The sequence below is a fragment of the Phaethon aethereus genome, assembly GCF_964289735.1.
Source record: "Phaethon aethereus genome assembly, chromosome: 11".
NCBI lineage: Eukaryota > Metazoa > Chordata > Aves > Phaethontiformes > Phaethontidae > Phaethon > Phaethon aethereus.
In genome coordinates this window covers 12355528-12499706 of record NC_138587.1, presented here as the reverse complement: position 1 = coordinate 12499706, position 144179 = coordinate 12355528, and the positions used below count along the sequence as shown (strand labels likewise).

At 46.7% G+C, this 144179-nt stretch overlaps 2 protein-coding genes across 2 annotated transcripts; one reads left to right on the top strand and one right to left on the bottom strand.

Moving 5' to 3' along the window:
- Positions 1-38477: 38477 nt before the first annotated feature.
- Positions 38478-71277, top strand: CHST13 (carbohydrate sulfotransferase 13; the record flags this gene model as incomplete). Its single annotated transcript, XM_082004827.1, has 3 exons — positions 38478-38571; positions 66822-66904; positions 70429-71277. 3 exons carry the CDS (start codon positions 38478-38480, stop codon positions 71272-71274), a joined length of 1023 nt encoding a protein of 340 aa, XP_081860953.1. The 3' UTR covers positions 71275-71277.
- A 9515-nt stretch (positions 71278-80792) lies between these two features.
- SLC41A3 (solute carrier family 41 member 3) lies at positions 80793-105021 on the bottom strand (the record flags this gene model as incomplete). The annotated part of the gene is made up of 10 exons (XM_082004844.1): positions 104652-105021; positions 94018-94125; positions 93084-93155; positions 92124-92268; positions 89827-89973; positions 87087-87231; positions 86328-86407; positions 84392-84526; positions 83414-83562; positions 80793-80978 (listed from the first exon to the last, which is right to left on the bottom strand). Exons 1-10 carry the CDS (start codon positions 104940-104942, stop codon positions 80793-80795), a joined length of 1458 nt encoding a protein of 485 aa, XP_081860970.1. The 5' UTR covers positions 104943-105021.
- Positions 105022-144179: the final 39158 nt, after the last annotated feature.

The window sequence follows — 144179 nt, the reverse complement described above, 5'->3', positions numbered from 1 at the left end:
TCTCTGGTCACACTCAGCAGATTCGTCTGCCCATGTTGCTGAAATGAACTGCAGTCTCCTGGTCCTCACAGGACGCGGGCTGCGCTCATCCACAAAGAGAAGTTTCAGAAGTGATTAATTTCCGCGTTTCTAGCATTGTGCTTTGAACATATAAATGAAGAGCAAATACTTGGCAATAGACAGAAAGCCAGAGAGGAGCAGACCAAAAGAAACAGCAGAGCTCTGAAAAATCCCTGGAGGCAAATGGGGAGACTGGGGCGTTTATGAGACAAGCTCAGTGAGTGAGCTGGTGGAATAGTCCATTCACATACTTCTGGCTTTGGACCTGATTTCATGTGAATGCAGCAGGTCTGGGAGATGTTCTTATGCAGGACTCAAAGCTTGATCATGTCCACGCCTTACGGTGGAAATGGTAAGAGTTCGGCTTAAGTTTAGTACTTCCAGAGTCAGAGATCAGCCTGTGCTATCTGAGTTTTAGGCAGGCTGTCGGCTTTGTGCTGGCTCCAGATGCCACATACCAAAACCAGCATGTGGCATCACAGGCTCAGCTCTCTGTGTCTGTACAGCCGGGGTGTTTAAGTCCCCATGGTAAAATGCTGCCTCATCTTCAACTGAGACTGGCTTTGCTTTTCTAAGGTTAATTTAGCTCTTGCTTGCTCAAGTTGTTCACTGCCTCACAAATGGAATAAAATTACCAGGTGATGGATTCTTCCTGTGGCAATGTGGCAAAAAATTATTCCCCAGAGAGGAATCCACAAGCAGTGTCTGCATCACTTAAAGCTCCATTCATGACCTATTTTGGGTAGCTGACGGGTCTTAGGTCTCCTGAGCCTCATCTAGTCTGGGATTAGTTGCATTCACAGGCAATTACTAAATCAGCATTAAGATTGTTTCATAGATCGTCTTGATTCCTTGATCTTCCAGTGCAAGCTGTTCAATAAAGCTCTGGGCTATTCAGGAGAATTTGCTGGCTGAGAGCCTTCTTGATAACACTCCTGCGCTTGTTTCCTGGCTGCCTTTGAAGGTGTCTTAGAAGCTTTTAAAAATGATCTTTATATCTTGCTGTGCAGTTAGAGCTCTGAGTTTCTCACTAGCATGTACAGATGTTTCTTGGATATTGGCAACAGTTAGAAAACAGGAATGTGTAAAAATCCTTCCCATTACAAGCTAGTGGATTTTCCTTTTTCTTCAGCTGTTTTTGTCTCTTTCCATAGTCTGCACTGCAAAATGTATCCATTGTAGACAATTAGGATAATCTGAATTTCAACAAGATTCAGATCTAGCTTTTTGAATCACTTAATGCTGACCTTTTCACAATGTGATGGAGCACCTGTGAATTGGAATAAATGCCCAAATAAATAAATACGCAGAGTTTATTCTATGTAAAAGGCAAAGAAGCAAGGCTTGTAATTTAGATCCAAATCTGAGTTGGAAAAAAATCCTTTGAATTCTATTTAAATGTTGTCTTGGGTTTGTCTTTTACTTCAAAGATATCTTTGTTTTTACTTTCCATCATTCTCTGGACTGGTTACTGTCCGTACGCAAACAGCACTGCATTATTTACTGTGGAGAATCCAGGACAAATCACACTCTTTTTACTTCTGCACTGAATGAGCTGCTGAAAAAAGAAAATACCAGCATCATCTGGAGGAAAAATAAAGCAGGAAAGGGTAAAGCAGGAATGGGACGGGGTTCTTAGTCTGGAATCTTGATTTGGAGCTCTGCAAGCATATACATAATGAGGGAGGCTGTAACCTTAATAGTGTCCCCTTTTACTATGTTCATAAAATATTACTCTTCTTCTATCTTTACCACATTCATCCATCTTTGAAAACCCATCTTCAAATACCAAAAGGGAGAAAAATGTTGCTGGGGTTGCTGACACTGACTCCTACCTGCAAGGTTTCTCAGGAAGAGAACGTAACATATGAACAACCAAGTAAGGCAGACTAGAGGCCCATATAGCCTCTTATAGAGAGGAAATTAAAAGGACAGGGAAAGCATACTGTGACAGTCTTCCAATACATCTCCATAGCATCCAGTGCGCTGCAGTATTGCTGCTACTTGAGCTTTAACTAGGACCTCGGATGGATTTTTCTGTCTTGAGTTTGCCTAATTGCTTTTTGAACCTGTAAAAAGTTTAGTTGAACTTGTACTGCTGTGAAATACAAGGAACTGAATTCTGAACGAGCTGCTGCATTCAGCCACATAAGAATCAGCTCAGAGTAAAGGAGAATTGATCCCCGCAGCTAAGCCTGCCACCGTGTGCTAAATATACTTAAGAACAATCCTTTGCTGCAGATGTCTGGAGTTGCGTAGCAGGCGGTGGAGAGAAAGAAAGAAAGAAACCTTGCGTGAAATCCAGAGCCAGGGCGCAAGTTCTGCAAGAACAGCTATTCTTCTGGCCAAAGACTGGAACATTTCACATCCTGCTTTAGTAGAGAGAGCTGCTTCCAAAGCAGAGATTGCTGCCCATTGAAGAAAAGTGAACTTTTCATATTACACACACACACAAAAATGCATCTATCGATCAGACCGTGCTTATCTGGCTTTTGAATAGGAATTTTCTTTATGTGATACAGGTTGGGTTTCTGAAGAGAATTTCCTTACAAATAGTAGACATGGTAGCACTGACTTATTTCTTCCCCATTCTCCTTCCAGTTAGCTCACTGGTACTCCGCTCTACGGACATTCCCACTCACTAAGCACACAAAGATAAACTGGAAAAGTAAATGATGCTTTCATTGTGAAAGTTCTCTGCTTGTTTAGGTATTTGCCATAGGTCTTGTTTTTAAAAAAAAAAAAATCCAGATTTGAAGTTTTTAATTGAAACTTAAATTTTTGTGAAGACAATAAAGAGAAAATATCGTGGAAGAAAATGCCTTTTGATCGATTACAGGTATGAGTTTTCACATACTCTGCACAGATCCTTTATTGAGCCGCTAATCCTTTTTCTAAGGATTATGAGAGAAAATTCTTACACATATTTTTATAGTACCTGATACTAATAACTAAGATCTAGCAAAATAAAAGATTCAGAATACTTTTTCAGAAGGAAGCTGTGGATGAAAGTAGTACACAAGATGAAATATGCATGTCTCCTGGAAAGTAGATGGCTTGTAAGCCTTGAGTTTTACCTTTGCATTTTTAGTATGAAATTCTTTTATTTGCCTATTCTGATATAAGAAGGCGTAACACAATATATTCCCTAGACTGTTTAGTGCAGCTGCTGGTATCTCTTGTGTACCATTTATGTCTCACCTAAACATCATATTTGAATTTCACTCACTGGTGGAAAAAATACTTTTTTCCACTGAGACTTTCACTGCCGTGAACCATTTTTTAGTATGTGCACTGCACAGGTGAGGATGTGTGAGCTGGAATCTCATGTATATATGAGTGCAGGTAGGGATGGGTTGCAAAGGCGTTTGGGGTTTTTTTATAAGCATCCTTCTTACAGGAATGTTGAGTTTTAAACATCCCGAAAACCCACATTGCCACGACATGGCCTGATTAGCGCTCCATCAGAAACCCAAATCATGGTGTTCCTAGACTCGGCTCACAGCAGCGGAGAGTAAAATCAACTCAGGGATTACCTTTTCTTTACCCGAGGGAATGATTGTGACAGACAATTTGAATAATCACCGGAGCCAAAGCTTGCAGGTGACAGGGATTTGGAAACTCCTGAGTTTGGAATCTCCCTGCGTTGCTCCTTCATCAACGTATGTTTGGAGACGCGGCCTGAGGAACAGGTTTGTATGAAACCATTTTGCATCGCTGTACAAAACGCAGCAATGTGTCATGCGTGTCTTCCTCCAGCCCTGCACCCACTGGGTCAGAAAGCAGAAATGCTGATGAATCATCTTTGCTTTGGCAACCTCCGACTCGGGTTCCTTCTCAAACCTCTTGTCTCAGCAGGGTGCCTTTTGACACGCAGGTGGGACAGCTGGGATCTACCAGAACTTCACCATGCTTTTCGCTGCTCCTGCTGACATCTACTGGTAGAACAACCTCAGCTTGTGCATTTGCAGAAGGTAGCTTAGATATGCATCAAGTTTAATAGATGTACCTAAATGCAATGTAGAATTTACTAGTGCAAACGTTTCTGTATTTGTTTGGGTTATTCTGTGAGCAAAGGGAGGTAGATTTGTAGCAGGAAGGCAGAGTTCTTGACAATATTGAAATGAGAGCAGAATAAATTGCTGCAGTGGGTTTTAAAGGCAGCACTTCAACTGAGCTATGAATAAGTGGGATTATGCTATCGTTGCCTCGGAGGCTTTTTTGTGGTTTTGTTTAGTTTGCTTGTTCTGCTTTCCTTACACAAAGGATCTTTTGGTAGGAAGCGTCACACTACCAGAGGTTACTGAAAGCCAGGCTCACCGTGGGAATCTGAGATGGTACTTTTTGTTTATAATCAATGCTTTCTGGCTTTGGCATGTCACAGGCTGTGGGTTTAGCAAACAAGGGTAAGGCATGCTTTTCTTTCTGCTAATGGCCTGTCTTATGTGTGGTTTGTTTTGGGGTTTTTTTAGGTTCCCGAGACTGAAAATGAATCCCCTGATAGAGAGACCATCAGAATATCCCAAGCAAAGAACAAGAAGTTGCAAGTAGAGAAAGAGCCAAAACAGAGTTTTTCTAGCCCTTTTGGCAGCCAAAGAATTCTGTTTGGATAATACACAGAGTTCATCAAAAAACAAAAAAATGAGTGTTTAAGGATGCTATCTCTGTCATTATTAGTGATATAGCGATATCACTATATCACTATCACTAATTATCACCATAGTGATAATACGTTTAATTTGCTCTATGAATTCAGAAGCAAAATGCACTGTAACTATAATGGTTTAGCTTTGGGGGCTTGAATTCTCTTCATGTGCCTGCAGCTGATGTGGCTTTATCCAAGGTTAGGTCACCCTCTGCTTGCCCATCTCTCAACTTTCACGTGTAAACGTGCACAAGGTACTGTATATCCCAGTTTTAGTGTTCGTGAGATTTTTGAGAAAGGGAAAACATTTTCCTGCTGATATTGAAGTACTTGATTGAAGACCCAGCATGAACACTACCTAAATTCTCTACACCTTTCTCCTGTAAGATCTGAACTCACTGGGGATTGACCCATTGACAGAGGAGGGAAATCAGTGCTGTATTCAGAATGCTCTCTAAATGCGATACTCCCTCTGCTCAAGAGCTGAACTCGAGCTTGCTCAGCTCTTCCGAACACATGCATCAATATGCACACAATTAAGCACAAGAGACTGGTCGTGTGATAAGTTCTTATTGATCCTTTTCTGAAGCTCTGGAAAAAGAACAGAAAAGGCTGCTAAGATAGAAAGCTCTTCAGTGGAGAAAAAAAATATCGTCTATCATTGTAAGGACTTGAGTTGGCAGGACATCCCCAGTGGTTTGTGCTTTTAATAAGTTCTGACAGGAGTCCTAAAGATGGTAGCTGAGATGAGATAGATAGAGTACTGCTAAGCACAGCAGAGGGGAGATAAGAAAGTTGCGTGCTCTGTATTCAGAGGTAAATTTGAAATACTCAAGCACATTGATGGCCTGTTGAGAACTGGAGCTAAGACAGACCTCCCAGTGTTGTAAGGCACATTTAGTGCCATGAGCGAGAAATGATCCTGTGGGGGAAAAATAGGATCATACAAGAATCACAGAGTCCTGGAAGACAAATTAAAACTGCAAGAAAAAGTTTGGCTTTGGAGTATTTTCCTAGATCTGTACGTTTTGGCTTTGCAACAAGTAGACACAAAAACATGTGAGATGTAAAGACCTCTTAGGTTCTGTTTGGTCTCATTTATAATAATAATAAGTAATTTAGATACGATTCTATTAAAATATGTTTTATAGCTATATTCCTGGCTATTAAGTATAATGTTGCTATGCTCACAATGTCAGTTCATTATAAAATATAGGCTTAAACTTATCTTTAATTATGGCTTAGAAGATTATATCCAGGAGGTTTACTAAACCAGGAAGTACTGGTCCCAGAAAGACACAAATGCCACAAGTAAGAGTTTCCTCAGTGATGCAAGTACTTACTGTTGTAAATGTAGGTGTTTTGCCATGGAAATCTTCTCAGTTTGCAGCCGTTGCCCTTGTGTAAGAGGTGCAAAAGGTGGAAAAGACTTTGAAAATTTTGATGTTATACCTCTTAAAAAGAATAGTGTTTGTATATGATTTTTTTTTTTTGATATCTCAAAAGTGAGTCCTACAGATTTCCTGAAATTGTCCCTACTGACAGAGTACAGAAAAGAGGGGACTCTGGAGAAATGCTTGTGATAAGCAGAAGGTTCCTGTCATCCAGATGGACTGTTCCTATATGGGAACCTATATATCCTTGGATAGGTATGTTCCACAATTGTTATCTACTTGGTATAACTTACAGAGAATGACACATCTGTGGCTGTGCTGAGGCTCTAATGACTCGTAGCAGGATAAATTACGCTGTACTCTCACACAATTGTTTCCTTGAAATATGTTTATTTTTCTGTGCATGCAGGCTAAGATCGCAGGATGGTTAAAGATAACAGGACTTTCTTGTGAGCACATTTGGCTCCTTCCTGCAGGAAAGGTCAGCTATTTCTGTCAAATTTACACATAAAATAGTAGGCTTAAGGATTCACTTCCTCAGCACAATTTGTAAGAAAATTAATGAATCATCTCTTGATCGATATTTTAAAGGTGAATGAGAAAACTTTTGTAATTAACTGCACTACAATGCCTGTCTACACTGACTGTCCTCAAATCTAGGAAGGTTGTAGACCTGTGAACACGGCCACTGACCGGTGTTGTGTGGTGGCAAAGTCTGAATGTTTGCCTGCGCATGGGTTCCTTGTCCTCTTTCCCTGCCACAAATCTTTACCTTTCTCTTCCTTCCTTTCATTTCTATGTGTAATTCCTTGCCATCTCCTTCCACTGTCTGATAGTTTCCCCATTGTGCTCTTGCCCGTAATGAATAATCCAACAACAGTATTGCAGTGATAGAGCTCTTCCCCAACGTAGCTTGATCCTGAGAGGATCAGGTGCCCAGAGCAGGAGTATTTGAGCTTCCTCTCCACTAACACTCGAGACACTGACTGACCAGAGCATCATGTTACGGTAACTTGGAAACCAGTTTATATTAAAAAAAAAAAAAGTAAAATTAAATAAGGCCACAGCTTTGTTAAATTTAGTAACAACAGACATCATCCCGCAATACATATCTCCACGGTGGGTGCGGAGGATGCTGCTGTTAGCATGGCTTTAGCCACTTTTTACTTCGCCAGCTAAGAAAGATCAGTGTTTTGAACACGGAGCAGTATTTCCCGGAAAGAGGAAGCCTCTGGCAGGTGCTTTTCCTGCAGTGCTGCGCAGCAGCCGGGAGGTGGGGCGCAGGCTTCGCGCGGCTCCGCGGCCGTGCTGGCGGCTGCCGGGGCCCGCTGCCGCCCACCGCCCGTCGGGTTTCTCGGGGGCCGCGGAGCTCAGGCAGCAGCAGCAGCTTGCAGACTACAGTTTTGAAAGTCCAACACCAGAGAATTACAGAGGGCTTTAAGAGCGGACTTAAAACTGACGCTAGCAGGCCAGGAGGTCGCTTGGCACTGCTGGCAAAGGCTCGCACACCCCGGTGGCAGAGGCAAGAAACAGGGGAAAAGAGAAGAGCAGGGATGTGAATGGAAGCAAACGTCATGTAGCTGTATCTGCCACTGTTTCCAAAACTGTTTGGGGCAACGATTAACTGGGGATGCTAGGCTGTACAGATTCCAGCTTAAAAGGTATATATATTTTCTATGTTAACAGCAAGGAGCAGGCAAAATCCAATAGAAAAGCTGGGTTTAGAGATAAGGCGCAACTCACTCATTTACACTCACGTCAATTAAGATCAAAACCATGAAAGTTCTCTGACAGAGTTACTAGGAGTTTATTCTGTGGTAATTGTGAGCAGAGTCATCTCCAGTCTCTGAGCAAGCTGTGAAACTCAGTCTGATCTCCGTTGCATACAGGCATCACAGTGGTGCTCGGCAGCTTGCAGGAGGTTTTGGTTCTGGGTCGTAACACATAATTGTGACATAAGAAAACCTAGAACAACACTGCTCTGTTCCTCCCCTAAGCTTCTGCCTGGCTTTGGTGCAGTCAGCGCACATCTCTGTTTAGAAGCACATAGTAAAAGGGGCATTCAGATGTTTGGAAAATTCCATAACTGCTCAGAAATCTCTGCTCTGAGACAGTGTGGCTATTAACTTATATGTATGTGGCATACATGAGTATGCCACTAGGTTAGCATATTTATCCACTGCAAATGAATTGAAATTGCTTATTTTGTAGTTTATAACATTGCGTCCTCTGGAGGTACTCCCCAAAATACCCTGCAGGCAAAGGTCGGTGTTAACACACATGGTTAGCATCATGTCCTAAATAAGAATGGGCTTGGGATCTTCCTCAGAGAAAGTACCTGTAGAGTCAAATGCCTTTCACTAGTTACGCGATGGCACCAGCTCCCAAATACTTGTGTCCAGCATATGTTACGGGCTGCACCCGAGCTGTTCAGCTACCTCATGGGATGAAGGTTAATTACAAGATTACTACAATAGCCATGGGCTTTATCGATCAGAGGCATCATGAAAAGCTTTTCCCTCTGCCCTCATCCCCCACACCCAAGAATATACAGCTATATTGCACAACTCATCTTAAAACCTGCTGGGTTTTTTTACACAACGCTTTTGCCTGTCAGAATTAGACACTATTAAAAATTACTCATGCCTAGAAACTGTCATCTTCAACACCCCCCCCCCCCACACACACACCCTTTTCAGGTGAAGAGGAGAATTAACATCCCATTTTCAGTTACCAGTGCCATGATGCTAATCCTGACATTGCTGCTGGTGCTATAAAAGCAGGTCAGTCTCCCTCAGGTTTGAGAGCCTAGTCTTTGGGAAGAGTAAGTAAAAGCACTCCTCTAAGTCAGGTAAGGTCCTCCCTTCTCAGCTCACTTCTAATTATAATTGCTACCATCTTCTTTCTTTGTGAGGGCTGCAAATCCAGTTGGGGATCTGGCAAGCTGATCTCTGACAATATCAAATGTTCTCAGAACTCTTAATCGAAGGCAGCCCATGAAAGCACCCCGGGGAGTGCTTTATTCTCTGTGTTTAAAAGGACATGAAAGTACAATAGTTCTCTTTATATGGCTACAAAGCAGCCAATTGATCTTGTCAGTTTAATAAATAATACAATTGCTTCCATCAGACACTGTTAATAGACTCCTGTCTGGACTAATGTTGTACAGAATTGTACAAGTACAGAAATGCTATCTACCCCCATCTGCCCTGGATTAACCACCTTCCCCTTTATCACCTAGAGGCAAAGCTTCCAGCAGTAGTCCCTGGAGGGCATCAGGTCCCCTTATCTTCAACTCTTTCTTCATTTTAATGTGTGTTCCTGGAAGAGATGAACTAATTTCCTGATGCATCTGTTGTCTGGCTGGTTCCTAGCATTTGTACAGATTCAAAGAAGCTTCAGAATGTAAAATAGGCAGCAGGTTTGGGGTTTTTTTTTTGTTTGCTTATTTTTTTAATCACTCACTGTCTACGTGGTCTCAAGATGCAAAATTTGGATGTGCTTTTCAAACATCACAAAAGCACTGGGAAGCTCGTATGCAGCTTCTTACTTGGGGCATTATGAACACAAGGACCAGACATCAGCAAAATTGGTACAAGGCTTTGGTTCAAGAAGCTCACGGCTCAGGGGTTTGGGATGTTTCTGGTTGGGAGCCAACATAACCAGATCATGACCTTCTGCAAGTTCCCCACTCAGCATTTTAAGCGGGCCCTGAGTTTTTGCATTGTCAGCACTGCATTTTAGGTGAGCATTAGATGGGATACAGACACACCAGTGTTCATTGAGAAAGTGCTGGTAACATTAGCAGAGGAAGGTTTCAAAATTTTCATTGTCTTGGCTTTGACTTGTTTTCCTTTTTCTTTTTTTCTCTGCCATGGCATGAAGGGATTCTTGGTTTTGCAGCTGAGGTATGTGATAAGCAGGCAGGAAGAGAATGTTTTTGTTATTGGCAATAGGATTCCAGGGTTTTCAGGACCAGAATGTTATGCTTTGAAAATAGTTAATTCCACAGCAGTTATGGATTTTGCATTTTTATGTCTTTCTACATATATATCTACATAAATATAGGTTTATATATGTATGGGGTTTTTTAGATATATAAAACCATAAAATATGAGTATGTTTTTTAATTACACACATACGTATAAATCTAGTCTGTGCTGACAGAGTCCCCACAGGTTGTTTCCCCAGATTACAAGAGATCAGACATACCTCTCCGAGAGTTGCTGAGCTTTCTGACTCTGCCTGTCAAAGGAGATATTGTGGTGACTAAAAAGCTGACTGATCCTCTTCCTTGTGCGTGCAAGAAAATTACCTCTGATCTTAATGCTGGAATTGGTTATTCAATTGTTAATAACATTTTGTTTATCTATAATAACCTGAATAATGCAATGACCAAGAGTAAAAAGAGCTGTTGTTGACAAGTTATTTAGATTCCCTATACCTTGCCTTTCCCTATTGTAAAGGTAAACAGTAACAGTGCCAGAACTCAAAGGGGCATTCGGAGGATAAATGCATAATTTACATTGAGTTGCTCAGGTATTTCAGGTACTGGGATTATATATGAAGCAAAGAGATTTTTATCTAAGCAGAGAGACATTCTGGTTGAATGATGAGGTCCTACAGTATCAGAGAAGTCAACAGACCTGGGATTCTTTTGGATCAGTGGGGAAAGCAATTTCTGGGAATTTAATGCTTCACCCCAAAAGCCTTTTTCCCTGGATCCCTGTGTGATCAAGTCTCTGCTTACACAGATATTGCTTTAGAATTGTTGCTGCATTGCTTGCAGAGAAAATGCTCACACTGCTGCCCTTCCTCTTATCAGCTCACACTGCTGCTTTTTATTTTAAATTCAAAACCTAATTGAAATCCAGACTCCTTAACTAGTTTTAGATATAACTTCAGAAGGAAAAATCAGTCCTTTAAATAATAAAAAGCTGGTGTTGAAAATCAGTTTTCTTCACTCCCTCATCCATTTTGAATTGAGGCTACTGTGTTTGAAGGGTAAGACCCAACAATGCTTCTAAAGTCACAATCAGTGTTTGAAAGGCAGCTCTATGCTCTTCTTTGAGTACTATTGATGCTTTCAGCTGTGGCATGAAAGACCTAGAACTCTGATCTCTGGTTTTGGCAAGTCAAGTCATTCAATTCAATTTCAAAACTATGCAGCTGTGAAGCTTTACAGTATTTGATGTTTCAAAAGGTAGGGATTATTTCTGTTCCCTGTGATTTGTGAGCAACTGCTGCTTCTGTTAGCAAACCCAGGAAGAAACCTGTCTGTCTGATGTACACAGACTGTTACCGATACCTGCGCAAACACCTGAGCAGGTATTACACATCTGGCTGGCACCTCCAAGATCAAAGCACTCTCTGATGCCCTGCTGCCCTTTGAACAGCATTTAATTGGCCATGAGACCATGATTTAGGACCTGGGGCTTAGCTTTGCCTCCTCGAGTCACTGGGTGAATCCTGTTTAGGTCCGCAGAAAACCCGTCGGTGTTCTCAGCCTCCTTTCTAGTGCAAAGAGGGCTGCATCGTTATTCCCATGGCTCCGGTTCTCTTGCCTGCGGGGAGCCGTGGTGAAGACGTGAGTTTGCAGTGCCTTCTCTTTCTCACTGGGGCTTTCTGCAGGTTGGTTGAAGCACATTCGGATGGGCTGTTCGGTGAGGATAACTCCAGGTGCCCTCTGCAGAGAAGATTTCAGGCAGGTCTGGCCAGCCTTGCTCTTACAAGGCTTGTGCCAAACTCTTCAAACACCCGATACCCTGGGGAGCAGAGAACAGCTCACAAGTGATGGGTGCCGGCCTAGGCACGAAGCTGGAATTCGGGGTGAATGGACAAAGCCAGCCTTGGCAGCCGCTCCTCACCCACCTCCTCCCGCGGTGGGAGGGGGAAATTATCCAGCAGAGTTTTGCGAACCAACCTGGTGCTGGTCCTGCCAGGGAAGCCCCAGTCGCACTGATAAAGAGGCGTGGGCTGGTCACTGACACAAGCCTCTGCTGGCACTGGTGCCAGCTGAGACAGGGCTGGCTCCAGTCCTGAGCCTAATAGCCTCCTTAGCTTAGCGCTGAGCCCGGGCTAAGAGATGAGCCCTGAGCTTGGCATTCAGCGCCTCGCTAGTGCAGCGGACTCGCTCCCAGCCAGCTTGGGCAATGGGCACGGCTGGTGCGTGGCTCTCAGTCCACCCCAACAGCTAACGGCAACACCCTTCATTTCCAGCACTGTAGAACTAGCCTAGTAGATGAGCTCACGTTTGGGGGCTTCTCCCCAGGGAACTGCGGTATGCGTTCCTATATTTTCATTGGAAATGCAGACCATTTGGTTTAACTGTCTGCCAAAACATGTGGAGAGTCGGAAAGCCGGGATGTGAAGGCAGGCTGTGTTCTGCAGTCAAAGCAGGCTCTTCCAGACACTGTTCCCCATCTACTAAATAATACAGCATTACAAGCATGTCTGTGCTGGGTTGCTGTGCAGCACACATCTTGCTGCAAAGGCAGCAAAGCCAAACTGCTGTTCGCTGTACCAAGGGAGAAGTACAGTGCAGACTTTGCTTGTGGGATAGGGCAGAACATTGGCCCTGGTTGTTTCCACTCTCTAGTAGAGGAAGAGGCTCCGGTGTTGTAGAGAGGGGCACACCAGGTATTCTGTGCAGGAAAAGCAGTGTAACTGCACTCTAACCACGCGTGATGGGCTGCCTGCTGCTAACTGAAGCACTGCGTTGTGTGCTGTTACTGCGTAGCTCTCTGTGACTCATGACAAGGATGCTGGGCTGAGGGTATTTATTGGCTATATGATGCAAAACGCTGCGTAGGTACATCTCAGATAGATCTGAGATCCAAGTCTCTTCCATGATGATTTCACATCCTGGACAGATGCTGGATGGAGGTGGGGATGGTCAAAGCAACCCGAACTGACAGTGGATGTCAGGACACTGACAGCACTCTGCACACGATGGGTGTGAGGAAGAAGAGGAGGAGGGAGGTGGGACATGGGCAGATGGGCACTATGGAAGGGAGAAAGCGAAGTTATCCTGCAGGATGTCACTTCTGAGCGGGGGACCCTGCTAAAGCTTGATTCGGCAGGATGCCACACACCCGCTGTTTGCAGCCAAGTCTAAAGGCACCGAGGATGTCAGTGCCTTGAGAGATTAAACTCTTTGATTCCAATCTCTTCAGCTAGAAAGCATGTTGTTTTATCTAATGCTTGTCTCTGTTTTAGGCTGTGGTGCCCGCTGAGAAAAGGTATGCATAATGAAATGATTAAATCATGCGTTTTCAAATAATCAAAGTCATGCTGTTTCAGCTATGCAAAAATCCTGTTCCTCTTATGAGCCATCTAGCCAGACTCAGAATTCCTTTCACATTTTATATTTCTTAGAAGGACTCTGGATAAAAAAGAGAATCTGGTTAAGGCCAGTTCTGCTCTCCTGTATGCCCAGGGCCAGATATGATCACATTCATATTCTTCTTGTGTTGCTGCAGACAGAAAATAACTTTGCAGTCTGATTTTATGCTCTAAAGAAAATCATTCACACTGTGACAGCACTTCAAAATATTTCAATCCTTATTCTGTATATGCTGCTGGCTATGACTGCAGTGCAGAAAAAAAAATGCTTCAGTGGTTATGGGAGGGGCTAAAGTTTCCAAATCACTCCTTTCCGTCTTGATTTTGTAACTAATCCCTTGTCCCTGCTGTACCTCCAGTTTGAGATGTCTCCACTGTAACTCTGCACTATTTCAAGGTTTGGCATCCCTGACACACTTAACTGCTCAACACTGCTTAAATATTGTGCATGGTAAGGTCAGACGGTGCTACGTGGCCTGCTACATATAGAATCACCTCCTGACTGTGGGAAATCTCCGTGGGGAAATATACTCTGGAGTAGGTAGTGAAGGAAGTGAATCAGGAAGACCTTTATGGTCAGAGTCCAGAGACTCCTACCCATTCACCCAGGTAAGGTCTTTTAAAAGGATGCCGTCAAGGCTGATTGATAGACCTAAAATGAAACCTTATGTGCTTTACTGAGTGATGGGCATGTATATGTCCCCATGTTCTGGTGTCTGGGGTCACTCTTAGGATCATGTGAGAAACCAGCTGACAACAAACAGGAATTAAGTTATCAAAGAGGACTCTGACCTCCCAAGGTCATGGAAGCGACAGTTGGAGGTTAATAGGCTTATTTTAAGGGAGGGACTGTAATTATACGAGAGGTAGCACAGCAAATACAAGGGAGCTGCACCATGAGACACTCTTCTGGGTTGATTTTTGCAGATCCTAAATACAGCCTCAGGGAGAGGAGCAGTGAACAAGTGCCTCCCTCCCTCATAGTGCCACATTCAGGAAACTAAGTAACAGATGCAGTCTACCTAAGAAGGCAGAGAAATTTAATTGAATAGCAAAATATCAAATCTGCAGTTCAAACAGAGGGATTATCTTTCTGGGTCAAGCAGAAGAGTTTAATTTTGACAAAAGGAGTTACAAGAACTCATCTGCTTCACCACAATGGAAACTGTCATCACCAGTCTCATTTTTATTATAGAAGTGTTGCTCCAAGAGACTTCAGATCTGCATGTGCAGTTCTCCACCTCGAAACCAAAACATCTCAGACCAAATGACACTTACAGTTTCAGAAAGCCACAATTCTGTGCTGCAGTGAAAGGGCGCGAGACCATACAGCTGCGCTACTGGGATGCCACCCTTGCTCTGCAGATCAGATGTGGAAGACAGTGTGGCGATGAGACAGAAGGCATTACTCCAGCAGGAAGCATTAATCAGAGACATTGAAAATGGTAAACCTGAGTAGCTATAAGCAGACAGCAGGTGGAGGTGGAAGAAAAAATTTCTGCTTTAAGACAGAGACAGGTTAGATGACTGCTTTCATTTGCATTCATCTTATAAAACAAATTTGCTAGTTTTACTCTAGATACAGATTTCCTCAGATAACAAAGTTATTTGAAAAAAAAGGGCAACAAAAAACCAAACACCCCCCGCCAGCCTACCAGCAGTGCAGAGCAAACCCAGCATTCAAAAAGCAAAGAGCAATTTCCTCTCTCCAGATGAGCAAAGATGGATGGTTATGCTGGGTACCTTCAGCTTTAAAACACTGCTGCAAAGAGCTTGACACTATGCTCTTTTGCCCGGCCCAGTGTGGCTCTTTGGGACAGGACATGATTCTGCCATGGAAAAACCCACCTTGACAGAAGAGCTTGACAGCTATTCACAGACCTCTCATGTGGAGCATAAGCCTCTTCCCAGCTAGGAGTTAATGTCACCAATGCCAATGCTCAACATTGTCCTTGCAGAGTTCTGCCTCATTCGCTTGGCTGCTTTATCTCCTACTTGAACCTAAAACTTTAACCAGCAGCCAAGAGGGAGAGAAGAACTGTGTGGGGTTTAGAGTCTTCAGTGCAATCTATTTGAAAAATGTCTACTACTAAAAGGTGTAAAGCCTTTAGCAGTCAAGAGTAGAATGACTTTGTGTGAATAACAAATTATACCAGTTCGTATTGATTTTTCTTGTCTGAGAAATCCCCAAATCAAATGTGCTCTTTCTACAAGTCAAAAGGTGATATTTCTAACTCCAGTCACTCCAAACTCTGAAGAGCTAAAACCCAAGTTTTTCTTTCTCTGTTCCATCATTGCTGTAAATAAAAGCATTTCATTGAAGACAGACCTTACCGTTTTGTTGCTGATCCATAAAGCTTACTTTTTAAATAAGGAAAAAGCTTCCCAGCTCCATAAATGAGGCATGGCTATGAAGAGCAATTGCACATTAAAGACATAGTTGTGTGCAGCATTTATCCTCCCAAGCATGCCAAGTGCTCTGATGTATCGTGCCCCCTGCTCCCACTCTTGACCTACAGACTCAACTTCCAGGGGCAGGAGTGCATAAAGTTTGTATTTTTCTCACCCAGTTTGCTCTGTTTAAATCAGACAGTAGCAGACTTGTGCCTACAACACTGACAAGAAATGCAGAGCACAGCAGAGCAAGAGTTGAAAACACCCAAGACTTTGGGATCAGGTGAGCCCACTGTCAAATTGGTATCTCTGTTCTTTATGCACTGTTGGGCATTTAGATTTAATTCCTCTTCCTTGAGGCCTGCCAAGGAGATCCCGCCTCTGCCAAGGGATCAGTGACGTTGCTTGTTCGAGATCCGTTGGCAAAGCGGACAGCAGTGATGCCTTCACTTCTGCGCAGAGGTGCAGGTTGAGAGGAGACTTGGAGTGGGCTCCACAACAAACTTACAGCAGTGTTGCCTCAAGTAACGTTGTGCAGCCACAGAGATGGATTTTAGGAAATGAATGAATTTAACATTTATTCATGAGTGCATTCCGGGAGGATTCTTAACATCTTTTTCACTAACAACAACAACAAAATTGGCATTTCAGAATACAGAAAAGATATCAAATACCAAAGGGACATCCTATTGAAGGAGAGGAAATCAAGTTGATTTGAGTTCAGAAATCAAAATTGAATACTTTGAATATTTGTTTCTGTACAGCTGATATAATATTTTTAATAATTTTTACAAATAAAAACTACACTTTTTATTTTTTTATTTTTTAATGATTAAATATCTTAGTAATGAAGGTGAAGTGAATGGTGCTGACTTTCCTTCTTGGACTTTCCTGAGGAAACAAACTTATCAACAAAGAAGTGACGGCGACCAGACCTGGACTAACAAAGCTCTAATAAGGTACAACATATTGCCTTAAGCTATGTCAGAGGCCAGCCCACTTTTTTATCTGACCTTGACCTCAAGTCCCCGTACCAAAGCGGTGGCACAGAGCACTGTGTTTCTCAGGCTGCCATCAACAGCAGGGCTATTGACCAGCTTCAAATGTCCAGGTCCCAGAGCAGAGTCATCCTGAAATTCTTCAGTGGGAAGGAAACCCATTTTGAGCAATTCCTCTGTAAGAAGTACAGCTTAAGAGAACTGTGTGCTTTTATTGTGTGTAGCACAAGCCCTTCCGTGCCCGCAGGGTTCCTTCCAGTCGTCTCCTGTTGTAGATCTCTCAGCCTTTCTGCACCTGCATCTCTCCTTTGAGTTCCTTCCTTCCCAGCAGGAACCGGGAGGCTTGCATCCATTTTTTCCTGATTCTCGTCAGTATGAGAGATGTCCTAGTTACCAGGTTGGATCTGAATACCAGACATCCTGCGTCTGCAGGAAAGAGGGTGCTGCGTGGTTATTCCCCCTGTCTCCGTTAAGTGCGTTGTGCCCTTCGTATTCAAACAGAGCACTTGATCTTTCTTAGACAATTTATTTCTCTCATTCTTTTCTCTTATAGTTTCCCACAGCAAGGTCCCAAAAGTTATCTAATAAACATGGATGTTATGACATCCTCCCACAATAACTCTAAATATCATACAGGAAACATCACCTAATAAACAATATAATTACCGCAAAGATGAAAACCAGCACTCCTGAAAACACACAGTGAGTTGCTCTTTATCTTGTCATACAAATTATTTCCATTTTTTTCTTGGGCGCTTTGTTTTGTCTTGCTTTGCTTTCCAAGCTCTTCTTTTGCCTCATTGCTTGTGATCATGTGCAAGAAATGTATATCTTCAGGCACAGAAATATAAAGCGCAGTCGTTCTGAGCTGCCACGGGAATGCAGGTCCACCCAGTTAATTTTTTCCCATTGTACTGGGTGGAGTGGCTCCACAGACACACTCGTATACACACCCTTTCTTTTTTGGTACCGTTAATTATTTTAAGCTACTCTTCAGGTTGGTAGCATAGCTTATTACTGTGGAAAATTGGCAGTTTCTCTCCTTCTGTGGCGAGTAGTAAGTTATGAAAAGCTTTTTAGCTTGATTTATTCCGACTTCTGACATGTCTTGCTGATTTATATATTATGCTCTAAAATAAGGCCAATTAGACCCAGCAGTTAAACCAGACTGAAGGGCACACATTTCCCTACCCAAAAGGTATTTTTGAAACAAAAAGACACATTTTATGCCAGTAAAAGGTATCTTGCTTTGAACTAAGGACAGCACCGTACAATTATCGTTGACTTTGTTGTCACGGGTACATTGCATTATCGCTCTGCTTTGCTTTGTTACTACATTCAGTCAAAGCAGAGAAATACAAAGGAGAAGGCTGCTCTGTCAAGTGCTCCAAGGATGGGATTTCTGAGCGCTGTATTTTAATAAGCCGCCTTGTTCACATGAGCCAAGCCAGCCGCAGCCCAAGCGGAGAGCAGTCGTTGGCCAACCACAACACAGCTGTTGTAGCTCATTTCGAAGTCTACCAGCCTTTCTGCTGTCCCTTTTCAGAGATTAAGCTTAATCTTCTGTAGGCGAGGCTTATGTCACCTTATACAAGAACAGTTTCAGTGACAGCCTTGGAGTTTTTTCCTCTTTGCCTCATCCTTTGTGGTTTTGGCAGGGAAGCAGCTTTAATAGAAATGTACCCGGGCAAAAAGCAAAGCTGTGTGAAACCTGTGTGGTTCCGCCACACAACCAGCAGCCAGGCCACAGCTGTGCAAGCGGAATGGGAATTCGCAAGCTTTTGGAGAAAAATGCATACTTTGGTATGCTGTCAAAGCCAGGTAAAACCTGACCATTTGTGGGAGTTGAACCAATAGGCAAATGCACAAAACAGAAGCTGTGTTTTAATCTGAGTTTTATTTCTATTTTTTTAGCTTCCTCTGAAACCCAAGCAAAGTTAAAGTGTGGAGAGGAGGCAGTTGTCTAATCCGTATGGATCAAAATTTCATAAAACACTGAATTGCAGCAAAACGACGCAGCTGAGTTTCACCAGCCTGCTTGCCTGCCTCTTTCCATGGCCTCATCTGCGTTGTGCAAAAGCCAAATCGGAGATAAAAGTAACTCCACTCCACTGCCAAGAAACTCATCTTGTTGGTTTATCCAGAAGGGCTTCTGTACCAAAGATAGCCTCTGGCGTATGGGTTACATTTCAGGCCTGCTTTTAGAAGAGACCTGTTCCAAGAGAAGCTGAATGTCTGTCTTCAGGTCTGTGATTATTGTAAAAGCCTGGATTTGAGCTTTTTTTTACTGCTTGCATGTCACAGCACTTTTCTAATGACCATTGGTTGCCGCCTCAGTTGAATAACTTTCCCAGGCTAACCAGAAAAAAGAGAAACTGTCCGCCCTTGGTTCTTTTTCATTTTATAATTATCTGCTGTTTCTCTGGAGTTGTTCTTTTACCCTTATGTTTTGCTCTTGCCTGGATGTGCCCGGTGCCTTGCAATTAAAACGAAGCTGCTCTATATAGTTCACAATCTAAGATCACATGCTGCAAAGCCTTGCTCATTAGAGCAATCCCACTGGAGCAAATAAGGCTGTTTCAGATCTGGTTTTCTTGCTTGGTGAAGTTTGGTAGGTTCTGACCTTAAGTAAGTTACATGTTTTAAAACATCAGCAAAATGTTCTCTGACTCACTGTTAATAGCATAATTGCTAATGGGATGAATCTCTAAAACATAGATCCAAATATGTCCATATAACAGTCAGAAAACTTTCATTCCCAAAGAGAAGGAACAGTTGTACTTTCAACATCACTTGTATTTTGGCCTGGAGGTGTCCTATGTGCTGTGCCAAAAAAAGTAATAATTAAAGGGACATAGTTGACATAAAACTAAATTTACTGAAATTCCTTACCTGTGCTACTTGCCAATGCAGTAGGGTGTTCGGAGCAAAGAGTTTTTTACAACAAGTTTGTTTTGTACCACTTAGGCTCTTTGTTCTTTCTACAGTGCTCAGTTTTAGGTATAAAATCCTTTTTTCTGGTTTCACTTCTCGTTCGTGTTCGATCACTCAGTGTTTTTGTGCTGTATGTGTTCTGAATTTAAAAGACATCCGCTTCACTTCAGCTACATCCCCCACCATCAGCCTTTGCTTCCTCCTGTTATGTGCATGCTAAAATATTGCTGGCATGAATATGCAAGGAAAGTAAATGCAAAGCCAGCACCACAAGCATTGTTGATCCTTTTAAAGCGTCCAAACCTCTCATGAGGTCTTTGATGCAGAGGCTGTTAAGCAAGAGAGACTAAGATTTGACTGCTCTCTTTGCAAGCCACGAGAGCAAGCATCTGCAACTACTTTATGAAAACGACCGCTGGTGAGAATTACAAATCGATACGTGCAATGTGCTTGGTATATTTTATTTTAATGAAACCCTGCTTCACACAGCATTTGGAGTTTCTCAGCTGCCTTGTTAGATCCCTGGCATCAAGGCACGGTGACAAAGGAGTGAGCCACCTCCTCTGCTGCTGGTGTCACGTGGCAGATGCTGCAAGTCACCCTGCAAATTTTGCTGACATTTTTTTGGTGTTTCCCCTGAACGGATGGTGTTGCAAGTAACGCACACAACTCATTTTTTAGCCAAGTGTTTGCAAGCAAAATTGCAAGAGGTCTGCATTTAAATTAGAAGGAGAAAAAAAAAGTGTAAAAATGCATAACGCTGAGTCCACAGGCAGGCGTGACCCTCTTGCCGGTGTCAGATCAGGCCAGGCAGAGGCCGACCCGCGTTAGCGTGCAGGTCGGGCTGAGCAGACATGCCCTGTCCAGATGTCGGCACCCGTCCGCGCCGAGAACGCCGCGGATGGAGCGGGGGGAGTCGACTCCCACCCCTGCTCTTGTGTGCGAGGGCTCCGGCCCGCAGCGCTGGGCTCAGCGCCGCGCTGACGCAGCCCGATGGCTTCCGGCCCGGAGCCGGCCTGCATCTGGCCAGTGGAGAGCTCAGCGGGAGGAATTTACATCCATCTGCACCCACGGCCCGTTACTGGTCAGGGGGCATTTTGAGGTTAAAGCTAAAACAATCCTTTTTCTAGGAACAATGCCCTGGGCAAGGCCTGTCTGATCTGGAAGATTTGATGTTCTCAAGAAAAATAAAACCACCACCTCCTTTACTTCAAAGCTGTGTGTTCCCCCCGCTCATAGGGGTTATCTCCCATGGTCAACCACAGCCCGAAGGCTGCGCGATAGGCCGCTCTGCCACTGAGCTCCTTGTAACGAGCCCAGAGAGGGAGGAAAACGGCTGAAAAGCAAAATGCCGGCAGAAAGAGTAGGGCCAGCTTGAATAACAGATATACTTGAGAAAACCACGGTCTGCTCATAAGGATCACGCGAGCTGAAATGGAGGCTCCGCACAGAGAACCGGGCCCTGCCAGGGAGCCCTCCCTTTCTCTGCAACGGCAGCAGGGAGGAGACGACCCGAGGAGCAGCAGTGCGTACTGCCTGAGGTTCAAAAGAGCGTCGTGAAATAAATGCTAGAAACGTTTCGGTCGTGTAAATGTTCAGTCAGGTCAAAAGCCAACGGAAAGCGCTCTGCAAGAGCCACGCCTGTCCATCTGACGCGGCTGGCGGTCAGCAGGCTTTGTAATCAGCAGGCTAATGACCTCCGGAGAAACGTCCCGCTGATGACAATTCACTTCTGAGTGATTTCAGCCATACGTCTTCTGATGCAGCGCCTCTCGGCTCGGTGTGATTGGCCGGCCGGCACGCGTTCCACGGGATGTTTAGGGAACTCGTTACAGCCCCGGTGCAGACGAGCGGGCGGCTGGGAGAGGCTCCCGGCAGAGCGGCACTGCTGGGGAGCAGCGTGCCTTCTCCCAAGGGGTGGGTGCTTTGCTGTAGCTGTCTTATGCCTCCTTGGATGTTCTTCTTTTTTTTTTTAATCTCTTTCAGCCTTGGTTTGTAATTCTTCAGGGTAACTAGTTTGCTGTTTTTTTCTTCGAGGACTCAGTAATGGCTTGGCTTCTTTCCAGTTGATGCTCCCATACACAAAGAGGGAAGTGTGCTCATCTGTAGTAGGGCTTTTACATATATTCCTTCCCTTAAATGAAGTGAAGAGGGGGTTTGTCGGCACTGCATTTCGAAGGGGTGGCGGGGGGGAGCCTACAATGCCCACGAGGTTCAAGGGTGAATTTAGACAAAATTGCAGGCACACGCAGGCAATGTTTTCGGCAGGACGGGGCGCCCTGGTGGATCTGAGCTGCCTTGGCAGCTTAGCGTGGCATCGGTGCAGCTGCCGGGTCTCGGTCCCTCCGGACACACACAGGCGCTCTGCGGCAGAGGCTCCGGCTGTTGGGGGGGATCGAGCACACTCTGCTCTTGGCTGCTCTTTAAAGAGCTGCATAACCTCGCCGCATACAGAGGTTGTCTTTGTAGTAGGAATGGAGCTTGGTGCATCTCTGCAAAACGCCCCTGCTCTGGTGGCGAAGGTGCACTCCCCAGGAAGAAAACTTCATTTTCCTGAAATTCAGCTAGTTTCTCTGCAACATTTCATTTCTAATGTCCAAATGCATATCCAAGCAGGCTGGCCTGTGTGCTACAACAGAGAACAAAACCACCGTGACAGCATGTTTGGATTGAATTGTACGTGAACACAAGACAGAACCTGCTAAAATGATAAATACCCAGGCTATGTACCCATGATCATGTTTTGCTGCACTGATAATATATTTCCTGGGGCAAGTTGTAGCAAAGCGACAGTTTTACCCTTTACTCTGGAAGTGAACTTAAAGTGAACTTACACTCTGAGATGTGTAAGTAAAAGTACTTGAATGGAACAAAAAAATTGGATTAATAGTTAAAGGTATCTTGCAGGATCTAAGTCGGCAGGAGTCTAGCTGATTTAACATTAACCCCCAGAAAGCATAAGAAGCTGTAAGTTAACCATGAGAGATCATTAACTTCCATCTCCTTTCACCTATGGAAAATTATTTTCTTCTGCTTCTTCTGTTTTCTGGGACCTTTGAATGTAATAAAATGTAACTCAGCTTTTCAGTTCAGTGAAACCTTTTAATCCTGCCTGTGTATGAAACACTTCATACCATAGTGTGGCACTTCATACCATAGTGTGGCACTTCATAGTAAATTAAATTGATTCTTCTGAATACTCCTGAACTGTGAGAGACCCTCAATAAAGAAAATAAATCTGCAAATAAAGAGAATTTAGTAGAAGGCTGAATGTTCTCCATTCACCTCAGAAACATGCAGATCAGTGTTACCGTCACATGCCTGTCTAGGTACTTGTGTAGGTTCAGCCAGATGCATGACTTCTCTGCAACTCTCTCTCTCCTTTTCCTTCAGAGAAAAACCTGCTGTCTTCTGAAAACATCCTAGAGACAGCAGCTGCAGCTTGCCTGGCTGCTCCAGGCAGCCCCACATCCCTTCCACCCGCACACCCTGCTGCTGGAGGACTCCTCACCCTTTCCAGGCAATTTTGCAGGTCAGTAAAACAGCCAAAAGAACCCCCAGGTCCACGAGGCTCACAAGGGATGTGTGTTCAGTACAACCCAAGAGCAGGCTGCTTTTGATGGCAGCATGCAAGATTGCAGCACGGGGGTTTCCTCGCGGGTTTCATTTTGGAGGGATCCTCCCTCACAACATGGGTGCTTTTTGGAGCGTGTGTTTGAAACCATTCGTCTTCCTGCAATGTGTGACCGCTGCTGCCCTAACAGGGTGCAGGACAGGCAGGGATCACCTGCCAACACCAACACCCTCAAAAAAGTGGTGTCTGCTCATCCTCAGAGACTGACCTTCAGCACTGAGCACGTGGCTCTGCTGTACCACTAGGCTTCCAGGGAGGTGGGAGAGGGAGACTGGTTTGATAATAAACCTGGTTTTCATGTTAGGAGGAGGATAGTGTGGATTAGAAGTCCTTGTTACAAGAGCCAAATGTGCAACAGAGGGTTTAAAATGTTGGTGAACGTGCAATTGGTTAAAGAGTGAGTTAAATGGAAAGGAACCTGTGGCTACTGGTAGGGCACAGACCTCCATGTTCTCGCCTCATCAGCACACAGAAGCATTTATGGGGCTCCTGCAAAGCTTTCAAGATTCATTGTAGGTTTGGCTGCATATTTTTTGCCACAAAGAGTCATAAACAAGTCGTGTTCTCCATGGCATTAAGTTGTCTGGCAACACAGCCTCTTCTGAATCAAGTATTTTTATAGTGACATCATTAAAACTCTTCTGGAGCTTGCCATGAAGCACTGAGTACCTCCTTTCCAAAGCAGAAGTGGGGAGGGAAACTGCTGAACGTGTGAGCAGAGCTCTGCATTCACAGCTGCTTCCCTTTTGGTTTTACACAGGGCCAGTGCAATATGGTAAACTGGGAACAGAGCTTGTCAGTGAGTGTGGCTTTGTGGGACTGCCATTACTTTGACGAGATGCTTGAGGAGACTCTTTGGCACATCTTTTTGATGTGCTTGAATATAAGTCTGATCCCAAAGGGTATCGCCCTGCAAACATCCATCCCAGTGAGTCTTCAGGGTTCTTCGTGTTTAAAGTTACTTTGACAATTCACCTGTCTTGCTTAGGTAATAGCTATAAAATTCCCCTAGAATCTGGTTGAAGAATTTAAATTCAAAACCCAGGGTCCTGTCATTATACTAATCTCTTTTTACGCAACTGTCAATCCAGCTTGTAGGCTGGTGCACCCACTGCGTGCTCCTTCTGTGCACCACTGCTTTCCATCATCTCCTGCTCTAACCTCAGTCCCCGACGCAGCTCTGCCTACAGCTTTATACAAACCACACCCACGCCTTCATCCTCAAGTTTCTAATGCAGAGAAGCCACAGTACCTGTCTACCGACCCAGCGGTGTCCCCTGATGTTTCCACTCCTGGCCTCTGTGTTGGAATGGGTAATAAAAATGCTGTTCATTTCATCTTTATTAGGCTTTTCGAAAAGGCTTGGAAAATGAGATGCTGTCTATCTGAGGGGGTCTCGAAATTCATAGGCTCAGCTAACTGCATGGATTAGAAACCACCTGGAGGGCTTTTTTTTGATCTGTGAAAATTTAAATTCAGCAACCACTGTTTCCTCTGCAAGAGAGGGTGAAATTACCACCTCTTGACTCCAAGGAAAAAGCTGCTTTCCCTGACTTCCTTACAATGCTTTAGGTGTTAGTGATTAACAGGATCAGCCTTCATTTCTGTCTTTGTCGTCGCAATACTAGTAAGCGATGCAGGTACACCACCTATTGTTAAAGCACTTCCAGCAACAATAATCCATTTCAGCTGCTTATAGTTTTCCCAAACTGCAACTATTTGGGTTAAAACTTCCCAACCAGAGAGTGTCTGCTTCATGCTGATTAATTTGCTTTAAATTTCCTCAAAAATGTTTCAGGTGTTCTATGACTAAGATTAAGGAGATGTGTTATTGAATGTTGTTCTTATTACTTACTGGGTTATATTAGAGTTTCTTCTCCTTTTTGCAAAAAAAATTCTACCACTCACATGCATTGGACTTGAAACTCATGTCTTGGATGTGCTTTCTGGTGTCAGGCAGGACTGTCCTGAGAGCCAGTAATGAAACAAATGGTAAAATCACAGCCTGTTTTGTTGCCTGCTGTTACAGTCTGCCTCCTGGATAACTTGCTTTCCCTGCTGCTGTCCTCTCTTCAGCTACCCAAGCTGAGTAGCTCGCTGCTGTCCCCTCTCTCCCTCTCTTCACCAAATCCGCATGGGATCTGAATCCTTGCAAATCTGTCCTTGGCTCCTGGACTGGGGTATAGCAATACGAGAGCATCTCGTGGTCAGATGTACCTTTTTACCCTCCTGGAAGTTGGCAAATGGGCTGATTTTAGTTGATTGTTTGAGTCTGGACAACCACATTTTGAATGTTTCCCAGTTGTTACAAGTCTGGAGTCAGCCACCAAAACTGGGAGATGACATTGCCTTTCCTCACTTTCTCAATATCTTCCCTGGCTGCCAGGTTTACTCTTGTGTCAGAGTACCGTTCTGGCACATGCCTCCTGGGAACCAGGGTAACTGAGATGCTGATTTGGTACCAACCCCTGTACTGCCACAAATGGCACCTTCTGCATCTGGAGAAGATTTGGACTCCGATCCTCTGGGAAATGCTCTTGCTAAGTGGGTTTCTTCAGGTTTCTTCAGATTGATGATTGATTTTTCAGCTAATATTCTTGAGGGCAGGTGGGTGGAAGGGCTTTTTGGACAAGAAGAAAAACAGATCTCTGAAGCTAGGTAAGGAAGTATTCCCTCCCCCCATTTTGCACTTAATATGATTTAAAGTTGGTAAGAAAGGCTTAATACAGGAGAAGAGGTATTCACGTCTGTCACTGCAACTAAAGGGGGCTTTCTCTGAGTGCATTCCAGAAAGTCAGGTGCGTTTGCTTTCACTGCTGTTGGATCTGTCACCAAAGTACTGTTTTTGAGCATTTGGTTCCCCAGCAGGATTTCCCACTCTGGTTTCCATGAGATAAACTGTTTCAAAAGCTGGAGTGGATGGAAAGTTTTGTTGGCTTTGTCCATATAGAAATACCACCACTTCTCCATGCAGGAAAAGCTGATACGTTTAGCACCACCAAGTGTTCCTGTACAGCCTAATATTTCACTCAGCTGTTACATATTCTTACTTTATTCAGCCATTATTTAACACATTAAGGAAGCACATGAAGTGTTTTCATGTTGCTATTGATTGATACCTTTTCCTTTATAATCTTCTCATTGTCATTTTTTAAGTTTCACTGTCACATTCACAAATGTCAACATGCAGTTGCAGATCAGACCCCTCTGAATTCAGGACAGGTATTTGAGACACTGCGTTCAAAATGAGGAGATTTTGCTTTGCGTCATCCATTGCCATTCCTAGCCTTGGTCACAAACAGTGGGATTTAGAATTGGGTTTTTCTTTACTGTGCACTTGTCCTGACTGATTGCAGCATACATTTTAGAGAATTCAGATGAGAATGGTTCTCTTTTTTTGGCTTCTGCACAGTCCAATTAAGATTTCATTGGAAAATGTTAACTAGTGAAGTATATCCCTTCTCCAGCGAAAGCTGTAGCAACCACGTAACTATAAATTCCTGCGTAGTCAAACAGTGGCTCACGAGATCCATGGAGTCATGCCCACTTTGTCAAGCTTTGGAAATCTTGAGAGGAGGTCCTGGAAAGCCAGCGTTAGCCTTGACTGCATGGTTGGCTGGTTTAGCACCATGAATCTCTGTGGGGCTCTGCAGGAATAGTTTGGTTGGCTACAAACCAACTACCAGAGAAAATATAGCTAAGAGAGCAGAACAGGAGAGGACAGTAAAGCCATATATACTGCACTGCAGTGTGGATGAGAATTAACTGTCAGAATAACACAGCTTTATTACACTTTTTTCCCCAATTCCTAATCTTTTCCTTGCATGGAACCAGAGTTTATATTCTGGGACAACCATAATTCTAGATAAAGTATAATCACGGTTCCCTCTCATTGATCACCTTGGTGCTCGGTTACAGCTGCTTTGCTGGGCAGCAGGAAGCTTTTCCATATGGTCTGTGGACATCATTAAAAAGCGACACGAGCTTGGTGCTTTCAGCCCAGAGGGATTTGACCCCCCTTCAGCTCAGGGCTGACACACAGCAGCAGCCACTGGATCTCACCAGCTTCGTGGTGCAAAGGGGAGCTCTGCACAAGGGGCCTCAGCCTCCACACACCATGCAAGCTTGGATGAGGGCCATGTTGCAGTACTGTACTGATTTATATTTCGTTCAGAGCATATCCTTCTCTGCCACCCCTGCAATTTGAGAAGCACTTTTTTATTTCCTCATTAGTTATTAGGAATTCCTAGTCTTGCTTAGATAAAACTAGGAGGCTGGGGGTGGCTCTACTCCCCCACCTCAAGTTTGGGAGAACCCTCTGAAGGACTGGAGGACTGCAGTACTGAACTGTCGGGCAGGGGCATTTCAGGGCATAAGCCACAGAGAAGCTGACTGAAGCGCTTTGTTCAGGCTCCTCCACTCTGTGAGCTCCAGGATGCCAAATGGAAGTAAAACAGAGCGAGCTTCAGTGCAGTTCTCACTGCTTCAGGTTTTAAACTTTGCAACAGACACCTGAACTCTCTCGCACTGTGGCTGGCTGGTGTGTTCTGAACATGCCCCTATTGAAAGAGATACTAATTTTTTCTTTAAATTAATTTCTGAAGTTTGAAAATCAGCTTCCTTTTAAGACTGCCCAGTTCACTGAATTGAACCTCTGCACAGTAGCATATTCAGTTTCTGCTGTAACCTGCTACTGCTGCTTTTAGCTGTAGCTTTAACCACAGAAATAACAGCCAAAAACCCACCCCTACTATTTACTTCTTTTTTTTTTTTTTTCAATGACACTGGCTGCACTGTTAGTTGGAAAGAAAGTTTGGGGAAGGCATATGACTGTGCTTTCTTCCTCAGCTGAGGCATTTGAATTCTCTCTGGCTTTGCTGAAATCACAGTATCACTGAGAACATCTGTAGAAAAGAATTAGCTTTTCATCTCCTCTCCCCTCACCAAAAGCAAACTTCAGAGAAGGTCAGGCTCATGGGTCTTTCTGTGGATTATTTTAGCTACATTGACAAGCGTAGAGCCTGTCTCATTGCAATTAGCTGGAAATATAGCAACTGCTTTAAAAGTACAGGAGCTACCTGCCGTCAATGTATAGATTTGGTAGCAGTCAGACTGTTCTTTAACATTTTCAGCAGTGCTAATGTTAGAAGCCAAGAGCTCTGAGAGAAGTCTGGCCATGCCCTGAACAGCGCAGAGCCTCAGTAACTCAGCCAGCCAGGCTATCTGCGCTTAAAATGGGAGGTCACCATGCACGCCATACTGGTACCTCCTCCAGGGCTGCCTGTGGTAGGGTGGGCAGGCAGTTCTCTCTGGCCTGCAGCTGGCTCGATGATCCTAAACGTCTCTTCCAGCCTAAACAACTCCGTGATTCTAAAAGCATTTGGAAACTAAGACTGGGACTCATAGGCTTATACTTCTGGGAGCTCAAGATGCAGAAATTCATGAATCATCACTCCACAGTTAATACCTGCAAGAAGAGGCTATTACATTTGCATTACCTGCAAACCTTTGATCTAAGTTGCTTGGGTTGCAGTCTGCAGCGCTACTTGGGCTGTTTCTCCTGTATTAATTGTGGTAGAAATAAGAGTTCCAGCTGCAAATCCAGCGCTCTGTCTCCTTCTGTCTACAATGGACTGTGCAAACACTGGACCAAAGTCCTTGTTTGAAAGATTTCTTTATAAAAGAGAGGAGCCAGCCAGCTGGGCTTTCTCTGTGGTGGCTCAGGGGCTTGGAATGTGCTTCCTCCACTCCATACTAAGCTGATTTGGTAACTTTCCAGGACTAAACTTCTTGCAAAAGACACCTCTGGATAGAGTTTCTGGAGAAGGCAGACATCATGCCTCCTAGATATGCTTCCTAAACATTCTGGGTAGATGGCTGTCTGATTTAGCAGTGTTGGGGTTCACTAATGCAGACATAATTCAATTAGGGCACCCAGAGGATTGGAGAAAAGCCTTTATTATTTTTAGTCTAAATAAAAATAGTATCTCGGGCATCCTAAAATAGTGAAAACACTGAGTCATGGATGATTGCTGGACAAAGAATATTTATATACTTTTTCAGCTATGAAGTAGAAACTGTTTAGATTGGATTCGACCAGCCCTGTCATGTCTAGGCATATGCAATTAGTTCTCTATGCTTAAAACTGCAGTAACAAACCTGGGTTTAACTTTGTGGCAGTGCATGCAGGGTACAGCCTCACAAATGGTATTTAGATGATGATGATGACTATTTTAATCCTACCCCTCCAGTAAACAAGAAACTCTGTTTTAGTCATTAGGGAATGTTTCAGCAGTACTAAAGGGATTTAGGAACCTAAAGACTCATCTAAATGTGGTCAGTGAGGGCAGTACCTAAGTCACACAGGTGTCTTTGAAAACTCCATTTGTTGTCTTCTTTCATTCTCCTCTTCCTCCAAGGCCAGGCTATTTTGTTGTAGGGAGTCTCAGCAATGTCAGTACTTCTGGATGGTCTGTTATGCTGTCAGGATATGGGGGTGCTGCGAGGAGAAAGGACAGACCTGCCCAAGCTTCCCTGATGACAGAGGGACAAGAACATACAGGACCTCTGTCCCTGCCTGTAACACGAGGTTTTAAGGAGAAAGGGAGCTTTCTCACCATACTCATTCTGTGGTTGAGGAGACTTTTATAGCACTGCTCCGACCACTGATGGCAATTTATGTTGTTATTTACAAGTTGGAGGTTTTTTTTACTTCCCTTTGTATTTGGGGCCACTTCAGATGGATATGTGCATAACAGCAGCAAAGTGAAGGCTGCAGGGAAGAGAGCACTCTCCAGCACACAACGCCCTGCCAGGCTGAGCTGCTTCATTTGGTCATGAGCACTTCTTGCCACAGCACCCCCCCTCACTCCACTCTCGGGGACAAATTTTCCTTTGCTGAGACCCAGGGAGGTGGAGAGTGAAACACTCCGGATCACAGTCCTGTGCTCATTGCTGCTATGCTAAGACAGGGGACTTTCCAGACGAGGTACTTTACTTAAACTAGGGTCTCCCTCTTGTGCTATATCTTGGCTGCTGGCTGGTTGCATGTAGAAGATCACAAGACCTGATCATTTGGTCCTGGGGTTCTGGTCATGAACAAGTCAACATAAATAGATTGAAGTCCAGGAAATAGGACTTTTCATAGAAATTTCTGAGCAGTCTTTGCTACCTGCTCTGCTCTTAAGATACCAGGTTTGTCTGTGGTATTGAGTCACATGCTTCCAAGCAAATAAAGCCCAGCTTAGAATAATCTGGTTTATACCTTCTGTGGAGGTATAAAAGCGTGCAGTTAAACAAATTTCTTTCTATCAAATGTATGTATAGACTTCCTGGACGTGGTCCCTCAGATGGATAAAAATGAATAGAGTCTCTCAGCAAATGCTTACAGCAGCCAAAGATCTGGCTCTTTCATTACAGGCTTCAAACTAACAATTCTGGGCTTGCAAATACATCAGCAAAAGTGCCGTGCCTGTGTGGGCAAACACTCCCTCCCTCTTAGTTATCACCAGCTTCAGCCAAATGGTTTAAAGAGCACAGTGCTCAGATTGCCCTGAGTTATGGAGAGATGTCCTGATGGCATCTCCAAGCCCTTCTTTCTCCATTTTGGGAATCTTCTGAATGCAAACTGTGCCCGGGCTCCGAGGAGAGTATTTCTTGTTCTTACATTCTGGAACTGTGGTAGCAAGGTCAGCGCATGGTGCAGGTATTCTGCCCATCTCACCTGCCACTGCTGGGGAGGTCCAGTAGGACCTGAATGCAGACAGAGGCTTAACAGATAAAGGACTGCAAGCATTGGCCTCCCAAATACCCTAGCAAGGTCATGACAAATTACGTGAGGTTTGGTGTTACCCAGTACTGCAGACTGCTCATGGTGTTCCCCTCAGCTGCAGATGGCAGGAAACTGAGATGCAGGCTAGTTTCTCCTGTTCTAGAAGAGCTTCAGGGGAGCAGGTAGTAAAACTCATCTGATGCTTTGCAAAGTACTTCAGAGTTAGCTACTACACCAAATAAACCTCTTCCCTTCCTTAGCTTTTGCCTGCCTCACCCCAGGGATTTGTGTCTGGGAAAAGGCTTTCCTGAGGACCAAGGCAGGAATCCCCCACAGGAGAGGAGGGCTGTCACAAGCCTCTCCCATTCTCCACTCCAAATGCAAACAGTACTCCTGGTAGCATGCCTGCAGAATAGGTGTCTCTGCATCCATGTGCATGAAAACAGTTTTTCTCACCACCCCGCAGAGTAAAGAGTGAGCGTTTGTTTTGTGAAGGGGTTTTGAAACAAGCTTTGGACAGAGGTTCGTCACTTCTCCTGGTGCACAGCTGGAAGGCATCGCGATGTTACACTGAATGCAGTGAAAGGGAGCTCGGTGGTGTGCTCATGCAGCTTTTAGTGTTTTTAGATGATGTTCATCAGTGTAACAAAAGCTGGCTGTTACTTGGCTTCAGTACTGTGGGTATCATCTTTGTGATGCTATGATACTCGAAACAAAGAGATTCGTGTGTGTGCTCTGCTTTCCTAGAAGCTAACAGCAGCTCCCGGAGGCAGACTGCCTGGCTGCTGTTTACATGGATGCTCTCCAGCACTGGTGCCACCAGACCACCCGGGCAAACCACGCTGGCACGCGCGTGGCATTACTCTTTGCCAGCCTGAGCCCAGCCGTTTCCACCATCCCCAGAGAGGATGACCCAGTCCTGGCGTGGACCTGGCCATCATGAGAAGGGCCTGTTTTCTTTGGGGAAGACTGGCCATGACTTGTTTTTAATCCCAAACTCAGGCAGTAGGACAGTGCTCGTAATCCCCCGGGGACTTAAATATTGCTGTGCCGCACTGTGAGGTGATACAGCAAGGCACAGGCTGCAGTCAGGCTTTTCTGTCTGTTCAAAAATTGCAGGCTTGGGCCCTTGAGAGCCCATCCTGCCCTGAGAGATGTGGGTATATAACTGGGAGTATTTGTATTTTTTTTTCCCCACAACAGCATTTGGTGTTATTTGTTGGGATTTGCATCAAAAGATAAAAAGGAGACAGAAGATATTTTTACTAAATAGTGAATATTCAGTGGCCACTAATCCTAAGAAACCTGCAAGTAATTTGGGTCCTATGAAAAGTCTGGCAATGTACCTCCTCTGAGTTAAGTGTTTGTGAGCCAGGTAAAACCCTATGGACGGGGCTCTGAGCAACCTGATCTAGTTGAAGATGTCACTGCTCATTGCAGGGGGGTTGGACTAGATGACTTTTACCAACCCAAAGTATTCTATGATTCTATGGGCCCTGCCTCAGGAGTTTTTACCCTTCCCTTGAGAGCCCTCATGATGTTGCAGATACAGTTCTTCCTTGCAGGAGGTGACATCTTAAGGAATGAGAGGGAGAAATTCCCACCTCCAGAGGGAAACTTGAAACACATGTTTTTCTTGCAAGACCTATTTGTGCTTGAAATGTTCAGACTCCTCTTTCCCAACCACCATAACCAGACTGTAAAAAAGAGCACCAAGTATACGAGTCCCTGCTCTGTGCAAAGCCTTGCTCACAGGAGTTCTCTGTGACACAATAGGAAAACTACTTCTCTCCATCTTCTCCCTCTGAACTGTGTTTCCTTGCAATGCAGGAGAAGCGTCGTCCACTGTGCACTGACATATGACAGGCAGGACATAGTGGAAGCTCGCTCCAGGGCTTTACACAGCTTCCTTGAGCAGAAAGGTCACTAGCTGGCTCCCACCTCAGCCATGCAGCAACATTACAGCGTTCCCTTCTCTTTGTATAACCCTGCTTGTGGCTGCTACAGGGACGGCAGATAGAGCTGGCCAGCTGCGGCCAGTGCTTTGGGCAGCAGGGAGAGAGGCTGCGGCTTTCTGCTGTGAATATGCAAGAAACGGAGAGCGCGAAGCAAACGTCGACTGCAGGAGTCTCGTGCTCCTAGTGGGAGGCTGGGCAGGTTTGCTGCTCTTGCTGTCAGAAGTAACTGCCGCTCCCAACGCTGTGCTAAGATCCAGGGCAACTGGCTTTCCAGGGTGTATCTGTAAATCACATCTTTTCCTCATGCGAGCCTCTAAATCAGGCAGCAGCAGAGAACAAGCTCCCAGCTGGTAACGGTATATAGACTAATGAAATATGAATGCCTGGTACAAAAGGCAAACATAGTCCCTAGCTGTCACCACTGAATAAAATGGTTGATGGGAGTTTCCATCATACCAACGGCATTTCCAGTAGATGCACTGAAGGCAGAGAGTAGTCCTCAGAGCCTATAATTTGGTTTGCTCTCATCACCATTGGTGCTTTTAAAAGAAAACAGCTGCTGCTTTTTCCCCCCTCTTTTTTTTTAATTATGGCAGGAAGAAAGTTAAATGAATGATTTCTTGAAATCTATTTTGACAGACACCAGCATTTCATGATGAGAAGCAAGAGCCCAGTTTTTACTTTCTTGGTCTCTAGGGAGATTTGCTAGGAGATCAGTAGATAATTGCAAAAGGATCTCTGGGAAGTGATTAGCGTTTTGTTTGGGAACAGAAAGGTCAGCAAGCTATGGAATTAGCCAGGTTGCAATATTAATGACACAGGACCAGATGTTATTTGCACTATCCTAACCCTTAGTGCCTCTTTTCTGACAAAGAGTATGAACCTGCTTAACTTTAGGCAACGTACACTGTCATACCCATCAAATCAGTGGGATTCCCAGGGTGTGGAGTGTCTTTGGGATCAGCTGCTTACTCCCTGCCCTGTCCCCCTGAGACCAAGGAGATTTCTCAGGGCATCAGTGCTATTTTGTACGAACAAGTGGAAAAACTGGCCATACATTTAAAAGATACAGTACGCATCTTGTTTTATTGTATGTACTTTTAACAGTACAGTTAAACTTACAGTTACCTCTCCAGAGGTATTTAATGTAAATTCTACCTTTTATCCAACCTGCTTCTCTTACATACTGACCCTGCAAACATTTATTCCAACACTAAATGGTGAAAAGTCCACCCCAGTGTGATTCTCTGCTGCTTTAAACTATGGCTGTTGTAAATCTGTGCAAAGCAGGCATAAACACTAGTGTTTTGGTGAAATAATGTTTGAAAATCCACATTCTGCAGGTGAAAAGAACTACAGGACGTGGTGGAAAATCCAGGCACTGCTTGAGAAAGCAAATATTCCAGCTTGGTGATATTAGCAGAATTGACCTTTCCTGGTCAATATAAAAATGTGACAGAACCAGGCATCCTGCTTGTCTTTTAGGGAAAAAATGTATTGGGTCCCAGTTATGTCAAGGATGGTTCAGATAAGGTGGTAGGAAAAGCTTTCAAGGGTTTGTAGAGTTGCTTAGCAAGATCACAGGGTGTCCATCTCTGGGAAACTTTTGGAATAAGCTGCGTCTACATCTGCTCAAGTAGGGAATGAGCTGGGGCTTTGCAAGGGCCCTCTCAGCCAACACATTACAGTGGTGCCATAAAATTTAAAACAAAGCATTGAGTATAAGGGGCTCGTAGACATCCTGGAGGCAGGGTGATGTCTAATGCAGTGCTTAGAAAGCCAAGGAGATTACCCACAGTCATTTCTGTAAGTAGCTCCACAGATGTTGCTTTCTGAAGAAAGCCTATACTGCATCAGTGTAGTTCCCTGTACACCTGCCCAAGCCTTTGCTAGCTAGGTAAAATCCGGGGGCTCTGGCAGCAAACACAGTGTGCACTGGTGCCTGGCCACCAGCAGATGGAGGTCTCACCAGCATGAGGCCGGGGTGAACTATTTCCGTGGCATTCGGGCTTCAGAATTAAGTCACTGGGTGCAAAAGCAAAATATCCCCTAGAAAGGCTCTTTTTCACAGTAGTTGGAAAGCCAGGACTTGGGGACGAGTTCAGCAGATTCCTCAGTTTCTAGCTGAAACTAGCTGATGTTTAATTTTCATTCAACATGGCCATCAGACCAAAGCTTGGGGTTAATCTCACTCAGTGGCACCAAGGTCCTGGGAAACAGCAAGGCATGTGTGAAAAACTTGCTGAGAAGACAGTAACGAGCACTGCTAATGAGCAGGGAGTGAATCAAGCATGCACTACACCAAAGGCACAGCATCTTTCTGCAGGCAAAAAGCACTCCCTCTTCACCTACAAGTCATATGCAGTTTCAGGCCTTGGCAGGAACAAATAATTTTCCTCCACGCCATGTTATTAGTACCTTTTGACCATTATTCTTGGTTATCAATATTGTCTTTACTCCAGTAAATAGCTCGAACCATGGTCTGAACCCCATGGTGCGAGGCACTGTGCAGACAGGGAGCAGGGTGGCCCTTCCACAGGGAGTTCACAGTCTGGCAGGGAAGAAGCCATTGCCAGCCTCTAGCAAATACTAATTTCTCAATTCTTCCAATTAACCTGGCAAAGCAGCAGATTAAGAAAGCCAGAGTCAGTGCTCGCCCACTGAAAACTGCCACACTCATTTCATATGTGCTGCCGAGCAGTTGTATTTTCATGTGTGCTTCATGCCTCAGTTATTCTCCAGTCACGAGAGGGGCTTCTCCACGTGCAGACTGAATCTAATGATTCCCTTAGAAATAGGCTTGGGATAATAATTTGGGAGTCTGAGAGCTTGATGTTAGATCTGCCTTTCTACACTTCTGGGGTGACCTCTCTTCTCAGGTAAGCACCAGCTACCATTATCTGCTTTACGGGCTGGGGTTGCTCTTTCTTCTCTGTATGGTGGGACTGCAGGGGAAGGTGGATGGTACGAGATACCAGCATGCGGGACCGGGGATGTTTCTCAGACACACAGAAAGCAACAGCAAAGCCCTGACCTCCCAGCAGCTGGCGGCATTGCCACCCAACAGGTCTTGCCATAATGTACCTCTTCCCCCTTGAAAATGTGTTCGTCCTTCTAAAAAGGGTGTTTTAGCACTGGAGCCGATCATATTTGCAGCTGAGTCCAAGTAGGATTCCTATAGAATCTTCGTGGCATGCTTCCCCTTATCTAGCCCCGCAGATCTGAACCACACATTCACCTCGGACTGTTGAAGACCAGCCTTGCATATCAGATGTGATCACAGATGGCCACGGCCCTGCCCTCTGGGTATGAAATACAGACAGCAGTCAGCAGCACTCAACAGGTCAGCGTCTGAGTTTCAACTGGGATGTTCTATTGCATATTCTTTTAAAGGAATGCCCAACTATGGGTGAAGTTCGGTCACTTGGCACTGTTTTATTTCTTCTGCTGAAGCCAGGGAAGTCGGGCTAAAGGGATGATTATTTTCCTTAGCTCCTGTGAGAGCCTTGGTCCAGATTTTCTGGTGTTTCAGTACGGGGACATGCAAATAGTGAAAAATCAACTTACTGTCTGAGTGCACCTTCCAGTTCCTGAAAAGCTACTGGAAGGGGGCTCCCACTGCACTGGCTGGATATGCCTTCAGTCTCTGAACCTCACTCTGCTCTCTTGAGATGTTCAAGGGCAGCAGTTCCAGAGGTCCCTTTTGCTGTAGCGGACACCCAGAGAACTGCTCTGGTCTCCTCTAATGCTGACAAAACCCCTATGTCTTTATTCCCCTCTGAGGTTATGGGAAGCCTCTTCAGAAACAAAAATAAAGGGAGGTCTCACTTTGTATTGCATCCCCATTACAAGGGTAATGCCTGTAAGCAGCTATCAAAATTCACACACACCAGCCCCTCCTCCCCACCTGGACTCAGCCAGTCCTTTGTCCCCGGGGTCTCTCAGCCCATCTTTGCATGTAAGGCAGATCCCAGCTCTTTGCACGCTCACCAAGGGGGGCAGAATTGCTGCACCACTTGCAACGAAGCGCAACCTGCATGTGCAGAGCCATGCCCAGCCAGCAGCCAGCAGCTCTGCCCCAGCGCTGCCTGTCTCACTCCCCGGTGGCGGGGGTTACCGTCCCTCCCTGCGCACGTCTGACGCACACAGGGCTCAGGAGCCGAGGTTGTCTTTCCCGCTGGTGACGGCAGACACTGCCGTGTTCTTGCAAGGAGGTGTAAGTATGTCAGGGCCTCAGCTGTGGTCTCATTTCTATTGCCCCTCTCTAGACCCTTCAACAAGGACTTTAAAGAGCTGTGTAATTCCGTGGTGAGAGCTCAGCTTGGCCTGCAAGGCACTGCTCGGGTTCTTATTTCATTCCAGCTTCCTCCACTGCAGTGAATTCCTTCTTCTGCTTTACTGGGCCCTCAATGAGGGCAGAATGAAGCCCAGCATCTGCGCACACCCAGGCTTTCTTTGTCATTCTGAGTGGCTCCTCCTTGAGCTGTCCTCTTTTTTCCTTAAAGCTAAGTATTTTGGGGATGAAGAGAGAAGCAGTGATTGACTGTTCTCAGTGGGAATCCAGCTCTCAGCCTGGCTTTCTAATTTGGCAACTGGCCTTTGGATAGATCTTGAGCGTGTTACAGAGGTGGGTCAACAGCATTACTGTTATTTCAAAACCGGGGGCACAGAAGCTCAGGGCTTGTTTCGCCTGCAATTACAGAGCGTGGACGTGGTAAGAGAGCTTTGCGCTCTTGCTTTCCAAAAACATGCAGAGATTAGTAGAAAATTATGTCCTCCTTCAATATAACTTTATTGCTCGAGTTAAAACGAGTCAGAAGTGTTACAGCTTTCCGTTAAAGTCTGCAGGGCCGGGGGGGGGGAGGGGGCGCAGACAAAAAAACCCCCAACAACCAAACCCCGAAAAGAAGAGGTGCATGTTAAGGCCACGAGGCGTTGTGATGCTTGCCAAGCGCCGAACGTGCTGAGAAAAGTCACCAGGAAACTCCCGAGCCCGCCAGCACGTCGGCAACTCTCTCTTCCCCCGCGAGGAGTCCCGAGGCCGTCACGGCAGCTCGCTCGGGAGCGCGTGCTGCCGGGCGCCGGCAGGCACGGACACGGCGCCGGGCCGCGCCGCCGCCGCCCAGCGGGGCGGGATGGGGCGCGCGGCCCCGCGGGGCACGCGGGGGGCCGAACTCCCCTTCGCGAGGCCGAGCCGCTCCGCTGTCACTTCCTGCCGGCGGGCCGAGCCCCGCCGAGCCGAGCCGAGCCTAGCCGAGGCGGCCCCGGCCGCGGAGCGGGGCGGGGCCGGCGGGGCGCTCGGCGGGCCCTGGCCGCGGGGCTGCGCCGGGCAGCCGCGGCGGAGGATGCGGCGGAGCCGGGCGCCGCGGCTGGCGCTGGCCGCCTGCCTCGGCTCGTTGCTGCTGGGCGTCTTCTACTTCCAGAGCGGCCTCAGCCCAGGTGAGTCCGCGCCTCGGCCGGGGGCTGCCAGCGCTCTCGCTGGGGCGGGTCGCGGGGGCGTGCGGCGGAGCGGGCCGGGCTGCGGGCACGGTGGTCAGCCCCTCGCAGGCTCCTAAAATCACTTCGATGCCGGTGAGAGCCGGTCGGGTCCGAGGGGCCGATCCGCGGGGGAGCTGTTTAAGTGCGGGGCAGCCGGAGGTCGCAGGTTTCTCGGCCGGGACCACTGAACTTCGCTGTTGTGTTTGCTTGCAACCTGCGACCGGCTACTTATCCCGTCACAGCGCTGCTGGTCGGCGCTGAAAGTCGTGTTCCGTTTCTAAGGCAAGCTCGTTTCGGGTGACCGTCCCGTCCGGTGTCCCTGCCTTCAGCGAGAGCTGGGCGTGAAATTGTGTGGAAGCGCTGCGGCGGCGCTGGGGTTCGGGCAGAGAGGGGAGCTGCTCTCTTCCAAACTCGTGGCTGTTTCACAGCCACGGTCACTGGGGAAGTCCTGGGGAGTCTGGTTGAATTACTCAAGGGACTTCTTTAGCGTGTGCTCTTAGAAATATCTTCCACACTGGGAAACAATTCAATAATCACAGGACTAAAATATAAAGAGTTTTGTACTGGAGGGGTTAGTTATTTCCCTGCCTGCTTTCTGCTCTCTTGGGGAAATTAGCTCCTCTTTCCTAAGAGACATTATTGGGTAGTTCCTGTAGTTTTAACAATGTACTAACATTTTCTGATTACAGCAGCAATCCATCAATGGGACCTCTAAAGTTACATCTTACAATTCAGAAGACTGATGTGACTGAAATGTTAGTGGAATTTTATCAGTATGGACTAAATGAAATGCGATTTTGCTTTTATAGGGGCTGCTCCATCACTTTAATGTGTTTTTTCCTAAAAATAAAAAAGGGCTTAACTTGTTGGCTGAGTAAGATTGAAAATGAGTTAGGTTTCGGCAAGCATTTGTTATTTCTAGAAAACCATGTGAAGTTTGTCAGATGAATTCCGTAATCCCGGAAGACCACAATCAGTATTGTATTCCTTAGTAACTTTTTTTTTTTAAAGAAATTATATATGCATCTTATTTTAGTATTGGGACCATTCAGTAAAAAGTGCAGCACTGAATTGGTGCTCATCTCCAGGGCTCCTGACGGAGAGCTCATTGCGTTTTACGTTGCGCTTTCTAATATTTGACTGGAAAATGTGGCTCTCTTCAGGACTCTGGTTTTCAAAAGGAGACTTCTGCGTGTGTGAGTCAGCAGAACTTTCTGTGCTTACTTGACTTCAATCCCTTGCATGATCTCAACACAGTTTCACGCAGAGTTCCCATCAGGTCAGAGCAAACCAGGTGATGGTAATGGTGATGGCATCTCACGAGGGGTTTGGGGGATTTTGGGTCTGGAATGCGCCCTTGAGAGGCGCTGGCCCTCTGAGGCTTTGGGAAATGCAACACCCTTAATAGGCTGCAGATCTGTTGCCTTGATATGGGGTAAGGGTGATTTTTTGAAAGGTCCTGTAGTTTGTTGATAGGTCTGGGGTAGGGAACCCGACTTGCTGGAAACCAGTGGTGTTTTGTTGCTCAGTGGAAGCCCGTTTGTGAGGGTGGCGAACACCCGCTGCAGATTTGCCTCTTAAGGCTCACAAAAGAGGCAAATTAAAGGGATATTCATGTTCTCTACAATCTGGTTGTTTTCTAGGCAGAGAGTTGTCTCTCTGGCTCCAGCCTTAATTTTTGTGCCATTTATTCCCCTTACTATTTTTCAGTTTACAGTTTTTCCTTTCCTCTTTAGTTCTGTGAAAAACTCACACTAGCAGAGGAAAGGTCATTACCATATACAGAAAAGAAGCAAGCTAAAAATTGCCTTTTTTTTTTTTGTCCCAAAGGAAAGCAAGCAGAGGCCAATTACTTGAATTTTAGAAGTTACTAGTTATGATAATAGGTAAACAATTTGCAAACAAAAATGTCATCTTTAAAGTGATGGTTGCCTTGAGGTTGTTTGGAGTTCTAGTTGTCTGGTGACATTTGGTTTCTATAATAATGAATAAAAATGCTAGAAAAAGAGGCAGCGCTATGAGTTTTCCCCAGGAGCAGTCAGATCCTTTCCTCTGTCTTTATTCCGCAGGATTCAGCAGGTCACCTTTCCTGGGCCACCCACAGTCCATTACACGTAACGTGCTGAATTAATCCTCTCTAACAGCACAGAGAGATCCAACCATCCTGTGACCAGGACAAGGAATACAACATGGAAAGAAAGATGATATAACCAGAAACATTTAAGTTTGAGAGTGCTAAGGGCTCACTCATCTCGGGCAGCAGGAATTAACTCCTCCATTTGCATTTCCCACTTTTAACTCCATCTGGGCAGCTGTGTGCTGGAGCGGTTTGCACTGAACTCTGTGGCTGTGCTGAAATAAGGCTTTCTTGTTCTGCCCTAGGAACACCCACACACCAGCATGTGCTGAAATAACTGTGCTCCTAAATGCCGCTGAGTTGGTTATTTTGGTGCTGGGCTGAATTTGTTTGTACTGAAGTCAGTGGTAGAATCCCTCGTTGTACCTCCTGGAGGCAGAAATGGGCTCAGGTGTGTTTGCCAACCTCATTGGCGCTCAGGAGAGGTGAGACGAGTCTTGGTGCTCCCCAGGGAGAGCATCCACATGTGGGTTTGTGTGCTTGAGCACGCACTGACTTCATATCCCTGGTTGTTTTCCGTTGGCTTTTCGTGCCTCTGGCTGTACCAGTGAGCAGTCACGGGTGACTGTAGTCCTCATTCTCCCCTGGCCGTGGGGTGCAGCTGCACCCATGGGCTGTCTCCTGCTCACTTCAAGTCAGTGATGACCTATCTGTCCTGTTAGCCTTCAGCTGTCTCACTCTAGGCACACAGACACGTGGCCAAAAGAATATCTGCATCGCAGGAAGGTGCTGAAGTGGTGCCGAGCACGCTGTCAGGTGGAGTTTACAAAGACTGCCATAGTGGGTAGTTACGGGGTTTGGCTAGAGCAGTCATCTTTCAGCATCTCCACATCCTCTTGCATCTGGACTGGTGATGTGGGCAGGTATGGTCAGCTCCTCCGCAAACCTCAGGTGATCTGAGCTTGGTGTTGGGAGTGCCTTGCTCCATCAGGGGGACTTGATTGTACTGGTGTCAACCCACAGCCATCCAGGAGATTCCGCCTGGCCTCGGCATGATTGTCATCCACCTTCTGAGTTGATCTTCCTCCACGGTCTCCTTCAGGAATGGTGCATTGCTAGTGGTGGCTATGCTGACTTCTGCACACCATACATTTTCTGCATAGAGAAGGTGGCAATAAGCAGTGGGGCTCTCAGACTGTTGTTTGATCGAACTCTGGCTGCAGCGTGTCCAGACTGGCGCAGCAGTAAATGCTGGAGGCTGCTGATCCTTGTCTACATCAAAGCGTTGGTCAGTGCTGTTCTCAGGGGAACCGCACTGGTTTTAGCAATGGGTGGGGGAGCTATGGATGACTATGCTAGTACAGATGTGGGGCAGAGAGAAGGGAGAACATCTGAAGGAGGCAGAGGGAGGTGAGTGGCAGGTGGTAAGGCCCTGCACTCATCTGCATTTGCGGTTTCTGCAGACCTTAATTAAAAGTGCTGTGGGGCCACCCCAATGGTAGGTCTTTTGGGGAAACCACGAGTAGGCAAAATGTACTGACATCCAGAGAGCTGGTGGTTTTCAAGCTGCTAGTGAGAGACCAGAGGGTTGTGTGCCTGAACTTGCAGTCTCCTAAGCAGTTAAAAAGCAGGTCCTCCATCCCAAAAGAACATCTTTCCTAATGAGAGGCTATTGAGTGCTGTACGAAGCATTTTATGTAACCTTCCCCCTCTCAAGGCTTCTACCTCTGACCAATGTTACTTGAGGAAAAAATCCCCTTGCAATCCCAAAAGCGTTTGGAGGAAGAGGCGCCTGAGGCAAGGAGGGAGAGTGAGACTGTTTAGTCTGATCCCAAGAGACTCTTGCCTAAGAGCCGGGCTATTCTGTTCTTGCCCCATCTTTCCTGTGTCCAGTGCAGTGACTTGTGTGTACTGGAAGTGACTGGGGGGGTGTCGTGCCCTTCCTTCTACAAGGGCAGAGCTTGCACAGAGGTAACCAGCGGGAATGGAGAGTGTTCCACTTCCTCTTGTTTCTACTTAGTTCCAGCACTGAATCACCTTCTGCAGTAAGAAAGAAGGAAAAAACTTCAATCTCAAAATGCTGCTTTATTTCTGCTCTGCTTCTGTCCGACTGCAACAGCCAGCTGTTGCTTCTTGTGTCTTTTTAGCAGCACTGGCTTCTGCCCTCCCCATGTTCTTTCACGACCTGCTAAAAGCATGAGTTGTTGGGTTTCCATGGGGCTTTGCGCGTCAGACATACTCAGCCTTTGGTCTGACTCTGTCACAATGAGAGATACCAGAACCAGGATTGTAGTAGTGCCAAGGTTGTGATGCCGCTCCAGGAAGGTTTGGAAGCAGGGAAGCGGCAAGGTCCCTCTCTCCATCCTTATTTCCTCCTGCGTCAACCAGTTGGATCTCCTCTGGGCACTGATAGAGCAAAGCCTCCTCCAGCTGCTCCCAGAGTGGAGGTACCACCTCATCAGCCCCAGAGAGGAGGACTGGGGTGTTATAGGAGGATGAGCAGCAATGCCAGAAGCCACACCACTGGCATGTAGCACATGTCAGAGGCAGGAAACTGCCCTGTCATTCTTGTGTGCTTAGCAGCCCTCTGATGTGCCAAGGAGGATATATATGGAAGATAGCCATTGCCACCACTCTCTGCCAGCTTTGGGATGGTTTCCGTTGCCCAGCCCAGCACCTCTCAGTACCAGCAGGTCCAGGAGAAGCTCTTGCTACTGATCTTTGCAAATCTGGCCTTTCATGTTTTCTGAGCAATGCATCCAAAGTCAGTGGTTGCTCTTGTGAACTGTCAGTCAACTCCGACCTTGTGCCTAAAAATTTGTCCCTTCAGGGGCGACAAATTACTATAGAGATTATAGAGTGATAGAGACTATAGAGAATATAAGTGATTTGACTGAGGTCCCACAGAGCACTAGTCCCTGAACCTACAAACGCACCTAGACCTTGCCTGAATGGAGCGACTTACACACTTAGATATTATCAGATCTTTATAAACCAGAGATTATTTTTTTTCAGAACAGGAAAGAGCCTGTTTGAGACCTCAGTTCCTCCCCATTGTTTAAAGGTATTTTCAGGCTGAAATTCAGGCACTGCCTTGGGACATGAGCACAGTTTAGCCAGTGAAGGCTCTCTGAGACAGGGTCATGTTTGCAGCTGGCTGACACATGTCCTCCAGCCTTCCAGATAACAAGGGCTATGATGCCTTCACCCTGGCTAACACTGCAAGTGCAGGCAGGGATGTGAAATCTAAGATGCCCTCTGAGGTGGTATTGGCTTTTAAGTTTTATTTTGTTTTGTTTGCTTTTGTTCTGGGGCAGTTTTGCCTGGCTGAGATTCCCGGTCACAGTGTTGTGATGCCCAGAGGGTTGTGTGCCTGAACTTGCAGTCTCCTAAGCAGTTAAAAAGCAGGTCCTTCGGGGAGCCAGTGCTCAAAGTACAATGACATTTGTCAGCTGAGGCATTGGGCAACACGGGCTGGAAAGCCCTCAGATCTGCCATGTTTAAAGAAGACATGAAGTGCTGTAGCCATGACCTGTTGTGGTAGAAAAATCTGCCTGGTTCAATGCTGAGAGCAGGGCAGTAATGAAGCCCATCTGCTCCCAAGGGACAGGCTTTTCATGAGGAATTTTTTCTCTAGTCCTTCTTGGCTTTCTATGGTTTCCTGAGAATCCCTGATACTTGCAAGAGGTTGGGAGGGGGAAGGAGGGGAGCTTAGCATGCCAGGAGCTAACTCTGTGCCTGCAGGAGAGATTCGTGTCTCGATGGCTCTGCCAGGAGGATCCAGCCTTCACTGGCCCCACATCCCTCTGGCATCCCAACCCAGCTGTTTCTTTCTGGCAGAATGTTGCACCCGCGCTTTCTGCTTTGTCCCCACTCCCAAAACCTCAAGACTCCTATCTATCCTGCAAAAAGGACTCCACAAAAACATCTTCTGGGAGCAGTAGGATCTTTGCATGTGTTGGTGCAGGAAGTGCCAACATTGCTGATGTTTTGGGGTTTTTTTGCTGATAAATTCTGGTGATCATTGGTCAGGTCTGAGGCAGGGAGACGAGTGCCCACGCAGTGGCCTGGGCGCTCCTGGGGGTGCTGGCATTTATTATGTGCTGGATTTTCTTTGTTGGTCCTTGCTTCCTGCAAGCATCTGAATGGAGAGCATGACAAACCCTCCATCTTAATCCCAGTGCAAACACAGCTGTCTTTCCCAGGACTCGCTATCAGAAGCCAAGAAACTACAAAGGCATTAGGTGCTTAACTCCCATTACTTCCCTTCAGAGCTGAGTACCGAAAGAAGAGCTTAACTCCCCAAATACCTCTGTGGGGCCAAAGGGGGCTTGTTTCACATTGAAGCTTTGAGACACAGCTGGGCAAATGCCCAAAACTTTACTTGTTAAAAGGCAGTTAAAGACTATTAGTGGTCTGAGAGGTAGGGAACATCTCACCGAGTAGCTCTGGTGGTCTGGAAGGCGTGGAGTGAACATTGCGGTGCCTAGGTCCTGCCTTCACTGCATGGCTTGTACTGATGCTGAGAACAGCTATAAATGGAGCTACGCTAAGACTTGGGGGTATTTTATATTTTTCCCCCCAGTAAAATCATCCATGAGTGGAGGGAAGGCCTGGTGTCAGTGGAGAGTTGAATCCCATATTCCCAGCCTCTGCTGCCCAGTTCAGACCAGTCTGCACTCTCTCCCATACATATACCTGCAACTGCGGAGCTTGCGCTGCTGTAAACCGGGACACCCTCTCTCTGTCTCCTGCCTGGATCTGCAGTTTTGGGACAGGCCCAAACAACTACAAGCCCTCTGTGATTTCTCCACTGTTTCACATGGATCTTTTAATTTTTCCCTTCTTCAAACCCAACTACCTCCTTGGCAGTAAAACCCGTCCAGCAGGGGTGGATGGTGGGAGGTATTGCTAAATGCACCCAACACACACTGTTGCCCTGCGCGCATGTCCCCCTTCCCTGGTGCGCATCTCCAGGCGCTGGGATCCTTGCTTCATTGCTGGCTGTCGAGGTTTATTCTGACCAGCCCAGTTTTTGCTCTGATGCAGGTTTGCACCCCATGTAATCCTAGTAAATTATCCAGTAAAATCAACTGTAGAGCTCTGATAAATAGGGTTTAACCCCCAAATGTCTCCTCTGCAGGGTGGACTCGCTCTGTTCTCCATTTCCCAATTGCCTGTTGCTTCCACTGGGAAGCCAAAATCTCAGTCCAAGTCAAAGCCCTACATGGGGTAGGTAGAAAGAGTTGCTCTGTATCCCCAGAAGCTGGGTGGCCACTGCTCAGCTCAAGTCCTCTTTCTGCATGTCCTTCACAGGAGATCACCCAGTACAGGAGGTAGCACCAGGATGTGTGGTTTTGTTTCTCTTATATTGTTTTAATGAGCCGGGGAGCAAAGCCAGTGTTTCGTTTATTGTGTTGGAAGGACAGTGTGAGAAGTGGCTCTGTGCGACTCGGATCCTGTGCAGAAGTGACGCCCAAGGTTCCCCAGTGCCAACTGCACCCGCGGTGAGCTGGCTGGTCAGCAAACGGGGGCTGCAGAGGCACCAGCCAGGCACTGGGACATCTACAGACTTTGCAGGAGGCAGCACGGTTGGTTTCAGCAGCCACCAGTGGCTGTTCCCCCTTCCATGCAAGCCACCGAGACCTCTTAGCCAGATGAACCTGCAGCAGCTAATATCCTTGACTGCCACCCCACTTTAACAGCCCCCAAATTTCTGTTAACCGCTCGCTGCGCTGGATCTGACAGAGTACAGTATTGCCCTGAAGCGTGCTTTCAAGGGATGTTGTTGGACCTACAGTCTGAGCCCTGCAGACAGGACAGCGATTGCAAAAAGCAAACACCCCACACTGCCCTGTGCACACATGCTCCCCTGCAGTTGGCAAATACATCTCAGCGTGAGCCCCAGGCATCGCTGTGACTCGCCCTGGGCAGCTGCCTGAAAAATGGCCTTTTGGTATGAAAAGTTTGTGAATGGCTGTGCAAGAGCACTGTGTGGGATCTGGTCCCCAGCCCATGCCATCGGACATCTGTCTTGAAGCTGGTGCCATCCTGCTGACCCACCCAGCCTGGCAGGACCTGTGGATGTGGGGACATCTTTATGCTGGCTTGCTGGTGGACAGGTTAGTGTGAGGAAAGTTAAGCTCTCCCCCAACCTTTCTTTTAAATGTTACTGAGCAGGTTTCATTTTTTCCAGCTCCTTTGCAGTAGCCTTTACTGGGGTAGCTGGGGTGAATATGCTTTCTGAAGATCCCTGCCTTGTAACCCTTTCCATCTCCCACCTTTCGAAGGCTCAGAGGTGAAGATCTGCAGAAGCCTGAATTTTGTTTCTAGCTAGACCAGATCTTCCTTGCCTTGGAGAAGGAATTCAAAATCTGTTCAACTTGTGCAAATCCATTCCCTTTAGGTTGCTGGGATGGCACTGAGCAGGTTTAGCTTTAGGGCATGGAGGTGTCCAGCCTTGAGCTGGCCAGTGGGGAATTCCTGCAGCCTGGCAGAGGAACAGGCTAGCTGGTGTGGCTGCTCCTGTTTTCCCCATAGTGCCCCTGAACTCTTAATATTTGGATGAGCCTTAATTAGATAAAACAGTTGTAAATTTATGGGCAGGCAGACTGATGGGAATTTGGCTGGGAAGAGCTGGAAGTTGGGCTTTCTTGGCAGAAGAAAGCAGTTTTTCTCCCTGCTGGGTAGTACTGCAGCAGCTCTGTCACCCTTGGGTTCGGCAGCTACATCCACAGCTGAGGTGGCTCGTCACCATCTACCTGTGCAGGAAAGCCTGGCCACATAACCCACATCCTTCGGCAGCTCTATGCTGAGATGAAAATCACTGTTTGGTATTTAAAATGGTTGAGGACCTGGTTTTGAGGGTGCAAGTGCCTGTGGGTTCAGTGTCTGCCTACTTTTGCTGTCTCAGTTGCATACACTGCCCTGTGCAGTCTCCGGTCCTTCCCTGCGCAGCGGCAAGAGCTTCCTGCACCTACAGCTGGGCTCTCTGAGCACCAGCTGTTCCCAGCCCCGTGGGCAGCCCAGCCTGGCTCCTTCAAGCCTGTTTGCCTCCCTCTCTGTTAGCGTGTCCTGCTTTCCCACCACCTTGTCAGTGGTCCTCCCTGATGCATTGCAGTGATGGAGGACAAATGCAGTCAGTGTTCCCAGGTGCTGCTCTGCCTGATCCCCGTGACCGAACCCTCGTGGTGGTGCGTCGCGTTGCGAAGCTGTTCCCGCAGCTGGGAGATGCTGCAAATCACACTGCCCAGGATCCAAGTCTGGTGTTGTGCTCAGACGGGTCTGTTACATGGCTGTGTAAATGAACTGTGGCCGAGCACAGGTGCTGAGACCTGATGTCCTGAAGAAGCACCTGATGTTGGTGAGACCCTGCTTTTTCATAACGGGACTTAATTTTCGTAGACTCCCCCAGAGCATTATCCATCTGGACTTGAAGCTGCTTTCTACTTAGAAAGCCTCTTCTGAAGGTGTCACTGTCTCTGCAGTGACTCAAGTGGCAGATCAGTAAGTTCCTGGCCTTGGCAGGCCCTGGAAGCTGTACCCATGGTGTGTGTGCATGGAGGACATGTTTTGTGCTGGGGAATGTTTTGGACCTGCACAGCAGTGCACAGGGCATGTCGTGACCCATGGGTCCCTTCCCACCTCATGTCACCTCTGTGGTATGGAGGGATGTTGAGGCGATGAGTCCTGGCTTCTTGTCACAACAGTGCTCACAGCTTGTTCTTCTCTTTGTAAATGCCACTTGATTAATAGCCCTCCATCTCCTGGCTGCTCTCCCAGCCCTTCTGGGGAGGGAGCAGCAGCAGCGGGTTTGAGCCATGCCCTGGAGCGGTCCCTCCTGGAGCACTGATCTACCTGTGGATTTGCAGCCTCACCACTCATGTGAAACCGGACCCAAGCCTGCTCTCTGGCCAGATATTCCTTCACTCGTGAATTATTGACCTTGCAGGAAGATGGGTAATGTTGACATGAGGTTCAAAGGTGATGTTTGTTTGGAGCTGACGGGTACGGGTGTCTCAGGGGTTGTTCCACAGGGCTTCCTTCAAGGCAGGGACCTGGGAAATCAGCACAAACTAATTGGAGGTCAGAAGCTCCTCAGCAGTTCCCCATCCCCATTGCGATGCCCTGCAAGCACGCAGCTCTGCCCCGCTCCCCTGGCCGCGGGGAGCACCTCTGCACGGTCATGTTTTCCCATGCCGTGGGAAGGCGGCGAGTTCAGTCCTGCACACACCTGCAGAGCCGGGCCGTTCCTTTTGGCAAGGGTGCAGGGGTAGCATATTCACAGCTGGGTCTTTTCCAAGTTTACTGCTGGCAGTATCAGAGATTGACTTCCCTTTAGCTTAAAAGGACCAGCAGACACGAGCACGGTGAGACTGAAACAAGGCTGATGACGTTGGTGGAATTTTGCTTCAGTTGCCCATGAACAGCCACTGCTGGGTGGGTGGAGATGCAAGACTTCCGGTTCCCTTCTTCCTGAGGTCTCCACTAGACCTTGCCCATGCCCTGTAAAAGGAAAAGAGATGTCTTCAGAGCACCTGCTGCTAACAGCCGTTCTCAGGGCTTAACCAGCAACGGGGAGATAAATCCAACCAATCCAACCACCACTCAGACAAGTTGCTACCAGTGATGCTGGATCTGTTGTGTCTCAGTGCTCCAGTGACCCTGGAGACATTTGTATCCTCTGTTAAACATGCTGGCTGGGGAGACAGGGCTCGTTGGTGGCTCGTTGACCAGAGCCTCCTACTATCACTACTCAATACAGCAGAAGTAGGCACAAAGAGCTATGCGATGAGAAGTTATGTGCTGGAGATGGTTCTCCCTAGTCTCCAACAGGCTGTAATTAAGCTAGCTGATGCATCTCTTCAACACGTTGTAAAGCCTCTTGCTCTGTATCTTGTGGCAGCAAGTCTCACAGGTTAACAACCCGCTGTCATGTAGAAAGGCAGGACACAGACCCTCATCTGCCCCCGCCGAGAGCAGAGGGGCAAGGGCCGTGAAACAAAGCCGGGGAGGGAGTGGCTGTGTGCAGGGTGGTGCATTGGGAAGGGTTTGCTGAGCGTGCATTTTTTTTCCTACTTGTTGGGGCTTTCATCAATTCCAGATGTGTGGAGCTGATGAGATGGCTTGAAACGTATTCAGCAGGCAAGTCGTTGAGCCATACGACATTAGAGAGACTTCATTTTTTCTTGTGTGTGTGTAGGTAGCCTATGTGCAGAGGGCACAAACAGCATCTGCCTGAACCAGACCTGACTGCAGGCAGTTTTTGAGCAAGTTCAGCCTCATCCCCCGGCACCCTGGCCTGCTGTGGCCTCAGCAGCTAGGCAGAAGGCTGGTGTAGACGGGCTCTTGGCTTGGTAGATCCACACGGCTGTCTGAGACCAAGAGCTTTCTGCAGCTGTGGCTTGCCTGAGCCTGCCCAGCGACAGGAGCCCGCAGGGGTACGGACAGCACCGCGGCGCGCAGGGGAGAGGCGGGTCTCTGGTGCAGCCCTGCCAGCTGAAAATCAGCCCCTGCGCATCCCGGCAGGAATCTCTGCCTTGGCACTGCCAGCGCAAGCCCTTCTGCTGCAATTCCTGTTGAGCAGCAGACTGGAAAGGAGGAGTTTATTGACAAGGAATGGAAATGCTGGCAGTTCAGGCTTGCATTATATATGCAAGCAGTCAGCCAGGGCCAGGAGAGCAACAGGCATAATGGGGGAGAGAAATTGCTCTTGGAAAGCTTCTAGCTTGGCTTGTAGGAGGAGTTAACCATTTGAAAACAGAAGGTTGTATGGTGCTCATGCACAGATATTTGCTCGCAGAGGCCATATTCCTGCTGGATACTGTTAATTTTCTGTTTCCTATAAAGATCTCAATGGCATTCCTTGTGACGGCAGAGAGCTAAGCACGTCGCCCCTGTGAAATAACATCCTGCCAACCTCAAATGCCTGTCATCCTTCTATTAAACCTTCCTGACATCTGCCTCAGGCTGATACCAGGTGACCAGAGCCTCCTGCCACCCAGGGCACATGAGGGTTTAGGAGGAACCACTGAACAGGACAGAGTGTCCAGACTAGCTGCTGTTGGCTCTGGTCCTGCTCTGATCCCCAGAGATGATGCTGTGGCACTTGGCAGGTTGCTTGAAGCAGCTGGATTCTTTCTTTCCCTCTCTGCATGATTTATTGTGAGCTAATCCTATAGCTGTAACTCTTTTCCATCACTTGATTAGAGTTTCCCTGGCTGATCCTTGACTCAAGTTGACTAAACTGGAATAACAAAGCTTTCCTTGAAAAACAGGGCCTGAGCTGTCCCTGTCTCCGGGGAGGAGGGAGCCACACAGCCATGGGCCAGCTGTGCCAACCCCTGTGCCTGGGTGTGGCTGGTGACACTGTGATGGTCCAAGAGGTGCCATTGAGGAGAAATGAAGAAAAATTACCTTCAGAAACATAAACGCAAAGTAAGTTGTGTGAGAAAGCAGGAGTGAAGAGAGGAAAGAGCTTTCATGAGACTTTGTAGAAAACAAAGAGCTTCCGTATTGTCATTTTAATATCTTCTTCCTAATGCCAATGGCAGTAACTTCTTCCGAAGTAAACCTCCCAGGATCTTGAGCATCAAAGTAATGCTCAAGTGATTTTAAAGCATGTCCAGCAGCCAGATCTCTGAATCACAGTCACTTCTGGAACCAGTGACCGCCCGGTCCCTGTGCTGGCTTGGGTACGGCCAGCACTCCCTAAACAGGAGTCATCTGGCTGAAGCCTGGACACTCCAGGGATTTCATGTTTCAGGATTCTCTTCCAGGCAGTTGTTAAGGACTGAGCAGTCTCCTGTGGCGGGGGGGGCAAAAAATAAAGATAGAAAGATAATTATTTTCTTGCCCTGTATGTGTGACATGCAGTAGAAATCTGCAGTAGTGCAGGATGTTCAGACCCAGTCTCACATCAGGATTTTAAGGTTCTTTTTGTAGCAGCTTAAAAAAATACATACATCTGACGACACCCCCTCAAATCTCCAAGCTGCCTTGGCGGCTGCTGTCTGAGCAGTTGTGTACAGCATATGGAAGACGGAGTTGGCTGCAGACGCATTGATGCTAAATCGTCTGTCAGCTCCAGTGTTAACTGCAGAGTGCTGAGTTTGCACTGCAAATACGAAGCTCTGTGGGCTGGGTTTGTCATCCAGGCACGAGAAGCAAAATGCACACACGAGCCCATTGTCTCTTCTGACACGCAAGTGCTCCAGCAGCCTGCTGGGAAGTGCCCCTCGGAGTGGTGCTGGCGAGGGGCTGCACGCAGGGTCACGCTGGCTTCGCAGCGGCCGGGAGCGCTTGCACGCCTCGGGTGGTGAAAAGTCAGCACCAGTTCCTGGTAAATCCGTAAGAACATTAATAGAAACGGGAGGTGAAGATTACATTGTCAGCAGCGCTTGCCGTGTTTCCTTGGAGCGCTTTCTGCAGAGACCCCTCTTTTTTAGTGGTATGGAGAGAAACCCAAATAGCTCTGAATATTGGACCGCTGCCTCCCTCCCACCCCACGCCCCACGTGGCGCTGAATGGGGCACGCAGGCTGTGGTGCAGCAGTGGCTGCTCTCACCCAGCGTCCTGTCTCCAGCCATGCTCTGTGCCAAAGGGACAGCAGACCCTGAGGGGTGAGAATGAAGAAGCTGCCTGTCAGAGAAGTATTTTGTGGATTCTTTCAGTAGAGGATGGGGGTAGGGGTGTGAAACAGGTTGTATCCTCACATTTCTGTGCCAGCCCTATGTGTTGCCTGCCAGAAAGCCCTGTTCAGGTGTGATTCTTGGTCAGGATCTTGGTCGGGACATGTTTGAGCTAGAAGAGAAGATACCGAAAAGGCGATGACAAGGGGGACAGTACAGTGGGAAGCGGGTCAGGTCAGCTGCAAGGCTGCTGCCTCCGTCTCGCCAGCCCTTCAGGAGGTGTCTGCTGTTGTTCCTTGGCACAGTGGCATTGCCTGCCCTACAAAGGTTGCCACAGCATTTGGGAGGCTGGGCTGAGGCATTTTCCTATGAAAGTCAATGTGTCTGTGTTGAGCTGGATCCAGACAGAGAAACCTGAAGTCTGCTTGGCACTTTGCGCTGGGGGCTGAGCGAATGCCCCATATCTGCTCTCTACAGTTTTATTGCATCCAGCATAAGTCACCAAGCATGGCAATGTTTATGGGTAGGCGACAGTCATGAACAAGCATGCAACCCCGCACCAAGGAAGCAGGGACTGTCCGTCTGCCTTTCGCCAGCAGGCTGGAAACGCCGTGAATGCATTTAATGCACTTAATGCTCCTGGGCTGTCCTTATACCTGTCTGCCCCCATATTCCTGTGTGTGAGGGCCCCGTGCTGGGAGTAATTTGCACTTTGTGGGTGGTGTAAGTGCCCCAATATCAGACAGGCAGGTGATGCAGCTCTGCTGCTGCTCCGTTCCCCGATGCCGCATGCCAGAGGCACTCCCATCCCGCAAGCCCCAGCCACAGGGTCCCAGACAGCGACAACTCTGTACAGACATCAGGGATCTCACATACAGGTGGAGGCAGGTGTGCTGGGATTTTTGGTCTCGCTTCAGTTCCCTGAGGCCGTGCGTTTCCACCCCGAGATGTTCACCACAACCACTGCTGCTTCTGGCAGGCTCAAACGTTCCCTGTCTGGCTGGAAGGAGAGCAGGATGTGTACTCGCCCCTCTGCATGGCTCTTCCCATCCATCACTTTCCATAGGGAAGAGCTTAGGACCTTCAGCCGCACCCTGAATTAACATTTCCTGGAGGCATCACACCCTGAGTCCCTCTCTTGCCCATGGACCACTGCCTTCCAGACATCCCGAGAAGAGTGAATGATTTTTCCTGTTAAAGGCCGTGCGGTCTGTTAAATTATCCCATGTAAAACAGTGACTCATTGTCCCCTCTTAGAGTGTGTGTCTTGGCTAGAGAGAGGCTGTCATTAGTGCCAGCGAGCCTGGCTGCTGTTACCATCCAGTTGTGCCACACAGCCCTGGGATTCTGGACAAGCTGCACTGTGGTGATTGCTGCAAACAAGGGTATTATTTTTAGGGGGTGACACCTCCTTTCATCTCCTTCCCAGAGGAAGTCATCTTGGGCATTGGGGAGAGCCCATGCACACCTTGTAAAAGTGCGGTCAGGGGATCCCCAATACCTGCAGATCTCAATGTGTGTAGGAACTGTGTGGCTTGAGGATGGAAATGCCACAGAAGGGTTTGTCCCAGGGGATAGTAACTGTGGAGCATGTGTATTTGGTGGAAGGAGGCTGGAAAATGCTCTTTTCCCTCTTGTCTAGGAGGTTTGTACAGCTGGGCCTCCTCAGAATGGGAATTGTCACCTCAGAGGTTACTGCCTGTGGTACCTCTTCTGAGGAACGTGGCTGGAAAAGAGGTTCTGGTGGTCCCTCCTCAAGCAGAGACATGGGCTGAAAATGGGTGTTAGGGATGGGGTGCCCCATCACCCTTCAAGAGCCGTCTGTGGCTGCTTGGAGTCAGCCTTAAGTAGCCTCCCAGAAAACCAAAAGAGCCATTTGGGGAAAAGGGAGAGGTTTCCAGAGAAAGTTTGTGTGATAGGAGCTGGTAGGACCCCTCCATCGGCTTCATGGGGTTGGGACATGTTTTAGGCAGGTACTGGAGAAGAGGAAGAGGGTGGACCATTGCACAGCTTTCATCCCTCGTCTGCACCCCTCCCTCATCTTGCCCTGAAATGGTATTTTATCATGGTGGCTATAACATCACTTCTAGGTGACCCTGGTGCCTGTGGTGCTGCAAAACCACCTTCTACCCATATGCAAATGTGTGCAGGTTCATCCGTTCGAGCTGCTGAGAGATTTGTCTGCAGGTTGTGGTGCCTGTTGTATGGGGGCTGTTCTCCACGTAAACCTCCTCATGCGCACGTCCTGTCTTGCCCCACTCAGGCTCACCTCCCAGCTGCTTTTATTTGTGGTTTTTCCCTTAGCGTTGTGGGCAACCTCCTTGCAATGCATCTGTGTTTAGCCCTCTGCAGTTTCTAAGTGCTGAGAGGTGAGGGGAGCCGGAGGGGTTAATTATTTGGTTTGGCTGTTTCAAAAGGGCTAGGGGGGATGGTAGAAAATGTGTAGTGGTGGAAAAAAAGCCTGAGCTAAGCTTTCAAGCATCCCTGTGCTGCTGGGACTTGGTTCTGTCTGATCCAGCCAAGTTCAGGTCACTCGGTTGGTTTAATTTCTGCTGAATGAAACAGCTTTAAGTTGGGACTGCATGAACGGCCGACTGGAGCATTCTCCCTTCCCATGGGGAGCTGTCCTGGCAGGCTGGGCTGTTGGTACTGGGATGTCTGTGGGCACCATCCTGAACTTGGCTGGACCTCTAAACAAGGGTGTATTGTACCATCTGAGGCAAAACTTCCAATGGTCCATTGCTCAGCCCCAAAGTGAGCAGGTACGTGTTTTCCAGCTGACCATGTCGTGTGGGTACTGTTGAGCCTTATACAAACTCATAGCAGCAGTCTTGTAATGGTAAGAGAAATTAGATACCCTTTGTTCGGCCCTTTGATGGACAAGCAGATGAGCTTCAGACTTGTGTTTTATTCCCCCTCCCTGCGAGAACAGACGTATTTTGGTTGTCCGTGCTCCTGGGGGGTGTGACACCAGTGACAGCTGCCAAGCTGCTGCGATGCTCCTTGTGAGAGAGGATGGCTGGCTGGAGATGGGGCTTTGCCGTTGGGGGATAACTGGGCTGACAACATCCAGGTGGTGGCTCTGCTTGAAAATGGAGTTGTATGGCCCAAACCCAAGCTACCTGGAGGCAGTTTCTGAGCCTGAGAGTTAGGATGTGGTGCAGTGCTGGTGAGAGAAGACACTTTTCTGGGGTTTCAGAGGGACAGCTGAGCTTCCAAGTCCTGTGCCAATGCCTCAGGGTTGTGGCTCAGCTGGTGACATGGAGGGGTGCCATAAAATCATGTGGTGGGTTTGCAGGGGACAGGGATGTGCCTGCCTGCTGACCTGCTCAAGGAAGCAGGATCACAACGGTGACTCTAGTCTTGCCTTTCTGATACGCTACATTAGCCTGACTGGGTTATCTGGGAAGAACTTGCTCCAGGACCCTTGCAGGGGCACAGCCAGCACAGATCTTGGGCTCCCCTTGGAGGTCCTGTTCATAATGCTGCCATTGCCTGTTGCTCCAGGGAGAGGTGTATGGGATCAGGGTGTTAGTTGGGTCCCGGTGCAGACACGTGGGCTCCCTGTGCAGTTCTTTCAGCCATCCCTAGGTAGTCAGCTCAGCGGGATACTGCCCCTTGGCTCTGCTATAGTGTCTGAAAATGCTCTGGACCAAGCAAGGCGAAGGTCCTGCTGCTCCCCAGGATGCCCCAGGTTGTTGCCCTGCTGCAGGCAATGGGAGAGGAGCTGGCAGGGGCAGGTCTGAGGGAGAATGGCAGATTGTTTCCTTTCCCTAACAAGTGAGCTGAGACAGATGTCTCTGACAGACTACGCTGCCTCTACCTCAGCAGAGAGAAATGCAGAGCCAGCCAGCCTTTACCGAGGCTTGGCCCACAGAGCAGAGGGCAGGCTGTCAGGATAGGCTGGGTTATGTATGACCAACTTGTTCATCAGCCTGGGGAATACCGGAGGTGGACGGCGGTGGGTCTGCCTGTGACCACATTGCATGGGGCTGCGTTAAGTGGCAACCTATTGCCCATGTCCACATAACCTGCACAGGAGTCACCCGCTGCTGACCTGCTGATGGGAACGAATGGTCACCCGTGTCTTTTCTGAGCCTCTGCAAGAGGACGTTGTCACAAGGCAGAACAGATGGAACAAGCCATAACTGGGGAGAAAAACACCATGCAAAGAGAAGCAAAGATGGGAAGGGCAACAGGGGCATTTCCCGAGCTACAGAGGATGTGGATCTGGAACAAGAAACGTATGTTTGTATTGTAAGTGTTAGAGCTACAGAGCTTTGTGAGTTGATGCCAGCTCCCCTCCATCACTCCTCCTGCTCACCACTTGCTGGCACAGCCCCAGGATAAACAAAAGAGGTCAAACACAGTGTTCGCTCCAAAGGAATCTGTTGTCTGCCACGTGGAAGCTGTGTGAGGTGGGCTCAGCTGGGGCTATCGCAGGTCAATATCTGAGCTTTCTCCTTTCCTGTAATGCAACTGCTTGGGGAGCAGTGCTGTGCATAGGAGAGGCGTGGGTAAAGATCAGAAAACACCTCTTTCTGGTTGTTCCCCATAGAGCTGGTTACTTCTTGTCATTGCTTCTGCCTGTCTCAGTATTGCTATTTAGCTTGAAGTGCTCCGTCTCCCCAAAATGCTTAGTCGTGCGTGTGCTCTGCTGCCAAGTGTCCCTGCTGGAATGGGGCATGGATGCTGCCCGCTACCTCTGAGTGTGCCCAAGGGGCACATCTCCTAGTGCCGGAGTGTAAACAAGTGCAGAGATACCCATCAGCTGTCTAGGGAACAAACCTCAGCTCTGAAGATGTAGGAAGAAACTTGGCTTGCTACCTGGTAAGAGAGCTCCTTCCAAATCCGCTCCCGCAGGCCCTCGGCAGAAGTCTGGAGGCTGCCAGGCAAGTCTGAAATGCCTCGGGCATCGCCGGTCCTCTCGCCGACCCCCTGCATGCCCCAGAAAGACAGTGGTTGGGGCTGCGCTGCGGAACAAGAACCGGTCTTTGTACGCGGTTGTCATGTTATTGTTTCACTTTTGGGGGCAGAACGGCGCTTGTCATGTCCTGGAGGTTCAGGGATCAGTGTTCTTTGCTGTGACTGATGCTCTTGGCTCTCCCCCAGCAGGGGGTACAGCTCCCGCGTTTGCACTGCCGCTGTCCTGGGCAGCCTCAGCCAGGTCGCTGGTGTTTGCCTGCCACCCCAGATTTCCCACACTATGGCCTCAAGTCCAGTGCCTCGTGTCCGAAGTACTCGGGATGCTCCTTTTTCCCTCATGAGCTGTGGGAATACACATTTCCCCAGTGGTGCCACAAGACGGTGAGAGGCAGGCTCCCCTCTAACCCGACGGAGGTAGCTGCTGGCGTGGCACAGCAGCGTGACGGCGGGCAAGGGCTGCTCTCTCTTTACCGGCTTTAAGAACAGCAACTCAGGCGAGGCGCCGTGGGGCCGTGCTAGAGGACACGTCTTGCTGCGCTCTCACGTTGTGGTCAGCCCCTTGTCATGCGGCCCCACACAGCAGCCGTGTCCCCCCTTCCCTCCCCACATCACCACTGCATGTGGGGGATCTTCAGCCTTGGCAGAGAAGATGCTCAAGCAGACTGGAGTTTTTCCGGGCGATTCATTGAGGCACTGAGAACAAACACCTGGGTGAAGCCCAGCCGATTACACCTCCTGCTTCTTGTTTCACTTGCAGCTCCCCAGCGGAGGGGCTTGTGTCTGAATTCACAAAGCTGAAGGATGCATTTAAGCAAATCAAGCATGTGGCTGTGTTAGATTTCTTTTCCTTTCTCCTCTAGCATTTTAGTTCAGCCTCTGTTGTCTATATCCCTGGCTTTTTAGATGCAGTAAAAAGGAGCAGTCGCAGGTCACAAGCGGTGTTCCCCAGGGCTCGGTTCTGGGGCTGGTCTTATTCAATATCTTTATCGATGATCTGGATGAGGGAATTGAGTGCTCCCTCAGTAAGTTTGCAGATGACACCAAGCTGAGTGGGAGTGTTGATCTGCTGGAGGGTAGGAGGGCTCTGCAGAGGGATCTGGACAGGCTGGATCGATGGGCAGAGGCCAACTGTATGAGGTTTAATAAGGCCAAGTGCAGGGTCCTGCACTTTGGCCACAACAACCCCATGCAATGCTACAGGCTTGGGGAGGAGTGGCTGGAGAGCAGCCCAGCAGAAAGGGACCTGGGGATGCTGGTTGACAGCCGGCTGAATATGAGCTGGCAGTGTGCCCAGGTGGCCAAGAAGGCCAACAGCGTCCTGGCCTGTATCAGGAATAGTGTGGCCAGCAGGAGTAGGGAAGTGATTGTGCCCCTGTACTCGGCACTGGTGAGGCTGCACCTTGAATACTGTGTTCAGTTTTGGGCCCCTCACTACAAGAAGGATGTTGAGGTACTGGAGCGTGTCCAGAGAAGGGCAACGAAGCTGGTGAGGGGTCTGGAGCTCAAGTCTTATGAGGAGCGGCTGAGGGAACTGGGGTTGTTTAGTCTGGAGAAGAGGAGGCTGAGAGGAGACCTTATCGCTCTCTACAACTACCTGAAAGGGGGTTGTGGCGACGAGGGTGTTGGTCTCTTCTCCCAAGTAACTAGCGATAGGACAAGAGGAAATGGCCTCAAGTTGCGCCAGGGGAGGTTTAGATTGGATATTAGGAAAAATTTCTTCACTGAGAGAGTGGTCAGGCATTGGAACAGGCTGCCCAGGGAGGTGGTGGAGTCGCCATCTCTGGAAGTGTTCAAAAAACGTGTGGATGTGGCGCTTCAGGACATGGTTTAGGGGACATGGTGGTTCTGGATTAATGGTTGGACTTGATGATCTTAAAGGTCCTTTCCAACCTAGTGATTCTGTGATTCTGTGATTCTGTGAATTCTAAGTAAATTGGATTTGCCTCTTTACTGAAGCCAAAAATTTGCATACCCAAATCAAAACCTTCCTGTAAGAATAAAAATAGGAGTGGGTTTTGGTTTTAATTCCCAGAGGTGTTCCCTTAGCTCTGAAGATGCATAAGGATGTGAATCCAGAACGGCCACACTTTTTCACAGCTGAATGCAGCATGCAAGAAAGCAAACGGTCGCTAAGTTGGTCGTCTTCTCCGTCAAACAGAGGTCACTACCTTCAGCCGTGTTATGTTGAGTTTGGTGGAGGATTTTGGTGTTTGGGATCCCACACTACTCTCATTTTGAAAAGTATCTTTTAAAAAAAAAAACAACAAAACAACAATCAACCCTTGTGCTTAGGTGGAAATTAAGCAAACGTGTTCTCCACCAGTGCAAGCCCAAGCATAAAAGCCTGAACTTCCTAGACTTACACTTTGCTTCCTTGAGACCAGCACTGTTCGACCCAACAGTTCTGCTCCTTCCAGGCAGGGCAGCTCTTCACGCAGACCATGGGCCACTGCCCGGGGGTTCAACTGCTGCTTCCACGTGTGATTTCTTGGCCTCTGTGCCCTGGACCATCCTCACACAAAGTGTCCAGCCACCAACCGGGCAGTGTGTCCCAGGCTTTGCTATCAAACTGGGAGGGAAAACTGAGCTCAGACTGCAGGAACTGGCTGGGTCTATCACTGCTGTTGTCAAGCTCTATTTTCTTCTTTTCTCTCTCTTTTTTTTCCTCTTGGATGTTAAAATCGAAAATTGGACAGATTCCGCAGGCAGTGGCTGCAGCTAGAATTTGGCTTTGAACAACACAGTCTCAATATCCTTTCTTAAATTAGATGGCAGGATCCTTCTCCGTGTCTCTTGGGTGCAGTTATTTTAATAGTGAGAAGCTTGTCTTCATGAAGCGGGGCTGCGTTTCTCCAGTCAGGGATGAGTGAGACATCACTGGTACGACCAAAGCACTCCTTCGCTGCCCATGGCAGGTGCTGAAGAGTCAAAAAAAGGAGAGTCTGAAAAAGCTCATTGCTGTGCCCACAAAGAGATCCAGGTGCTAATTTCTGGTTCTTCCAGTGACTGACTTTAAGCAAGTGCTGATCCCTTTACACTACAGAGCTCCAGATTTTGTTTCCCCTTTTGATATAAAGTGTTAATATTGTTCTTATTTGTTTCCCACCATAAACTCTTCTTTATCCTATAAATACAGTTCAGCTGCACATGCCATGTGTGCCAGGCAGTCAAGTCATGTCACCAATACCATTGCCTATGTTCAAATCACAAATGTGACGGATTGACACCGCCTCTCCCCCCAAGTTCAGAGCTTTTTTTCGGTCTGAGAGCGAGCATCAATCAGATGCCCCCAAGAGTGGCTGCCCTGAGAATTGGCTCTTCCAACAGTGCAAACAAGCACCTACGCCACTCGCCCGCTGGGAGTCGCAGGCTGTAATTAACACTCAAACTGATCATTTCGGGTGGCCGGGCACCACAATCATTTTTTCTCTTTTTTTAGGTTTTGCACAGACACAACAGGAAGCGAAGCTGGGGCTGTGAGACAGCAGCGGGGAGACAGCGGTGGGGTCAGGATTAGCTCCTTGGGGCCTCTGGCGTGCATACTCACATGCAAGCACACGTGCTTGCTCTTCACTTCCCTTGGCTGGAGACCACTGAATCTCCAGGTTTTAACCCTCTCTAGTGTTTTGTACTGGAGACCACGAGTGGAGCTTTTGGCTCCTTGTGGCCCCAGAGTCCAGCCTGGAAAATGCCTGAAAGTTCCATCCTCCAGCCCAGAAGGAGTTGGGATTCCTCCTGCTGCATCTCGGTCAGACTCCCACTGATCTGGGATTTCCAAACCTCTTCCTATCTGGCAGCTGAGCCAGTGAGCATGAAGATGTCCTGCATGTGAAACACCCCCGTCCCCCTCTGCTGGCCTGTGCCCAGGGGACAATCATATCCTGGCTCAGCTCGTACACTCATCCCCCTCCCATGGGGCAGCAAGTCCTGGGGTCACCCGGCTGCCTCGCAGCCCTTCTCTTCAGCTCTGGATGTGCCTTGGTCCCAGGAGAGCAGAGCTGTCAGTGCTGCAGGAGAGGGTCGCCAGTGCTATGGATGATAGTATTCATGCACTTTTTTGCTGCTATGGCAAATACCTCACCTGAGGTACGTTTCAGGACTTCATTTGCCTTTTTCATGACTGTCGCACTGGCAGCTGAACTAATGCATCTGGGACCTTCTGCCACTTCCAGCAGCAAAGTACCAGAAAGTGCTGAATTCCAACATTGCAAAATTAAGTTCCGTTGCATTTCCACTCCCCTGGTCCAGGACGAAGCTTTAGAATCCCTGTTTGGTGTTTCAGTCTCTCCCTGCCGTGGCAGCCTTTCTCAACGTTTTGTCCATCATCAGTATCTCTCTGTTTTCATGTCAATTAATTCCTGAAGTACCGATCCCAAAGGCAGTCTTGGAGATATTTTACTAGAAATCTGCCTTCTGCCCAGCATTTCCCATTTAAACACTGCCTGCTTTCCAGTTGCTCGTGGCCCTTACTGTTGACCTTTTAAACCTCATCTTCTCTTTTGAAGTACTTTTTTCCTGTGGTATGTCATATCTCCTGCGTTACGTATATCTGGGTGAAGATCTACCACATATGTTTGATCTACAGAAATGGCTTATTTTATTGACAGATCAGGTTGCATGGGTGTAAGCTGCGCTTAGTAAATGCTATGTTGATTTTATTCCCATATCCAGTTGCATGCACATCTTTTAATTGTTTTCTTTCCTTCAGACTGTTTTCTAAAGCCGTGGTAATGCTGATGTCAGCCTAGCAGGCTTGTTGCTGCCTGAATCCTGTGTTCTAGCCAAACTCGTCAATTCAGGCGCTGGATTTGCTGTTGTGGTTGCAGAGAACCTCCCTCCGTAATTAAGAGTCTCTGCAGCCAAAACAGCAAATTCTTTCACTGGTGCTTCCAGAAGTCTGGGATGGGAATGATCCAGTCTTTCCCTCACCTCACACATGTCTGGCTGTCTTCGCAATCAGCTAGTACACCTAAATACTCACAGCTTTAAAATCTATTCCCTTTTCCAAAGAGAGCTGGCAAGTCATTGAAATCCCAGATCCTGCTGCGGTATTGATGTCACACTGCTGGAAGAGAATAGCTTGGGTTTTGATGGGACAGCACTAAAATCTGGGCTGTAGGGGGAAAGGAGAGAGGGAGAACATCATTGCCTTTTTAAGCTCTGAAAGAAAGACTAAAAGCACTAGTAGCACAGGAGACTCTAAAAATGTGCCTGAGTTCCCTTTCAGGCTCATCTCGTTTAATGATTTCTGGTCAATGTTACTGCCTTAGCATGGGGTTTTCAGTCTCTTGCTCCGCATTACTCCTATTCCCTTGCCTCTTCCTTTGAAGATACAAAGGACAAATGTGGTATTTCCTTCTGCCTGCCTCAGTGAAAAACATTTTGGATTTGGATCACGGACATACACTTGTTATCCAAATGGTGATCCATCAGTTGCCAAGGGTTGATGTTTTCTCCCCTTTAAAAACTTGATATACCTTGGCTAAGTGACATTCCTGCTTTCGGATGCAATTGTGGTGATGCTAAATTTCCGAGGATTACCTCTGCGTGTGGTGGAATCTGGGAACCTCAGTAACAAGCTATAAAGTCAGAAGGAAAGCCAGGATGCAAAGATCTTGGCAGCTCCCTTATGATGGAAGATCCTTGCTGTACTCAGGGTCATGGTACCAAAATGCAGCATGAACCATTAATTTACTCTGATGATATGCCCTCCTCAACACTGTCACATATTTCAGTATTCCTTGGCCTTCACAAACTTCTTGGAGTCCCAGGAGCATCCCAGGGATGGGTAAGCCACAGTATAGGGGATGGGGTGATTGACTCTCAGCATGAACGGGTGGAAGAGGAGGGATGTGTAAATGCCATTGCCCGTCTGCCCCCTTCCTCCCTCCTCCTCCTCCTCCTCGCAGTCCAGGCTGTATCCCAGATCTGATGGAAGAAACAGGCACAGATCAAGAATCAAGTCTTTCCCGAGCTCCCACTCCCTGTTTGTTTTCCTCTCCAGCTGTGCAGTTCAGCCAGCTGTGGAACCCCTTGAGCTCAGCCTCCCGAAAGTGGGCCTTTGCCTGCTTGGGGTAGCTAGTGAAGGTGAGGACAGGATGGGGACAGCAATTAGGGAACAGGATGGGGAGAGACCCCAGGATGGGAGCACACTGTGGGATTGCATGATGAGGTGGTTGGGGTGGAGCAGCTGTGGAAGAGGCATTTTGTGTTCAAATTAGGGCTGAGTTGTGTTCATGGAGCTGCGTGATGAGGGTCCCGGGGTCTGGTGACAGGGGAGCACTGGGAGAGGAGTGCATCAGCAGAGATGTTGCAGGTGCTGGGGCGGGGGGGTGGTGAACAGGGGATGGCCACAGCTTGGGGTCATGGGGCAAAGCCTGGTCTTCGTGGGGCTGGACTCTGTTAAATCACCGTCTACAGCCTCCCGCTGGCTCAGGCAGGTTGCAGCAACCCTGGCCTGCCTGCCGCCGTGACGGCCAACGTTGCTCTGCCGGGCGATCCCAGATGCTTTGTGGATACTTTGGGCACAGGCAGCCCGGCCTTGTCTCCGTCCGAGCGTGCGCCGCCGACCGCAGGCACGTGCAGCCGCTCTGGCCCCAGCCCGGCAGGGATGGGCACTCTGGTCCCACAGAGCAGACGGGTCGGCTGCTGCCCTCCCGTGCGCCGGTGCCAGCGTGGTGCTGCGCTGAGCCGCACACGGTTGCAGCTGTGGCATCTCCCGCTCTGCTGCAGAGCTTAATGCTGTCTGCAGAAGCCGTCCCCGTGGCCCAGTCAGGAGCCCGTTTGCTTTTCTCCTTGGGATGCCGCGTGTAGCGTGAGCAGACGGCTTCTGAGGGGGGAGAATTCCTGCAGTTGGAGCCTTGTAAAAACCTGCCGTCCGGCAGACGTTTGCTCTGAAGGGATTGGCGACCGCCGCGGGCAGCGGATGGTGTCATCGCTTTGGGGAGCAAAAGCTGTCAAGACACAGAGAGTGTGGAGTGCTGGCGTCTTCCCCTGCCAGCTCAGCGCTCGCGGGCTCCTCCAGCCGCACGGGAGCGGCCTGGCGGCTTTTTTTCCTCCTTTTTTCTTGTCTCCTTTTTTCTGGCACAGCATGAGCATAGCAGGGATCCCCCGGGGCTTTGCTGCTATCCAGAGAAGATGCCTTGTTCTCTGCCAGATCTTGTGCTGGGGAAAGGCTGGAGGAAATCCATTTTGCAACGTTTCTGCTGGGGCTGTTGGCAAGAGTCACGCGAGGTGCGGCGGTCCCGGGCTTGTTCCCCCGCCTCAGCAGCACCGAAAGGCACAGCCCAGAGTGGTCAGAGCACAGATCTGACCTGACCAACCTCTGCTCACTCCTCGCTTTACTGCAGATTTGCTTTTTGTTTGCCCTAAAAAGCCTCCTGCTGAGCCCGCCTGCTCCTCCTGGGCCATGACCTGACTCTGCACCGGGCGCTGACGCCTTTCCCTGGGTCGGCGTTTCCACATGCCCCTGCGCAGCGCTGGCACGAGCAATTTGCATTTCTAGCAGCTCCAGGTCAGCCTGAACCACACGGGATTTGCTTACTTTCTTCATAAGAAAGGTTCCGGTTGATGCATGTGTTAATCTCAAAAACAAACGCCTCCACATTGCTTTTCCTAAATATAGGACAAGTGTCTGCTGCGGTGCAGGGTGCTTGCAGACAGCCCACAGCGGGGTCATGCTCTTAAATCGAACAGGAGTTTATTAGCCCTGACCAGGAAAGGGACTCGAGTTTAATGCTGTCTGATGGCAGACTTGAGCTGCAGTGAGTCGAGTTTTCAAGGTCGATCTTGTTCCCTGTCATTTGTGAGGCTCATTCTGAGCCTGGAGGTGTGAAACGGGGCTCCTCTGGGACGAGCATCTCAGCCCAGCACTGTGTAGGTTGGCTCTTCCACTTAATCTCTCGTTATCATAGATGCCGTTTCACCCTCCTGTGGGGTAACTGATACAGGGGATTGAGGAAGAAACCACACCTCCTCATTGAGTCACATCTCGATCAATCCAGTGCTGCGGGAAGTGTAATTTTCCAGGAACATGCAAGCATACATGTGCTGTTGCTGAAATCTTGTGAGGTCCCCTAATTACAGCTCCAGGAATAAATAACATTTTGCTTAGACCCTGGTGACTTTGTGCTTTGGAGCAGTTTTCATTTAAGCAAAAGATAAGCACATGAAAATGAAGATGGGATTTGGATTTTCCCTTCTGGTTATTTTGCTTAAAAAGATGCCACCTGGGCCTTGTATAGCAAATTTGGTTTTCTTTGGTGATGGTCAGTGAATGAAAAGATTCAGAGTCCCAAATTGTCATGCAAAAAGCTTTCATGTTGCCAGAAACGGTTTGTGAGAGGTGCTTTTCCCTCCACCACATATGTCCCTCCAAGATTTTAGAAGGTCCCTGTAGGAGCGGGAACTTGGAGGGCTGGAAGAACCTCCCAGGCCACAATCTCCCAAACAATGTCCTATCATCCCCTTCAAAAAAACCAACATCATCCATTTTAAAACTCACAGTGTGATTTCTTCTGTGGACGCCAACTCCAGGACTGCACAATCCCCATGGTTAGAAACCTTCTTATATGAAAACTGTAGTGGCATCCTCTGCCAACGGAGCAGGTCAGATAGATACAAGAAGCAGAGGGTGGGTGAGAGGTGGGATGGGTGCTTGGAGGTGTTACTGCACGCGAGAGCCTGCACCCTTGTCGTGCCTGTGCATTAGGTTTGGGATATCCAGGCCACGTGGTTCTGCCCACGCTGTGCTGGAAACAGGTCCCCGGGGCTGAGGGATGGCAGCTGAAGCAGATGCTTCACAGCCTGGAAAGTGGTTGCATCCCTACTTAATTTATGAGCATGAGAACTTGAGCATCTGTCATTGACTGGGTGTCCGGCACCGCATTTGTGGCTGGTCAGATCCAGCCTTGGGTTTGGTGCTGCTGCAAATAGACCTCTGAAATCAAACTAGCTGATCTGCATGGCAGGGAAGGGGCGAGGACTGCTTGGGTGGTTGTCTTCAGCGTCAAACACTCCATGGGATGTTGCTGGTTTAGAAGGGAAGAAAAAAACCCAAACAATTAAGAACTTAAAATGACTTATTAGTCAGATGAAGCATCTGAACAATTTGTCTATTAATGACTGTGTCTCTGAGCCTGGAAATGCAAACTCTGAGCCCCTGGGGCCTCAGCACAGAGCTGCCGGTGTTGGATCTGTCCCTTATCTCTGCCCAGTGCAGATGCCATCTCGCCCCTCATGGGGCCACAGTGACACTGGTCGGGGCCATTCCCTCACCAAGGCAGCCTGCACGCAGTGCCATTTCCCAAATGCACATGGATCAAACTGTTCCCAGTTGCTCTTGAAATTGTAACAAGCTGTTATCTTTATTTATGATCTTCTATTTGTTTAAAGGTTAGGTCTGGACCTTCTGAACCCCAACTGCAGGTTTTGTTAAAAAATAAGGGGGAGAGACAAGCATTACTTGAGCGTCTTCTTGCAGAGCCAAACAGATTTGTCTCTTCTTGGGGGATGTTGGCTCATCCCAACAGGGAAGCAGCCCCTGCCAAGCCCTCTGATTTTTCTTGCTCCTTTTCCAGCCGCAGAAGGTGGGGTTATGAGGTCCTCCTGGCAGGGGAAGGCCGGTCGCAGCCCACTTCAGGCCCTGTACGAGAGTGACCAGGTAAGGGGACAGGGAGAGGGAGATGGGGGGTGAGGAGGGAGTAGGGCGCTGGGGGTTGAGCCCTTCCTCCACCCCTCTGGTGTGCAGGGCACTGTGCTGTCTCCAGCCCACCCCCAAGGTCCCCATGCCTGAACCTCTGGCCGTGTCCAAAAGAAAAGACCACACTGCTTTGGAGAGTAATTGTTCATAAAAAACTGCTTATGGCCCTTGCTGGTACTTGGGCAAATGGTTTCATTAGCAGCGCTCCCAGAGCCATAGCTGGGCAAACCTGGGAGATTTCACCATTATCTGAGAAGTTCAAAGCCTACTCTGGGCCATCATAGCAGGGCAAGAGCATCATTGCTGCACTTTCTGCGCTAATAATTGATAGATGCTTCTATGTTGGGTGCCATATATATATATACACACATGCGTGTATGTATATACACACACACATATAGCTGGACCCAGCCATGAGGGGTTTATAATCCTGGGGCATCTCAGTCCTCTCCATCACCCTGAGCTGTGCCAGCGACACCTGCTGAGAAAGGGGCAGCCAGGCACAGTCTGGGCAGGGAAACGCTTCTCTCCAGGTGGGCTTAGTGGGTCCCTGCCGGTGCAAGGGTCTGCTGCAGGACAAGCCCTGGTTGCTGCTTGAGGCAGGGAGCGCTCGCCCTCGCCAGGCCCTGGTCTGTGTGGCCCAACCAGCATTAGGGACCTGGCATCAGGGAAGGTGTCCCACTTGCCCTTAGGAGCTTGGGAGCTTGGGGGCTTGTGGCTGGAGCTGCAAAAGGTGTGTTACTGCATCCCCTCGCTGGACCAGCAGTTTTCTCCCCGTGCAGCCAGACTTGTCTTTGCAGAAGGATCCTTCACCCACAACTTCCCTGCAGGAAGCTCTGCAGGAAACCACCCTCCAACCGGTGCAACAGGCTGGGCCGTGGCCACAGGCCCCAGCCACCAAACGTGCCCTGCATCTCCCCACATCCACGAGGCAGTCCATCTTCTGCAGCCCCCAAGAAGCAGAGGACAATGCTGGTGGTCCCTGCAGCTGGCTGCCATCCCCGCTGCCTCCCCAGTGCCCATTGGCAGTGCCCGCTGCAGCCAGAGCCAGATCTCCTTTCCATACACGATGCTTCGTGTTACTGTCTAGGTTGATGCTTTTACGTCTATAAGCAGCCAAATTATATTTGCTCTGGGAAAAACGGCAAGAGTGGACTTCCTTGGCCACAATGCCGGCAAACCCTCATGCTGCTGGAATGTCATGGTGTTATTTCCTTAAAAGTGATACTTAATTTCTCTGTCTTTTAAAGAGAAGGAAATGAAATGAGCAATTTTGCTCTGAAGTAACTGCAAGACATGCACTTATTCCAGTCAGTGGCTGTTGAAAAGTAGTCACATTTATTTGTTGCCATGCCTGCAGACAGTGTCTGTCTGTCTGTCTCTCTGGTCCAATAGTTTTGAATTATGCAAGTGCAGGGAAAAAAAATGAAAAAAAATTGCATTATTAAAATGCCTCTTTTTTTTTAAGCATATGCAAAAAGGGTTTCCAATTTTAAAAGGTGATGGGAAGCCTCCAAACAAAAGAAATTTCTACTGAAAGATTTGTTTCTGTTGCAAGCAGGTGTACCATGAGAATGCCTCTTCAGCTACGACGATCACGTCCCTTGGTGCTGTCTTCTTCATACCCAAGTAGCCAACAATATCAAAGTCGTATCTTGGTGGCAGTTAGAGTCTGTTGACCTGCATTTCCTCCATCTGAGCATTTTCTCTTCTCATCTCTCTTTTGGAAGGAGCAGGGATGGGTTGCTTTCTCCTGCCCCTGTCTCAGCGTACTGCCCATGCAGGTTCCCGGAGAAAGTGGTCACTAAGGTGACCTGGTCAAGGTTATCTCTTTTGTGGACATGAGATCCAAGGAGGAGCTTTTTGCCCAGATGTTAGTACCCCTCTGAAGGTGACAAGTCTGCTGGATCATCCACGGGATGGGCAGTTTGTCTCAGTATCCTAACTCCTGACAGGAGCTTTACAAACCCTAATCTTCATTACACAGCCTCTCCCAGGCTCTGGTGCCTCCCAAAACCCCGTATGGTCCCCCACGAGAGATGAGGATGCACTTGAAGCTCTGCAAACGATGTCCTTGTCCTGAGCGATGACAGCTGTCAGCAGCAAGAATGTAGGGACAAAGGAGGTGGCCTGCCCTTCCCCTTCATTTTGAGGTTGCCACGTCTCTGCAGGCTGCAGAGGTGTTTGCCCTGATGCCCTGTGACACTGGCAGGACTCTCTTCAGAAGCCCAAAGGGGAAGCCACCATCATCTTGCGACACGGCAGTCATTGCATTGCATTAGCGCAACAGCTCCATGGGGTCAGAGCCACCCTGGGCTGCCAAACGGGTGCTGAAGCCGTTAGCGGTCATGGCCCGGATGAGGCTGTTGGAGGTTCCCAGCGATGATTTCAGAGCTGAATGTGAAACCTCCCGACCCTCGTGAGCAAAATGGGAATGGAGTGGGCAGGAGGAGGAGGGGACCTTCCCCTTCTGAATTCTTGGAAACAGTTTCCTTCCCCAGATGTTTTAATGATATTTGGGGATTTCCGATTAAAATCATGACAGGAAAGGTCACATCCCCAAATCTGGAGGGGGCTTTCAGCTGGCACAGGGGTCAGGGGGCTCGGGGCTCCTGGGAAGCCAATGTAGCAGCTGCCAGGCCTTGCAAGGGTCAAAAGGGATAAAGGACCATATGTGAACTCCTCATCCCTGTAGACAAAGGAGACTGTGACCAGAGCTGAGACATCGGACTGGCCTGTGTGGAAAACATCCCTCAGAAGAAGAAACACAAAGCCCTCAGGAAGGGCCCCACCACCACCTCCAGCAGCACCTCGCTCCTCTCCATCATGCCCTGCCACCCCCCATCACCTCCAGCTCCCCAACTGCTCCCCAGGGTTTCACTGTCAGCATTGAAGACCATTTTCCTCTACCCATCTCCCTTTGCCGCTCCTTGGCAGCACACCCGCGCCGTTTTCATCATGCATGCCCACACCTGTGTGCCACATTTCTGCCTCTTGGCTGTGGTGTTCGCACCGAGCCCACATGTAGGCGTCAGCGCGACATGGCGATGCCCCATCACGGCCGGGGGGTGCGCAGGGCCCTGTGCAGAGGGGCTGCGCTGTTTGCCCCTGGAGGGGTTGGGCCATGCATGCCCCCCTGGACTGGTGTAAGCCCAGTGTGTGTGTGTGTGTGTGCTGTAACAAATACTCTGTTACTGACCCTCTCTGCACCACCTTTTCTTCCTTCACCCCCTTTGACTTGTCTCCTTACCCAGCTCCTCATCACATTTTGTTCTCTTTTGCCTCCAGCAGGTCCAAGGATTAAATGCACCAAATCAAGTTATGTTCAAAGTCAACACTGTCCTCAGAAATCCCATGGCGGTGACTGCCAAACCCATGAAAGGGGAGGGAATGGGAACAGTTCTGGGCCAAGTGTTGTGTGTAGGCCACAATCAACTTGGGCAAGCTGGTGACCATCTCTTTTCTTTTTTCCCCCCTCTCCCCAGTTTGAGCAGTCGTCACTACAGGCAGTTCACCAGCAGAGACGGGAGCTGTTGAGCAACATCTGTAACCGTTACACCCGCAAGCGGCGTCTCCTGCGGCCAGATGACTTGCGGCACTTGGTGGTGGATGACACGCATGGGCTGCTCTATTGCTACGTGCCCAAAGTGGCCTGCACTAACTGGAAGCGGGTGATGATGGTCCTGACAGGGCAAGGCAAGTACCAGGACCCACTGGAAATCCCCGCCAACGAGGCCCATGTCTCGTCCAACCTGCGCACCCTCTCCGAGTTCAGCATCCCTGAGATCAACCACCGCCTGCGCAGCTACCTCAAGTTCATCTTTGTGCGGGAGCCCTTTGAGCGCCTGGTGTCGGCGTACCGCAACAAGTTCACCCGCAGCTACAACACGGCCTTCCACAAGCGCTACGGGACCAAGATCATCCGGCGGCACCGGCAGGAGCCCAGCGACAAGGCCCTGGAGCGTGGGGACGACGTGCGCTTTGAGGAGTTCGTCTACTACCTGCTGGATCCACTGACACAGCGGGAGGAGCCCTTCAACGAGCACTGGGAGCGGGTGCACTCACTCTGCCACCCCTGCATTGTCCACTATGATGTGGTGGGCAAGTATGAGACCTTGGCCGAAGATGCCAACTACATCCTCCAGCTGGTTGGTGCCGACACGAGCGTCAAGTTCCCATCTTCATCCAAGACAACCAGGACGACAGACGACATGACGGCCCAGTTCTTCCAGGACATTAGCCCTTTCTACCAAAGGAGACTCTTTAATTTATACAAAATGGACTACTTGCTCTTCAATTACTCCATCCCCTCATATCTCCGTATCCGATGAGGCAGGGGTTGGGGGGAGAGGTGAGGGAGAGTTGGGTGACTCTCATCTTGCCGTAATTCCTCTTCTCCCCCCCTGTGCTCATCTCTTGGTTGATTTCTGCCCCATGCCCTCTCCGTTATGGTCTGCTCCACGTCCTGATGCCTTGTTCATGCATGGTCTGGAGGGAGGACACCTCTCAAAACACTGGGGCTGGAGCTTTTCCTTCCCTTTCCCTCACACTCTTCAACATCCACAGGGGATGGTGGTGGGACCAGACACTGCTGGGTAGAAGGCCCTGCCTTAGCTGGGGACTTTCTTTTAACTAAGAGGCTCCTCTGTACATCCAAGTCTTGGGAAGGCTCCTTTTTTGGGCAGGATCCCTTCAGGTCTTTCTTCTCCCTACTGGGCTGTTTGGGGGCAGACATGGCATCTTGGGGTGCAGGGGAGAGTGTGTCAGAGACTTGCATAGAACCAGAAATAAAGCAATTATTTAATGTAAATTTTTCCTTTCATTTAAAATTGCTCCCACCTTTTCTTTTTGCCTTGTTCTCCTCCATCCTCCCGCAGCTTCCCACGCCATCCTCCATTTCTGCGGAAGGCAGTGGTGTGTTACAGTGACCATGCATTTCTTCCCTGACAAAGCCTGGAGGGCTTTTTTGTTCCTCTCCTTCCACGTGCTCTCGGTTGGGATGCAAAGTACTGCAAAGAGAGAGAGGAGCAGGTTTGCAGCAGGTATGGGCTAATAGAGACACAGTGCTTTCTCCTGAACTACACTAGCAGAGCACTCACTGCCTGTGTGTATATGTCTCTGGATTTCTGGTCAAATCCAATAAATCCACGCCCCACACCTCCTGTTTTTAAGAGGGGGTGATAACTGGTTTGCAAAGCCATATGTACAGCACGGGTGCAGGTGTCTGCTCAGATGAAATCCCATCGTCCACGGTGTCCTGCCCATGGTGCCAGCTTCTCGTCCCTTGCCACCATGTGCTGCTCCCATATGCAGCCGGTGCGTCCCACATGGGGTGGCCACATTGCACCAGGGGAGAGAGAAAGGTGCTGGGGCAGGTTTGAGTTATGAAGTGCTTTGGGGAGCACTGTGCTGGGATGTGGGGGATCGCTATGGTAATGAAAAGGCGATGCTGGACTGGGAAGGGCAGAGAAGCGTGCGTGTGTGTGTGTGTGTGTGCATGCGTGCGCCTGTGTATGAGAACAAATTGAGAATAAAAATGGGGACAGAGACACCTAGAGGAAAATTCCCCTTTGCCTGGCTGGCTTTGGACAATTCATTCCTTGAAAAAGAAATGGGGAGGAGGGGGCAAAACACAAAAGAAAATGACAAACACAGTCCTAAGATTTTAAATTAAAACCAGTCTAAGGAGCTGTATTTCTTTAAAACCATATTTCAGTCTGTCTTCTTTTCTGTTCGGCTTTGGCTCAGTGGCTGCCTTTGTAAATAAACACGCCGGTAATAGATGCTATAGAGTGTGTCTGCTGGCTTGGCTGCAAACACTTGACTTATTAGTGCAATACAATGGGAGGTTTTATAAAACCAAGTGCTCTCAGGCTCTTTTAAAAAATAATGTTTTCATCTAACAACTTCCAGCTGTTATATCTTAACCATTTTCCTCTCTGCCTCTGATGATTGGCACCTATATGCTGACACTTCCTCCTTGGTTGCTTCATTTGGAGATTAGGTTTAACAAAGCAATGAAAAAGAACAGTAAATAAAATCGCTGGTGATCCTGGCAGTCTGACTGATTCTCCCAATCTGGACTGGAGAGCTCACAGAAATGGCCTTTCGTGTGCTATCTTAGTATCTCCCTGTCTAGCTGAAACTCAAAGCACAAAAACAGGCTATATGATGCAACAAATTGCATCTGCAGTGTTCAGGCTTGGAGTGCGTTCCTCCTGCTTTCTCAGGAGTCTCGCATTCCCTGCTTAGGACTGCCTCTGCTTGGAAAAATAATTGTTCAAGTCACCACAAGCTCTTTTCATTGCTTTTGGTCATGAATCATAGTTTGGGGTCAGATTCAGAGTCATAAAGGGATGCATTTTTTGGATGGATTTCTTTTTTTTTTTCCTTTTCCTAAATACTGTTCTCTGCAGGTAGCTCTTAGAAGTGATGGTACAGTGAGTGGCAAGGACAGACTCCCTCCCCGTTGTGCTGTCTGTGGGTGCATAAGCAATACCTGGCTAGCTGGGAGCCTCTTTGGGCTCTCTTTAATGTGAAAACAAGGGAGCAGCATGCTTTGGGTTTTGTCTTTTAGCCAGCTGATTTCTAACCTTTGCTGCGATGGTGGTGATTTGGAGACGGTCCTGGTTGTGATGGCTGTTTGATCGGCAGCCTGTCCCCTGGCACCCCCATCAGACCTGATCCATTGCCCCAAACAACAGCAAAGCCACATGAGTATGGAGCGAATGCAGGCCTCCAGCCTCAGCCCCTCAGCCATGGTCTGTAAGGGCAGTACCCTGCTGAGATTTAGTCTGTAATAGGGTGTCTTTTGGGTCACGTAGGACCTTTGGGCTTTTTCTAAAAAAACAAAACAAACAAACAAAAAAAAAACCAACAACAAAACCCCACAACCAACAGCTACAATCCAACCCATTTAGGTCATAGCTTTGGATTTCCCCCTGCCTAAATACCACTTTCCAAAGCAAAACCTGCCCATGCAAACAGAAAATGGCCACTCTGTATTTCTGAAGCAACCGCCTTCAGCGCGGGCTAGAGTTTTCAAGGCCTGGAAACGCTGCTCACACTGAAAAACGCTGCAGGAAAGGAGAAAACGGGGTTAGGAGGACACCGTGTGACTGATGATCCCAACTACAAGCATTTTAATTGCCTGTACGACTTCGGGTGCTGGGAGCCATTTCTCTGAGGGGCTCCCACTTGTTTGTGGCTTTTTTTAGCTGTTTCACTGCATCTTTTTTTTTTTTTTGGTGATAGAGGAGAAAATATCAAGGTAGTCTAGGCCACCTCTAAAGTGTAATCGGATTTGGTTTTCTCCTGTACTTGGAACTGTGAATGTGACGGCGCCCAATGTGCAACATGGCCATGGAACACAAGGAGATGCCCGAGGCAGCCCCCCAGGAGCACAGAGCAGGGCATCATCCCCTCAGCCCTACCTGAGCACCCTGCTGCGAGCAGGGAGGGAGTGTTTCCAGGAGGAAGACAGTGGTCTGGAGATGAAGGGCACAAATGCACTGCTGGGATCTCAAACAGGACTGAAATGCAGCCCTGCAGGGTGTGTCTGTCTTGGTGGCAATGGGGCTTTGGTGCGGCCGGCCTGTGGGGCTACATACCATGTACTGTGCTGCATTTTGGCCAAGGTTTGATGATGAGCGGAGGTGAAGACTCTTCTTGGGCATCCCCATAACCAGTGAGGTGAAGACAGGACCAACCATCCCACTAGGAACGAGCTCAGCTGCTGTCACCTGGAGAAAGAGCCAAGTGATAACCCCAAGGGCAGCCAGGGCATTTCTACCTGGGCATGGACTTCTTTTTGTACCCTTAAATACAGGCCTTACACTGCCAAAAAAACTCCCCAACTTGGTATTTCTGCAGAGAAATAAACCTTCCCTGCAGGGCTGGTGCCCAGGGCTAAGTATGGCCATTAACCCCCACAGCCCCATACTGAGCTCCTGCACCCAGGGGCGTGCTGGCAGCAGCTGGGCTAGAGGACGAGGAAGGGATGTCCCACAGCAAAGCTGAGGATGCTGGTGGCTGCCAAAGCAGCCAGGTGAGAGTACTGGGGTGTCCCTGCTGTGCTAGTAAGTGCACCGACCCTGCCAAAAGGAGCAGAGGCACCTGAGCAAGCGTGGCTGCAATGAGCCGCCCATCCCAGAACCAAGAAGCTCATCTGCTGGGGGGTGCGTGGGGCTGGGCACCACACCTCACTGACTGGGCAGCGCTGTCTTCTGCCCAGGCTGGAGTCCTCAGCGCCGCTTTGGCAGCGACAGGTTGGAGCAGGAAGACCGGGGTGGCCGAGGGAGAGCTGCCATGGCCGGCGCTGCCAAGGTCACCCTGGCTTGGCAATGGGAGCCCAAAGACAAACGGAAAAATCTGAGTTAGACGCAACGATTGCACATGGCTTTGCCTCAGGGAAGGAATAACCTTGCAAACTCTATTTAAACCTTCCCTTCCTCATCCCCCCATCAAGTGCCTCTTAAAAATAAATAATTAAAGAAAGCATGGCTATTGCCATATGAAATAGCATTCAGAGTTCTGAGTCACGCAGCCAAGATGAGGCAAGTGCACCCTGGGCATGCTTGAGGCTAAGTGCCAGCCCTCGCCTCACTGCTGCAACGACCATGGTAGCAATGTCCCCCAGCCCCCTTGAAGGCTGCTGGTACCATGGGTGGTCCCATCCTGGCCTCAGGTTGCAGAGCCTGGGGACAAGCATCTCCAAGTAAGCCAGGTTGGTCCTGGGGTTCAGCCTGAGGCTTGGGAGCTGCTGGGGAGCTGTCAGAGCACCAGGGTGCAAAAAACAAGAACAGCCTCACTTTGGTATGTCCATGAGTGCACACATATACAATGTAAATAATGATTATATTATAATGTATAATAGAATTATTGCAAATAATTGAAATATTTATAGGTGATAATACATCCATTATATGTAATATGTATATGTGTATAAAGTATATATTACAAAAATAATTAAACAGCACTTATGATTACACTTACATATTGAGTGGTTATATTTGTATATGATTGTAATACTTAATAGCTATTTGGTTTACGTACATCTACATATGCATGTACATATGCATGTACATCATCATATTTATTATATAAATACACACATACCCCTGACCATAAAGGAGAGAGTACCTTCCCTTCCTGCAACCTCGAGCTCTGCCACATTCCAACATGGCTTAGCAGCTGATGGCGAGCCAGCCCCTTCCTCCGAGCACCGCTAACAGCTCTGCTTGCTCCAGCCTTCGGAGCCTGGCGGCTCTTTGCCTGTGCTGTGGGTATTTCGTGCTGTGGAGCCGCTGGCCCCATCCCTGGTGGCCTATGTGAAGCTGCCGAGTTTCCCCTTCCAGTGGAACAAAACTGAGCTTCAGTGATAGGGAGGTTTCCTTCCAGAGCTTGCTGTGCACCACAGATTGGGTTGTTTACCAGCCGGAGGATTAAATAGACTTCCATTGAAGGGAAAAAAAAAAGCATTTTCAAGTATGTCTTGGAAGTGGTGTCTTGCTTGAAGGAGGCTTTTCAGACTTGCTCCTGTTTGCTGGCTGGCACTTCACTTGTCCCTGGTAAGAATGCTGCATCTTGTACAAAGTAGAGTATCTGGATGTTCCATGACACTGGAAAAATACTGTATTAGGATGGAGGCAGTGAGTGGAAGCTGAGGGGGAGAAAAATAAATGCTTTGACTATCACTGAAACAAACCCCTGTTCCCATCTCTCTACGGCTGGTGACAGCCCCTTCTTTGCTTGCAAAGAGAAACCTTTCCGCACCCAGGAATGAGGAAGCCCCTGACCAACCTTCCTCCCCCATGCATCTGGGATCTCCCTGAGGTCCCAGCAGCCACGCCAGCACCCCAACACACTGGCGTTGTGGCGGTGCAGGACAGGCACCCGCCCCCTCCCAAACCCCGATGACCTTCCCCAGCCCCCATCCCACAACACTGACATGAACCTGAGATATAGTTTATTGGGGCACAGCTAGTGGCTCATCTCAGGAGTGAGCCTAAACTGCACTGCTAATAGAGTATGAAGCAAAACCAAGGGAAATTAAAACATAAATTTTACATTTTTTTACTGCCTCCTACTGCAGCCTGGATCCGCTGTCTGACAGCTGCACAGGACTTGGAGGATCCAGCATAAAGCACTTTTTTTTTTAATTTCTGCTTTTTTCAAAAACAGCCAGTCTCATTCTTCTGCTGACACGCCACATTTGCCTTTATTCCCCTTAGAGATTAAAACAAAGTAAGCTTTTGACTGGGATCTTGTAGCATTTGATGGGTTTCTTAGTCCAGGGCAAGCGCTGAGCCCAAATGGGCAGATCAGCAGCCAAGGACTAAAGAGCACCAAGAAAGGAGCTCTCTTCTCCCACCTCTTCCTTTTTAAGGACATTGCTGATCTGGGAGCTGTGAGGACTAAATAATACACATAAAAGTCACTGTCAGCTCAAACGGAGGTGCTGGTGACTGTGGCGAGGTGGCTACAAGCCAGCAAAAAGCTGGGCACAGTAACGCCACAGACACAGCAGCAGAGAAGCCAGGCCCACTGCTAGCAGTGACTTTCCTGCCAGGTTAGATTAAAGACAGAAATCACTACAAATGGGCTCTGCTACCCACACAGGTTTGCTCTGAAACCGTGTGAATTTTGTGAAGGAAAAGGGAGAAAAGCAACTCCCTCCCCAAACCTCCACCCCAACAAAATACATACAACCACCACAGGGAGCATAACACCAGGTAGTGCCTGTGATGTACTGAAAGCTCTTAAGAGCTGAGGATCCTGAAGGCATTTAAGCACCAAATCCCTACTTTTAAGGGGAGGGAAGTGGGACAATACCTAGACACCTCAGAGGCTTCTTGCCCCGGCCAGGCCCTCGCTGGGTGCCACCGAGGCAGCCAGTGCCAGGGGGAGGGAGCAGTGACAGGCTGGGGCTGCCTTCTTGGCAGAGCGGGTTCAGAGGGAGTTACAGGACCACTGATCCAAGCCGTGCTCCAGGGTTACATACAACCTTTGTTAGCAAAGGCCCTTTCTCATTTGCACAGGGCAAGAGAGAAAAGGAAGAAGGAGAAAGAGTAAATAGGCTGAACAGCCAAATAACTAGCCTTTTACTGCCCTAACCAAAAAAAAAAAAAAAAAAAAAAAAAAAAAAAAAAAAAAAAAATCCCTTTTTATTGAAACCATTTCCTTTGGTTATATCATTTCTCTTGAGGCTGGAAGCAATTTTCTGTCTTAAGTGCGTTCCCTGCATTAAGTGCACAGGCATGAGGCTGATGCTTGGCTGCCCACCAAGGGGTACCCCAGAGAGCAGCACGTCTCGTTGTGCCCTTTTAATCTCGCCACATAGGCTCATAGTCCCAGTGCCTCCTGCAAGGGGGGAACCCCCAGCCCCAGCATGGGCAAGGTGCAGCATGGGCAACCCCAGCCCAGCTGGGTCCCAAAGTAGGACACAGATGGCATCCATTACATGTTCCCATCCGTGTCCTCTGTCAACAGTGGCAACCAGAACAAGCCGAGCTCTGCCCAGAAATCCCCTGATGAAAGGACACACCAGTGCAAGGGCTTTGTTGCAATCGTGCGACAGAGGAGCAGCTGCGTGTTGGGCACTGGGAGGAGAGTGACTGGAGTCCCTTGCAGTCAACACCAGCCACAGGTTCCAGGCTGGGGCTTTTGGGGGATTGGAGGGAGCAAGGGCAAAGCTGTGCTATCAAAAGAGAGAGAATTCCATGTGTCTGGCACCCTGCAGAGGGCTGGGGTGTCCTCAGCAGCTTGGCCTTAGGATGAGCCTTGCCTGATTCACGCCAGCAGCAAAAGCATCAAGACCAGCAGAGGACCTCCCCACGGCAGCGGGGACATGCAGTAAGGTGAGGAGAAGAAAAGCTGGTGTTGAGGCAGGAGAAGTTATTTGCCAGATGCCAGTGACAAATTGGAGCTAATAAAGGTTTACAAAATAAAATACTAATCTCAAATTATTAAAATATATATGTACATACCTTCTAATGCAACCCCCTCAAACTGGGACCAGTAATCAGACACTTGCTTCGCTTTCCCCGCAAGCCCTCTGAGCTGCTGCTGCTGCTGCAATTATCACCCGTGGGTGCTCGGGGCTGAGGGCTGCGCAGCTGAGCCGACAGCACACAGGCTGCAGCGAGAGATAAAGCAGCAAGGCCTGAGACGGGGGGAGTATGTGCCTTGAAGGCTCAAACTTCCCCCACCACAAAGCTTGTGTGTGCACACTACCCCATACTCAGTAGAGGGTAATTTATCCTTTGTAACAAAAAAAGGAAGAAGAGGCTTGGAGAGAGTGGAGGAGACAGCTTATTTTTTTTCAGGGAGTGCTTTTCCCCACGCCTGGCAGCCCGGAGCTGAACAGCTTTTGCTGTTAGGGACCTTCAGCCAAGTCTTGATATCAGCTTTGCATCAGCGTGGGGAGATCAGAGCAGCACTAGGAGCAAAGAAACACCCAAGGCCAGTAGGCACCCAACGCAGCTCAAATTTAAGTGTTTTAAGAGCTGTCAAGTCCTTGAACAAAGCATCCATCTGCCAGCAGGCAGGCGGACTTGACCTTCCATTTTCCCTGCTCCTACATGTACAAAGGCAGATTATTATTAAAGTTGAGGTCCAGTGGCATTTTTCAAAGGTTTGATCCATGCCCTCAACTCCTGACTCTTGAGCATTTTGTTATCTGCAGGACCCTACAGCTTCTTTGATTTCAGTGAGAATTGGCTGCTTTCAGTCCCACAAGCCTCCCTGATGTGTTCCTGGTAGCACAAGACAGCCACCCTGCAGTGAGGACCTAAGGAGTCATTTGCCAAATCCTCACGTACTCCAACACGGTCCTTATGCACACACACAGACACTAGACTCATCGCAGAGCAATTGTTAATGAGTGGATGGCGACTATGGGAGAGGGAATGGGGTTTAATTCTAATCTGAAACACGTGGCTGCAAGAGGTTGCCCTTGGTTAGGAAACATTGATTTTCCTGAAGCTTTATTAAAATTGTGTTGTCCAACCCTGAGTGGATGAGAAAGAAGTGAGCAAGAAGTTCCACCTGACAAGTTTGAACTAGAAACAAGGCAGAGCCATGGCAAGAAAAAATAAACCCCCAAATCCACAGCATTACCTTTTTTTAACCACTTTATTTGTGTGTGTTTCTATAAACATTTTAACTACTGGACGTTTCATAAACCGTAAAAACAAACCTTCCTAGCCCCAAAATGCAATCAGTCCAGCTTGTCAGTCAGACAACAGCGACGCTGCCAGCGCAGGTAGGTGGTATCCCTAGATAACCTCCCGCTGGGCACAAGCCAGCGGGAAGCTCATTGCGTCAGATCCTGAGCGTCTGAGCGACGGAGAGGAGACAAGTTTAAAGACCTGGTTGCTCTCCTGCAGGGATGTTATGGGAGAGAAAAGGGGGGCAAATAAACAATTTCCCTTGATGGAAAGTCAGAGTACAATGGAGATGTTGCGACATCCACTTGCAGGGTTGGATGCAGTGACTTCGGCAGGCTTTGGAGCAGCTTCACAGGCTGTGTCGGTACTGGGGACTGAAACCCATCAAAATGCCCAAATGCTCCTTAACGCCTCGTTTGCCGGGCACGGGTGTGAGCAGCAGGTGCTGCTTAAAACAGACTTGCTCACTTGCAAGTGTGCAACTCTGTGGGTGCCAGTTCCTCGGGGTGGGCAAGCCCAGCTGTAAGGCACGAAGGGGAGGAGAGATGGGGTCTCAGGGGTGGCAGGGGAGGCCCAATCCAGCCAGGTGACCCAGCACTCATCGCCAAGTACCCCATATTCCCAGAGGAAAGCACCATGACACCATGTCGCACGAGTGATGCGGAGCAGCGGGTGGTCTCTCAGTTCCCGAGGTTCATGTCTGTGCCATGGACAAGCCAAACCAGGCGGAAACAGACAGCCAGAAATCCGGTGCCCAGGAGATCCCCCAAGGCAGTGAGGTAGGGAATGGAGAAATTATCCGGATCCAGCGCCTTCCTCCACATCAGGCGCACAATTAGGTCAGCCACGTAGAGCAGGATTCCCACCTGAGGAAAGGCAAGACAGGCCTTACTGTGAGGCAGCAAGAAGTAATGCACAGCCAAAATGATGTGGCCATTGGCCAAGGTACCAGAGCTAACGGGGTTCGCTGAGAGGTAACACCTTCCCCAGAGAACCACTGTTTCTCTGCGGGACGGAGCTGTGCTAGGATGGGTGTAGCTGGCTAAAACCCTTGGGCACTGCATTGCCTTGCATCGCACATGGTGCCACGGCCCCATGCTGCCAGCCACAAGTGTGGGGACCATGCTTGCACTGCTCACCAGCATTGCGTGGCCCAAAACAGCAGTCTGGCCACACCAAAAGCATCTCTCAGAGGCATGGTTCCCACTTCCCATGCTGTGAATGGGAGTGCTCCCATTTCCTCCAGCAGAAACATGCAGCAGCAGCAAATATGCAGGCAGCCCCAAAGGATAAGTTTGTAGCCAGATTTTTTCTCTTCATCCTTCATTTTTCCATTAGAAATTCAGATCATGTATACTTTGTTTTTCCTAAAAGTCTCAGTGGATAACTGGAGTTTGAGGCAAGTTTCTACACCAAAGTTATCCCAAGAAGCACTGACATGTTAAAAAAAGAAAACCATTTCTTTTTTTTTTATCTCAACAGTTTTAAAATCTTTGTTGTGATTTCTTTTAATTCCTATTTCATTCCTGATTCTGATAAACAGATGGAAGAAAAAAATACTTCAGTTGAACATTAAAGACTGTCTAGTTAATTGAATTAAGAACGGAGAGAGAGTTTGCACCCCACATCTGTGGTTCCTCCATGGGAGACTGCAGCTCAACAGGAACCAAAGAGAGAGGCAGCATTTCTAAGGGTGAAAACAGCAAGCTGAGTGTGGGAGGAGGAGAGATGGGGGAAGCAAATTAAATAACGGAATCACAGAAACTAAAGCTGGATGGAAACTCAAGAGTTTTATATAGACCATTCCTCTGCCTCAACCCAGGATCAAATACACCCACATCGCTCCTGACGGTCATTTGTTTAACCTATGCTAAATCCTCAAAGATGGAGATGCCACACTCTAAGCGATCAGTTCCATGGCTTTTTTTCCTCTGTTCTTGTTTTTCCCAGGGTCTCAACATAAATCTGCCCTTTTCCATTTGAAACCCATGATTTCATGTTTCATCCCTAGTGACCACAGAGAAAATGTTATTCTGTCCCTCCCTACAGAAACTTGGTAGTTTAAAGGCTGTTAACCAGATTTTTCTCAAGCCTCTCTTCTTTGGACTAGCTAACCCCAGTCCATTCATTCGTTCCTCTAAGGTCATGTTTTCTAGGCTTATGATCTTTCTCTTTGGGCTTCCACCAGCTGACCCAAACTTCCCCCCCTCTTTCTGTCCATCTGTCTTTATAAAGTATAATGGAGGGGAGGAAAGAACCAGGCTGAGCGTATTCTCCTTCACTGGCCTCCATGGGAATCTTTCAGGGTCAGTGGCGTTGCTGGGATTCTGCTCTTTACGCTGTCATTTATTCTGTGTATTTTCATGCCTGGCTGTGGTTGAGGAGTTACCTCGACACATAAAGAGAAGAATAAATATTTTCCTTTACAACTATGGCTGTGCTGCTGGGCTTAGGGTTGTACAAAGGTCGAGAAAAAGTGATTGTTTACACACGCAAGGAATTCACCCCCAGACACGAGGCTGCTTGTAAGGCAAAGCAAGAAGTCAGCTACCTCACCCTGCAAATTAATGAATCACTGATTTAAAAGGGCAAGTGAAATCAGAGCCTCTGTGAGTTTAAGCAACAGCCACATGCACTTCTGAGGAAGACGACAAAGTTTACAGGGCAGGCAAAACAGCGAAAGGGAACAGGCAGAACACATTGGATGAACTGCCCATTGCCTACCCAGAACTTTTACTTTTGAAGATTAACTTCTCAGGCCTGGGCTTTCCCTTCTATTGATCTATATGGCCCTACCCTGAAGGACCCCCAGGTCTTCACCATGACATGAGAAACTGGTTTCCAAAATGAGTAGGGAAACCTGCTGGCTGGGGTTCACAGCCTCTCACTTGCCCCTTACTGGCATAACCAGTGGCAGTCTAGAAATAGTTGGGGCCTAGAGGCTTGAGTGAACATGGTAAAACGAGGTACCACATACAGCAGGAGTGTACCTCCTTGATCAGTGTGTCTGCACATGTACTGCAGCTCAGTGAATGATGATGATGTGTTCCTCATCTCATGTCTGACCCCTCAGTCACCCTTACGGGCAGTTGTGCTCTGGTGGGAAACAGGACCCTGGCAATTTGGGTGAAGTATTACTGGATCCACAGAAAATACCTGATGCTTGGTAGGAGGCACACCTGAAATGATTGGAAATGCGGGCCACTGCTGGAAGTTTTACTCTGACTCCTGTTCAGCCTAGAGACTGTTTTGTTTTCCTAGTATCTGAGAGGTTCCTTTTTAATGAGAGGTTAGGGTTTACCTGCAGCAAAGCAGCAGTCAGATAGAACATCACAAAGGTGAAGGACAGAGACGTGTGGCCTCCCTGCAGCAGATGGATGGTGTAGAGGAACACAAGGTGCCCTGGGATAACCAGGAGGAACAGGACTCGGGCTGACTTGGAATTCACCTCTGCAGAGGACAGAGACAGAAACAGCAATGACAGTGGCTGCAGACCGTGGGGGGAGGACATGACGCAGCTGCGTATTTTAATGCTGGTACATAGACTTGGGGCTGTCTCCTCCCACCAACCACATTGCTAATGCCTTTTCTAGATCACACAGCAATCTGGAGCATCTGCAGTATCAGCCTAGCAGCTTTGCCTAGCGCTGAAACTATGTGCCAAAGACATGCTCTGTGCTGATCCACTCCACTTCTAAAAACTCCTCTCAGCTGCTCTCTGCCTCCCACTGCTGCTTCTCTGCCTTGCTGCAACCCACTTTCCCAGTTTTTAGTTTGCTTTAGCAGTAGCTCCCAACCTAGCAGGGAAAATAAAGAGGACCCTGCAATCCTCTTTATTTTCCCTGCTAGGGAAAAGACAACAGACCCAAATCTAGTTTTGCTGATGCTTAGGTTTATCCATTGCTGAAGATGAAGAAATTGCTGATTTTCAGCAAGGTTATGCTCTATTCACCCCTCTGTCTACAGGTGATGGCTCTAGGCTGGCCATGGTTAAAAAATATTTTCTATTAGATCAAATCTGAGATTCTTTTTCAATTACTTTCTTTAGTGCTCCCTGAAGGCCAGTTTCTTTGCATGCCAGCGAGCAAGTATACCACAAGCTTTTTTCCAAGCTGCCCATTGCAAAGATGCTTCCTCTCTGATCTGAGCATCTTCCCTGTAAGGGAGAAAGGGAGTTCTGCCTTTGAAACCCACCTAGTCCTTCACCAACCAGGCTTGATAAAGGAGCTATCTGTGATGACAGGCCTTGAAACACGGACACCTAGGGTTCAAGGTCTACCTGAGGAGAAGAATGTGGTGCATGGGTTGGGCCAATTCTGCCTCATCTTATATGGCAAAACTCCAGGCATGCTCCAGAAGTGCAGGAATGTGGAAATACGGCTGGCCTGGATGGCGACCAGATTCCCTCCAACACCTATGAGGACAAAACACAGTAAACATGTAAACCACCTTCACTGCAGCAGAAAACATCGGTCTAAAACCTAGCCCAAGGTGAGTCAACCTGCATTCGCTTATAAGCTCACCGAGAGCAGCAGTGAGAAAGAGAAAACCTGATCCCACACGTCATGGTGATGCTGCGCTATTCACTTGGCAGGAACAGCTCTTAAAAATCAGGAAGGTTCCAGTGATCATCTCCTTCTGACTGCTTTATTGGAAACATCTTCCCTTGCTTCCCAGCACCAGATGTAAATGCCATGTGGCCTCTGAAGATGATGTAATTGCACCTGGTTTGACACAGTCTTGTGAGCAACACCTGGGGAAAGCAGCACAGGCAATGGCAGATGCTGCTCACGGCCACTTCTTGGATTTACTCACCCAGAGCGCCATTATTGTTTAAAAGACAACAAACATCACAGAGAGTGATTATATGTCTGTCTGAAGGCAACACACTTGTTAAATGAGAAGGAATCATATGAGAATGAATCGGAGCCCAAATATGTCAGGTAATTAAAAGGCAATTAATTCCTTCCAGACTGATTAATTCTAGCAAACATGAAAAAGCAGCTACGTTTTCCAGCAGAAAACAGAGGGATGATGATCTATGGAGCAACACCCTGATATTTCCAGGGTAGAAATGCCACAGAAAAGATAACAGTGAGCCAGATCCTACAGGCTTCTCGTGTTTCCCTTCCTTGAAGAAGGAAATGCTTCATCATTAAATGTGATATTTGCCAGAGTGGAATCAAAGTGAAAATACTAAGATTAGTTCAACATAGCTCAGGATGGGAGCTTTCTGAATTGTGCACTGCCATGCTTTGTGGGACAACCCTGCACATGCAAAGTGAAGAGCTACTTGTGCAAAGACATGGAGCACTACGTAATTCTGCCACTAGCTCTACCAAACAGGTCGCCTGCCCCCACAGAGCGATGTCTGGGTTAATCATTGTTCAACTAAATTGCTGTTGACTGTCCTAATCAGGCTCTTTGGCTAACCATGCTGGAAAATGTTTGTCAGCAAGGCGGCTGTCTTTATGCAGATCCAGTAAGGTGACAGCTGGGTGACACCCTCTGACGCTGCAAGAGGACACCACGATTTGAGGGTGGCACGAGGCCAAGCCTGCCCTAGGAACGTGGGTTTCCCCTGGAATGGGCCTGGCCTGCAAGAACATTACAAGAGCAGAAAAATAACCCAGGGGATCATCAGTGATGCCAGGATCCACCTCAGTTTGTACTGGTATGTGTGAGTGTAAAAGTACTGTGAGGCTTCAAACAAATCAAAATATACACATAAAAGATGTTGAGATATATATTAAAAATCCCTATACATAAACCATATAATCATTTATATATATACACACATATATAATCTTAATATATTAATCTTTATCAGCAATCTGTATAGGGGATGACTGCACAGCCCAAACTGCTGAGTGAAGAGAGACAGGGAAAATGGATTTATTGTGACATCCTTAGTAGGTTTGATGTTATGAAAGTAAAGGTGTCAACGTAGCTCTCAGACAACTATCAGATGCTGTTAACCTTTCCCACAGCTCTGCCAGTATTTTTCAGCCCTGCCTGCTATTTTGCACCAGAGATGCTTCAAGATATGAGTAAGCAGGGATATAATGGGAACCAGTAGCTTCACTTCCACTCGTGATGGCAGCAGGGACTTTAACACAGACCTCTGTGTAGGGGCAACAGTGGATACCACAGTCCTTGGGAGGAGGGGGAGGTATAAATAAAAGGATGCTTATAACCCGCCCTGTCCAACCTACCATTAATCACAGGTGTGAAAACTGCCATGCCTTCAAAGTTTGGGTCAGTTACAGTTTTGTCCAAGATAAGCCCACCAATGCTGTTAAAAAAGGACAGATAATGAAGGTGAATCAATCTCTCACTTCCCAGGGCAATTCCTACACAGTGAAAATAGCACACTGACATGAATTGCTGCTTCTTCCCCATTGCCAGCACTGGACTATTCCCCATTTACTCCTTTTACAGCTCAGTTTTCACCAGTAGATATCCTTACAGCTTTTGTTAATGGCATAATGAGATCAGGAAGATCTCCTTGCCCACCCTTAAGAAAAACTGATAGTAGCCAGGGAAGCTTTATCATCCTCCCCAAAAGTTTTGCTACACTTCTGTACTGGCCTTAGCAGTTGTCAGAAAGATGTAGCACAGATGGAATGAACTACCTGCCTCTATATTTACCAGTCTTCTGTCTTGAGAGATGGATAAAAATGAGGTTGAAGTCTTGACTATTTGTGATGGTCATTATCTCCCTTTTTGGTTTCCTGGCTTGCACCCATATGCTGCATGGGTGTGCAAGTGAGACTTAAAATGGTGACTTGCTTTTTCCAGTCATTTGGGGGCTCCTTATCTGCTATCTCACAGCCACCAATACCTGAGCAGCACTGGAAAAATACCCTTCTGCTGTCCCTTCCAGTTTCACTTTTGATAGCTTTCTAAATGAGCATGGGGTCTCTCTGCAGCGTGTATACGTGGGTGGGCTCGGGAACAATTCCTCAGTTTACCTGCTGATGCTCATTGCAACAATGACCGGCTGCCATCCAGATTTCAGGACTTCGGCAAGGGAAGGACTTTGCTTGGCAATAGCAACCCAGAGAGGGATCATGACAATGAAGACAGCACAGATCAGAGGAGAAAGGTATTTCACATCTGGCAAGGAAAAGAAATCTTGAGTTAAATGCCCCTGGCTTCACAGGTTGCCAAAATTATATTGCACAAAGTCTGGAACAAAGGCAGCACGGCTCTCAGTCAGACTGAGTTACATTAGCAGAAAAATCACATGAACCAAGATATTCCCCACACAACCACCTCACTCCACCACAGAAATCCATAATTAATACCTGAAACTCACTGCTAGCAGATGTTATTTGAAAATCAGCAGCATTCAAAGCAAGTTATATTGAAGACGAGCAAGTCTCCAACTCCATCGCCAACTAAGCAAGACAAAAATTTACAAAATTTCTGGCTTCAGGGTACAAATCAAACAGCAGGGCAAGGGGGAAACTCCTGTGTGCAAGCTGTATCACACTTAACAACAGACACCTCACGCCTTCACCTAAAACAAGAGGTAATAGGTTCTTTTGGTGACAAGATAGCAGAATTGCTGAGCAGCTAGTCTGCTCTCTTTCACATATAAGCCAGTTAAGATCCAGGGTTTCTTTTGTGCAAGCTGACATGTGTTTCCATTAGGTGCTTTTTCCATTTGTAGGGGCATGAACTTGGAGTGACCTTTAGAAGCAAAGGAATTAAAAAATAAGTAGATGTGCAGCACTAAAAGAAAATAAACATGACTCAGAAGCATGAGAAACACCTTCAAGCAATGGGGATGATGCCAAACCCTTTGATACAAAAATGCTTCTTCAACAAAGCTCTCCATCTGGTCTCTGTGTTGGGGACAAAGTCAGCGGGTTGTAACACAGATTTTGCAGGTAATCTGGGAGACTAAGCAGGCTCAAAGTGTGCATTTTTCAAAATGATGTTGCCAGGGTCTCGAGCTACCTGGATGAGATAGCACTGATATGATGATACCTTCCATGAATTAAGGGCTCTTACACAGAGAGGTGCGGTTTTTATGTGTGGCTTTAGTCGGCACTGAAATGCAACCACTTCTGGTGTGTAAACAGCTGCTGTTTTGTGAGTGCACTTTACCACCTGGAGTCATTTAAGACAGATGGGTTGTATGACAGACTTAGCCGCTGTACTGGATCTCCTACCTCCACTCCTTGTTGCTTTGGGCAATTAATTCCTTCTTAAATAATGCAGATACAGAGCACTGGAGTCTATCAAACCGTACCAAAGCCCACAGAAAGACTCCTGGTAGGATGAATGGACATCAGTCTCCACATTCCAGTTCTGCCACATTCTCTCACATACAGCCCATAAGCAAGCTGCAATCCTTCGGCACAGTTGGTATCTCCACTATGCAGGACTGGGAAGGACCAGGGTTGATTTTTTAAAAAATTGAAAGTCTTCATTGGCAAAAGGGTATTCCGCAGGAGATGATGCTGCGTCAGACGGCACATAGTACTCCAAACTTTTATAGACTCACTGGTATTTTTGAAGGATACATTTTGGTAGGACCTAGAAGTTGTCACACATGACCTGTCCCTTATGACACTGGGGAGGGAAATTCAACCACCATCAACAGTGCCTTCCTCCTCACTGCTTCAGTTCATGCTCCCAATGAGTAGGTGTCTGTGTGCTGAATATTTTCCATCTCAAGAGGCTATTTAAACTACTCTGAAAACATCACAAATGCTCCCTGGTCACAACCATAGAGGTTGTTGTGTTATTCCACCATGTGCTTCCTGGGAGATATTATCAGAAGCATAGCAACTGAAAGTCAAACTAGCTTTACAGAGGCAGGTGTGATGGTGTCATGGAAAAAGCCTATTAAAAAAATGCACCTCCAAAGCTCAAGGACGACTGGATGGAAGCGGTTCGTGGGCCTCTCCCTGCAACGTGTGCTCCTTCACTCCCTCACTTGCTGGCATATGGAACGAGTTATGCAAACTGAGAATAGCTGCCTCACTGCTTCTGCTCACAGTCTGAAGCAACAGTTTGCGTTTCAAACGGTACTGGGTTTGCTGGATGTTTTTATTTTCCTGTTTCTAGTCTAGGTTAGGCTCACAGTAAATAGCCTAGTACTTTACAAGCTGCAGTCAGGTATATACCACCAAGTTGCAACATGTTTTGAGCTTTCCAGTGTCAACAGGTGCCCAAGTCTTTGCGAACCAGCAGCACAGCTAACCCCATAGCCACAACTCCTACTCAGAATCCTGTGAGCATAAAAAACCACAGCACTGCCTCCATCCCTCCAAGATGACAGTATCTTGTTTATCCATGACTCTCCACATAAGATACAAGAATATTTTACAAATGCCAAAACCCTGAAAGAGCGTTGTGAGGAAGGACCTGCTATTATCCATACGCAGAAAGTAGCTATGCTTGACTAGCAACAGATGCAGGAACAGAGTCAGTGTCATTTGTGTCAACTTTCTGTTCCAAAGCTATGCAATACACAGAGGTTATTTCTTTGACAAATCCCAGTTGTGTTTCTTAGGCTCTGTGTTCCAATTTGCTACTAAAAGAGAGTCTGGAAAAAGCCTCTTTGGTCATTTTTCTACCCCAGTGGCATGACAGCCTCCATTCTGAAACATCTCAGAAACAGCTAAGCACCTGCAGTAATTTCACAAGAATTCACCCTGTCCTTGCTGAGGTGCAAATCCCTGCTAAACACTGTACCTATGTATTTGAAGAGTGTACTGCTGATTCCCGCCAGCAGGGAAAGGGTTATCAAGTCTCCAAGGCTTGCTGCTATGGGTGTGGCGATATTGTCTGGATTGATCCCAACTTTCCTTGCTCCAATGATCACACCAATCATCACCAGACCTAGAGAAGACACAAAGCAGGCATCAGAGAATGCATCCTGCTGCATTTCACCCCAGAGCTGCTGTTCTGGTTCCCAGAGGGACACCAGGTCTGGAAAAGCAAGAAGCAGATTGCCCATAGCAGTACCACACAGCTGGAGATTGGACATCCCCAGGAATTTGTCCTCTTGCTTTCACCAACCTGAAGGGCATGACTCTGCCCTTATGAACTGCACCAAAGGCCCAGAGGCACACAAGCAAATTCCAGGGATCAAAGGAGATACCAGCAGGCAGCCCAAATGTAGAAGCTCCCCTCCTGAGCAGCCTAATCTTTGCTGCCTTGAAGCAGGACCAGGTACAAAGCACACTCATAGATAAGCCCACAGCAGGCATGCGGCAGCCTCCTGATGCCATCCCCTGCTCTGGATTCCACAGCACAAAGATATTTTCCATATTAGACCAAAATCTCTCTGAGTTTGAACCACCAAAGAGCAATGAGATTCACTACAGCAGCCTGAATTAGCTTTTCAGCCCAGCCATCAGACTGACTCCTCAAGTCCCAGAGCCTTTGGGGCTGCTTTAATTTGCACTTGGTTGATGCTGTGAGCAGCTCTAAAGTCAACGGATTATGGAGGTGGCCCACATCACCTCCCTTCCCCTGTCCTCTGAGCTGCACCTGGAAAATTCAGCTGCTTTTGAGCATTGTTGGAAAGGAGGGAAGCTTTGCTCGCCCAGGTAAGTTAATATAAGCACAAACCCCAAACCCTGATGAACATGTGGGAACCCCTCAGCCATCAGATCTCTCACAGGCCTGTGGAAGAGCCACCTGGAATAAACACTGCCCGGCCAGCCTCCACTGCTGTGTGACTAGCAAGGGCAGCCTTGAGACGAGACAGATGACATCTCTTCAAAGTCCTTATGTGGCTGACAGGATGCACCAAAGGAAGCCTGAGAAATGGCGAGTCCCTCCAGCTCACCACCTCTCTGTGCCTGTTCGCACAGACCCACCAAAGGTGAGTGTGTATAGCAGCATAGGCTCACCCCTACGAAATGCCATGTGTGCATCTTCCCCAATAACACACCCCTTATACAGAAACACATCCTCACACAACATGGCATTCTCCACAAAAGCCCTCCCAGACACCCACACTCCCCTCCCCACAGCACAGTTCATGCTGCTTCCCTCCCCGGCTATAAAAACAACAGCTTCCCGTCATGCACACCCACACACAGCCTGCCTGTGACCGTGTCCAGGGGAGAAATTAATGCTAGCCGAAAGTCTGTGACGGTATGGCAGCAAAGCCTCTCTATATCACACCAGGCAGGGAGATTGAAGACAAGATTTTAATGAAAGCTGGGCTACAGTTTTTCTCTCTTAACAACTGCCTCATCCCATGTTTTTCATCAAAGGCATCTACAATCACCCTTTGACTCCAGTTTCAGGATATGCACTTGCTCTAACATGTCCCTTTCATTTAGCAAACTTGCTGCATCCAACGCTGCCAGCTCCCTCGATTCAGGGTGTCATGCTGCCCTCGTATGGCAGACCTTCAAACTGACCATCATCAGGCGACACAGAGCAGCTCCGACTCGTCCACCCCATCACGTTTCCCTTGCAAGGGGAATATCCAGGGGAGCGGACTGCCTGGCTCAGCACTCACAGCAGGCGAGCCACAGGGCTGCCCACAAGCCTCCGCAGGGTATTGGGTGACATGAGTCCATTTCAGGCGTGGTCTGGAGTTGTCTGCTAACAGACTCTCAATACCCTGCTTTGTGCATGGCATTAGTGGCATGCATTTGTGTGTGGCACTCTCCCCTAGGAAAGGGCCAGTATAGATGCTAACATGACACCCAAGACACATGGAGAAAGTGTGTGCGCCTGTGTGTACACCCATGCATAGCATGTGGCATTTTTTCGTGTGTCAAGTGAAGTGGGACATTTTCATTGCTGCTGTGGATGCTGAGAGCCCAGTGAACAACAGATCCTGGAATAAAAGAAGCAAAGGCGGGATGCAGAGGGAGTGAAAGCAGCAGACATAGGACTAATGCTCCCTGCATCCCTACTCCTCATGCCAAACCAAAGCGATGTCAGCTGGGCCTCTCTGGCAGAAGGGACAGTTTTTTCTGCACCTGGATGCTGCATGTTTGATCTGAGGAACCAAAACAACTCACCAAGAGAAAGTGCAGCTATGAAGGCTGTGGTCACACTGCTAGCACACAGCACGGCAGCCTGGCTCAGCTCCACAGAGCCCTTGGAGATGGCTCCCAGGATCACAGCAGCAACAGCAGCCAAAAGTCCCACCACAGTGGCCTGGACCTGAGGGCCAAAAGACAACTGGTGAGCAATCATTCGCATCTGCTCGCAGGCAGTCCTGGCTCCATATGACCACAGCATTTCCACACAGCTAGGAGGTCAAAGCCTTGCAGAGGTGTTGATTGCTTATGTATAAAGCAGCATCCCTGTAAGTCTCCACTGTATTAAAAAAAAAAAAATCCCAACAAAGTTTAGAGAAAAACTCTGGAGTCCTACAAAGGGCAGATCACATTTCAGCAAAGGACACTGAGCCCATCAGCAAAGGAATAGCCCTGGTCAACACAAAAACGGGCTCCCCATCAACACAGCACTCCTAGCAAGCCGAAAGCTGTGGAAGGAGATAAGGGAAAGGACACAGACACATGTTGCAAGCCCTGTGGCCTTGCCATGTGCAACCTCTAAGCTGGTTGCTGGATTTTAACAAGCAGAAAGGGCTATAACAGGCACGTTTCTACCATCTCTCCCCTCCTGCCCAAGGCTGATTCCCAAACACTGCCAGTAAATGACAGGCTTTATCTAGGGGCTGTTGTGAAACACAGACTGTGCCGCAGCCCCCCCTGCAAAAAGAGTTTTTTTCATTATTTCAGTTTGTCCACAAAGGCAATGAATGTCTAGATGTGTTTTGCAGCTAAACTACAAGCTCTGGGGCCACACAGAGCTTTATTGGAGGTCAGGTCCCTGGGCCCTGCTTGGCTCTATTGAGAATACCTGCCCCAAATCAACAGCTCTGGATCCAGCACTGCTGGGAATAGATGCTGTTGGGCTGCAGCACAGCAAGAGAAAAGGGCCTTTTTCCTCTCCCAGCCAAAGTGACTCACCTGGATAAGGGCTAAATTGCAGGTGGCCATTTTCCATTGCTTCTGGGCATCATCCATCTGTCCGGTGTTAGCCTAGGAGCCAAGAGAGACACCCTGAAAACCTGTTCATGGGGCACAGGTGGCTGCTGAAGGCAGTTTCATCTGGTCACTGTGAGAAAGGGGCTGCTAAAGCCAGAAGCAAGCACAGGTTGGCATCTCCCAGCGTTCCCTACACTTCCTTCTTGACACATTTCCATCATGCTCCAGCCCAGTGTCCCAGGGGCATCAGAGGCTCACATGGAAGTGCAGCAGCATTGCAGAGCACTCAGCTAAAGATGGAGTGGGCACATCCACCACATCCCACATAGACCAAAAGCTGAACAAATTAAACCATTTTTCCTCTTTTGTTCCCCCTAAATTGCTCTGTTAAGCTCCAATTTCTCCTGAGACATGAATACAAATAGCCCAAAGTAAACAAAACTGCTCTAGGGAGATAGGAGAGACCAAATCCAGAGCAGCAAAAGCTAATGCAGGTCCCAAGAAGCCTCGGTCTGCTCCCCCCAAGGTAGGATTGCTGGGAAGCCTTGGGTCTCTCAAGGATCAATACCCACAGGAAACAACCCCATACTGAAGCTGACAGCTGTGGAGCCCTGGCTTTGTCTCCTTCATGTGTCACATGGCCCCAGATATCAGCAACTGGCTACCCAGGGATAGCCTGTTCAAAGAGCAGACAGAAATTCCCTGTTCTAGTTAGAAAATGAGGGCAAACATATTCTTTTAATTCTCACACACCACTAGTCTCTACTTAGCAGAAAAGGGCATGTCTCATACACACAGTGTGATTATACAAAAGCAGAATTATACAAAAGCAGAATTATACAAAAGCAGAATCTCCTGATGTCTCCTGATAATCCCCTCCTCCCCACACACACACCACCACCTTGTTAACACTCACAGCAGTAGAGAGCCTGGATGCCAGTGTCATCTCAAGATTACCCTTCAGTCCAACCAAAGCAGGAACCAGGATAAAAACTTCTGTAATTGTTCGAAACACATCCCAGTGCTGCAAGGAAGAAAACAAAGGCAACAACCTCAGTCTGTAATGCTGAACAGTCCAATGCTGCTGCTTCAAAGGGGAGTGGGTTCCCACCTCGCCAGCGGCTCTACAGGTGCCTGCTATGCGTATAGGGGCAGATGCTGCCCTGGGCTGGTTGCATTTTGGAAGTGAAGGAGAGAATTTTTAGCTTGCAATATTCTTTCGGATCTCATGCACAGCAAAGCACTATCCTAACAGGGAAAGAACCTTCTTCCTGAGGGCAGCAGCGGATTTCAGAAAGCCACAAATTAAAATATGCCTTTAGCATTAGCCAAGAACAACATGAAAAATAATTAGGGTTCACAAGCCAAATGAAATACAGCATGCTCTCTATCCTTTGTACTGACACTAGGTACAGGAACGCCTATTACTATCCAGACTCATAAGAATAAACACAACGATCTGGAAACGATCTAACAACAAAAAGTTGCATCTGTCTTTTTTTACCAAACTTCTAACTAAGCATCTAAGGCTGGTGGTGTGAGGGAAGAATATTTTTGTATCTCTTCTTCACAGGCAATTCCTAAATCTTCCTGTTACCAAGCATGCTCCCAGCACAGCTGAAAAAAAGGATTTTGAATTAAGATATCCCATAAGCCCAAACTGCTGGGACAGTATCTCGATTATCATTGCTCCTCTGAAGCTGAACTGTACAAAGCTGTTGAATCAGCTGCAACACTAGAAATGACCTGAAACCTTAAGAAACTTTGTTGATTAACACGTCTTCTACAATTTATCTACCATATAGTGCCTTGGAAATAATTCATTCACCCCTGTGCATTCAAGAATGTTGGCAAAGCCCCACTGTAGCCAGAGAGGCTCACAGCAGGATGAAACCGCAGAATGGTGCGGCTCACCATGAAGTAAAACCAGCTAGCCCAACATCTAAGAGCAGCTGCAATGAGTCAGACCAAAGGTCCATCTAACCTATCCTCATCTGCACCAGTAGTCAAATTCAGATGTATAAAACAAGAATCTACAAATATGACAAGTAGACGGGATAATTCGCCTATGTATTTTCCAGCCTACAACTATCTGCCACAGATATCTGAGCTGGGATAGGGGAGCTGTTTCTGTAGAGTTACCAGTGTTCAAAGGATTTCTCTTTCAGGTACTCATCCAGTGTCCCCCCTCCAACCCATGTGCCATCCCATGGCAAAAATTTCCATAGTTTAGCTACACGTCATGTGAAGGATCAACTTGTTCATTAATTCTAACTTGTCACTGGTTAGTATCTTACGATGGTCTCCAATTCTGGCACTAGAGGACAAAACAAACAACAGATCCCTTCCCACTTTCTTCACGCCCACTGGGATTCTATAAACCTGAAAATCCAGGAGGCTGGACAGTCTCGGTAAATGTTAACACATTCAGCTGTCAGCCTGTTAGGAAATATATACAGGGTGTAACAGCTTGGTGTTTTGCTCTGGTTGTGCCATGGGAAGCTGTGGGCAGCTGGTGGTGCGTCTGTCTGCTGGGAAGACCTCATAGCTTCCTTCTGAGTCAGGATGAACAAAAGTGGGGCTGAGCCAGCCCTGAGCACGTGGTGCATGACACCCCTCAGAGGTGCAGATAACACGGAAAACATTATTATCAATACAGAAAGACACATTTCCTGGCAGTGGTGACCTGGAAACAGGCACGTTTCAAGATGTTAAAGCTAAGTTACTGTTAAGTAAACAACAGACAACACAAGAACAGTCACCTTATTTGACACACTACAATTTTGTTTGAATTTGTTAATATGGAATTTAAATACCTGAGAAAAGCTAGGGGTGGACATCTCTTTTAAAGATTCAAATCCCCCTCTCTCCTCTCTCTTTAATTAAGAATAAAGATCCAAACACATCTTTGACACCTTCAAAAGAAAGAGGAGAAAAAACAGACTTCATAGTCACAATGTAAAAAAACTCAATAATTTAAAATGCACCAGTGTGCAGACATTCATATTTAAGACTTTGCATATTTTGCACATAAAAATTATAGAAATAAAAAGCAACAGAAACTCAACTGTTTCTGTTTTCTGTGCATGTCACCTTTGGGGAAATATGACTTTGTTATATCAATATAAGCTCCAATCCTTGCGTTCATGATATATTTTGCAGGTCTCAAGCCATCATAACAGAAGTTTTAGCATACTATGACTTTTTGGGACTCTGCCTTACATATAATTACACTGAAAGGCTTTGAACAATTAGTAAACAATCACACAACTGCACTAATAAAAAAAGCTGACTTAATTGCATCCATTTGAGTCTCACTGGTGACTCACCAAGAGCCTAAGGACAGATTCATAGTGATTTATACCACAGTAGCCAGGACTTCATTGTGTTAGAGACTGCAGAAATACAGCATAAACAGATGATCCCTGTGCCATTGCCTTGCAGCACTGTCAGCTGGAGGAGCAGGTGAATGTGGCAGGTTAGAGCTGTGCAGGCAAGGAGCTGCCTGAATGAAGACAGCTGGGTAAGTCTAGGAAGCATCTCTGTCCTTTGAGATGAGAACTGGCTGCAGCATTGCAAACCCACACAGGGATACTAAGCCAGAAAGAGACTCTCCCACTTCACGGCCCCATAATGGAGTTACAGCCCTAAAGCTCAGCTCTGAAGAAACTTGGTTACCCTATGATCCACTGCAGCTGGTCCCCATGCCAGCTGGATCTGCTCATGAGGTCCCATAGAAGAAAAGAGGCTGTGATGTACTGAGTCTTCCCAGCTGCAGTCTACACCCGCTGTCCCTCCTTACACTGTCCTCACAGTCCCAAACATGTCCTGTTACCTCTGAAGGGCATCCATCCTCCCATGATAGCAGCTGAGAAACCTCATAGGTTTTCCATTGCCCTCAACAATTCAATAGATCAAAAGATCCTGGACTATAAAACACAAGCTAATTCAAAATCCTTTTCAATGCTAATCATCTCATGGGCTTTTATCAACAAAGGACAGGGATATCTTCTATCTCTGACTTTTATTTGGACTGTGTCTCACCGCAGTGGTGCGGAAGGGGAGAATGAAAGGGAAACTTTCCTCTTGAATTCTCTGGTTTGAAATCTGATCATCCAGCTTCAATTTGATTCTTCACCTTACTGTAAAAGAGTGGGCCAAACACTGGCAGGGCTCTGCAAGGTCTCCAGCAATGCCAGCCAGCCTGGAATCTGGATTGACCATCTGGCCAAGGATCACTGGAGCAGAGGCGGAAACATCCAGCAATAAAAGACCCATGCCATGCTACCAGCCCTGCACAAAGACTGCTTCTTCTGCACAACTAAGAAGAGAAAAAGACAACTGGCTGTTTCTCTGGGCACCCTTTTATTACAGTATGAGAAATGCAGGTTTGAGCCTTGGAGTCAACTGAGCTAGACAAATCTCTATTGTTGATTTTTTTTTTTTTTTTTTAACAGTAACATGAACAGTTCTTGATTTCATCCCAGGACAGACCAGAAACTGCTAAAACCCTGAAAAGTTTGACAGAACACAAACAAGCAACTCCACTTTGTTCTCCTCTTTACAACAAGATCAGCCCTGCAATCGAGAATGCCAGCTGGAGTCCCAGAACAGAACCACATGACTTCAAGATATTTTGTACCTAAGAAAAACAAGGGCAGCACTATTGAACTCACATGTATGCTCTAGATACCATCCTTGAGCTTGCCCGTATACCTCCCTGTCAAAGGCAGACATGGAGTTTCCTGAGAATGTTTTGCAGTGACTGCAAATAGGGCAAAGCGTTCCTCAGTCAGGCCATCCACTGAAAAAGAGGCAAATCACAGACTCTTGGACTAGAAAAACCTGTAGCCTGAGCCCTCATGATTACCAGTACGAGTCTTATGGTACCTGGACTCAAGCAAACAAACTTAGCCTCAGGTTTTAGTTGGACTGGACAGTGAGTTTCTAGCTCTCACACTTGCAGAAAGAAAAGCTGAAAATAAGCAGCTCAAAGACAAAAAGGCACAGAAGAATAATCCAAACCTTTAACAGCTAAGATCTCTGGATTTTCCCAGCTACCGGTTTTGTTTTTAAATACAGTGTTGTTGATATCATGGCAGCTTACCTCACTAACGTCTCTCCTATGTCTTCAATGCACTAGCTCCCTCCTCTGGGAGCTGAACCCACTGACTGATGGCTTCAACACAATTGGAAACACCTTCACCAAAAAATAACACTTCCTATTATTGTGCTACATGCATGACCCAATTTCTAACAGTCTAGTGAACAAGTACACAAAGTAGACTGCACTCTGGTGTTTAAAGGATACATGCAATGGCTTGTGTTTTCCATCAGTTTGGATACAGTGACATTGCTCAACAAAGCCCAATTCTTAGCAAGTGCATTTGATTTCTTTTAGACAGACCTATTCACCTGCCAAGGGTATGGAGTGGGTAGGTACTATGTCTTTATCCTTCTCTGAGATATCTGGCCAAAGATAACTGCTAACTATTAACATAACATCTTGGGTAGTTTGAGAACTTCTGTAATGCTGCAAGACAGGTCTGTGTCTAAGCACAGCACAAGGTGGAGACGACAAACACAGCGTGTGCCACTTCAGTTAACCCTTCTTTGATATTCCTCACATTCTTTTTAGTTCAACTGCTCCACCGCCTTTGTTTCTTCTGCGGGGAAAAAAACACCAAGGTATTGTCTTTCCAAACACTCAAGTATCCATATTTAGCTCCTGCTGGGGTACTAATGCCAGAGAATCCAATGTACTCCAGTGAGCTCAGAGTGCAGGATATATCCTTGGGAAACTCTGCCAGCCTTTTGATTTGTAAATCCACTGGCATGAGATGCCCAAACTAGATCAAATTTTACATTTCTGTTTGTGCCACTGATACAAAGGAAAGACAGACAGGATAGATTCTGGTTGTGGGCACAACGGTGTAAATCCAGCAGCACTCCTTGGAAGTCAATGGAAGTTATTCCAAATTTATACTCACCTCAGAATCTGGCCAAGAAGCACTCAGTTTGTAGGCAATGCTAGTCTTTTTATGCTGGCATGCCTCTCATCACAGTAGCTAAATGCCTTCTAGACCAAAGATTACATTAGGTTGTTTGCAACGAACTGAAAGCATAAACTTGCCTCTAAGTGAGACCGGTAGTTAATAACAACCCTGACCTAGATCTCCTTATCAGTGATTTTTGAAGGAAAGAAATAGTATCATGCAATAGGGGAATATGCCACAGTCCCCAGTTGCTTCATAGCAGTCATCACCGAAGTGCTTAGCTAGATACAGTAAAAAGAGCACCCAGTCCGATGCACCACAGGCAGCGTCAGGCAGCCTGTCTGAAAGCCACTATCCCACTTTACAAGGAGCCCATGTACCGATCTGAAGAAGATGGATAGTGTCTCTCTAGCACAGGAAAAGCCTACAGCCATCCTGCTGACTGGCTGCTAGGACCACACACGTTAAAAACAAAAACGCACAAATACTCAAGGTCAGTGAAGTAGCCCACCCTCTCACTACAAAGTTGCCTATCCACATGTACCTACTTGAACAACATCCATCAAGAGGCCAGCAGCTACCATGCCCAAGCCTGCCAGAAGGAATGGCACAAAAATCTGGGAGGCAATGGAGAATGAAGTCTCTGGGAGAAATCCACTGGCTGACCTGGTCAACTTGCAGGTGAAACCTCTCAGCTTCTTGCCATGGAAGCACAGCTCCAATTGTAACTGGGTGACCACCATGGTCAAACACCATTACCCCATGCTCAGCAGGGCAAATGGGGGGAGATTAGGACATCACACAGATCCTCCTGGTAGCTCGCTCCAAAGTCAAAATAAATGTTTTTTCTCAAACTACAGCAATGATGCTAAATTGTTTTAGCTTCTTCTCCTCCTCCTCCTCAGAGCACATCCAGAGGGTTTGTAGCAAGGGTATCCTCCAAAATTGATTCAGCTGTGTTGAGCCCAGGTGGCAGCAAACTTGACAGACACTATTTCTCCGAGTTATATCCAGGGGGGAATTAAAAAAAGAGAAAAGAAGATTGCGGAGGTGCCTGTGGACGAATAGAAATGAGCCCACACCCCATTCAGCTCCCACCACCTCGGTGAAAACCAGTAAGACCTGCTCAGGCTACAGCACTGAAAGAGTGACAGGTCATGCAAGAATCCCTCAGCATGCTCAAACGCACTAGTGTCCTTTCTCCTCAGGTTACATTTCTTGTCAGACTGCGGCTCGCCTTTGATACGATGGTTTAATATGTAAGCCTGCTGTGAACCAGCCCCAGTTCCCTCACTCCCACCATAAGCAATGCTGAACTTTTCTCACTGTTCCAAGGCCGAGGAGGTGGGGAGTTAACAACCGGGATCCGTTTTGCTCTCCTTCAAGGTGAAGAAAGGTCAAGGAAAACATGAGTCCACATTTCTCAGGGCTGACGATATTACGCAGGTCTCATCCTCAGGCGAGTGACACAACTAAGCCGGCTGGTGAGAGAAGAGCAGCTGTTCTAGACCCCAGCCCCTCTTGTCCCCTCCATGGTCTCCACAGGATGTAACGATCGGTCTATGCCAGCTACACATCTGAATGACTGGCTTTCGGGGGAAAAAAAAATATCCAGAGAACCAGCCAATAAGCTTGAAAAGCGAACACCCTTATCTGCTGTCATCACTTCAACTTTCTGCTAGTTTGCAAAGGCCAAGATAAGAGTCATAGCCAGAGCTTATTTAAGGTAGCTCTGTAATCTCACTACACTGCAGGCGAGGGAGAGAAAGGGTGAATGTTTCTGTGGTATGCTGTGAGCTGGTCTCCCTTCCTGTCCTAAAGAGAAACACGTCGCTTCTGCATACTCCAAGGAAGATACTGTCCTTGAAGTAGGGGGCCTCACCCCAGAGACTCCATGGTCAAACAGCTGACAGAAGCTCAAAAACCAGAGTTGCATCATGGCCACATACAGCCAAAGAATTTGTATCCTGCTCAGTGAAGACTAAAGTGTATTCTTCAGCTCAAAGTCATGTATGCAGGGAAGGGAGTCAGGGTATTCTGTTGGGGCTCCTTTCTGATAATTAATTTGGGCAAACTAATTGGACCAGAAGATCAAAAAGCTTTAAAAGCACAATTTAGGATGGAAGGACATAGGACTGGTTTAGTACACGGCAGCTGAGCTCTTTCACTATTCAACCACAGATTTAAATCCCGACATGCCCCAGTGAAGGAAAACAAGTGAAAGCAAGCATTTATTGGTAGGCATGAAGGATTCAGGTTTCTCAGTCCAGTTCAAATTCAGTGTTTAAATTTCACTGCCTTACTAACACTTTTTGTACTAATCAACCCCTTCCCTGACACTCTCTGCAGAGAGACGTAAAGATTAATGACTTGTGGACTCTGTCCTTGTGACAGGGTCCCCAGCCTGGAGCTAAATGCATTGCCAGGATGGGACAGAACAAGATAAACAAGGAACTGAGGAAGTTCTCAGCCATTTGGATGGTGCGTTTCTTTTGGTCTGAATTCACACAAACCAAAGCACAAAGCCTAATGGGCTGAGATGGCACAGCAGATCTCTCTGCAAGCATGGCAGGGTGAAAACAAGCCCTAGCTACAGACAGAAGATTCTGTCCTTTGCTGCTTTCTAGGTTGATATTTTGGTACAGCCCCCAAAACCTCCTCTACTCCCGGCTGGCTTGGTGTGTACATGTGTCTCTTTCACCTAACAATGGTCCGGGTAGTTGAAAGCTAACAAGGGAGTACATTTCAGCTAATCTAACTGGAAAAAAAAGCCCACAATAGCTGGAAGAGGGAGGTTAATAAAAATCCTGTAACGACCACATGTGACCCAACCTCTTTATACTAGCCAGGAACTGAGAAGTGACAGCATGAAGGCCCAGTTCTGGTTAGAAACTCAGAGAGGCTTCAAGGAAATAAAGGACAATCTTTGGACAACTACCACAGGTTTTCAAAGGTCTAATAATATACATACCTAGTCCCATATGTCACTGTATCTGCTAACTGGATTGCTGACATTAACGTAAAGGAAATATCAATGAGCCTGAATGACTCAAATGCCATTAAAAAACACACCAGCAACATATCCTGTACTAAACCATCAGCCTGGCAGGGTGTATGAGTTTATCACACTTCAGCTCGCTCTGTTTCTAAGCGAGCACCATAAAAAGCCTTCAACCGATGAATCAGTATGCAGAGAAGGTGCACCTGCGTGGGTACACTGGGTCATTTTATTATGCATTTAAGGAGCCTCTGATAAAAGATCCACACCATATTTGTCAGCAAAGAGATGCATCATATTTTCCTGGCAGAGATATACCATATTTGTCTGCAAAGAGATGCATCAGGTTTGAGAAGAAAGAAAGCGTTGCTGAACAGTGGGAAAGAGATTATAACTAGTTAGTTTCCTTAGATTACAACTAGGGAAAAAAACAACTAACCACGCCATGGCTGCACCACTCATCATGGCAAAACCCAGGGAAACACACTGCTGCCCTTCTCTGCACACAAATCCCTATGCTTGCAAACTAGCCAACAGCTAGCATTGCCCTGGAGGAGCCAAAGCAGAAACACCCTCTTTGGTGGGCCCTGACCCTGATCTAGGACCTCCATCCACTGCCACAGTACAAAAAAAAAAAAAAAAAAAAGAACAGAAAGATGACAAGTGCCAAAGAATACAGTTTCAGTTGTACCTTATCATCCCTGCAAAGAAGGGACAGGGATACCAGTGAGTGCTCTTGCAACGTGGCAGCGTTAGCAACAGACAGCACTATACTGACACCTTAGACCCACAGGGGATGATGCTTTTCAGGAACCATACGTCCCAGTTGTTGGAGTACTATCACTCCTGACTTTGCTAGCTCTCTTTCAGATCAGGCTGTGTATTCTTCCTGTTTCTTACCTTGGCCCTCTCTTCCCCACTTTAGGAAAGGACAGAGAAGAGAGATTATGTAGATAGATTGAGAACAAGCAGATGGAGAGTGCCTGGGGCCCAAAGCCTCGCAGCATTTCCTGCTGCCCCACAGAAACAGCAGCAGCAGCAGGGGTAGAGGCCAGAACGGGCTTAGAAAGAAAGGGTAGTTCCTAGCAGCAGCAAGTCCACAATGAGACACACTCAAGTGGTCCATGATCATGCATGAAAAGTCACTGTGCTAATCGCCAAAGGCCTGCTTTTCCTATGAGATGTTGCATGGGTTGATTTCCCAGGCTCTAAGCATTAACTTGAAAGCTCTTTGTGAGCTCTTTATTTGCATAAAACAGAAACCAGACTTTTGTGGTTTTAGAGGAGTATGAGATTTGCTTCACATTCTGTTTATATTAGTGGCCCAGTCCTTCCTAGAAAAAAAATACGCTAAGGGAAGAATATTGAAAGAAAAACACTCTTACAACATCATAAACCCATCTGCAACCCATTTCACGCTTTGACATCTCACAATAGGAGGTAACATGCATTTAATGTCAGAGATCCATAGGAATGGGCAAGTCTGAACAGCCTGAAAAAAAAAAAAAAATGAAAGTGGCTGCTCAAGGCTCAAGACTCTCAGAATGGCATCTATGGAGACAAAAAGTAGTTTGCCACTGGGTTCTGGATTTGCCTTGGTGTTTTCTGATCTGACTAGACATTCTGCTGGGTATTGGGTACATGCTAATGTCAGTTAAGGATACTGTGTCATTCTTAAGCCTTTATAGCTCTTCTAGCTTAGGGAGATCAGCCCAGGGCTAATCACAAAAGAACACAGCTCCAGATTTGTGAAAGTTGTCAATACACGCACAGTAGTTTCAGCGTCGCTATATCAGACAGGTTAGGGCAGTCTGACCCAAAAGTCAGCTAGTCAAATAACAGGGGTTAACAAAAAGGCACACAGCAGTGACAGTCACCTAGAGTGCAAAGGCATAGCAATTTATAATCTGGAAATTAACTGCAGTTTTAAACTGTCTAAAATTAGGTGCTCATCAGTACTATAAATCTCTGCATTGCTGCACCATAGGATGAAGAGTCCTGTCCTGACTATCACGGCATCAGAGATCGGACTGGAAGATGACTCAAGGATTTGCATCATCTGCTACAAGGCCTTAGAAAAGGATATGGTGCGCAGGCTGGGCTGGTTGTATGAAGCATTAACAGTGCTGGGCTGGCTGGCTCCTTACACAATGAAGCAGGGGATGCAGGACTTTCTAGAGCTACATCCAGGAGCGTTACAGCTGTATCTACTGCAGGGAAGCACAGTCCTTGGAGCTGCAACTCAGCCACCCTCTTCCCAGGACCAAGGTGAGGTCTGCATCTTCCTTCATAGATACCTCAGATCCTTCGCATATTCTTTAGTACCATATTGCTTTATCACCTCCAGAGGAGAAAAAGGGCCAGAAAAACACCACATGCTGTCTCCTGAGAGCTGCACAAAAGTACACAATCACTGACTTTGAAGGACATGTTGGCATGTGAAACTGCTGCAAATCCTCCTTTAATTTGCTATCCCCAGAACAAATTCCCTGCCTCTGAAGAGAAGTCCCCCACCTATCCCATTCCAGGTACATCTGATGAGTTCCTTTCCCTTACCTGAACATAATCCAAAACCATGCCTGCCAAGACCATACCAAGCCCAGCTAGGAGGTATGGCAAGAGCACTTGTAGACAAATTGTGATGGCTGACTCTTCCTGTGACTTTGCCATGGCCGCTTTCTCCTCAGCCAACAGCTTCTGCTGTGCAGGCAAAGAGGCATCCTCTGCCTCCTGGCTGCCAAGCCGTCTCTCTCTCTGTTTACCCTTGCTCTTTGCTTTGTGCCTGGATCGCTCTCCATTCCTAGTCCTGCCCTCTTTTTTCCTCTGCCGAACTTCCTCACCTTTCATGGTAGCTTTCTTCAATCACAAAGTTTTTCTGAAAAACAAAGTCAGAAACAATGAGATAACAAAAGGAGTCATCAGATGGGTCAGAAACAAGAAGCCCTTTAGTATTTTGTCCACTCCACTAACCTGAAGGCAAACCACCACCTACTCCCAAAATCCTATATGCTCTGTTGACCCAAATAATAGTACCTAGTCTACCATCAACTTTGTATAGCATCAAATTAATCTCCCTTTCTGTAACTGCATCTCTCTTCCCAGGCCTATGTTCACACTGGAGTGCTTGCTGTGCACCCTGGCTCCCACCTTGAGAAGGCCTAGAAGGATGCAGAGGGTGCTGCACACAGCCCAAATTCTGGACCCACCAGCTCTCACACTGGGAGTCATGAAAACTGAGGAGCCCAGCAGAATCCAACCCTTTTTTATGATCTGACCCCTAAACCATGAAATAGAAGCAGTTCACATTGTAGCATCCTGCAGTCCAGCAAAAGGTATCATTCACACCTAGCATAGTACAGCTAGCTGTTCACCACTCCTCAATAACAGGATAACTCTTTGATCTTCTTTCTAATCTGGATGCTTTTTTTTCCTTTTGTGCCTTAGTTGACACGCATGCACTATGTGACTCATCTATCTAAAGAAGCTGCCATGATCCCACAGCATCTTGTAAGAAAAAAAAGAAAAAACCATGCAAAATTGTTACCAGTCGCCCTTTTCCTATCATCATGTCTCATTTCTTGATATAATTATCATTCATCCTGCCTGCCCCACTGCTGGTGTAGGCAGTGCCCCAAATCTTTCCCCACTGTCTCCTATCAGCATTCATCCGGGTTAACTGCTGGCAGATGTTCCCTGGTGCTCTCATTTTCAGCATGAGCCCCTAATGCCCCAAGCCCCTGCACTAACACAGGTAGGATTAATCCCTGTTCTTGCCCAACATCTGGGGAGCAGAGGAAACAGCTGAGAGGCCCCAAGCACGGCGGGGGGGGAGGGGGGAGGGCAGGAGAGATGGACAGAACAAAGTCTCCCTCTGCGGGAGGAGGAAAGCCGACCCCGTTCCCCGCCCCAGCGCTTACCGGCTCCTTGCCCTGCGCGGGGCTCTGCCCGCAGGGCCGCGGGCGCAGTCGGCACGATGCAATCGCGGGAGGCGCCCGCCACAGATGGGGCGAGGCGGCGCGGCTGGGAGCCCGCCCTGCGCGGGGCCGCGGGTTCGAGCCCGGCCCCCGGCACCCGGCGGCGGAGGCGGCGCGGCGCCGTGAGTGGCAGGCGCCGGGCCGGCCCCGGCGCCGTGCATGCACCGAGACGCACGCCCCAGCCGCTCTCTGCAGGCCGGCAGCCGCTGCAACCCCCGCTACGCCATTATTATTATTATTATTATTATTCCCCATCCTGTCCCCCAGCAGCCAGAGAGGACAGCTCGGGGGTGGGGGGCTGGAGGGCTCCCAGCAAGGATGGCTCCTGCTTGGGAAATAGCTCCTCTGGCAGGGAGCACTCAGGGTACCCGGGGTGCCAGGATTAGCTCCTGCTGACCTGCCGGGACGTCCCAACCCTCCGGACCTCCTGCCACCCCCCCAACCTGTGGCAGAACGTTCTCAGGAAGGGTGACAACTTTCAGCACAGGCAGAGCAAACAGGAGGCTGCAATTAAAGAGTTGAGGAAAGACATTTCTGCTGTGTTTTGGGGGTTTTTTTTGTCTTATTGTGGCATTTGCAAGAGCTCCTGTTGTACGCTTCCTGTGCAAAAGCCTGCCTCCACTGCAATCACAGCAAAACTCCCGTCGACTTGACTTTTTTTTTCCCCTCCCATATTGAATCAGCATGTTAGAAATGTGATTACAGCATCCATCACATTTAAGCACATAAATCCCATTAAGTACTGAAGTAACTGTACCCATGCAAGTCTCCTGAATCATACAGCTCAAATTTCCAGAACAATTGAGGATATTAAATCATACCTCAGTACCAGAGCAATCTTACATCCTGCTGAAGTCTCTCAGATGTCATGGTATGCTAATGGGCTCTTACTGATAAAACGGTGGCTCCAGGCCTGCGAGCTCTGGCTCAAAGCAGGGCACACCAAAGGGAGTTGAAGGTTTTTGTAAGTGACAGTAATGAAACCCTGCAGCTGCTGCGTGTTGAGGGTGCGCATTAACTGTTGAGTGTCACTGCTGTAATGGCGAGGCTTAAATTTCAGCTCACTTGGTGTAATTTTATGTCTTCACTTTGCAACTGATGCTTCCCTGAGAACGGTCAGGAGACACTGTTTTCCTGTGAGAAGCAAGAGAGGAAGAGATACAGATTAAAAAATAGCAACCTTGCCAAGACATTTTTAGACCTGTTAAATGTATTCTGCTATCACTTTACCACTGAGCTTCAACGAAAAATATCTACAGAGCAAGCGGAAAGTCTCCTAGGAAACTTGATTGACAAGGGCATTTTGGTAATGGTTCCAGCTCAGGAATGTCACCATTCTACAAGTGATCTCCCACCTGGATCCAACCTTCAGCTACAACAGGCACTCCCAGCACCCTGCCAGACCTCATTCTGTGTGCAGAAGGAGACATAGCTGTCTGGCTCATGTACCATGTCCACACGTACCAGCCTGAAATCCGTGGTGTATCACCAGTGGATACGTACTTGAGAAGGCTGACTTTCAACAGCAGCACAAAGCTGCACTTTCTCGGAAGCACAGCAGCACTGTTTAGATAGACCCTGGCTTTGACGTAAGGGAACGGTGGCTGGACCTTGATTGCAAACAGAGCTCCTGTGACTCTTTAGATAGGATAGCTCAGCTGCTTACTGCAGCCTGGGAAGTGCTTGTTGGCACGATGCTGAGCAACTTCACGCTAAAATGTTTTATCTCCCCACTGAGCTAGAATTCACATATGCTGCTCTTCTCTGCTCTCTCACAGATATGCAGGTAGTACCAGCAGTTACAAGGGCATTTGAGGACTTGTTGCACTCATTTCTGTTTCTCTCCACAGTGTTTTTAAAGACTGTTTTCTCCAGTAGGAAAATAAGTCTGGTATTCCCTTCCTCTCCTCCATGTTGCTTCACTCCTGGACTCTCTTTCGAACAACTATTCCTTCAGCCAAGCAGAGGGGAATTTTACAGCTTTTTCCAGTGTTCTGTCTGGAGATAGAACTTTTTTTCTTCCCAGTTTCCTGTTATAAAATGTCATTTCTTCAGTGACTAGGGACTATTGGAGATATGACTCAAATATAAAGCTTGATTTATGACTTCAGCTAGCCCTGGTGACAGACTTCGTTTGACTGCTAGGCCATGTGAGCTCCCATGTCACCACTGGGGCTGTATTAAGGCTGCTGGGGACTGCTCTATGGCTCGTTGGGCTGCAGTCCCATCATGGGACATGTCTCTGGACACCCAACAGCTGCAGTGCAGGGATGCATAAAGAAATATGCAATCTTTAACTTTTCTCCTCCGTAAGACAGTGTTAGCTAGTGTGGCTTAAAAGTATTATTTAGAGATTTGTGTGTAGACAGAAACAGGCAGTGCAAAACTGATAAATGATGAATACTCCCTGCCTTATAAATCTTAGAGACAGAAAACACTGCAGGAACTTCCTGGAGTTGGGCAAGTGGGAGAATGAGACATATCTCCTTCTCCTTCGCTTTTTCCTTTATGTCTTATTTGAAGGAAAGTGAGATTTTATTGTCTGTTAGCCTTCAGACCAAATTATTTCCAGATAGTTTTGTTCTAGTCTCCAGCTCCTTCTCTTTCTGTATCAAAGTTCTTGAAAGTGCAGATGTTTTGTGTGCACCAGTGGTACTCAGAGAAATTAAAAGTGCCATCTCCTCCCTACTTTCTCTTGTTACCTCCCCTGGCCACAGGCCCCCACCACTCAGTTACTCTTGCCCTTGGCAAAGTTTTTAAGCCAGGTTACAATCACAGACTTTCACTCCGGTTCCATATATGGAAATAACCCAGCATAGGAAAGCAAAAGCAACACGAAGATCTGTTTTTTTGTAGTGGGATGCATCTTGTTGACTTGCAGCACAACAGGTCTTTGTCAAACTATTTTATAGAGGAATAAAGCCAGCTTAAATCACCATGTTTCCCCAGCACTCTTAGGCTGATGAGAACTGTTTGCACAGGTTCTCCCACATACTAGACTCCCAAGGACAAGATATTTATATTGCATGAGGCCTTTCCACTCCCCATCTGCCATTAGATGGCAGCAACTGAATGTGGAATGAGGGCATGCCGCTCTGCAAATCCTATTTATCCCGTGGCTTGTGCAGGGATTTCAAGCTTTTCACTTCTAGGTCAATGATTCAAATCTGGCCCAGGTCAGGAGGAGCCAGAGATCTTTATAATCCAACAGCTGCTCAGCATCCTGTGTGAGAGCAGTTTGCGGGTTTCCATTTCTGATCTTGTGGATGAGTGCCCATCTTATCACTGGCACTAACTGGCACTCCCACTTGACACACCAACAAAGAGGCGGAAGATGCTCCAAAAAGACTGAATTCTCCTCTCTGCACTCCAGATGATTCGACAAAGGAGAACACTCAGGCACAAGCCTGCCCTCGGTAATGAAGCCAGAAGAATGTGTTGGCCCCATTCCTCCTGTAAGCGAATAACTGCCTAAAATGATCTCATTCCGGACAGGAGGGTGACAGTTAGGGTCTTTCAGCAGATAAAATTAATTTGTTATTAATTTGGGATATGATATTCAGATAGACTAGTGATGGTGCAATGAAATCCTGTCAAACATGTTGTAACACCTATGTTATTTACAGCCTCTATAACTGCAGGGACAAACTCCATCCAGAACTGCCTTACAAGGTGACCTAATTTGGAAAAGAGAACAGATGCAGAATTTTCTCACATTAGACGATACCTCACTGTGACTCCTTCCCTTACAAATTTAAAACCCTGTGAGGGACTGGAGCAAATGATACTCTCCAGAGAAACCCATGAGATAAGAAATGAGCCTAGCAAGCATGTGATTGTGATATAGTTCAAGCCTGTGTGTGTATATCACTCAGCTTGTTCTGTTAAGATTTGAGGAGCATGTCACTACATAAATCCCTTTGGGCAGCTGGGCACCCCTCCAACACACAGATTTCCCTTGCTGCTAATGAATCAGCCTCTTCTGCTAACTTACCTCCAAAGCTCATTTACTTGGAAACCAAGGGAGCTTAGGGAACAGGGTTCTCTCCGTGAATAACAATGAGCTATTTTAGATACTTCTCCTCATGCAGTCACAGAGAAGGGGCAACAAGAGAGAGTGCTTCTATCCAAGAGGCATTTCCTGGAATCGGTCCTAAACAATGCCAGGCCATTTCCATTTTGAGACCTGACATTTCATGGTGCCAATGCCTACACACAACAGAAAATGCCAATGTGGGCCAGGGATGGGATCCAGCTGCCTCATTCCAAGGACGCGCACCCAGGCCCTCTGCATATGTGGTTATTATTCTCTCAAACAGCCCCCTTCCCACAGAAACTGATAACACAGAATGGAAATGCTTCAAAACACTCGCAGAGCAGGATGGAAAATGAGACCAAGGGCACTTTTTCCACCTCTGGGCATGTTTATATCGCTGGCTTTCTCAGGTATCATAATCAATATAGAACAGGAAACACAGATGCATTAGGGAATCTGTCCTTCCTCACCAAGCCCTGCACTGCTAGACTGCTACCCATGCTGAATTAATGGCGTAGCTCTATATGACTACAGGAAACACGCACTTGGTACCCCAACAGGGAATGCTTGAAAACAACAAATGTTTCATGTGCCATCTCATCTCTGAGACATGGGCTACTGCCTGAGCGCGGGAAGAAGCCAAACACTTCGTGGTTTTCCCACAGTTAGTGTCCTGAGGCAAAATGAGAGGAACAAACACATTCATTTTGTATTATATTTAACACAAACACCAAACCTCACCAGCCTGAGTACAAGACTCAGATCCCAGACTGGAACCCTGTGGTTTCAGCCCATCTGTGGTTAATACCTTGCAAGGCCAGAAAGGACCATTGTCCTCTGTGACTCAAAGGACATAGTACGTATTTAGATGAACTCCTGGTTGAACTGCACCATTTCTATTAGAAAAGTATCTGACCTACAAAAAACCAGACAGTGATGGAGGAGAATCAGCCACAAGGGTTAAGAACTCATCCAGTATGCACTTCTTTATGATGCTGAATTTGGCCGGTTTCAACTTCCAGTCCCTGAATGCAGCTACATCTTATGACTATAAAACTTGTTTCCAAACTGCCCTTTCCCTCCTTGTGGTTCTCCTTGAGTCCTTCACCCTTACGCAAGCAGATCAGCTTCCACTCACTCATGTGGCCCTCCTCAAAAGTCACCCCAATTAACTAACATCTTTCCAAACAGTATGCTACTGAATGGGGACCAATACTGGGCAGTAGTACTGGATCCAGAGAGAACTGAGCCTATCTCTACCAGCAGAAAACTTTGTTTGTGAATTCAGTGACCATTTTAGCCCTTCTAGACCTCTAAAGATTGGCACACTGGCCTGTGGGTTTTCATAACTAAAATACCAGGTGGTTGCATGTACAACAGGAGACTGTTAGTGTATTACATGGTCACTGTCAATAGATTACTGCCTGTAACCTGTCAACCTAACTGGACACTAGGTTAATTTGAAGGGACCTGTTTTTCTTAAATGTTCACTGCTGCTAATTACCCAGTTATTTTCACTCATGAGTCACCTCTAAGCTTTTCCACTATTTTGACTAATAATAGTATCATCTCTCTTAAACGGTGATACATTGTACAGCCTTTTTCCCATTCTCCTGGAACATCACTGCTTTTGCTGGCCCTGCAGGGTCCGTTTCTGACCATCACCAACAGCAAAGGCTACTGAGTAAGAGGGAGAGAAAAAAAATCAGTGTTTTCCTAGCTACCAAGAAGTAGCTACTCATTCTGCTTCATCTCCCAAATTTACCAATGGCAACACCAAATATGCTCTGTTCAGCTAATGTAATTTTTAGTATTAAAAAGGGAGTCATCTTCCCGGCCCCTGAAAATTCAATAACATATCACAATGATTATTCTTAGTCATCTGAGCATGCTTAATTTAGCATAACTGCACCTTTGCTAAGAAACAAGATGGCTGTATTTATGCTAAGCACTGAAATTAGTTCCCTGTAGTGCACATTAGAACATGAGGTAAAAGCTGGCACTACTCAGTCTTTCTCTGGTTCACAGTTTGTAGTGACTACTTCAGGATAACTTGCAGAACCATTCAAGATTATGTTACACCTGAAGTAACATAAGTCTTGATACAGGACGCCGCCTTATGACTGGTAACTTTCATCTCTGTTTTTTAGGTGCTTTGAGTATGATGGAGATGGCAGTAGGAAATCTTTCTGCTGGGATGGAGCAGCTCCAAAAGTAGGTAACAGAAGCATCATTTCTGCCATTGAGTTCTGCCTGGGAATGATACCTTAAAGTAAGGCAGTGGTCCTTTTACTGCATGTTTTTTGTAGCTGTTAAAATAAACCATCTTTCAAAAACAGTTTTGCAGAAAGTTGGACACTATTGAATATATTCAAAGCTATTTCATTGCCCCCAAGGAAGGGGAACAAAGCTCTCATCCAGCATCCTTTCCCCATAGATAAATGCTTCTTACTTAAAGAGGAATTAAATCTTGATAGTTACTTCTTAGGGCACAGCTGTGCTGACGTGATTTTATTAAGTGACTTAAAAATGATGATTTTGAAATGTCTGGTTTGTTAGGATATTTCCTCAGGCAACTGTTTCATTTTTGCCTTTTGCTGATCTGTATTATAATCTTTGCATTTGATTTCTTAGCTGTTTGCTGCCGCAAATAGCAGCAAACAAGGAGGAGCTGGAAGCCATTGTGCAGCGGGACAGCTATGATGTAGTTGCCATCACAGAAACATAGTGGGATGCTTCTCATGACTGGAGTGCTGCAATGGATGGCTATAAGCTCTTCCGAAGGGATAGGCAGGGAAGGAGAGGCGGTGGGGTGGCTCTGTATGTTAGGGAGTGTTTTGATTGCATAGAAATCAAAGATTGTGAAGACCAAGTAGAGTGCTTATGGGTAAGGATGAGGCGGAAGGCCAATGAGGCAGATATCCTGCTGGGAGTCTGTTACAGACCACCCAACCAGGATGAAGAGACAGATGAGACATTCTATAAGTGACTGGCAGAAGTCTCACATTCGCTGGCCCTTGTTCTTGTGGGGGACTTCAACCTACCGGACATCTGCTGGAAGTATAACACGGCAGAGAGGAAACAATCTGGGAGGTTCCTGGAGTGTGTGGAGGATAACTTCCAGACACAGCTGGTGAGTAAGCCCACCAGGGGAGGTGCCTTGCTGGACCTGCTGTTTACAAACAGAGAAGGACTGGTGAGAGATGTGGTGGTCGGAGGCCATCTTGGGCTTAGCGACCACGACATGACAGAATTCTCAGTTGTGAGTGAAGTAAGGAGAGGGGTCAGCAAAACTGCTATCATGGACTTCCGGAGGGCAGACCTTGGCCTGTTCAGGTCACTGGTTGAGAGAGTCCCTTGGGAGACAGTCCTGAAGGACAAAGGGGTCCAGGAAGGCTGGACAGCCTTCAAGAAGGAAATCTTAAAGGCACAGGAGCAGGCGGTCCCCATGTGCCGTAAGAAGAGCTGGCGGGGAAGGCGACATCCCGCCTAGTGGATGAAGGAAAGGCTGTGGATGTTGTCTACCTGCACTTTAGTAAAGCCTTTGACAGCGTCTCCCACAGCATTCTGGAGAAACTGGTTATTCGTGGCTTAGACAGGTTTACTCTTCGCTGGGTGAGGAACTGGCTGGATGGCCGAGCCCAGAGAGTTTTTGTGAATGGTGTTAAATCCAGCTGGCGGCCGGTCAAAAGTGGTGTTCCCCAGGGCTCGGTTCTGGAGCCGGTCTTGTTCAATATCTTTATAGATGATCTAGATGAGGGAATCGAGTGCTCCCTCAGTAAGTTTGCAGATGACACCAAGTTGGGTGGGAGTGTTGATCTGCTGGAGGGTAGGAGGGCTCTGCAGAGGGATCTGGACAGGCTGGATTGATGTGCAGAGGTCAACTGTATGAGGTTTAATAAGGCCAAGTGCAGGGTCCTGCACTTCGGCCACAACAACCCATGCAACGTTACAGGCTTGAGGAGGAGTGGCTAGAGAGCAGCCCAGCAGAAAGGGACCTGGGGGTGCTGGTTGACAGCCGGCTGAATATGAGCCGGCAGTGTGTCCAGGTGGCCAAGAAGGCCAACAGCGTCCTGGCCTGTATCAGAAATAGTGTGGCCAGCAGGACTAGGGAAGTGATTGTGCCCCTGTACTCAGCACTGGTGAGGCCGCACCTTGAATCCTGTGTTCAGTTTTGGGCCCCTCACTACAAGAAGGATGCTGAGGTGCTAGAGCGTGTCCAGAGAAGGGCAACAAAGCTGGTGAGGGGTCTGGAGCACAAGTCTTATGAGGAGCGGCTGAGGGAACTGGGGTTGTTTAGTCTGGAGAAGAGTAGGCTGAGGGGAGACCTTATCGCTCTCTACAACTACCTGGAAGGGGGTTGTGGCGATGACGGTGTTGGTCTCTTCTCCCAAGTAACTAGCAATAGGACAAGAGGAAATGGCCTCAAGTTGCGCCAGGGGAGGTTTAGATTGGATATTAGGAAAAATTTCTTCACTGAGAGGGTGGTCAGGCATTGGAACAGGCTGCCCAGGGAGGTGGTGGAGTCGCCATCTCTGGAAGTGTTTAAAAAACGTGTGGATGTGGCACTTCAGGACATGGTTTAGGGGACAAGGTGGCGCTGGATTAATGGTTGGACTTGATGATCTTGAAGGCCCTTTCCAACCTAGTGATTCTGTGATTCTGTGAAACATTCCTGTCTCAACTCTTCCCAGAAAAAGCTAAATCTTTCTGCAGAAAGGATCAGGGAAGTCCAAACAATATTGTTTAGCAAAACAAGGTATGCAAAGTGATTTGGGTAGGTCTAAACAGCAGAAGAAATTGGTCAAGGGAAGAAGAAACCCCTTCACTCCCAACTTACCAATTATAGTTGTATCTAGAGCAGTAATAGCTAGGAGTCATTAGAAGGTAAGGATTGCTTGGTGGCATCTGGAAAGTTATTGGTCTCAGTCCAGCTCCTGCTTGACAGGTGTCCCAGAGATCACCACGAGAAATGGTCTCAAGCTTGACCCAAGCCTACAAGTCTTAGGCTTAGAAAACACAGGGCTTAAAGAGGACTATGAGGACTGAGCACAGACACATTTGTTTCAAAAAAGAGGCTTTTGAAAAGGGTAGTTACAGCCACAGACTTTCAGGGGCATCTTTTCAAAGTCATTACCTAACAAGGCAGGTGCCGTTTATGTACCTTGACTTGCCAAATATGTACGCAAACTGCACAGTTATTATGGAAATGCATTTTAATACCCAAACACTCCAATGCAAAACTTCCATAAGACAGCATTTAGACCTTTTGGAAACCACGGGAGGCACCAAACTCAACCCAGCTCTATAGATTTTGAGATTGACTTAATAGCATGCTATTGATCAGAGAAAAAACTCAAGCAGAAGTCTTCTTGGAGAGGAACATAGCTACAGCCTCTTTAACCAGAGGAGGTCTTCTGCTATGGCTGGTGTGAGGGGCACTTGTCCCCAATACACCTCTGTGCTAGGAGGCATGCCCTCCTTGCTGGTGTCCTGCAAGAACACTGCAACGAGGCAAATGGAGCGAGGAGGATTATGCCATTTGCCTATGCCCATATTACTGGTGCCACAAGCCACAGTCCAGCTTCCACCCTTACACTTGTGGCTTTTCTCCTCTCCGCTCCATGTTGGAACAAGATCGGGGCACACACCAGAGCGTCTCTGACAACACTCTTAAACATTATGTTCTTTACTCAGCCAACCCTTGGTCACCTGGGGAGAAACATATTACCATTGCTCTAGAACAGACATACAGATTTGTTATAGATTACCTTTTAAGAGCAGAATTAAATCTATTTGCGGGTTGTGTAGCAGGGAAGCATTAGTAGCATGAGAATGAGACGTGTATTTTCTCCCTCAGTAATGCCTTCTATCCAAGGATCCTTGAGCCATTTACAGGCTTCCTCAAGAAGATTATTTGTTAAGTAGTATTCTGAAAAGGAAATAAACATTACATAAATGTCCTGATTCTGCTGTTATTAGGCCCAAAAAGGCAGGTTATGGATCCAGCCTCAGTCCCTTCAAACTGCAGGACAGTGCAAATACCGAGTTTTTACCCCTCCCCATCAACTGCCATGCACTTACATTCTCCTTCCTTGGGTGGCACAGCCAACTGTAGGCCCGCACACCTGCAAACTCTTGTTCACAGTATCATTTATTTGTGCAAGCCCAAATCTGACAAATTCTCCTCACTGAAAACACCAGCAACAACTTTTTCAGAACTTCTATTTCAATCGTGACTTTTCTCCTTTTTGTCCCACACACCAAGCAAAGTTCCAAATTCCCTCTAGTTTCTTTTCCCCATCAGTGTATTTTCCTCCACAGGCAGGAGAAAGGGACAAACACTAAAGTCCTGGGCAGAGCTCATCCTTAGCCTCTGCAACCCTGCTCGGAGCATGTCACCTACAGCAAGAGAGAACTAAAGGGAAAAACTTGTGTCCCAGCTCTGCAGCTGAGCTGTAGCTTGTCAGCTTTTTCACGTTATGTAGGTTTGCAGCTGCCTGTTACAGTTCTGCAACAGAGGCTGTTCAGGTTCTTTTGGGGCCATGCCAGGCTCTCCTGAAAAAAAAAAAAAAGTATTTATAACTGGCTTGTGAGATGGAAAACTGATTTCTATATTTAACAGAAAGTGCTCCCAGCAGATTAACCCTGGCAGTAGTGGGCTTGGGGACTTGTTGGGTTCTTTTTTGAGTATGAGCTGCTATGCTTACCGTATCTCCAGGTCCAATCCTCCACAGATCTAGGGTCTGATAGCACAATTATTTACCGTTTAGAGAGGGGCTAATTTATTCTTAACCCCTCAGAAGATTCAGACTTAGAATTGTATGGTCTGAAGGAAAGGAAAACAGGAACTTCCAAGGTTTTGCTTAGTCTTACTTTAGTTTTGAAAAAGAAAATTAGTCTTTGAATACACTCTTGATGCTGTGTGCCGCAGCCATAGGTACTACATGAACCCCTGCCCTGTGATACTATAGCAAGACCACTTGTGCCTTTTGAGGTTAAATTCAAGGGCATGTTCTCATCTAAACTGGTTTCAACTGCAAGGTTAGAAACATTGCATCAGATCTTTTGAGGGATGCACGCTTCAAAGTAGGTTTGTCTAAGTGTTTCCCTTGACTGGAAAGTCACTAGATGCATCCAGCCAGGTGATGCAGTAGCTCCAATGCCCATGTGCAGACAACAGCTGGATGCAGGCAGACACTTTGCTCACAGCTGCTTCTGGAGCTGCCTTGCCAATGCAGTGCAGTGTCTCTGGAATCAGTCTTCTACCACCACAGCAAAAAGGCACAAAACACTGTGAGAGGAGGGCTGTCAAACATGGGTGCACATTGAAGGAATAAAGCTTGTTATGCAGATGATACCCCAGCTCCAGCCTGGGTAAATTACATTCTTCAAATTTGCACTTCCATTGCTTCTTCAAAGGTATGCAGTGCCTGATCTGTCTACCCTGTTGTGAACTGCTGTGCCAGGCTGTGAAAAAGTGCTGCTGTAACATTCAGTCCCAGACTCGGGTACATTCCAGGAGCAGGGAACACTATTTCTGTGTATTTCCTTCTACTCTGACCAGCTGAGTTTGTTTTGAACCTGACTTTCTATTTGTGAAAGACTTTGGAGATACTTGGCTAAAAAATATACACAGCTCTCCCTTTATAGCTTGAGTTGCATTCCCCTTGTGGTACATTTAAGGAAACTGAGACACACAAGGAGTTCTAACTTACACAAAGCCACAGACGTATCAGCAGAAGACTCCCAGCAGAAAACACATTTTCCTTGTTTAAACTCTGTGTTCCCTCGATTGCATCACCTTCCATTATTCCCTGATCTCTTCTTGTCCAGTCCTTTCTCCCCAATAACGAGGCACATCTTTCCAGGCTCAAACTCTAATTTGGAGTGGTGATATATGCCACCATGCAAGGAGATCTCATCCTGATATGGCGAGCACAGATGCTCTGTCAAACTAGCTTAGAAATCTGATTACATGCAAGTATATATGTAACATTACAACATCAGAGACAAATACCATTCTAGGAAATCTTGTTTCTTCATTTGGAGCTTGGACAAGGGGAAAAGACAGTATGTTCTTGCTTGCATGCCACCACTCATTTTGTGCATGGAAACACTCAGTTACTGAATGCAGGAAGTGCATGGTTTGTTTTGCAAGTGTGGGTCAAGAGCCTGCCCGTGGGTATACAGCCCACGTGCTGCCTCTAAGCCTCATACCAACATGCTGAGAGTAGTCATCACATGCCTTGGCTTTTCAAGAATCTGTACCCTCAGTATTACCCAAACCTCTCTGTGCCTGTGGCCATAAACAGATCTATTGCTTCCCTCTATTAGCAGTGAATGGTTCACATTAGATTCAAAGCCCTTCTAATTCAGAAACAACGAGAAGTCATAGCACATGATACATGCCAAATATCTACTTAAATTGTTTACCAAAAGCTTTGATATGGCCCTGAAGGATATTGGCACTGCTGCACACTTCAGAGGCAGCATATTCCAGCTGTTGAAAGCTTGGAGGAGGCAAAACAATGCTCACATTTACATGGCTGCTAATTCGAGCAGCATTTTAGTGTCCTCTCTCATTTATGCTACCAGGATAATTACAATTAACAATTGAGCATGTTCTGTGGTAAAGCTTTCTTAAAAACTTGGGTGAAAAAAGCTGCGGACACATGAGATTGCATTTATGGATTTTTATTCCATCAGTAGCCTGTTTTTGCCACAAATAGGACTGAGAACAGCTTTGATATCTTAAGGCAAGATCTATTTATGTACCTGTGTGCTAAGCATAAAAACAGAGTACTTGAAACGACGGACAAAGAGTTTTCTCTGTTTGGAGATCCTGGCTAATAACAAGAACCAATCTGCTGAGCACCATGCATTTAATTCTGCCCTGTGCCACAAGAGAGAGACACTGTGGTGAATGGACCCTGCCCTGCACTGCCTGGAAAATCTGAGCTGGCAGCAAAGCTGTTCAGAGTGATGAGAACCATAATAGGTATATGGGCCCTGAGCTTTCCATATTTGTGACAGTCTGTTTGGAGCATGCGGCAGCAACGTTAGTAGTACACTACATCTTGTGATCCGCTCTATAATAATAAGCCTGAATGGACAGTGACATTAAGACCAGGGGGAAATGTTTTGCAGCATGCAGTTGGGGATGAAGGTAATAATTTAATGAGCTTTTGGAGAATTTGCACCCTCCCAGAAAACTCTGGCTGTGAATGAGCATTAGAACAACTTCCTTCCCATCTATAACACCAGGAGACTATCATTCTAACTAAACAAAAACCAGGTCACAAGGCTAAAAAAAAAGAACCAGAGAGAATCTTGTACAGGTGCAAAAAAGATCTTGCTGAAGAACTTTTTGAATCACAAGATAATAAAATAATTTTCATTAACTTGAGCCAGGAAGGCCCTTCGGAAGTCCTTTGCAGTTTTTTCAAGCAAACTAGCTTAAAAAAAAAAAAAAAAAAAAAAAAAAGAGGTGAATGCTTCAATGTTACTTCCACACACACAGTACCTCCTAAAATATATTTAACACTGCAGACATCACTATCTTGCCACTGCCAAAATCTAGCTATGTCTGCAGAGGTACTATAAGCCTCCCTTCTCCTCTCTTGCCCACTTAAACATCCTATGGGAATTTTTGGGTTATTTTGTTGTCCATTAAGATACTAGTTTAATTATCTATGTTGAAATGCTAAGAAAGACATAGGAACTTGCACTTCAGCTTAAGGAAGAGCTCTCAAACTGCAGAGATAATGAAGCAATAGGCCAGCATGCCGCCAATAATGGAGATCTTTAAAGGCATAAACATCTACACGCAGGTGGCTACAGCACCGGATGGATGAAATGGCTTTCAGAGTTCCCTTCCCACTCCACAAATTGCTAACTAGCTATGATAAATATTGACTAGTCACCTCCTGAAAGTAACAAACTATCAACACTCCGAGATATATCCTTGGATATTTTATAAATTGCAGTTAACTGCATTTCTTGTTCTTGGACAGTCAAAATTAAGTTGCTCTGGTTTACTGAGCTACTGCATATCAGCCGAGCTACATAAATCTCTGCCTTTCACAGATAGGAGGGAAAATATGAACTGTGATCACTGTTAACCCAGCTTAACTTGACTTACGTCTAAAGCTCCTGACTGCATATGTCAAAATTGAAAACAGGCTGGATCAGACCCATTAAACATTAAGCAGGTAAGAGAGTCAGCGGGCAATTCATCCAATCCATCGTAAACCCTTCTCTTCAGATGGGACCCAGTTAAAGTGCTTATCTTTCTCTGCTGACTACAGAAGGAATCTGCCTTAAACACTGAATTTTAAAGGGCAGTAATCAGACAATACCAATTAGAAAAAAATATTCAGCACTAAACAAAGCCTAGCATCACTGCCCACCTCTCTGCTCATACATGAGGAAGGATTTTACCACAGAATACCATGACCACAATAGCCAGGTGGCTTCTGGGTTCAGCAGAGCCTGTGCCTGTGGACCAAGCTGGGTTTCTTCTCATTTGGTTAACAACTATTTTAGCATAACTACTTGCATTTCACAGCAACACTGGGAGAGCTGCTCAAGGGAAATCTGCACAGCATTTACCTACATTAAAACCTTAATCCTGAAAGTTCACATGGTAAGCGCCCCGGCTCACTGGGTCGAGTGCATGTGCCAATGGACGCTGTGCAAGGAGACACTGAAATCTGAGTGTTAAGCTTTCATTTCCCCATGCTCACAATGTTCAATCCAAAGATCTTTTTAGAGCAAGGAACAAGTAAAGCATACAATGAGATACACTGATACAGCTTAGTAGAGTTTACCAGAGTAAAATATAGATCACTCTTCCTTGTCCCCTAGCTGTTTTGCTTGCCAGTATCTACCCAACATCCTGCCCTGTCCAGGCAGGAGAAAGTTCGCTGTCTACCTCTGCCTACTGGCAGTCCATCCTCTCCAGAAGTAGTACGGATACTTTCTTAAAACACAAATTTGTCATTACTTCTCCTCCACCATGCCTACAGAAACTAATTCTCAAGCTCAGAATTTAATCAGAAGTTAATCACATTGGAAATGGCATACAAAGTTCAAAAGGGGCTGATTAATATGTTTCAGTGGTGCAGAGAGCAAGCTGGATGTCAGAACCCAGAGCTGCGGTCACAGTGAGCATCGCCACACCGCAATGGGACGTTGTCCTCAGCAGCTAGCGCACAAACTGCCTCTGGGCAGCAGCTGCTCTGCAGCTGGCGCAGGACTGGCTCTCAGCTCCCCATGCTCCCAAGTACGCAGCTGCTGCGGGTGTGTTCTGGCAGCGCGTGCGGCTGACAGGCACACTACATTTGGCCACAGTGCAGGTGCAAAAGGAACAGGGGTGATTGCAAGAAAAAGCCCTCTCTTTTTTTCGACCTCCAACCTCGGTGTATCAACATGACGAAGAAAAGCATCACCTTAATACAAGACTCTTCTTCAGACAGCGAAACCTTTCTTGTCCCTTGGCAGGACAATGCTGATGGATAAGGCTGACTAGAGCCAGCAAGAGAAGAGACTGGTTCTGGCTGAGGTCCTCAAAGTAACAAAGGACTCCCACCCTCATCTGATCTCACGCATTTCCCGAAGGAGTGAAAATCTGCTGTCTGAGGGACATTTCTGGCTACAGGGGTAAGTGTCCTTCAGAGAAGAAAATTCATTACAAGTTTCCAGAAATTCTGGGCTAACATACTAAACCACTTGTAGTGAGATCCAATAAAGGGGATGTATACACCACAGGGGTAGAATATGGGGCAGAAGATCATAAAGTTTTCCCAACTGGCTGAGAACAAGACACTGAAGACAACATTTTTAATTAGCTGCTTCTACTTAAGTCCTTAGGCAAAGATACAAACTGAGGAATGCTTTCTCCTGCCCAAGCTTAAGTAAGGAGGTAAGATCAAGTTGTAAATACAATCCTACCTTGAACCTCAGAGTCTGCACTCCTGACTCCAACTCCAGCCACTGGCAAAAGTCCCACTGATTCCAGTGAGGCCAGAGATTGAACCCAAGATGGTCACACCTGGGGTTTTATTCATTCCATGTTAAAGATTTGCTAAACTTGGAACCTGATCGTGGATCAGCTTCCAAACAACACCCATGTTTGGGATGGCTGGAGCTGGAGTTTCAGTGCTGGCCCTTCTCCATGGAACTGAAAGCCAGAATTATGATGACAATAAATACTCAGCACTTCATCTTCAAAGGGTTGGGTGGATGGTTCAGTCAGCGACTATCTAATCAATGGCACAACAGGAATCATGCCATCAATTATTCATGCAGTATCTTTGCAAGTTACATATGAAGATAGTCAATGGGGTTGATAGGAATATTTGTATTTATTTTGCCCTAAAGACTCCATTATTGCTAGATATCCAAACCACAACAGTAGTAGTAATAAAAACCTTTTAAAAAGAGGTGTTGTTATGACCTAGAGGCAAACTGGAGAGGAGGTGTGAACGGATACTCTTAAAGAGATCACTTCTTACTTTGCATGTGGCTTTCTAAGCAGCTCCTGTGTCTCTCTCTTCTCTCCTGCTAAGGGATTTGGCTGGAAATACCCTCATCAGCCACTACCTTCTTGGCTGTTTGAGATACTTGCTTGGTGACCAGAAAGTGGCACAGAGGGGTAATTGAATGTGAACCCTTTAAAGGTGAGGCACACTCCCAGTAAATGAGCTATCAGAAAAGCCACGTTTCTGAGCAGCCTGTGGCAGGAATGAGTGCTTTGCAAAGCAACCAGGCTGTGAACAGAGGCACTGTGGGAGCTTATGCTCTGGTTCTTTTAAGTCTGAAGCTTCTTGCCCAGAGGATCAAACTAAGTGCATAGAGAAACACAGAACGAGTGTCTCTGAGTACAAGAGGTACCTAGAGAAGATGCTTTCCTTGTCAGGGGAAGTTTGCCTGACACACACCACTACTCTTATTAAGGAGCTGATCTTGCTATGTGCTGGAGAGCTTTGGCTTTCACACCCATCAGTGACATGAGGACATCTGGTATTTTGCAGGAGCAGATCCCCTGGCAGATCAGGCTCTGAAGCATTTCATGTCCAGTCCTCGCTTTGCTTTTAAACATATCACACATTTGTTTGAAAAAGGATCAAGCTCACTTCAGGGCAAAACAGCCTCAGGCCTTTTTCTACTCTGTGCAGAGAGCTATGCTTTGCATTTACTCTTCAATGCATCCCTGTGGATCACCTGCTAGACTGTGGGCTGGACTGGAGCAATCTCAAAGTGCCCATTGCACTGTCTGCAGCTCAAGACCAACAGCAGGCTATTCTACTTATATCAGAGCCAGGTTTAGATGACTTGAAATAGCCTCCTGAATCTCAGTAACATCTAGCTTAATCCATCTCCTTTCTTTCCTTTCAACAGGCAGTTTGCCTTGATTTCTTGAGCTACAGTCAATTCATAGCCATCTCCTCTCTGAAACTCTGCTGTTTTCTGCTTTGAACTTCTCCTTCTGAAAGGGTGTGTTATAGTTCAGCCCTGAGCACTTTGGCTGGGGGCAGAAGGATGTCATGGCTTCAAGGCAATTACTATAATCAGGGAGACTTCCCATCACTTGTGGTAATTTAAATTAAAACCCTTCTTCTAAAAGATATCCTCATAGTTCCCATACAAATAGAGGACTTGCTCCAGGAATTTTTGGATGCGATTCTCTGGTCTGTGTTATGCAGGTCAGAGGATTTGGTCATAATGGTCCCTTCTGGCCTTAACATCTAATAAACTATGAATAATTTCATTTAGTCCTGTGATCTGGTCTCCATTATGTCACTAGCTCTTTTCAAAACAAAGCAAGGGGCCCATCTTCTCTTGCAGAATGGAAGGAACAGAAAATCAAGGCAAGACCATCATGAAATGGTGGAGAAGCAGTCACAAACCTGTTATCCAGCACACCTTATTATGCAAAGACAACTGATGATTTTTTCCCCCAGTACTGGATGAAGTGAATTTATTCGGCTCAAATTTGTAGTTAATGCAGCTTCCTGAATAGCCGTGACTGTGCAGCAATGTTGGGTTGATCTGTCTAAATGATAGACTTCGAGGAAGCCTGCTGTATACATTGAGGCCTGCAGCTGTGGTTTATAATAAGACATGTCAAATATATCATAATTAACTCTCTGTGGACACAGTCATGAGTTCTGTTGACAAATCACAAGGAACAGGAGCTCACCGGCACTCAGACTTGCTGGATACTGAAGCTCTATGGGGCTTCTTATACCTGAATGTGTAAAGTGTATCATGGATGTATGCATATATATTGAGTCTCTTACCTAGCACCAGTCAGTAAGATTCTCCCTTGGCATTCTACCAGGAATCCCTTTTAACAGGGTAATTTAAGAAGGCAAAGTCATTCCTTGGGGATGATTAATCCAGTCATTGCGCCCCAGTGCAAAGCACATCTTTCCTTACGTTTCCTCAGAGACATTAAAATCTGAATTTGAAGCTGGAGTCACACACAGGTGTTCCTGTCTAACACCTTCCTTTTGGGATTTTGTCCCAACCAGCAAATACTAAGAAGCTTCACAATACTACTGCAAAGTAGGTCATGATGATCCAGAACTTAGAAGGGAAGCAAAGAAACTCACTTTGGAGGCCTTCTTATTTGCTGGTGCTTTCACACACCAAATGATTCAGGACCAGAGGGAGTTTTGGGCATGTTCCTGGGCTGCTCATACTCCTGGACATTCCTTCTCCTCCAGTGGTTCTGTACGTTGCAAAGGGGATAGGTGTGCCAGTGTCTATGGACAAAGATAAGTGCACTCTCCGCCCATCCTTGTGCCACAAGGCAGGGAGTATTAGTTCTGGCACTGCACTCTGCTAATGCACCTGGACCAAGACCAGCTTGTGTCTGGTCAGCTTGGAGATCAGGAAGCAGAGCTTAGCTCTGCCTGTTCCCATCTGCCCAGGTATGCCCTGGAAAGATAAGGGAGGAAGCCAAGGGTTTCAACAGAGACCTTGTGATGTGCACATCATCCCAATTGAAATACTTTAGCTCTCTGCTGCATGGAATGCCCTGAGCTAGGGAGCAGAAACATGTACCAGTGAAAGCCCTTAGAGCTTCTCAGCTACATACGAAGTCATGCTGACCATCCCCACACCAAAAAACCAACTATCTGTGGAGTTTATTAGGAGACCTCCAGAAGGCTCCCAGGACTTAAACATTTTCAAAAGTCACAAAACATGAGAAATGAACCAAAATCCTAAATACTGATTGTTCCAGGTGCATCGACTCCAGCCCAGCTCTAGGAAAGTCATGCTTTGCCTGCTCTACAGAGGTATTTCAGAGATGCTCTTCTGGAGGCTCAGGCACTAAGAAGCATGAAATAAGACACTTACAAGTGGCAACTCAATTCCATCTTCATCAGTAACAGGGAATTAATGGATAATGGTATTTTACCTAACTGTAATTAAATATAGTAATGAATGAAGGTGAGAAACATGAGAGGCTTTGTATACAAAATTATTCAAATTACTCAGTCCTTTTGGTTTCCCAAATAGTCAGTCAGCAACCTCATGAAAAAGGCATTTTAGTGCTTCTGCAGATATCCCAAGAAAGGCAGCATGCTTTCCCCAGAAGCTCAGGGCTGCATTTGAAGCCAAATTTATCTTTTTGCAGCTGAATCAGCTGTCTGGGTCAATAGTTGGGATAACCTGTCATATGAGAGGGTTAAAAACACTGAGTCTGGCCTTAAAGCTGACTGACAAAAAGGAAATTTCATGTTCTATTCACATTGTCAATGTAAGCTGAGGTTTAAATACGGTGTGCATTTTAAGCTTATATTAAACTTGATTAGCATCAAAATGAACAGCAGTAGACCCAACATATTTGGTAAACTGTCTGGCCAGATAATGAGCACTACACACAACTTAAAGTGTATTACGTTTGCAGAACATTAAGGTAGTGCTGATCAATGTTTATCAGGAGCATCTCTTCGTACAGCGGTCCTCCTTCTGCTATCCCCAGAGAGTTTCATACACCACTGACAACCGCCAACCTGTTTACTTCCTAACCTACTCACCACCTCCTCTCAAAGGTTGTACTGTCAAGATGTCACCTCTCTGTACCCACAATTAATGGGTGTGGGAGCATAATGTGGATATACCCCTTTTCTGGAGAGTTTCAGAGGCCTGACACCAGCAAATAGGACTGTGAATTCCACTAAGCGTCACAGTGCAATTTGGGAATCTCTTCTCTGCAGACACAGCAATAAGCCCTTGGCAACTCTTCTACCACTGCTTTCCTAATAGCAAAACACAGCATTAATGAGAACATAGCTTATTTTTCATGACCAGCATTGCAGCCCAAAGCATGGTCTCATCCATGCTCTCCAAGAATAGCTAGAAAGTGACCCAATTAGTCAAAACACAGGATGGATCATAGGGTCATAAGAAAGGAATTGGGTGGGTTGGTCCCAAGTTCCCAAACTCCAAACTAGTTTTAGTGGTAGTACCAGGAAAATGGAGGTCAAGATGTGGAGAGAAAGATGAGAACAAAGCCTTTGACTGTGTCCACTAAGTAGCTGCAACCTGTGAACTCTCATTAGTGCCTTGGAAGGAAACAAAAAGCCCCTGTGCACCCACAGAAGTTTCTTCTTTTTGACACGATTTTCACATACCACAAGCTCCCCTGCTCACTTCAGGGGCTGGTTTATATCATTCCTCCCAGACTTGCTTGAGCCTGTATCAGACATACCCCCTCTCTCCATCCTCATTTCACACCCACTTCTCCATTTCCTTTCACGACACCTCTCTGACACCCTTTTTGCAGCACCATCTGTCCAGGGTAGACTTGTTTGTTTTTCCTCAAACCAAATTCTTCCCAAGAAGCAAGTACACCATTTTAGCAAGTCTGAAATAAAAAACCAAGCTAATGATAAAAGGAAATATATCTTCCTTTCTGATTGCCCCCAGTTCAGAGTTCCCATCTGGCAGACATTTTCAATGCACTTGCCAGAGGACTGTTTCATCTGCTGGATATGCATTTCACTCACAAGCCAGTTCTTCCCCAGGTGTCTTTCATGTGGGGCCTGCCATACCAAATTACAACCTGCCGCCTTTGTGCAAGATAGTGGCAGCAGTTCAGAGAGAACAAGCTTGGAAGCAGCAGGTTAGAAGGAAAAATGCAGGGAGAGCTTTGAGATTGGAGGGGACTCGTTTGAATCCCTGCTATCAGACTCCAAAGGTTTCCAGTGATGAGGGGAAAAAGAAAAAATGTATATATTCTGCATGCCAGATCTACAGCCAGTGCAAGTCAGCAAAGCTCTGCTGCCATCTGGCTCACTTCACCCACAGACCCCTGCCCCTTCCATGGGGAAAGTCCTACAAAGTACAGACACACAGGATACCTATCCCAAATGCAGAGCAAAAAAGATCCCAGCTGCATAAAATCAATGTTCAGTTCCAACAGTGCAGTGTAAACTTGCACCAGCTTTAAACTTGTGTTACCAAGTATAGATAATATAAAGAAAAATCTCAAGAAAGGGAATTTCAGAAATAAAAATCAGGCTGAGTTACAGCCAGCTTCTCAATTCCCTTAGCGCCCTTTACTTAGGCAGCTTTCCAATTAGTGTCAATGAAAGTTTTGCCCGAGTAGCAACCAAGTATAAATAGACTCAGAATTATCAGGATTTGACCCAGAGCCTTTCATATACAGAAATAGACAGACCCACACACAAACACACACAGAGAGGGTAAACCTCAGGAGTGATAATGAGCTTTGATTTTTTCATCAGCCACAAAAATGTTAAGTATGCTCCTGGTACATTCCACAATAGAGCAATATTTATATTAGATCTCTGCAGTGGTTCACGCTGCACGTTACATAAGCCAGTCATTCCCCATACAGTAATGGAAACAGATGGCATTTGCCACGGTTTATTTTTTGCATCACGCATTCTTTGGCAGATACTCATGGGAAACAATATGGCAGGAGAATGGCATTAGACTTCCCCTGTGCAAACACCAGGAAGGCCGTGAACAAGCAGCACAGGACTTTTCGCTCTTTTTTTGGAACTGTTGCAAGAGCTAATGGCTCATCTTGCCCTCTCTGCATAGCTAGAAGGTCTCATGCATTATGAGAGCAGATTTGCCAAGAGAACAAATCTGGCCCTGGTACCCAAAAAACAACGGTCTTTGCAGTGAGCTCTCCTCCTTTTCCAAGGGAGGAAGCCACCATAGCTTTTGCTCTGCTCCTTCTACCTGTGTGAGTGGGATTCAAACAATCCTGAGGGTGAAATCACCCTTCCCACAAGTGCCATCATTTCCCTGGGATGTGTACTAGAAAAGCACTGTCCTGTAGAGAATAAGCCCAGAGAGGGGTTGACTCAGCTGAGCCTAGACCCTGAAATAAATTACTAGGCAGTGTAAAATGAGAGTTCAGTCTTATTAAAGAGGACCGACCAGTTAATACTGACACCAGCATTAACTGCAAAACAGCTACTCAGTAACCTATTACTGCACAGCCTGCATGAGTCTATCCACCAGCATATTCAGGTTATATAAACATAAGACTAAAAGAAAACTTGGATACAGAGTGGAAATGACACCATACAAACCTGGCTTCAGTCTCGGTTTTTGACCCATTACAGATATGGAATCATCCAGCAGCTTTGGTTGAGCTCTGCTTTTTTTTGAATCTGTGCTTCAGGTTGAGTTTTGGACAGATTATTTCCTACTGTTACACACCTTTAGAAGGAGAAAGCTTCATGGAGTTGGTAGTATTGTTCTTTGAGCTTTTGGAACACGCTGCAAGAAAAGAAGCTGTTTAAGCCATCCCTCCCACACTAAAGTAGGATCACCCAAGCCTGAAGTAAAAACCTCTTGTCAGATCTGAGCAAGCCACTCTGTGCACCACGTACTGAATATCCTGAATCCCACTGGCAACACGGAGGAGCTGACAGCACTTGGCATTTCACAGACTAGGCCCTAAGCTCGTGATTACACAGAACAACATCTCTCCCCAAACTTGCACAGTGCCGAGAGCCTTGCAGAGGGCTTGGCATCCAAGGGACACCATGCTCCACAATTTGCAAGTCCTGCCCAACACTGCCCGGGCAGACTGTTAACATCTGATTCTTCAACAGGGTCACTGGAAAAACTGTGATGGAAGAACTTGGAATATGCCCCTCAGTGAGCTAGCAAGAGCTGGAAGCAGCCTTCACAGGTTTTATTGGCAGGGATCAGAAGATAGCAATGGGATTTAAATTTGCCTCTTCTCTATAACCCATAGTAAGCTGTTTTTCTTGGTGCATAATTGCTTACAAACTCTGAAGGAACATAACTGCTGGAGTTTTAGCATGTCTTTTGCTTCCAGCAAACATGTGTAATTATTTTTTGCATCCTTGCTGGAAAGAACAGAGCAGACTGTACTCCAGGACTTTGTCACCTTAGGACATATGATCAACATTCGCGTGTGTCACACTCAGTCTTACGCCAGCCTGTTAGCAGAGCAGGAATAGTAAAGGCAGCAAGAGATGAGCTGCATTTCCACAACCCTCCAGCTGTCAAAAGGAGCAGCGACTGACAGAAATAAGCTGCATTGAGGAGACAGGCCAAACCAGAAATAATCCATCATGTGCCACGGTTCCCAGATTCCTCAGGATCTTTTCCGAAGAATCTGATGTCAGGCATTGAGCATGTCAGTACGACTTGCACTTTGGTGATTTTCCATCTCTAGCTGCTGCTTCTGATATTATACGCAGGGTTACCACTGACACGTATCACTTTTTGAACAGCTGGAGGAGCAGTGGCCAACCTTCCTTTGCATACTGAAAGTTTTGCACAGCCAAAACCCACGAGACACACCATATCACTCTGCAAGCCTGGGAATACGTCACAGAAGCAAGGATAGCAGCTCCACTGGGGTCTTACTGCTCTAGTGCGTTGGCACCAGGCCATGCATACAGTGATAGCAGGCTTAGCCCTTTCCTGATTTACTTACAGATAGACCTGAAGTCACAAAGAAGCCTCCAGAGCCCCACAGGCCCCCACTGCTGCTTATGTGACATAGTCAATGCGTGAGGAGTTGTACTTATGAGGCAGCTCCAGAACCACACAGCTACCTTGCAAAATATCAAGGCACTAACAAGGGGAGTCAGAATAGCAGCCAAAGAGAGGCAGATTTGTAGTTCCTTGGTCCAAGTGCAACAGCTGGGCATTTTTGAGGGGAAAGTAGCTCAGAGTTTTCAATATCTGGTCTGACCAGCAAAATACCCCTCAAGAAAGCACTAGCACAAGAGGACAAGGATACCACACAAACCTCCTCGTCACTTTGCCTGCTACAACTGTTTAGAGTCACACAAGATGGGGCACCCACTATAGCTCCCTTCCTACCTCCATCACACCAGCAGTGCTTTTAGCTCTCAATGTAGCCAGCTACTTGTACAACTCCCAGCTTTGCAGGAATGTCCAAATACCTCTCAAAGAGTTTAATGCTATCTTAAAGGTGTCCAAAGGATAGGGACATCCATCACACTAACCATGTTCAATGGCACAGGGATCAGTCTTGCATGGACTGAGCCAACACCTCCTCTCTACCTACCTCTGCCACCAGCTCCCCGCTGCATGGGACCAAATTCTCCTAGCAGATACCTTCGTTAAAAGTTTTTAGAAGCAACAAAAGGTACCTGGCCATTAGTCTTGTCGTGCTCATTCACTCTAAGGCAGATGCCAAATTCCTTTATCTTCCATGGCACTATACTCTGCTGCCAGCCAGTTCTGGCCAATCATAAAAAGGGAGAAGGAACTCAGAGCATGCCCCTGCCCTGGAGACACTAGTCAATAAAACAGTTCCACAGAAACTGAATTCTGGATCACCCTCCGTGCACACACACACAGTTCACCATCACTCTTCATCACCACTTCTATCTATTCACAACCATGTTAGACATTTAAACTATTTATGAGGAGAAAAGGAGGCAGTTAAAAGTTAACTAAATTGGTACAGTTAAGATTATTTCGGAAAGCAGAATGCCCTCAGGAAATAATAGTATTAATGACTAGCCAGTTTCATCTCATTTCTGTTTGTCATATGGTTGGAACTACAGCACCACAAGCATTAGGTGTGGAAAGATGCAACTCTGACATGTTCAAAGTGAAATGCTCAAGGTCAGCTGATTAGCCACCAAACAAGAAATTAAAAGGTACCCAAGAAATACCAACTGACTGAAGAAAACACAGTCACATTTCTCAGCCACATGTCCGAGCTGAACTTTCTGTTCCCTTCTGTCATTTAATCCCAGCTTTTCCCAAGTGACCAGAGTGCTTCAAAGGAGACTGCTCACCAGAGCACCCAGGAGCTGCACGGCCCTCCTGTTCCAAATTCAACACCTCCTAAGCTACTGCCTTTCATACCATTAAAAGGGTCTTATGGGCATATTTTAGGCACTAAGCAATCCTTTGCAGCATTCACTGCAACAAGTTAACTGCTGCTCCAGCTCTCACCTTTATCCAGGGAACTTTGTTTTTTATTTTAAAGACCTTCTCTGATTTCAGATGGTTTTCCTTCCTTTGCCCACTCCCTCATTATGTTTAACGTTCTTCCACAAAGTCATGCTGCCCTCCTCTGTCGTTCATTGCCTTTTCCAAGCGAAGTTGCCCTCCTTTTCCCCCACCAAGCCTCACATGTTTCTTTACTCTCTTCTTATTCATTTGTTGCAATCGAGTTTCTGTAGCCAACTAGATTCAATGAACAGATTCCTGCACAAATCTCAGCCCTCTCCCTACCCAAGTGTGCTCCCTGTTCACACAAAGAGGATTAGGTCATCTGATTGCAAGTGTACACAACAAATGCTACAGCAACAGATGTTACAGCAACACAGAACTGTGGGCTGTTCAGTGATCCAGTTTACCATGACCTGTTTTGAATCATTGTCTTTATCACTGGTGTTCTGAAAAGTAGGGGCTTGATTTAAAAAAATTAAAAAAACACATGTATACAAAGCTCCATGCACAGCTATATGGCTGAAGTGCTCAAACAAAGAAAAGAAAAAAAAAAAGGCATTTGTGCAAAATAATATGCAGAGTTGCAACTGCCAGCATTGATTTCAAACCATAATGCTAACATATGCCACCTGAAGATTAGGTAGAGTTTCGGCACACATTGCAATATGACAACAAAAACAAACTTACTCTAGATTGGGGTAGCCAAGCCACGGTAATCATCATCACTGGTTTGTAGAGCTTGGTTCCGCCACCTTCAACCACCTGCAGCAGTCATTGCTGCCAAATGAAAAATATTTGTTGAAGCCTGAACTAAACCACTACAAACTGATGTGGTCCACCCATGGATGCCACACTGCCGAGTCAGCAGAATCAGATTTCTGCAAGGTAAAACAGCATCCCATGTTTGAGAGCACTCTTCTATCAGTGCCTCATCTGCTAGTAAGAATGAAGGTGGCAGTAGGACCAGGACTACTGCAGGACCACCATTAGAGATGTTATTTAGCTTTTTCTTTTAAATGTAATTCCCACACTTACAAGCATAGGAACTGCAGTTTTCACTGGGCACCACAGGAGAAGAAAGCTGCATCTAGTACTGCCATGTGATGCATAGATCAGCCCTTCATATCTCCAGCTGTTTATTGTCTCACGTACCACAAACCAGCAGAGATGGTCACAGAAACATAACCTCTTATTAAAAAGTAAATAATCAGCTATTCTATCTAGAGGCATTTTTGGAGACAATCCCTTTGCTTCTTAATTGGGAAACTCAACACCCTCTGAAGTCAACAGCACAACCTATTGCCACTAATTCCCAGCTCTGGCAAAGAAGCTGATATTCATATTTCTAATCAAGTCTACCACCAGTGTTTGGTTTTTGAGTGACTCACTTGGACCCAGCAGGGAATCTCAGAGGAGAATCCAGGCATGGACATCCCATAGCATCAGCATCCTTTTTTTTTTTTTTTTTTTTTTTTAAGTAACTTCATCTAACTTGCTCCCACCCAAACCTTTCTGTCTTTAAATAAAACTCTTTAATCAGTCTACTTCCAGCTCCAACTCATTTCTCTCTCTCTTATGGGGCCCTCTTGAAAGTCTTGGACTCGCCAGCATTAAGGATTAGGCTGTACATGGCTGTCCTAGCACAGAACAGAGAGAACATCATGTAATTTCCATTTTTCTCCCGGTTGTGGTCTTTCAAAGACCCACACTACTTATGGTTTCAACTCCACATATTCTTCTGTCCGTTGCCATGGTGCAGCCACTGGTTTGTCATTAATATTGTGGGTAACTTCAGATCCTTGACCTCAGGGCTTTCAGAGCTTTTCATGGTGTATTTTCCTCTTCATTGAATTGCTCTGCATTCCCAAGCACAGCTAAAACAAAAATAAAACACTGCTGCTTTTGAACAGGGAAAATTCATTTCACAAAGACAGGCTAGCAAAAGCTGGAAACCCATTGAAGAACAGCAGATTAAAAGGAAAACAGCCATTCTCTGCAGACGTAGCAACTGTGGCATGGATTTAAATTTACCTACAGCATCTGAGTCAAACTATGGTCCCCAGGGTCCCTGCATGAACTCAATATCTGCCCAGTTCTGACTCTGCCCCACTGCCAGAGGACCTCAAATGATTCTATAAATTCTCATCCATGAAGTTTCACAGGAGTTTTAAGAAGTGCAGTTACTTGTTCACAGATTGCAGATGAGAAGACTGAGGTACAGAAACAGTGAGCTAAATGACAGACATAGCTCATGGCTTGCCATGCATTTGCCATACCTGGATTTGTGTTCTTGTCTTAGGGGGCTACAGGGGTATTTGCACATCTAGGATACCTTACTCCCACAGCAGGCCTGTGCAAATGCTTTTGTGCCTATGATTTTTGACCAGCAGGCTTATTACCCAGACAGCAATTGTTAAGTCAAATGCTATCTGTCATTCTCTATATTCAAAACTTAAATTTACCGAGAGCAGAATTTCATCTTAAGTATTTTTTCATGCTAGTAATAATTCTCACTTCACAAAGTAGTCCATTTCTAAAGTCCACTAGAAATCAGTAAGTTCACATATACTAGACTGAATCTGTGGTATCTCTGCTTAACAGAAGTATGACTTTTTTTTCCCAGTCTGAAGAAAATAGCCATTACCATGAAAAACATAATTGCCATATGAACAGCCGATTGTCAAAGCTAAACTACCCTTCAGATTAACAGACTTTAAAAACTGCATGCACTTAAAGATGTTGCTTTCATATGAGCTCTTTGTGTTAAATGAACTCCCAGAAACACAGATTTGCATTAAAAAGGCTTAAGCCGTCTCATTTCTGAAGATCCAACCTTCCTGCCCAGCCTGGTAGTAGTTTATTTCATGAGGGGCCCTTCAGGATATAAAAACCTAAGGGAACATCAGTACTAGCATTTTCCTTTTTTCTTTAAGGTATTATTTCTTTAAAGGGAAAAATGCATCTACTACCTATTTGCAAAAGATGCTTCAGAAGCTGCAAACAAAATATCTGAATCTACACACGATGCAATACTGCACACATCAGGCAGGTGGTTTTATGTACTTAAAAATGCCTAATAGCAAGTCTGAGGATGACAATAACCAGTTGATTACATCAGAATCAATGCAAACACCTGCCTGGAAAAATAAAGAACAGCAAATGGACAGTAAGATGCAAAGCCTGAGGGCTTTTCTGCAAATGGTAGGAGAACAAAGAACAAGCAAAGAAGAAAAGGAAAAGTAGAATAAAGGCACATCCATCCTCCTCAGATCTGGGGCCTGGTTGAGCTCCTGTTTCCACTGGAGCAAGCCTGGGACTGCTCTCACTTCAAGTCTGTCTCCTCTAGTCCCCCCTCCTGAGGACAGAGTGTAGCCATATCACACAGCGTTTAGGGACTTCTCCCTGCCACGGACACATCCCTTCTGCCAGAGGCTGGAAGTAAAGCAAATCCCACAACTTCTTCCCAGCAGAATAAGGAATACCTTTACGATTTACTCAGTCAAGAGGACACTCCAGCTGGCTTCACTCCCTTGGGAGGCCTTCGCTCCTGTATATCAGCCTTGCCAGGCCAGCTATATCAGAGTTGCTCTTTTACTACTGCAATGAGGGTGAGTTTGCTCTATGATCCCCCAGGCAGCCCATTTGAAAGCCTTTCATTGGGAAGGCTGGTCACATTCCACTTTAGACAAAAAGTCTGCCTGACAAACAGCCTCGTTCCTCAGATCCCCAGCTGGAATAATGAGAGAAGAAGAAAAAAAAAAAAAAAAAAGGCTGTGAAATCCCATAGCTCCTCAGGGAAAAGCATCTCTGCATGTGTCAATGTGCCTCATGACTTACAGAAGGGCTGTACCTGACATTTATTCTTATAAGAGCCATAAAAAAATGCCCTTATTAAAAAAAAAAAAAAAAAAGGTCTTATGTTGAGGATTTATAGAAGCACAGCAGAAATAAAAGGAAATGCCAGACATCACTTCCTGGGTTAAATCCTGTGAGATGCTGAACATTGCCACCTCCTTCTGAATAAAGTAGTTAAAACCCCAAGATAATAATTTAGTTTTCCTCATATTATCAGCTCCACACTTGCATTCAGTATACTCTCTTTGGATCCAGGTACCAGCCTACTGCTTCCCAATATCAGAGGTTTTGGGGTTTTTTCTTTGGTTTTTTTTTTGTTTTTTTACACATTTATGAACAAATTAATGCTGCAAGTGGGATCTGTCTATATATTGTAAAAAGCCACATCTGTTCCCACGCAGTGAATCAAGCAGGCCTAATAAGCTCTGCTTTGAATCAGACTCAAAGCACCTGTACTATGCTTAGGAAGAGGAAAATGCAGGATATCTACAGAAACTGAGCTGCCTGGACTTTTCCAGGCCAAAATCCATCCATTCATCCATCCCAGAGCAGAACCAGTGCTATCATGAAGCATGTTGTGGCTTTCCATCTCCAGTACTAGGGCTGTGTCAGTGTCCAGAACAGGGACCTGATGTGACTCTTGAGTCCAAAGAGCAGACCTGAACCCAAACCTTCATTTACTGTGCTGACACACCTCAGCAGCCTCATCCTTCTGCCTTTTCAACATACAGACCCCATTAAGAGATGAACACAACTGATAGCATTGCACGGAAAAATCATTGCAGACACCTGTTAATGCCCTCAAGGAGCTGTTCTTCTATCCAAAGTTATATGCATGGCGTTTAAACATAAGCAAATGAGAACTTAACACATATTTAACTTCCACACTGTATATATTTTTGCTACCATCTCTGAATTCTGATCCTTCTGGAGCAGAGTGAACAGAGAACTGCACCTCCTTATCACAGAGGAAAGATTAATGAGCCTCAGAAGAGAATTTTTCACTTGGAGGCATTTCATTAGGCAAGCTTTCTCCCACATGGAGAACATGATGCTGGAATGGAAATAGTTTAACCCATTTTATAAACTGGCATGGATCAAGGTAAACAGCAGGTGTTGAACAGTCACAGTGTTGCATGCTTCGTTTACTGGATGATGACATAATTTCATCACTGTTGATTAACTAATGTTGTTAGCATCTCCAGTAATCATCTGTCAGTGTCTTGAGGTCTCCAATTATTTCTCTACCAAAGTTATGACCTACTTATACATCACCCAATTACCTAATAGTGACAATAAAAATGACACCTGGTAGTTAAACTGGAATGGTGAAAGTCAGGAAGTAGGAGTTTTGTCCCAGCTCTGTTACTTGCTGTTTGTGGCCAATTCACTGAGGCCACAGTTTCCTCATATGCCCTAGTTTGGGGAGTCCTGTTTCAGACAATCAAGATGTCCATCTAACATCTAGAGAAAATACAGATACTCAATAGATCAGTCCCTCAGTGCCTCCAACTGAGCCCTCAAATGCAGTAGAGAGTCCTAGAATTCAAGTCTGTAACGATTCTTTAGCCTTTTAATCAGATATCACAAGCTTCACATGCCAACTGGTTCCTGCCTGATGTTCCCCCAAAAAGACGCCCAAAACACATGGAGGGCAGATCCCTCTCTCCTGATCCAGCATCCCATGCATTGAATGCACTGTGATAGCCACCCAGCTGTGTTTATGTGGAGTCAAGAGGAGAGGTCATAGCTTTGTACTGCTTGCTGTTGAGCTACTTAACAGACCTAACATACCCAGGTGCACCTGTATGGTGAAGAGTCCCACACCACACTGCCTCATGCAAATAGGGGTAGGGGGCTCTGCAAAACAGGGACAGCCAGTATGCGTATCTACCTCACACAGGCTCTGGCAGATCTAATGAATAGAAACAGACTTAGTTCCTTTATGGAAAAGGGTTGCAGGACTCTCAATTCTTATGCTGTTCTCCGATGTAGCACAGCAAGACACAATGTTTTTACAGGTCGCTTTTAATCCTGTAGCCTCATTAAAAGGATACACTGTTCCACCAAAAACTGTACCTATTCTGAAAGCAAAGTTAAGAGCAGAACTTCGTGCAGAAGCTAGAACAGGGTAAATCCTTTATATAGTGACACCTACTCATGGTACAATGTTCAAGCATGAAAAAAGAAACCAGTCAAGTTTTGCACAAAGCTTTTGTGTGTGTGTGTCTGATGTGCTCTGTGAATCTTTTGTCACAGCTTAAAGTGCTGTCCCCAGAGAGGGACAATTTTTTCCCTTCCCTCAACTGTGTTTTATGGTTTTATTCTAATTTTACAACACAATCTGTGACAGCTGGTCACACGGTGTGTCTGGGTTGAATAAAGCCCAGGGAGCCTTTGCCAAGCCTCTACGCAATGTGCTGAGCTTAATGAAATGTGTCAGCTCCACTGTGAATCGTGCATTCATGGAACTGAATGAATCTGAATTTTCAAGGAAAACTTAAGGGATACATAATTGCACACAGCAAACCTCAGGGGAGAGTAGAGAGAAGAGAGGAATCCCAGAGAAACACTCAGCAGCTCTACTAATAACAAAATAGATCCTGATAGCTGGAATGTAATCAACTTCTTTGATTTAAAACTATCAGCCCCTGCTGAGGTCTCAGGGGGGAACAAGCACGGTTCAGCGGCTGAGTTAAAATGCTAGGTCCCAGTGGCCTACATTATAGTGTAGCTCTGCCACATATATCCAGCACAATCCCAAGCAAGTCATATCATTTTGGGGCCTCTCTCTCCCATTTATATAACAGGAATAAAAGTCCTTCCTTCTGGCTCAGTTTGATTCTCTTACCTATTGAAGTTATCAGCCCAGGAGGACACAGACCACTCCTGAACACACAACAGTGCCTAGTTGGTACTTGAAGTTGTTACAACATTTGGGAGAGGAGAACCATCTGTGAGAGTCCTGTATGTGGTGAACGTAAGATTGCAAGGTACACAAAGCAAAGTGCACAATGCAAACTGGATTGACTTTACTCACCCTCCCCGCAATGGTGCAGAACAAAGAGGACCCTGATAAACATGAAAAACGCTGATTTTAACAGAAAAAGAGGTCTTCAAAAGGTTTAAGATTTTCCTGCATCATGTCAATCTGTAAAAGCCATGGTCCCATTGCATTACTCCTCTACGTAGTTTCTCACTAGGAGTCAGTCTATCAGTAAACAAATTAATTGCTTGATTCTCCATTGGAAACAGAAGGAAACATAAGTGCTCAGCATCCTTGAAAAAAATCACACAAGCATATGCTCTAGGATTTTTTCTGACATAAGAGATTCACAGGAGGAATGGGTAAATTGTTACCCTAATTGCAGTAAAGGAGTTGCTCTGTTTTCTTTTTCCTCAATGTTTTCAGTCACGTGTCAGCTGAACTGTCCCAAATCCAGACCTAGCTGTGTCATCCGTAAGCACTGTGCTACAAAGCGGGGAAATCTGTAACAAGGCATCTGATGCCCATGGCTGGGCCCCGCTGCAGTTTGCTGTCAAAGTCAGTCTGACATTTCTGGATCAGACAAGAAGCCATCTGACCTCGTCACGTGCATTTGACCGGGAAAACAGCAAACAAAACATTTGCACAAACATTCTAAAACAGAAGTACAGATGCCAAAATGTGGATGTCCTTTGGGGTAGAGTTAAAAGTCAAAGACAGAACTCCCAGATGTGTGAACATGGCTTTCAATGTTTTCTACCTCTCACCAGCAGCTTTTACCTCAGAAGAGCTTTACTAAGGAATTAAGTTTTAAAATATCCTTTTAGATTAGAAGAGGCTATTACTATGCTTTACATTAAGAGAAATGGAAGGTTACATGACTCCTGCAAACCTGTGTTGGAATCAGAAATAAAACCATGGCTATCTTTGCTCCACTCCTTGGCTTTAGCCCAAGACCTCCTAACACAAACCCTGCATAAATGTGCTCAGGAAGAGAACCTTTCCCTGCAACCAAGAACCCCTGGCTGGAAACACAGCTCTGAACCATGCCAAGCTGCCACATGCACTAATAATGGGGAAAAAAAAAAAAAAAAAAAAACCACAAAAAAAATACCCACCCACACAAACCACCAACAAACCAAAAAAAACCCCAAACCAAAAAACCCAAAGCCATTTGAGAAGGATATTTTCAAATATGGCCCAGCGCCTGCCACCTTGTCTCCAGCTGCCTTCTTTTTGCACCTGAACCAACTGTACCACCCTCCTTGTCCGTGAACTCTCCTTCTCCTTCCACATCTGTTGTCTGCAAATCTTCCTGTCACCACCTCCTTTTTTAGATGCCAAGGCCTGGACTGCATCCCCGTTCCTTCAGGCCACGATCGCTTCTGGTCATGTAGAACAGCAAACTTCTCTCATGGACACTCCCCAGTTGCCCATGACACTGACCCCACCAGGTGCAGCATGTAATTTCCCACCTTCTCATACCATGCAGAAGGGCAAGACAAGGGCTAGCCCCATCACCATCAGAGCTGATATGTAGCCTTGTAGATTCAACTACATCAGCAATGTGAGATCCCACATGTCATAGGATGGCATCTAACACAGTGCTAGAGGGACCCAGGCCAGGACCCCCAGACCCCTGATTTCACCAATAAATCTTGGATCAGAGACATGTCTTGCCTGCAGTATCTTATCTACACCCCATTGTTTCTGGGATCCAGTTCAAAATAATCCTTTTGGATTTTCTACTCCTCTCTCTGTCATCACTCCCTCTATTCCCAGTTCCTCTGTCATGACGCAAAAGCACTGCTGGTGCAAGACCCTTCCATTGTCTGGAAAGCCATCGGGTCTTCCTCTCATCTTCTGCTAATGAGTTTGTGAATATTCAAATATATTCCATGTATTTTTAACCAAAGTTTTACGTAGTAACCAACATCTATTCTCTGCCATCCTGTATATCATTCTGGAAATGGTTTGTGAGCGAGATTAATTATAGGCCATTGCAGTGCGCTCTTTGTTGAGCCTAATGAAAGCAGGGTTTACCCAAGAGGAGGGATTAATTTAAGTGTCTTGTATCTCAGCTATAGCAATACTTTTAATCCATATGTTTGTAGACAAGCCAACCTGTTCAATTTTAATGACCTGTGCAAGAAATCCATTTTTCAAACAAATTCTCTGCAGGATACTTTTCTTCAGCATCTCTGGCTAGAAGGGGCTAAGTGAGGTGATGGAGTTCTGAATCTTACATCTTGCTCTGGAAGTGCCCTTAATGATGGTTGGGTTCTGAGTTTGTAGAAGTGTTTTTAACTACTAAGGGAAAAAAAAAAATGAAGTCAAAGCTGAGCCAGCTGCCAGAGCTTCCACAGGACTGACTACATTCACAAATCTTCTAATCTTTTTATGTTCATTATGAGAATACTACAAAAAAAAGGGCAATCAGATCTTGGCCAACAAATTAAATGCTTATTCAAAGATTAATTCACATCATCTGTACTCCATTAGATGATCTCTTTTGCCAGGGAATATAATGCAATATTTTCACGGGGAATAGTTACTGCTATTGCCAAAAGCTTGCAATTTACTGGCTCTCGCAGCATTGACATGGGAGTCACTGGGCTATGGGCACAGCTAGAGCAGATAGTGTAGCAATATACAGTATGAAACATATGGAGCAAATCTGCTTCATTCTGGTGTTAAAAGGTACTGATTATGACTCTGAGATGCAGCCAAGTGACAAGGAAGAAGCAAACCCATAAACCAAAAGTTTCTCCTTCATTGTATCATGAAGGGAACAATTTGTTGCTGCTGGGTTTGGGTTCCCCCCCCTACTATAAATACATTGAGATTTCATTTGAAAATCGGAAGATACGGCTGAGGAGAGTGTGACTTAATTTTGGTGCATCTGACCTGAACAATCGTAACAGGGCAACCTTTCCAAGAATACATACATAGTACTGCTAAAGGAAGATCCCCAGAATAAAAAAAAAGCTTCCCTAATCAATTTGTGATTCATTTCAGAACATACAGTGCCAGAATGCAGTTCTACTATCCTGCCTATTTTTACATTTGCTAAACATGAAGATTTTACCTTTTGTTTCCTAACACTGAAGGCCAGCACTGTAGTACCTACCTTTGGGGACCTTATGGGTAGATGTTAGATGGGTGCATGTACAAGAGTGAGATTCATGAAGGCCACCATGCTCAGTACAGAATTGCTGACATTAGCACAGGAAATCATAATGACTTAATTTTTGCCCCTTAGGGAGCTGTTAATACTGGATTTAAATAGCTACAATTACACAATGCAAGGTGTTTGCACCTTTTACTGCATTTAGCTCCCAATCCCTTTGCTATGCAAACACTTCTAGAGACACCATAACAACAAATACCCCAAAACAGTGGTTAATTGTCCAAGACCTAATTTTTTCTCCCATTGTTTTTTATTTTGCATCCAGGGTTCCTCACATAGTAAGCACAAAGAACTCGGAGAAGCAAGTCTTTTGTGCAAAAACTGATGGCATCTAAATAACAAAGATAATAGTGCAAAAGCAAACACAGAGCACATACAGGAACACAGGCAGATAATTCCAGCTGCTAAACTGATCTTGAGAACTCAGCTGATGAGATGTAGACTGACTAATATATTGCACTGCAAATTTAGGTAGACAGGTTTTGCTAGTGGAACATATGGTCCTTTCCAGGTGCTCTGCTGTACCTGTGTTGTTGGAAGACATGAACTTACAGATGTCACAGAATTCGCCTGCAGTTATATTCTTTTCATTCCGTAGTATTTACACTAAACAAATCACCATGAAATCTAGGTGCCTCACTGCCACATATATGGCCCCTTCAGTTGCTTTGTCTGAGACCCAAATCAAAAACAAATGGCATCCTTCTATTGACTTCCATGGGTACTGGAAACAATCCTGCTTGCATTTGACTCCCTGTGGAAGCCAGATGCTAAAGTGGGCATTTTAAATGGTTGAAGGGCAAAACTAAATAAGAGAGGTTGTTTTTTCCTGTAGAAGCTACACAAGATCTGGGCTACCTAACCAGGCTTTTAGATACAAAAGTAAATATGCCATTTTTAGGTGGAGAACTAATCTTTACTCCTCACTACAATGTGCATTGCTCATTTCTCTCACTAGCCTCTCAGAAGTCAAGGGGGGAAATTAAACTGCTCTGTTTCACGAGCTGCTATTATTCTTATTATGATGACCAATAAAAATTAAGTTTTTATTTTCCTGAGATTTTTCCTTCAGGAAAAATCAGCCAAACATAACCCAGTGAAAGCAAATACCATGTTTGCCTTGGCTTTTTGGACGTGCCATGTTCCCAGAACAAGAGCCGAACAAAATACTAGAGCCTAGGCACACCACCTGGCTTGCAAATTGGGCACTGACTAAAACTAGCTTGCAGATATTTGAGGCCAAACCTTTATTCTGGGCTTTGCCAAGTCTGGTGCTTTTCCTTCACTTTCCCAAGCCCACGGTAGCCACATCAATATACGCATTTGAGAAAAGTTTGAGTCCATCCAAAGTGTTATGCAAATATCCTCTCTTATGTTCCGCTGCAATACGTGTATTGAAATAGCTTCTTGTAAGGCCTTTACAGACATCAGCGTTTTTGGATTAATTACCAAGTGAAAGCCAACAATTTTTCTGCTTTACTATACATTAATGTAACAAATTAGCAGTGTCTAGTTGTCAAACAGCATTAAAAATAGGGTGTCATGCCAGGTTTGTAAAAAACAATTTGGACACCATTCTTTCTGGTTTTGGCCTGTGTATGGTAAAGAAGAGGACACCCTTATTTCTTCAAATGTGCCCCTGATGGAGTGGGTTCATACTATAAATCACTCCAACTTAAATTGTGTGGTTTTATTTTCTGCATTAAAAATTCCAGAACATGAGTCATTCTCTTGTCACTATGTTTTGACATGAATACAACTCCTCCACCATCAATGGAGTCACACCAAACCAGGGTGGCTAAAACAGGCTTACAGGCAACACTCTTTTTACTACATCCATCCTTTCAGCGACATCTACTTTCACTAAGACGACAAGACTGAACTACAAAACTATTCCATTTCATGATGTTTATTTATGAAACACTCACAATCCAAGTGTGGATTGCTTGAGATTGCACTAAACCCACACACAAACCCAAGCAAACCACAAACAGGGCATGAATGCTAGCATGCCTCCCTACCCCAAGATCTGCTAAGAACGCAAGCTGAAAATGAGAATGAGTTTAAGAACTGTGTCCCCAACCAGCTTTCTCAAGGAACAAGAAAACTTTAAGATTTGATTTTCAGCAAAATAAGTTTGGTTTAGTTTTCAGTCATATCTGTTGTTTAAACATTCCTACAAATGCAAGAGCTGTTAAAATAAGGGTACACTTGCTGTCGTGGTTTAACCCCAGCCAGCAACTAAGCCCCATGCAGCCACTCGTTCACTCCGCCTAAGTGGGATGGGGGAGAGAATCAGAAGAGTAAGAGTGAGAAAACTCGTGGGTTGAGATAAAGGCAGTTTAATAGGTAAAGCAAAAGTCATGCACACAAGCAAAGCAAGACAAGGAATTCATTCACCACTTTCCATCGGCAGGCAAGGGTTCAGCCATCTCCAGGAAAGCAGGGCTCCATCACGCATAACACTTACTTGCGAAGACAGGCTCCATCATTCCAAACGTCCTCCTCACTTCCTTCTTCCCCCAGCTTTATATGCTGAGCATGATGTCCTATGGTATGGAATGTC